This window comes from Anabrus simplex, chromosome 2, assembly GCF_040414725.1.
Source record: "Anabrus simplex isolate iqAnaSimp1 chromosome 2, ASM4041472v1, whole genome shotgun sequence".
Classification (NCBI taxonomy): domain Eukaryota; kingdom Metazoa; phylum Arthropoda; class Insecta; order Orthoptera; family Tettigoniidae; genus Anabrus; species Anabrus simplex.
In genome coordinates this window covers 200716977-200861155 of record NC_090266.1, presented here as the reverse complement: position 1 = coordinate 200861155, position 144179 = coordinate 200716977, and the positions used below count along the sequence as shown (strand labels likewise).

At 40.5% G+C, this 144179-nt stretch overlaps 1 protein-coding gene across 1 annotated transcript; it reads right to left on the bottom strand.

Annotated features, from left to right (window-relative positions):
- Positions 1 to 27664: 27664 nt before the first annotated feature.
- LOC136863484 (zinc carboxypeptidase-like) lies at positions 27665 to 131468 on the bottom strand. The gene is made up of 9 exons (XM_067139883.2): positions 131301 to 131468; positions 127826 to 127962; positions 95769 to 95847; positions 81257 to 81401; positions 73481 to 73641; positions 69380 to 69467; positions 58230 to 58432; positions 38597 to 38681; positions 27665 to 27867 (listed from the first exon to the last, which is right to left on the bottom strand). The coding sequence occupies exons 1-9, from the start codon at positions 131466 to 131468 to the stop codon at positions 27665 to 27667; spliced, it is 1269 nt and encodes a 422-aa protein (XP_066995984.2).
- Positions 131469 to 144179: the final 12711 nt, after the last annotated feature.

Genomic DNA, 144179 nt, shown 5'->3' with positions numbered 1-144179 from the left:
TCGTACTTTCTCATAATATGCTAATAAAAATTTGGTAACTTTGTGCTCTGCCAAATTCGCACTGCCTCTGTTGTTTACATTTCTAATGTTCTAGTATCTTCCTGTCTTAAACAAGTGTGTGTTAGATTTTTGGGGGATATGGTGTCGTTTTATTACGTATCATTTGGGGTACTGGAAAGTTCCCTTTAACTTGTATTATTTTTACTTGTTCCTTTTCATAATTTCTTGCTGCTTTTTGCGCGGCATTCATGTGAACATTGTCATATTGGAACTTGAATATAATGAGAACATTAATTTATTCCTATAGCCCTTATCTCGTACTTGGGCACACCAAAGATTTATTGTGGTTTGTGTGGTTACCCCTTTTAGTGCCTGTATGAACCAAAATAAGACCTGTCAATAACTTGTACGATTCCCTTTTTCTATGGTGTATCAAATGGTCTAATTTTACTCTCTGTTGTGAAAACATTTGTTATCTCTTTGAAGTTGTTTCAATATATATGTTCATCTTTTCTAAACCTGTGCTTGTGGGAGTTTTCATTTTTGTGTTCTCTTTTGTTTTGCTTAATATGTACCTACCGCGGAAATTCCCCTTGGGAAAAGGCCCATAATTGTAATCGGCACATGACTTGGGATGTGATCTGCACTGTTTGTGGTTATTCGAAGCATGACATTTGAATAGTGCCATTATCCCATTCTACACGTTTCCCTGAGCTCTGCTTTGCTAAGTTCTTTGTGCGGCATACCAGCACATATTACTCGGAGTCTTTCGCTTCCTTCATATCGAACTTTCGTTGATATTTGCCTAGCGATTGCTGCAAGTACTTGCAAATACATACTCATGTTTAATTGTGTCAATGTATCGCAACATTGTTATTGATTTCACTAATTTGAAGATAACTTTTCTACTAAATTAGCACCTTTCTGAACGTAAGATCAAAAGTGGCCTATTTATATCTAATGTGGTACCTAAGAAATTATCAAAAAAAAATTAACCATTACAACCTTGCAAGATACACCAATTTCCTTTCCATTCATGCTGTTCTGTTCTGCCAAGACACACACTCCCCAATTCTGCGGTAAAGAAGTCTGCGAACTCCTCGCGTACGTCCTTCGAGGGAAGTGAGTTTCGCTTTGGTACCTTTTGTTAAGGGCGAAGATACTCCCCACCTCCTTCATTCCTCCAAATTCCAGGGATGATGGTACCAGTGTCAGTATCTTCACAGTCAAATGAGCCTATCGGAGAATGCGCTGCACTCGAGGAAGTACTTCGACGGAGAGGGTTGTGTAAGATTGTGCTTGCCATCACCACAGAAATTGCAGTATTCACAGAAACTGCCATAGATTTTCTGAAAGCCCTGAACACTGAGGACAGAATTCCGAAAGAATTTTCCACAACATTTCGAGCTCTTGAAGGTCTATAATTGAAATTTTTTATCGGGATCCTTTCTGATATGTTCCGGAAAATGGTTTCATAATATTTCTTGTCAGTGGAAATCAATCAATCAATCAATCAATCAATCAATCAATCAATCAATCAATCAATCAATCAATCAATCAATCAATCAATCAATCAATCAATCAATCAATCAATCAATCAATCAATCAATCAATCAATCAATCAATCAATCAATCAATCAATCAATCAATCAGTTGCAGTCGCCCAGGTAGCAGATTCCCTATCTGTTGTTTTCTTAGCCTTTTCTTAAATGATTTCAATGACATTGGAAATTTATTGAACATCTCCCTTGGTAAGTTATTCCAATCCCTAACTCCCCTTCCTATAAACGGATATTTACCCCAATTTGTCTTCTTGAATTCCCACTTTATCTTCATATTGTGATCTTTCCTACTTTTAAAAACACCACTCAAACTTATAAGTCTACTGATGTCCTCGCACGCCATCTCTCCACTGACAGCTCGGAACATACCATTTAATCGAGCAGCTCGTCTCCTTTCTCCCAAGTCTTCCGAGTCTAAACTTTGCAACATTTTTGTAACGCTATCCTTTTGTCGGAAATCACCCAGAACAAATCGAGCTGCTTTTCTTTGGATTATTTTCCAGTTCTTGAATCAAGTAATCCTGGTGAAGGTACCATACACTGGACCCATATTCTAGTTGGGGTCTTACCAGAGACTTGTATTCCCTCTCCTTTACATCCTTACTACAACCCCTAAATACCCTCATAAACATGTGCAGAGATCTGTACCCTTTATTTACAATCATATTTATGTGATCACCCCAATGAAGGTCTTTCCTTATGTTAAGACCTAGTGAGAAATTCCTAACTCTCTGACTATCTTTTGAAACATATAAAACTGAATTTATATTGAAAATATGAAATATCTGCATTTAAAATGGAAATTATGAAAATTAATATTCATTAAATAAAATAACAATCGTTGAACCTTGTACTCACACTTACTTCTTACCTGCTTACTTACACATACGTTATTTGAAGGGCGCCAGCTACCACTCAGTGCAGCAATAATAGAATGATAATCTTGAATATCTCTAGGGTGTGGGGTAATAAGCTTACTTTTGACAACATACCATATAAGTTCTGGGAAAAGGAGATTGGCGTTCGGTTTCCCCATTAAATTTGAGGTTAGCTAATTCTGTCATTGAAATAATACTATGAATTCATTTGATAGAACAAAATATATTCTTTAAATTGTATATAAAAATAGTAAATCTTGCTGCGATAAAATATATGTGAATATGAAATTATGACATTGCAACTGGAAGAAACTAGGCATGAATTTGAATTCTTCTTGACCGGACATTTAACAATTTATTCGGAATATATCCCTCACTGTTTCACTTGACTGTACCTTCAACACTTTGAGTGTAATTACGACGTATTCCTTAGATCTTGTGTTTACTGTAGATGTGTCTCGCCTAATCTGGTGATGTATCCATGTGACTGCTTCTTCTCCTTATCATATGACCTCTTTGTAAGTCTGTATGGTATAACTTCTTTGCAAGTGTGTCCTTATATGACTCCATCAGTTCACCATCCACTTCTTCTCTCTTCATCTTCCGTTTAAATATTGACTCCCGTTGACTGACTGATGCCACTCCATCTTCGTTCACTTAATGGCCAACTGTGCCTCTTCTTCCAGTAGAATAATGACTGACTTATTGACCGACTGAGGCGTCTGCATCTCGTTCACACTCCGACCAACTGTCGCCTCTCCTTCCAATTGAATAATGACTGACGCTACAATATGCAGCCACCTTTTATAGACGTTAAGTTGACGCACCTACGTAACCTCCAGAAATAACTACAATTTACTCCCACCTCGCGACAAATATTACATGCAATGGTGAAATCCCCTGGGGCTCCCTAAGAAATTCCAAGACCGTGAGCGCACCGCCAAATGAGCACGATGACGTAGCCATGACGTGGCGACGACTTGAAGAAATGCCAGCAGTATTTGCACAATGTAACAATGTCACATCCAACATCTGATATATAACAATTCTCACTGTACATGTCTTTAATGTTAATATACACACACATATATATGCATACAGTTAACTACAATCATGCAAGCGACAAGCATTGCAGGATCGAATTGAATAAGAATGATAATATAATAATAGTAATCTCACAGATAAAATAATAGTAATACGGACATAATAATAATAATAATAATAATAATAATAATAATAATAATAATAATAATAATAATAATAATAATAATAATAATAATAATATAATATCACAGATGAAATAATAATAATAATAAAAATACAGATATCACTTTGTAACGGGATTTGAACCGTTACACTAGGTATTTACAATGATCCCCAAAGGGAACTTTCACCCCATCAACGCAGTAATTAAATCTGAGAGGACTTTTCCTATTTGTGAAACTGACAACCTGACTTTTAACCCCGTTTATCATCATACCATTGGTTGCTGTCCATCTCACAACAATTATCGAGGTCATTTTGCAGTTGCTCACAATCTTGTAACTTATTTATTACTCTGTACAGAATAAAATCATCTGCAAAAAGCGTTATCTCTGATTCCTAAACATTTCCTAAACCGATAGTCACCTCTTTGGTGACTATGACGTACGGTATGTAATTCTGGCAGCCTGGTAATTGTTTCCCTTGCGGAAGGTTTAGGCAATTGCTTTCAAGTGACCTGTATAGTGGTGTATTCCTGAATAATCTAGCATAAAATATTCGTCCTTGGCAGCCACAATGTGAACACAAATGATCTTATACGAAGCGTCCACCAGTGCTAGGCGAAAAATACTAAAGTGATTCTTACAATTATAGTACAGGCCTCCACTGTTGATTGGTACTTGGAGAACCGCTTGTTTCCCATCCATCGCACCAATACAATCAGGAAAATTCAATTTTTTATGAAATTCCTTTTCTTTTTTCCGAGAATTTTTTTGAGAATGTTACGTGAAACAAATATATACATCATATGCATACACGTACACTGCACAAAATATCGTAAATATAGCTGAAATTGCATTAATTGCGTTGTTTCTATTATGACGCAGGAGGATGGCACACCTCCCGAGGCAGAGCCGGAATCGTTCCCAGAACACCAGAGGTGGCAGCTAATCACGCTAACCATTACACCACATGGGCGGCCAAAATTATTCACAATGATTAAAATGTGTTAGATTTACCTCCATGTATTCTTCCGATGAAGATGATATAATTGCTTCCATAGTTCAGGGATATTTGTTTAGATTTATTGCTTGGACACTTTCACTATGTACATGATGCTCGTGTAAGAATCTCCTGAGGCCAGGAAACGCAGAGTTATCCCAAGGCGGAGGTGAGGTGGAATAACTGCTCGTAACTGTGTGTGTCCTCCTTTCTTATGGTAGGAAGTATTTTTTTCCAAAACTACGTTAAAATCATGCTCAGACATTCTCAGGAAGTTCTTAAATCAAAACCTGTCTTCTAATTTAAGCTCATTCAGAATGTCATCCACATTGTGCCTTCTATTGTGATATTGTCGTATCCATACACTGACTGACAAAGCAAATGCAACACCAAGAAGGAGTGGTCAGAACTTTATGCCAATTGCAGAGTAGACTGACGTCACTGAGGTATGCTCATGATGTGAAATGCGCCGCTGTGCTGCGCACGTAGCGAACGATAAATGGGACACGGCGTTGGCGAATGGCCCACTTCGTACCGTGATTTCTCAGCCGACAGTCATTGTAGAACGTGTTGTCGTGTGCCACAGGACACGTGTATAGCTAAGAATGCCAGGCCGCCGTCAACGGAGGCATTTCCAGCAGACAGACGACTTTACGAGGGGTATGGTGATCGGGCTGAGAAGGGCAGGTTGGTCGCTTCGTCAAATCGCAGCCGATACCCATAGGGATGTGTCCACGGTGCAGCGCCTGTGGCGAAGACGGTTGGCGCAGGGACATGTGGCACGTGCGAGGGGTCCAGGCGCAGCCCGAGTGACGTCAGCACGCGAGGATCGGCGCATCCGCCGCCAAGCGGTGGCAGCCCCGCACGCCACGTCAACCGCCATTCTTCAGCATGTGCAAGACACCCTGGCTGTTCCAATATCGACCAGAACAATTTCCCGTCGATTGGTTGAAGGAGGCCTGCACTCCCGGTGTCCGCTCAGAAGACTACCATTGACTCCACAGCATAGACGTGCACGCCTGGCATGGTGCCGGGCTAGAGCGACTTGGATGAGGGAATGGCGGAACGTCGTGTTCTCCGATGAGTCACGCTTCTGTTCTGTCAGTGATAGTCACCGCAGACGAGTGTGGCGTCGGCGTGGAGAAAGGTCAAATCCGGCAGTAACTGTGGAGCGCCCTACCGCTAGACAACGCGGCATCATGGTTTGGGGCGCTATTGCGTATGATTCCACGTCACCTCTAGTGCGTATTCAAGGCACGTTAAATGCCCACCGCTACGTGCAGCATGTGCTGCGGCCGGTGGCACTCCCGTACCTTCAGGGGCTGCCCAATGCTCTGTTTCAGCAAGATAATGCCCACCCACACACTGCTCGCATCTCCCAACAGGCTCTACGAGGTGTACAGATGCTTCCGTGGCCAGCGTACTCTCCGGATCTCTCACCAATCGAACACGTGTGGGATCTCATTGGACGCCGTTTGCAAACTCTGCCCCAGCCTCGTACGGACGACCAACTGTGGCAAACGGTTCACAGAGAATGGAGAACCATCTCTCAGGACACCATCCGCACTCTTATTGACTCTGTACCTCGACGTGTTTCTGCGTCCATCGCCGCTCGCGGTGGTCCTACATCCTACTGAGTCGATGCCGTGCGCATTGTGTAACCTGCATATCGGTTTGAAATAAACATCAATTATTCGTCCGTGCCGTCTCTGTTTTTTCCCCAACTTGCATCCCTTTCGAACCACTCCTCCTTGGTGTTGCATTTGCTCTGTCAGTCAGTGTATTAACACCTAGGTACTTACAATGATCCCCAAAAGCAACTTTCACCCCATCAACGCACTAATTAAAACTGAGAGTACTTTTCCTTCGGAAGTTGCAGGGCGGCAGTCTGGATGATGTCTTTGTAATAATGTTTAATATAGTTTAGTTACGTTGATGCAGCTACACGACTGAAAGCAACGAAAACCTACCGCCCTAACTAACTTCCGAGGACATGCAACTCTCTCCGTGTGAATGAATGATGCACATGATGGTTTCCTGCCGGGTAAAATATTCCAGAAGTAAAATAGTCCACCATTCGGCCATTCGGATCTCTCACTGGGGACTACACGGGTAGGGGCAATTAATAGGAAGATAAATACTGATACTCTACGAGTCGAAACGTGGAATGCTAGAAGTCTGAATCGCTGTTTTAGGGTAGAGAATCTGAAAAGGGAAATGGATAGACTAAAGTTACCGTAGATGTTGTCTGTATAAGTAAAGTATGTTGGCAGGAAGAATGAAATTTGTGGTCAGGGGACTTTATAATTATCAACATAAAATCCAACATGTAAAAAGCAGGTGTAAGTTTAATAATGAATAAGCAAATAGGCCAGCGGGTAAGCTACTACGACTAGCATAGGGAGCGAATTACTTTTGTCAAGATAGACACGAAGCCAATGCTGACCACAATAGTGCAGGTCTACGGTAAATGCCTACTAGTTTGGCAGATGAGGAAGAAATCGCAAGAACATATGACGAGATAGAATATTGAATACAATATGTAAGAGGAGAGAAGACTCTAATTGTGATGGGAGACTGGAATGCAGTAGTAAGCCAAGGAAGAGAAGGTAATGACAGGACCTGGAGACACAGGAAGGTATCAACTAGTCTTCATTATGATTAGGAAGAGATTAAGAAACCAGGTGTTGGATTCCAAGATCTTCCCAGGAGCAGACGTGGATTTTGACCACAAATTGGTAGTCATAAAATGCCACCTGATAGTGGAATAAACTGAAGAAACGATGGAATACAAGAAGATGCAATCCAGATAAGCTGATAGAAAAATGCGTTGGATTGTTTCAAGAAACATGTAGCACAAGGACTAAATGAAAAGGCTGAAGGAAACACAGTAGATGAAGAGTGGACATTCGTGAAAAATGAAATCAGTAGGGCTGCTGAGAGAAATTAAGAAGAAAGTTAAGGCCAAGTAAGGATCAATGGATAACTTGAGAGATATGTGACCAGATTGATAAACGGCGAAAATACAAGAATGCAAACACGAGGAGGACAGAAAAGAATGCAGGTGATTACTAGACCTGGGATTTTAAGGCAAATGCCTACTTCGTTCCTTACGAAATAACATGATTTTTTAAAAATATGTTGACGTTTCACGATAAATCCTTTACATTAATAGAGTTTTATAGTGCCCTAAAATGCCTATTTGGACCTTTGGAGCCTATTTTACTATTTTAGTGCCTAAAAATGCCTATTTTCTACATTTAAAATAAAATTCAACTTCTGTAATTTTTACAATCACACAATGGACATCCCTGGAACGAGCAGAACAGCAGAGGGTGGGTTTTTCACAGAAATGTGCTCTTCCCAGACAACTGTCACCAAAGGAATGCTGAGTGAAGGGTGGAGGTGGAGGATTAGCTCAGAAGAACAACGCGCAGGTAGTAAAGGATGTACTGTGTCGAGTGACGGGGGGAGGGGGGTTTAATCTAGGAAGAACAAGGAGCAGGTAGTAAAGGACATACTGTGTCAAGTGACGGGGTGAGGGGGGGGATTATCTAGGAAGAACAAGGAGCAGGTAGTAAGAAGGGACATTCTGTGTCAAGTCGCCAGTGAAAGAATATCTGTTTAAGTGAATATAGTTCATCATGCCTAAAACGAAATCATCTAAGAGTGCGCTTATACAACAATGGTTTGTACAATTTCCAGGGATGACTTTTGATGGCAAGATTATTTTCTGCCAGTACTGCAATAAACAGGTATGTATATATCTTAAATTTCATATTAATCTAAAACTAAGGTTTTGATATTGGCGATATCTTCTCCATACATATAAAGGAGAAGGTAGCGTCCGCAGTGGCTGCAATGAGCGAAGTGAAGAATATCAGTAAACTTTCGCTCAAAACGGCTATGGACCTATTTAAGCTGAAAGTGACACCCGTCTTGACGTATGCTCTGGAATGTATATGGGACCACCTGAAGAAGAAAGACCTGAAACTATTAGAAAGTGTCAAAGCAACGTATCTGAAAAAGGCTATGAATCTCTCAAAATTCACCCCTTCCCGTCTGGTGTATGTTCTGGCTCGGCAGGAATACTACATGGAAGAACTTCGCACGCAGTTGCATCTGCCATCTACTGAGGCCTATCAACAATTATTACACGAGCTGCAAGAGAAACGGAAGGAAATATGGGGCGATTTCTATGTGACCGAAGCAATGATGTCAACTGACTGGATGGACTCGAACTACGAGCTTCGACATATAGTTACCCGCCTTGCAGTACATGGGTTTCACCATAGAGTGTGCAGCATGAAGAAGTTCCACGTTCCGGATATACAGTGTCTGTGTGAACTATGCGGTCGGCCATGTGACAGATATCATGTACTGTGGTGTAATCGACGCGGCTCCTCTCTAAGAAAGTTCTGTGAAAATTGACTACTCCATGCACATTGTGCGAAATTCTGTACTAATAATATTGGCTCCTCTAATTAATTGTAGAGACCTAGTCCAGACGACCTGGGTTCGATTTCTAGTACCGGCAGTAATTTGTAAATCTACGAGGTCTGGAACGGTGTTAACTCAGCATCGTGAGGACAATTGAGAAGCTACAGTAGGCAGGGGTTGGGGAGGCAAGGCAATACGGCTGAGGGATGTATCGTGCTGACCACACGCCACCCAATATCTGCAGGCGATGAGCTGGGCAGCAACCGTTATTGAAAGCCAAGGCCCTTCGGGGACTGTAGTGTTCTTGTTCTTAATTAACTTTAGAGTAATAATGGCTTAATTTAAATAGTTCAAAATTACAAATTTTATTCAATAGCTCACCTTTTCTATTCCTCATCTTAGTCTCTAATTGACATCACTTTATTGTGTTTTAGATTTTACATGAGAAAAAATGCCACCTGCAGCAGCATGCAGATACTGCCAGTCACAAAGCGAAAGCAGCCATGAAAAGTAACATTAGACAGACTCTGCTAACACAAACTATATCTCCTACAACCCATAATGGTTTCTATGCTGATATGCGTAGAGCCCTTAGTTGCAGCAAATATCCCCTGGAATGCTGTGCATAATCCGGTTTTCAGAGATTTTTTACAGAAATACACCAAGCAGCACATCCCATCAGCATTCACATTAAAGAAAAACTACTTAGATATTTGTTACAATGAGGTCATTTTGTCAATCAGGGAGGATATTGGGGAGTCTTACATATGGTTGTGTGTGGACCAAACCACCGACTCTGTGGGCAGGTACATTGCTAACCTTATAGTAGGAAAACTGGAACCCAATCAGGCATCTACCGCTCACCTTCTTTGCTCTAAACAGCTTGAGAAAGTCAATAGTCAAAGCATTGCATACTTCATCAACAAGGGGTTGCAATTGTTGTATCCTGGGAGTGTTGATGATTTTAAAGTCCTTCTCCTTGTCTCCGATGCTACTTCCTACATGATTGCCACTGCACCTCTCCTCAAAACTTTCTATCCTTCTTTAATTCATGTTACTTGCATGGCCCATGCCTTGCATAGACTCGCAGAAACAATTAGTGCCAAGTTTCCTGCAGTAAATACTCTCATTTCAACAATGAAGAAAGTGTTCTGTAAGGCTACATCAAGAATAGCCATCTTTCGAGAGAAACTCCCCTCTATTCCCCTTCCACCACAGCCAATCATCGCCCGTTGGGGTTCCTGGATGGAAGCTGTCCTGTATTATGCAGAACATCTTGAGGAAATCGTGACTGTGATAGACAATTTGCCTTTAACGGACAACTCTGCATGTGTGTCGTCTGTCAAAGGGCTGTTAAATGATTGTTCCACTGTTCAGAGAGACATTGCGTATATTCAGGCAAATTTTTCATTTCTTCCAGTCACCATTGCAAAAATGGAGGAAAAAGGAAATAGTCTCAAACAGTAATTTTCTGTAATTGAGGAAGCTGAGAATAACATACAAAGTGCTAGGGGCAAGGTAGGGGACAAAATAAGAGACAAGTGGTCTAGTGTAGTGCAGAAGAACTCAGGTTATTCAGTGCTGAAAAGGGTACATCAGGTAATAGATGGGGAAAAGGTAGACTTACCAAATGAAATTGAATTAAAAAATGTAGGTAAATTTTCCTATGCCCCTCTAACATCTGTGAGTGTGGAGCGCTCTTTTTCTGCTTTCAAAATGATTTTAACAAACAAAAGACACAGCCTGACTGTGGAAAATTTGGAGAAGATTATTGTTATGTACTATAAAGCAAACTACGAATGAAAGTACTGTAGGAATGTTCCTCACAAATAATAAACACATACTCCATTCGCGTTTACACCGTTATTGGATGCGTACAGTGCTGTAATTGTGTACAGTGATTTTAGTATAAAGGATTTAGATCAGTACTGATAATAGTATATCATATAATCCATAACTTTTTTGACACATGACTTTTTATATTGTTTTTGATAAATGTCTTTTTTATTCTGTCTTAATTTGCAGTTATTTCGGTAAAGAATAGGGATAACACGTTTGTTAAAGTAAAAAAGTATCACGTTACAGTTTAACTGTAGATTGTAATATTTTAAACTCTATTTCCTGCCTATCCACACATTTTTAAGACATATTTTAAGTGCCTATTTCCTCTTTTAAAAGCCTATTTACTTGTTTTAAAAGCCTATTTTAGGCGCTTAAAACTAATTTTTAGAGCCTAAAATCCCAGGTCTAGTGATTACAGAATGAAGTAGGTTGAAGTGCAAGACAGCTAAGGAAGAATGGCTGAAAAGAAGTGCAAGGATGTTGAAGGTTGTATGGTTGTAGGGAAGGCAGATGCTGCATAGAGGAAAATCAAGGAAACCTTTAGAGTAAGGAAAACTAGGTGTATGAACATTAAGAGCTCAGAGGGTAAGTCACTTCCAGGGAAAGAAGACAAGGCAAAAAGATGGCAGGAACATATTAAACAATTGTATCAAGGGAGAGGAGTAGAATATAAGGTTCTAGAACGTGAAGAGGCTGTTGATGCTAATATAACGGGAGACCCAATTTTGAGGTCAGAATTCGATACAGCTTTTTGAGACCCAAATAGGAACAAGGCACCTGGATTTGACGACATATCCTCAGAATTACTGACTGCCTTAGGAGAAGCCAGCATGGCGAGGTTATTCCACTTAGCGTGTAAGATGTATCATACAGGAGAAGTGCCATCTGATTTTAGACAAAATGTTCTTATACCTATTCCGAAGGAAGTAGATGCTGACAATTCCCTAGAAAATGTTCAAAGAAGAGGGATGCGTTTCGTAACCGAGAATAGGACGAACACCACTAATTAGGAATATTGAATCTAGAAGAACTAGAGCTCGCCTGTGTGGTCTTTTATAAGAGCTATACGGGAAGAGCTGCCTGGAGTAGTATTAGGAAGAGGTTGGAACCTCCCTCATACTTACCGAGAAATGATCATAAGCATAAAATTAGGGCCAGAAACCAGCATACGGATGTGGGCAAGTTTTCCTTCGTAAACAGGACCATAAGGGATTGGAATAAATTACCTGCAGCAGTCTTTGATAGATTCCTTTCCGGTATCAAGTAATTTAAGAAGACGGACACAGAATTTGTGATGTTCTGCTTGGTTTAGATTGTGAAACTAGTTTTTCTTGTGGTATTCTCTTTCCAGGAAATTGCTTGTTGTACTCATGTTGTTGTAATTGTTGTTGTTGGGTAATTACATATGTTTTAACTTTACTTTATTATGACTTGTAATGTTAAGCTAGTAGTAAGCTCAGCCTATAGTAATGCAAGCTGTAATGTTAAGCACTGGGAAATACTTAAGTTGTGTGTGAATTTGTGTATGATGATGGTGAATTTAGAATTTCTAAAACTTAAACTAGTAGCATTTCTTGTAATATTTCCTTTCCAGAGATTTTATTGTTGTACTCTTGTTGTTGTTGTTCTTGTAGGGTAATTATGTCTTTAACTTCACTTTGTCATGGTTCATGTTTGTGGGTTACTGTAGTCACGTCCTAGTTCGTGAACCATGGGCAACGTCTGAGTGGCCTAGTAAGTGGTCCTGAGAGTCGGGATACCAGTTGCTATGGAATGGGAGTGGGCATCTCGGACATATTCTGAGTCGTGGCCCTCCTTGTGCTCAGGCGGCTAGGACTATACAATTCACCGGTGGTCCATAACCCGTTAGAGGAGAGATCCTCACTTGGACTATGTGCAAGTAGGGCAGCATCCTGCTTCATGAATTTACCGAGCTCAGAACACTTTAAGCAAGCCTCGGACCTATGGGAGTAACGGAGTCCCACTCCCATTTGACAGGCGAGGGACTCCTTGGAAACAACTTGGCGAACGAAATGGAATTCGATGGGGAGCTATCAATATTAATGGGGCTTATAGAAGAAAGAAAGTAGAACTGGCTGAGTCAGCAAAGAGGATGCATCTGGATGTGCTAGGAGTAAGTGATATTCGGGTAAGGGGAGATAATGAGGAAGAGATAGGAGATTATAAAGTGTACTTGACGGGTGTTAGAAAGGGAAGGGCAGAGTCTGGGGTAGGGCTCTTTATCAGGAATACCATTGCACGCAACATAGTTTCTGTTAGGCACGTAAATGAGCGAATGATGTGGGTAGATTTTTCAGTTGGAGGAATTAGTACAAGAATTGTGTCCGTGTGTTGGGAATGTATCTTCGAACACCATATTTATTAACATTCAACTGTTTGATATATGTACCAACACAAATATTTACAAGAAAAGGTAAAAATTTCCCAAACATACCGGCCACCAAAAGGCACTGGCCTTTTAAGAAGGGAAGAGGAAAGATAATTCACTTCAGGCATAAACACATAAAACAGATAGTCAGGGAGTTCATAAAAGTATAAATCACATCACTGTGTAACTCGAAACTTTTAGTATTCTTTCTCATTCTCAGGCAAAACACACAACTTCTTGATGGGTCGTTTTATGATACCAGAGTTTGTTCTCACAGTGGCGACCCGTACGAGGTTGTCTTCACCAGGATGAACAGACTCTATTATGCCCATTCGCCATTGCAGAGGTGGTAGGTTGTCATCTTTGATGAACACAAGATCTCCAATTCGAAGATTAGGATGTTTCTCAGTCCACTTGTGACGCTGCTGCAGAGTGTTAATATATTCCCTATGCCATTGTTTCCAGAAGTCCTGGGTCATCTTTTGAAGATGTTGCCATCTGGAAAGTCTGTTTATGGCACAGTGAACAAGGTCATGATCAGGAAGTGCAGTAATTTGTTCCCCAATTAGGAAATGAGATGGGATTAAACAAGATAAGTCTGTAGGATCATCGCTGAGTCTTGTTAGAGGACGAGAATTCAGGCAGGCCTCTATTTGGGAAGAAAGGGTAGTTAATTCTTCAAAGGTAAGCACCGTGCTACCCATAGTTCTTCGCAGATGGTACTTGAAAGATTTCACCATGGACTCCCAAACTCCGCCGAAATGCGGTGCTGATGGAGGGATGAAATGCCAGGCGATCCCCTTTGTGGTTGCAGCTTCGACAATATTTCTGTTTTGATCAGAATCTTGGAGAAATTCTTGCAGTTCTTTCAGCTCCCTTGCAGCACCGATGAAGTTAGTGCCATTGTCGCTATAGATATTTGATGGACATCCTCTGCGTGACGTGAAACGTCGCAGTGCGGCCATGAATGCATCCGTTGTAAGGTCTGAGACAACTTCCAAATGTACAGCTCTTGTGGCAAGGCAAGTGAAGATGGCAACGTAGGCCTTGCCCGTTCGTTTGCTTCGCAGTGTTCCAATTCTTATAAAAAATGGACCAGCATAGTCTACCCCCACGTTCAGGAATGGTCTTGCAGGGGTGATTCTTTCTTTGGGAAGATTTCCCATCTTCTGTTGATTTGTTGTCAATTTTAATTTGTAGCATGGCAAGCATGAATGAATGCACCCTTTAACGACTTGTCGAATTCTTGGAATCCAATATCTCCCACGTAATGATGATATCAGGAATTGGGGCCCAGCGTGCAGTAATCTTTGATGTTCACTTAAAATAATAAGTTTCGTGAGATGATGCTTGGGAGGTAATATAAGTTGATGTTTAGCTTCGTAAGAGATGGATGATGCATTGTACAGTCTTCCACCAACACGAAGATAGCCATGTTGGTCCAGAGTCGGGCTTAAATTCCTAATTTTGCTAGCTGAGTGAATGTTCTTTCCTTGCTCGAGGCAACGAATTTCTTCACGATAGGATATTGCTTGAACAATCTTGATACATACATTGAGGGCATTACTTATTTCTTGAGGCCTTAACGGGGACATGTCGCGATCATCGGGGTTTCTCCTGCAGTTTGAAGCAAATCTGAGGCAATAGCTAATCGTCCTGAGTAGTCGGTTTAACGAAGAGAATGTGTTTAGAAATGAGTCGTTATGTTGCACAATAACAAGTGAAGTTAATATTCTTTTGTCTGGTATCTTGTTAGGGTCGGAGATAGTTTCTTGCTTCGGCCAAGCTGAGGGGTCTAAGCACAGCCAGGCTGGACCGTGCCACCACAGCATGTTGTTCTTCATGTCTGTTGGTTCAATGCCTCGCGAGACGAGATCTGCTGGGTTATCCTGTGATTTAACATGAGACCAGTGATTCGAAGGAGCAATTTCTTGAATTTCTGCAACCCTATTTGCTACGAACGTCTTCCATTTAGTGGGGCACGCATTTAACCATGCTAGTACAATTGTCGAGTCAGTACAAAGCTGTGTTTTAGTGAATGGCAGTTGTAGAGAGGCAAGTGTTTTCTTCAGAAGATGGGAGAGCAGTAAGGCACCACACAATTCTAGTCGGGGAATTGAGACTTGCTTTAAAGGTGCGACTCCCGATTTTGCGGATAACAATCTGATAAGAACGTCACCCTTGCTGTTCACAGACCTCACGTAAATACAGGCGCCATAAGCGTGATGTGAAGCATCGCAGAAACCATGGATGTCTATGGACTTGGTTTTCCCTTCAGCGAGAACACACCTTGGGACCTTGATGCTATTAAGCGTGGGGATCTGATCATATAATTTCAACCAAATATCAAGTAAGTTTACTGGTAAAGGGTCATCCCATCCTGACCTTTCCTGCCAGAGACGTTGCATGAAAACCTTGAAGCTGATTATTACAGGGCTTATAAATCCAAGTGGGTCGAAAATTGAGGATATCGTTGAGAGCACCATTCTCTTTGTGAACGTCGTATCACCCATTAATTCTTGAAAATTTGCGTTACAGTTTATTTGAAACATGTCCGTGGATGGATGCCAAGTCAACCCTAATGTCTTTACCATGTCACTAACGTTGTCAGTTAACGAGTGCTTAGTTTCTCGTAAGTTTTCTGAGATGGAGTTCAGTAATTCAGGGCTATTGGAACACCATTTTCGCAAAGGAAACCCTGCACGACCGAGAAGCTGTTGTAACTCGATTCGCAGCTCCAGGGCTTCTTCTAAAGTTGTATCTGCTCCAGAAAGACAGTCATCAACATAGAAGTCACGTTTGAGGATCGCGGCCGCTCTCGGGAATTCGGACGCTTCTTCGAGTGCTAATTGCTGGAGACATCTTGTGGACAGAAACGATGCTGCAGACGTGCCGTATGTGACAGTGTTAATAGCATAAGATTTTAGATTATCTTGAGGATGTTCTCTCCATAGGATGCACTGTAAGTGTCGATGTTTAGGATGAACCATTATCTGGCGGTACATCTTTTCAATATCAGCGGTGAAAGCAATGTTGTGAGTGCGGAATCTCATAACTATTGAGCAGAGATCTTCTTGAATTGTAGGTCCTACCATTAAGATATCGTTTAAGGCAGTACCGTTGTCAGTCCTTGCTGATCCATCAAATACGACTCTTGTTTTAGTAGTGCTGCTAGAATGCTTGACAACAGCATGATGAGGCATATAATATCTTTCTCCTTCAACGGGTTCTGACTGAAGTTCCGTCATGTGTCCAAGGGTCTGGTACTCTCTCATGAAGGTGATGTAATTTTTACGAAGGTCGTCTTGAGTTTGTAGTTTCCGTTCTAATAGATGAAAACGTCGGCTGACAGTCTGCATTGAGTTTCCAAGTTGCAACTCTCTCTTAAGGGGTAGCTCTACGATGAATCTCCCAGTTTCATCTCTTCTTGTGGTGTCCTTGAAATGGGCTTCACATTCCTCCTCTTCAGGTGAGTGTGTAACATGGTTCACTTCCTCGAGGCTCCAGAACTTCTGAATTTGTATTTCTAAGTTGAAGTCAGATCTGATAAAGAGCGACTTGGTTGGTGTCTTCTCTTCCCTTTCTCGATTGAGTTGTGAATATTCTCCGCTGAGAATCCATCCTAGCTGTGTGTTCTGTAGGCATGGGTACCCTTGTCGGCTTTTTCTTCCGGGTTGCAGGAGCTGTAAGAAAAACTGTGCGCCAATCAGTAAACTGGTAGCCTGAGGGATGTGAAAGTCAGGATCAGCGAGAGTGATGTCTTGTGGAATGTTCCAGTCCTTGCAATTGATATGTGAGACAGGTATATTGCCAGTTATTCTGGGAAGAACAATACATTCCATGTTGAAGTGATAATCGTTGATTGTTGAGTGAACCTCAATATTCACTGCTGTGTTTGCTTAGGATGTGAGTTCACCAAAAGCTTGCAGTGTTATGGCGCTGGTCTTTTTCTTTTTCAGTCTCAGTTGTTGCACCATGTGTTCGGATATAAAGTTACTCTGCGAACCATTGTCGAGTATGGCACGAACTAAATGGAATCTTCCCTTACCGTCCTTGATCTTTACTAAAGCCGTACTCAGAAGTATCTGATTCTTGGATGTGCTTCTCAGAGAATGATAAGATGATTGTTGTGGATTGTTGTTTTGATTTGCAGGAGATGATATATGGTCAGTCTCATGATGCAACAACGTGTGGTGATATTTGTTACATAATCTACATGATGTTTTTGATGTGCATGCCTTCCAAGTGTGAGATGAGCTCAGGCAATTGCTGCATAGATTTTTATCCTTTACTACTTTGAACCTTTCATCACAATCTAATTTAAGAAAGTCTGGGCACCTATAAAGCTGATGTTCATCTGAACAGATACAACATTGTCTTGACGTTGTAATGTATGACTGTTGAGCTGCGATTTTTGACCTTGAACTTGTCTGATGGTTTTGCGATAGACTGGGAGAGGGGTTAGAGGCACAAAGTTGCAATGTCTGACAACGTCTCTCCAAGAACTTAACAAGTTCTTTAAACTCTACAGCTTCTAGGTGAGAATGTTTATTTTCGAATTCTAATCTCAATTTCTTATCCACTCGCGATAGTAAAAGCTCGTTTAGGAGAAGATCTAGAATGATTATCTTAGTATCGAGTGCGTTCAGCGCATCAATGCTACCTTGGAATTTATTTACGAGATGGCGTATCTCTGTTTCGGTTGAACATACTTTACCCGGTGATTCTAGGATCTGTTTAATATATTCAGCAGCTATTAATTTTGGCGAGTGATACCTGCTCACGAGAAGGTCATAAGCTACAATAAAATTGGAGTCTGAAATGCCAATATTCCTAATAGCATCCTTGGCTTCACCTTTAAGCGAGGATAACATATAATGAAACTTCTCAACATTTGATAGATCATTGTTATTAACTATCAAGTTCTGAAAGGTGTCCCTGAAGTGAAGCCAAGTTGTTAATGTACCGTCAAATGTAGGGAGCTTGATTTCTGGCAATTTTATTTGCCTTGCTACATCATTGGTTGAAAGAGAACGTACTTCGTCAGCTAAATGTGAAGTCTGGGAAATGATAGCCTTTCTAAGCTTAGCTTCCAGAAGATCGCTCTTATTTTCGAATTCCTGGTGGTAATCGATATGTGAATCGATATTTCCGTCATCATTTAGCTCGAGTTCAGTTTGAATGTATTTGAAATCTTCCTTAAGAGAAAGTAGCCTATTCAGTTTTACTTCGATTAAAGTTGTGTCTGCCGTATCAAGTTCTGAGCTCACAAAGCTTTGTATGCGTGTTAAACCGGCTTTAAGAACGGATATTTTCTTCATTAGAGCTCTCTTTGTATCGGGATCCATGTTGCATTTGTAGAGATTAATACGAATGACTGGTGTCGTCTTTACGTGTCAATTCCGTCTAATTTCCGCCTTCTAAATCATGTGGCACGAATGTAACCATGTTAGAATTTCCGTGCCATGGCTATTAGTTCTCATATGTCACACTAGATGACGCTACTTGTCATTATAACGATGTACAATCCGTTGTTTTGTACAGGTGGCTTATTCTCTTTGGTACAGGTTAGTTTGTAAACACTACGGTAGATGTCATAATCGAAATGTCCAAGGCAATGCGTTGAAACACTCAAAATCAACATGTTTCACGAAATTGATGCAGTAAGTAATAGTATTTCATTAGATTATATCCTTTGATACCTTGTAAATACCAAAACTTGCCAGGTTCATGGAGTTTGCCGTTGAAATCCATATCCAGGCCGGAGGACCAATGTTGGGAATGTATCTTCGAACACCATATTTATTAACATTCAACTGTTTGATATATGTACCAACACAAATATTTACAAGAAAAGGTAAAAATTTCCCAAACACCGTGTATTCACCACGTGAGGGTGCAGATGAGGATGAAGTTGACAAGTTTTATGAAGCATTGAGTGACATCGTGGTCAGGGTCAACAGCAAGGATAGAATAGTGCTAATGGGCGATTTCAATACCAGAGTTGGGAATAGAACTGAAGGATACGAAAGGGTGATTGGTAAATGTGGGGAAGATATGGAAGCTAATGGGAATGGAAAGCGTTTGCTGGACTTCTGTGCTAGTATGGGTTTAGCTGTTACGAATACATTCTTCAAGCATAAGGCTATTCACCGCTACACGTGGGAGGCTAGGAGTACCAGATCCATAATAGACTATATCTTAACAGACTTTGAATTCAGGAAATCTGTTAGGAATGTACGAGTTTTCCGCGGATTTTTCGATGAAACAGACCACTATCTGTTCTGTAGTGAACTAAGTATCTCTAGGCCTAGGGTAGAGAAAGTGAAATATGTCTGCAAACGAATAAGGGTAGAAAATCTCCAGGACGAGGAAATTAGACAGAAGTACATGGATATGATTAGTGAGAAGTTTCGAACAGTGGAAAGTAAGCAGGTTCAGGATATAGAAAGTGAATGGGTGGCATACAGGGATGCTGTAGTAGAAACAGCAAGGGAATGCCTAGGAACAACCGCATGTAAAGATGGGAAAAGGCGAACATCTTAGTGGAATGATGAAGTGAGAGCAGCCTGTAAACGTAAAAAGAAGGCTTATCAGAAATGGCTCCAAACAAGGGTCAAGGCAGACAGGGATTGGTACGTAGATGAAAGAAACAGAGCGAAACAAATAGTTGTTGAATCCAAAAAGAAGTCATGGGAAGATTTTGGTAATAACCTGGAAAGGCTAGGTCAAGCAGCAGGGAAACCTTTCTGGACAGTAATAAAGAGTCTTAGGAAGGGAGGGAAAAAGGAAATGAACAGTGTTTTGAGTAATTCAGGTGAACTCATAATAGATCCCAGGGAATCACTGGAGAGGTGGAGGGAATATTTTGAACATCTTCTCAATGTAAAAGGAAATCATCCTGGTGGTGTTGCAAACAGCCAAGCTCATGGGGAGGAGGAAAATGATGTTGGCGAAATTATGCTTGAAGAAGTGGAAAGGATAGTAAATAAACTCCATTGTCATAAGGCAGCAGGAATAGATGAAATTAGACCTGAAATGGTGAAGTATAGTGGGAAGGCAGGGATGAAATGGTTTCATAGAGTAGTAAAATTGGCGTGGAGTGTTGGTAAGGCACCTTCAGATTGGACAAAAGCAGTAATTGCACCTATCTATAAGCATGGGAACAGGAAGGATTGCAACAACTATCGAGGTATCTCATTGATTAGTATACCAGGCAAACTATTGACTGGCATCTTGGAAGGGAGGGTGCGATCAGTGGTTGAGAGGAACTTGGATGAAAACCAGTGTGGTTTCAGACCACAGAGAGGCTGTCAGGATCAGATTTTCAGTATGCGCCAGGTAATTGAAAAATGCTACGAGAGGAATAGGCAGTTGTGTTTATGTTTCGTAGATCTAGTGAAAGCATATGACAGGGTACCGAGGGAAAAGATGTTCGCCATACTGGGGGACTATGGAATTAAAGGTAGATTATTAAAAGCAATCAAAGGCATTTATGTTGACAATTGGGCTTCAGTGAGAATTGATGGTAGAATGAGTTCTTGGTTCAGGGTACTTACAGGAGTTAGACAAGTCTGTAATCTTTCACCTTTGCTGTTTGTAGTTTACATGGATCATATGCTGAAAGGTATAAAATGGCAGGGAGGGATTCAGATAGGTGGAAATGTAGTAAGCAGTTTGGCCTATGCTGACGACTTGGTCTTAATGGCAGACTGTGCCGAAAGCCTGAAGTCTAACATCATGGAACTTGAAAATAGGTGCAATGAGTATGGTATGAAAATTAGCCTCTCGAAGACTAAATTGATGTCAGTAGGTAAGAAATTCAACAGAATTGAATGTCAGATTGGTGATACAAAGCTAGAACAGGTCGATAATTTCAAGTATTTAGGTTGTGTGTTTTCCCAGGATGGTAATATAGTAAGTGAGATTGAATCAAGGTGTAGTAAAGCTAATGCAGTGAGCTCGCAGTTGCGATCAGCAGTATTCTGTAAGAAGGAAGTCAGCTCCCAGACGAAGCTATCTTTACATCGGTCTGTTTTCAGACCAACTTTGCTTTACGGGAGCGAAAGCTGGGTGGACTCAGGATATCTTATTCATAAGTTAGAAGTAACAGACATGAAAGTAGCAAGAATGATTGCTGGTACAAACAGGTGGGAACAATGGCAGGAGGGAACTCGGAATGAGGAGATAAAGGCTAATTTAGGAATGAACTCGATGGATGAAGCTGTACGCATAAACCGGCTTCGGTGGTGGGGTCATGTGAGGCGAATGGAGGAGGATAGGTTACCTAGGAGAATAATGGACTCTGTTATGGAGGGTAAGAGAAGTAGAGGGAGACCAGGACGACGATGGTTAGACTCCATTTCTAACGATTTAAAGATAAGAGGTATATAAGTAAATGAGGCCACAACACTAGTTGCAAATCGAGGATTGTGGCGACGTTTAGTAAATTCTCAGAGGCTTGCAGACTGAACGCTGAAAGGCATAACAGTCTATAATGATAATGTATATATGTATGTACGTATGTTCACTTTGTCATCATTGTAATGTTAAGCTAGTAGTAAACTAAACCCATATATTGTAAGCCGTAGTGTTAAGTACTGGAAATACTTAAATGTGTGTGAAATTGTATATGATGATGCTGGATTTAGAATGATAAACTAGTAGTATTTCTTGTAATATTTTTTCCATGGAATTCCTTTCTATACTCGTGTTGTTATAGTTATTGGGTAATTATCTTTTTAACTTTACTTTATTATGATTTGTAGTGTTAAGCTAGTGGTAAGTTCAACCTGTAACTTAGTATTGTAAGCCGTAGTGTTAAGTACTGGAAACACGTAAGTTATGCGTGAATTCGTACATAATGACACTGGATTTAGAAAGCTGAACTAGTAGTATTTCTTGTAATATTTTCTTTCCATGGAATTGCTTGTTGAACTCTTGTTTGTTTGTTTGTTTGTTTTTTTGTTTTTTGTTGTTGAGTAATTATATTAACTTTAATATTATACTACTGTAAGTGACCATTGCCACCAGGATATTTCCCATTTGCAATGTGTTTGTTATAATAATAATAATAATAATAATAATAATAATAATAATAATAATAATAATAATAATAATAATAATAATAATAATAATAATAATAATGAAGAGTGTGAAAACTACCGCACAATTAATTTAGTATCCCACACTTGCAAATTTTAACTCTTATTATTTTCAAGGAAATGAAAATACGAATTGATGCTGAGTTGGCCGCAGATCAGTTTGTCTTCAGAAATAAAATAAAGGAACACGTGAAGCAATTCTGAGTTTACGTCTGCTCTTGAAAGATCAAATTAAGAAAAACAAGCCCTCGTACTGGCATTCGTAGATCTAGAAAAGGCAGTCGATAATGTTTATTGGACCAAGCTATTCTGTAGGTGATTGGGATCAGATACCAAGAAAGAATAATTGTCCACAATCTGTACAAAAAAATCAGTCTGCAGTGATAGGAATCGATGGCTACGGAAAAGAAGCAGTAATCCAGAAGGGAGTGAGGCAAGTCTACAGTTTGTCCTTTTCTATATTTATATAGAAGAGGCAGTAAAGGAAATCAAAGAAGTGTTGCATGAAAGTGAAACATGGAAGGCAACTATCTCAGAAAGGAAGAGAATAGAAGCTTTTGAAAGGTGATGTTACAGAAGAATGTTTCACCATCATTTGACTGACGATAACGATAAAAGTAAAACAATGAAATGGCTCGAGAATAATTCTTTCGGGGAAGGAATACCAAAAATGACATAAAAATTATACTGATGACAATTTTTTAAATTACTGGGGCAATTTTTATGAAAAAAGTTTCAGTCAGATGCTCCATTTAATATAGCAGGTCCTTTCTCAACGTTATAAACATTGGAAACAAATTCTAGTAGTCCCGCACCGTCATTATAGTTCGGTTTAAGGCGCCGAAAGTCACTCGTTTGTGCGCCAGATCTTCCTAAATCTAACCCGAACTATCATGTGGGTCGGGTAGTGTGTCCCGTTTCTCCACGGCGCCGGGTTTGAAGTGCGATGAATCTTCCGGGGCGGGTTGTTATGACCGGATGCCCTTCCTAACGGCAACGTCATCAGAAGAGTTAATGTGATGAAGCGAATAACGTGATATATGATAGTAGGAAGGGAGAGGGCGAAAGCCGGTGCCGGCACATAGCCTACTCCTGTCGAATAGCACCAAGGGGTCTGCACAAGTTTTCTTGTCTCCATCCGACAGGCAAATCACCATCAACAGGGTCATATGCCCTAACTCCATATGAGCACTGCAGAGAGGTTTGGAATTTAATCCAGGCTTTTGGCACGCAATCTAGTGATTAGAAATTGTATACCACCACCTCCCCTACCCTGGCGGCCAATATTCTGATGGTGAAAAGTTTTTCGACCAACGGGACTCGAACCGGCTTACCACGGTGTCAGACCGTGTAGACTTCAGCACCTTAACGATTATGGGTCGGATAGGAAAGGGTTAAAATAAATCATTGTTTTCCTGTCATAACGTGTTTTGGTACAAATGTCGTGTTTTGTCGCATAATCGAATCACGTTGATTCATGTTAAAATATGAACATATGAAAGTACAAGCGCTTGAAGGAAGTCCACATTTTTCTTCTATTGCGAAAAATCCTCTCTCCTGTATCATATATGTTACGCCTGGTCTTTATGCCTTTAGAACGAATTCAGTTTCGGATACGAATCGGGCTGTACCGTGTGAAGCAGAGAGTGCGCTACACGACTGCCAACTGTTTGTAAACGCTGCATTCAAATAAATGCTCACAGAGGATAGAAAAACAAGTTTTCACACATTTTGACCGTTATCATTTACTCAGCACTCAGAGGATAATAATAGCTCACTCTTCAAAATCACGTACCTCAGAAGGAAACGAGCCTGAAAACGTTGTATCGTGAGTTAGACCCAACCTCTAAACCACTAAGAAAGTTAATATTTGCGTGAAGTATTCGATCACATGCTCCATCAGTGGGGTCACACTACTCGAAACGGGATTTCTTCGCCTGACGCACTTGTTTTTTCATCTGGATATTGACTGACTATAAAGATGATATGTTATTGGTAGGCTGAGGGAAAAATTGATAGTTATAAGAATTTAAGAATCTGAACAGCGCATGCGAACGGTGTAAATACATTTATTTCGTAACACGTTTGAAGTCTAAGACACTCACAATCTTACAACGACCTCGCGTATGTGGTCTCTTTATTATGACTCGTTCACAATTCAAGTTTAGCGCAACTTTATTAGTCACAGAAATTACGAATTTGGAGTATTGAACAGTCTTGATTTTCACCGTGCCCTGAAAGTGCACACGGTGACTACATTTTTAGATCACTGGCTCCCAACAATCACACCAATTACGAAATGATCTCACAGGATTGCGAGAAGTTAGTGAATACGTTCTTTAGAATCGGATTTTCTGGAATTACAGCAAGCAGTATCTCAGAAAATGATAAACATGTCCCACAAATTGGCAAAGCTTCAGTCAGAAGTTTCAAAGCAATTCTAATTCATTGGATATTGGCATTCTGATCTCTTACCTGCAATTTGACAGCTCAAAAGTTCTTTCCTGTTTTCTACAGCACCTAGTCCACTACGTCACCGAACAAGCAGTCTGATGATTCCTTTACATCGTACACAATGGATGCGCATCCATGTCTTATCTGAATTGTGAGCAGTTGTTTGTACAGAAATATATGATCTTATTCCGCCAGTTTGAATGGGAATGAGGAAATGAACGTATATCCGAGGTTTTCTTGCTAGTTGCTTTACGTCGCACCGAAACAGATAGGTCTTATGGCGACAATGGGACAAGGAAGGGCTAGGAGTGGGAAGGAAGCGGCCGTGGCCTTAATTAAGGTACAGCCCCAGCATTTGCCTGGTGTAAAAATGGGAAACCACGGAAAACCATTTTCAGGCCTTTCGACAGTGGGGTTCGAACCTACTATCTCCCGAATACTGGATACTGGCCGCACTTAAGCGACTGTAGCTATCGAGCTCGGTGAGAGTTTTTCTTAATGTCCAGAGAAAATTAGACTTCTAAACATATTTATGGTTAAGGACGGTGAAATATGGTAATGTAAACTCCTAGAATATATCATGTATCACTTTAAATATTGAACGTGAATTTCAACATCAGCGAGCAAGTTACCGCGTGGGTTGGGTCACGTAGCTATCAGCTTGCACTCGGGAGTTGGTGGGTTCGAACACCACAGTCGGCTGCTCTGAAGATGGTTTTCTGTGCTTTCCCATTTTCACACCAGGCAAACGCTGGGGCTGTACGGTCGCTTCCTACCCTCTCCTAGGCTTTTCCTATCTCATTGACGCCGTAAAACCTATCTATGTCAGTGCGACGTAAAGCAACGTCAAAACATAATCAACATAATTATAAATACAGAGTGTACCTAAATTCCTACTGCACAATTTGAGGGCTTGTAGATAACATTTTCAACAGGGACCCACGTCTTGAAACGTACCATTTCCCAGCTACAAGCAAAGTCCACTACGCGTTTAAATGCTCTTCGTCTGCTGTGTCAATGAGTGGAGCGGAGAACGTACGATGTTGTTGCAGTGCCTCTGCGTCCAGTTACAGGAACGGCTCGAAGTGGCGACCATCCACTTCGATACAAATATTGTACCTGCGAAACATGTTCCAATAGGCTCGCTCACAAACACCTGGTAGTCGAACATCCACCGCTGCCATAACCACGGAAAGCATATCTTTCTCTGATCACCGGGATCTCGTAAATCCAACTCTTCATGCAAATTCTTGTAAGTGGACGCATCAGCACTACAACAACAAAGTATGTAGGCCTACACCGCTCCGCATCAATAACGTGGCATAGGCGAGACATTTAAACTCGTGGTGGTGTTTTGCTTGTAGCGGAGAAAGACTTGTGTTCCTATTCAAAATGGCATCTTCTCCGTTCCCAGTGCATAGCAGGAATTCAGATACACCTTGTTTGTGCAAAGAAGGAAATTAAAGATCAGTATGTATGTATACGCAGTCTCCGTGGCTAAGGCGGCAGCCTCTCGCTGTTGGGTTCCGTAATTCAAATCATGGTTACTCCATGTGATATTTGTGCTGGACATGAAGTCTTGGAAGGGCGGCCGATCTCAGAATGGTGTTACCGTAAGTGGCACTCGTCACGGCATTACTGACTCACCATGTATTGGTGTAATATAGTTGAAGCGAATACACTCTGCTAGACACAGTATCTGTCGTAATTTTCGTCTGAACAGATGCGACCATATTATGCCAGTTACGCCATGCTTTGCACCACTGCAGCCTTATAGCAGCGTACTGAGGTGTTAAGGGCATCCTATGGGGTGCAAATGTAAAAACAGCCCAGGTGCCAACTTACTGAAAACGTTTGCATGGAGTAGCTTGTATCAATGCGCCACCGTTACGCTATCGCCACTAATGCCACTGCTCGAACGGCCAAACCCATTCATCTCAGGTGACGAACTGCTCTCGGCGTTATGTGCCTTTAACGACTAGATCTTTCCCTATGCGTTCCGCCCTTCCTCTTATTATTATCTACAGATTGTTGGTAAGACTGACACGTTGAGTCCCACGTACAGTACCTAGAGAATGTGTTGCACTTTGTCATGGTGATAAAGCGACCTCTGTCCAAGCCGATGATGTGTCTATACAACTGTCCCATGGCCCTTACCAACAGAATTACGAGCACTGGGAAGCCTGTGAATTTGTACTGTCTTACTTAAGTGGCCTAAACTCTATACCAATGGTCAAAGCGCATTGCAATGTCAATCACTTCCTCAGTTTGGTCCAACGTACCCATGAATTTAAATACGAACCTGTCAGGAATGTGGTTAAGGAGGGAATAGGCTAGGATTCGGAAGGAGACAACAATGACCTTAACGTGGATATTATCATAGAATTTTTCTGAAGTTGATGAAGAAAGCCACGGAAAGCCATTTCGAATATAGTGAAGGATTGAGATTTCAACTACTTTCTATTAATTTGTCCTCACGAAGTACATTTCATTTCAGTCCTCAAGTCAGTGTTTTAATTTCTGGTAAAATTGGACTTGGCCTAAGACCATGATATTCGTACCATATATGAAAACTAATATTTAAATACAAATTATTTTATTTACTACTAAGATTAGTCGAGTACAAAATAAGTAAAAAACCAAACCAAACCCCATGGCACCACAGCCCTTGAAGGGCCTTAGCCTACCAAGCGGCCGCTGCTCAGCCCGAAGGCCTGCAGATTACGAGGTGTCGTGTGGAAAATAAGTAAATACCATAAATAAATAGCGGTCTTGTTGCCAATTTAATCTTCAGCTTGTGGTCTTCCAGGAGTAGCCACGCACATCTTGTAGAATGGAAACAACAGAGTCTAGGGTTTCCTCACCAGTAGGAATGATTAGTTTCGCTGGAAGGAGGAAACCGTGCCTTCCAGTGTCCCGTAGCTCATATGTGAACGTGAATGGTATTTTAAACGAACTACGGGCCCAGTCCATACTGATGCCACTGGCTGGATCTGAAATAGAACGAAAAGAAACTTTAAAACAGGAGCATACTGAAGAAATTTACAGAACTATTCATTATGAACAAGTAACTACAGCATCCACGTGTTCTATCATAGTAATTATTATAAACAGATCGTTTGACAGACCAAACTACCGCACTAGCCTACATGATTTTATGAACACTAATATTTGCAAGCAAGGAAATAGCCACGTAGCTTTTCCCCTTCTTGCCTGAGGTTCTAATCTGAGGTTCTAATAGAGAAATAATGGTAGGCTACCTGCGAACACAGATGAAACTGAACAACCGGGATTGACATATCGTGCTAATTGCTAGAATTAATAGTTAAGAAATGACCGTGGAAGCTGGCAACGCAAAGAATTCCATTATTGAGAAGCCTAGTTTAAGTGACTTTATCATCACTCGGTATCACGCATGATGCAGAATTCTAACAGGTACCATTTCACAATTGTACTTAATAAAGATATATTGCATCACTTAGGAGGAACCTATCTCAAATGGAGGTCAGGAAAGTGCAATGTTACTGATATCCTGGGAAGTGCCACACAATGCACAATATTAGCCACTAACGGAAATCTTAGTCTATAGGAGAACGACGGAAAATTTACGTTGAGTAGTATAGAGTAGGGAGATGTTGTGTAAGATATACCAGTTGTATTTCACAAAGTGATCATTGTCGGAGGTTACAAAATAATTAAATTATACATTTTAACAGGGACTGAAGAACGAGTCACTTCACTGATTCAAAAGTTCACTCTATTTAAATCAAAATTGAATTCGTTTGGTAAGGTGATTCATCCAGGGCGATGACATTTACATAACGCGTTTATTCAATGTGCATTTATCATGAGTTTTGCACATATGATATTCCGAAGTATTTTGATTTTGATTCAGAAGGAGTGAATATTTCTGTTTCGTGCAGGGATTCGTTCTTCACTCGTTGTTACTTGTACTAGTTGAAAGTCTTTAATCTTTTTGTGGCTTTTCAATCAATGATCATAGATCTTCATTTAGTATTCTCGCCCAGGTGGCAGATTCCCTATCAGTACTTTAGCGGCCGAGTTGGCCGTGCGGTTAGGGGCGCGCAGCTGTGAGGTTGCCTCGGGCAGATAGTGGGTTCGAGTCCCACTGTCGGCAGCCCTCAAGATGGTTTTCCGTCGTTTCCGATTTTCACACCAGGCAAATGCTGAGGCTGTACCTTAATTAAGGTCACAGCCGCTTCCTTCCCACTCTTAGGCCTTTCCTATTTCATCGTCGCCATATGACTTATCTGTGCGACGTAAAACAATTTGTAAAATAATCAATAATTTACCGAGTCTTTCCATAAATTATTCCTGAACTTGGAAATTCATTGAACATTCCCTCGGTAAATGATTCCAGTTCCTAATTCCTCTTCTTATAAATGAATATTTACCCCAGTTTGTTCTAGAATTTCAATTTAATCTTCATATTATTATTTTTCATACATTTAAAATCTCTCCTAAGGCTTATTTGTCTCTCCACTGACATCTCGGAACATACCACTTAGTCGAGCAGCTCATTTCCTTACTCCCAAGTATTCCCAGCCCAAATTTTGCAACATTGTCGTGATATTACTCATTTGTCACCGGGCGAGTTGACCCTGCGGTTAGGGGCACGCAACTGTGAGCTTGCATCTGGGAGATAGTGAGTTCCAGCCTCACTGTAGATGGTTTTCCGTGGTTTCCCATTTTAACATCAGAAAAATTATGGGCCTGTGCCTTAATTAAGGCCACGGCCGCAGAAGAGCTAAAAGAGGTTTATACTGGTGGGTAATGGGAGTTCCAAAAAACAGGGGATTGTTAGGACGAGAAAACAAGGATAGACGTATTTTTTGTGGGGAGGGTTGGTCGGACTTGCATATAATCTACCAATGCAAAGCCTTACAGGAGATTAAAAATAAACTACTGAATGAGAAAGAGATGTAAAAGGCAGAAAAGTGTTATAAGATGCATAGTTGTGTAGAGAGTGGGAGAGAGAAGCAAATATATCGAAATAATGGAATGTGGTTAGAGCCAGATTTTTAAAGAAATTGAGGGAATAACTGGAAGAATGGAGGGAGCGAAAATGGGCCAATAAAAAAGAAGAGAGAGATAAGGTAGGAAGAAGAGGGAATGGAAGAAAGAAGGAGCAGGGAGGGAGGGAGCTATGTTTAGAACAGGGAGTAGGTGATGAGAGAAGCAGGGGTAGTTGAGTAGGAAGGTAGAAGGAGATAGGCGTAATGGAGAGGTGAATCTAAAAATGGAGTTCTCAGAGAAGGAGGTAGTAAGATTTAGATGAACGAGGGAAGTATCTTGCCCAGAGGAATGGTTATCCGCCCTGAGCAGGATGCTGCTAACTAGAACGAGAGAATTGTACTGATATAAGGTATATGTATATGAAGAGATTGTTATAGTGTAGTGTAGTGTAGAGTAGTATGGGAATGTAGTGAACTGAAGGAGGAACGATTGGCATAGAGTTAGTGTAAAAGAGAGTGGGAAAGGATGAACTGTTGTTTATCTGGAGTGGTTGACTAGGGAGATGGATTGAGCAAAACTTGATGAATGAGGGAGAGCATCTTGCCCAGAGGAATGGTTATCCGCCCTGAGCAAGATGATGGTCAGTAGATTGAGTGTTATAAATACACGGTAGTGCACCCATAAGCGAATATGCAGAATAGATGCATAAATTAAATGTTTAATAATTCGCATATGGGAATACTGCAGAAGGCTGGGAAAAGCTTGCAGTCTCACAAAGCAACAGTCAGGCGCCGTTCGGACTGAAAATATGTCCACAGAATACGTCTTAAGGCACGAACAGGAAGTAGCTAGCCTAAGTGGTTCGTCCAATTATGTTTATGATGCCGACGAGAGGTGGAAACTTTCTATCCAGTTCCCACGTGAATCCGCACATCGGAATTTGCCTTACCCAGAAATGCGAGAGAGAAACGAATAATGACCGTCATCCCTTGGCAGAAAATGGAAGAATCCAAGCTACTAAGAGCGCGAACGTCTCAGCCAATCACAAAATTGCAAATTTTAATATCTTGTCATAGCGGGAATCTACAGCTAGTATTTCGCGATTTGGTGCCCGAAGTAGCTGTGAAAGATTGTGTCCTGACTTCCAAACAATATTTGAGGATTTATCAGTGCAAATGTGCGGTTAATCAGTGGTTAAATAAGAAATTTTTAATTTTATATGGAAGAGTGGTATCGCCCAGGAAATGAACAGTCATGGCGGGAAGGCACCATACTCTTGCAGAAAATAGAGCCAGTGACGCGCGCCGTCATGTAAATTAACCTGTGATCGTTTCTCATAACGCAATGTAACACGTAAATCGGACCAAAATTAGGAATGTTTAGAACACATTTCCTAAAATTCTAACCTACGGACGTATGATAAATCGGTCCCAAGTGCAGGATTGTTACGCAACATCCCTTCTACAGAACTATTTTTGAAGTGGGGGAGGACAGTTTACAAAACCGACGACACCATTGTGGTGAACTTCAGTCTTGGAAGAATCGCAGTCTCGTAAGAATTTTCAGTCTTGTAAGAATCTTCAGTCTTGTACAGTTGTTGGCATCCGAGTGAGTAACGTATTTACTTGTGTGAGTAATATCTTAGCCGAAATGAACACTTTGACGAACTTTTATTCAACTTTAATTTATGCAGAGATAATCAGGCAATTAAATTAACGAATGACAATGATAGTTATATTCTCAACACTTGCCTTGAATGAACTTATAACGTGCTAGGACCGGAATGAACAATGAATCTCTTCGTAACACGTAGCTGCATGGCATTTTCCCTAATTCACGTGTAGCTTGTATATTTTGTGGAAAAGTCATATTTTGGAGGACGATTATTATAAAATTCTCCACATATCATCGGGAACATTACATTTAACTTTTCCACACTCTCATAGAACTATTATTGCAAGTGAGATATTTGGGAGCAGAATTAGTCAAGCCAGTTACAGGGAGAAGGACTTTGTTTTCGCTAGTGGAATGCTGCGCCACTAAGTCCTTGAGTCCAGTGTTATGGTCAGAGAAGTTGAATAACCAATAATCCTTTACACAAACAAACTGAGAGGGGTGAGAGAGACGACAGTAGGAGGCTAGGCAGGTAGCGGAGTCCAGACTTTCAACTTCACGTCAGGTGCTCAATGCAGTGTCATTGAATAATCTTCAAAAGAGTGTTAAAAATGCGAGTGCTAATATAAAGGTGGACGTGTGCAACGCTATCGTAAAAAAGCATCAAGTTTGTGCGTGTGACCTCTCGGATAACCACATCAGCTTGAAGATGGAGTACTAAATTCATCATGACGGAGTCCGGAGGGTGATCTGACCTGCCTCCAGCATAAATAAGGTAAATGAGCAGAATGTAAATATGTAAATATGTAGGACTATGAACAATCGATGATCAAAAATGTAGTTTAGAATTTTAGATAGGACTGTAAATAATTCACGTGTTGGATGGTATTAATTATAGTTTAGTATCATTTTCATTTTGAGTTAAACGTGAGACTACGACAATTATATTTGACGATTCGGAATATAAATGCCATAGTGTCACAATAATAGTAATTATAAAAATTAGGATCGTAATAATAATAATAATAATCATAATAATAAAAAATATGTGACCGGGCGAGTTAGCCGTGCGCGTAGAGGCGCGCAGCTGTGAGCTTGCATCCGGGAGATAGTAGGTTCGAATCCCACTATCGGCAGCCCTGAAAATGGTTTTCCGTGGTTTCCCATTTTCAGACCAGGCAAATGCTGGGGCTGTACCTTAATTAAGGCCACGGCCGCTTCCTTCCAACTCCTAGGCCTTTCCTATCCCATCGTCGCCATAAGACCTATCTGTGTCGGTGCGACGTAAAGCCCATAGCAAAAAAAAATGTGTTAGCAAGCGTTATTCGCGTAGTTTCCTTAAGTAAATGTTTTTCATATTATTTCTGGATCATTTTGAAGTAAGTCATTTTGACATATGAGAATCCTATTTTACTAAGAAATTAACATACAGTGTAGTGCAGATTTTTAAAGTGATAATAATAATAAGAACTATGGTAATGAGCGTTATATTTTTGTTGACGTTTTGAGTTTGTAGATGCTGCCATGTTAGTTTAAATGTTTACTCTTGCTATTAGCGCATCCAGTTTATTATTTCATGTTATGTAATCATTATTTAGATGATCGTTTCCGTTAGCTCTCATACTTTGTATTTCGCTGCGATATGGTTGGTACGCAAAATTTAATTCCTTTATGTAAACGTGGTTACACATTTCGATAGCCGTGTTTTTGAGAGGCAATCTCGTTATTTCAGTTAAATAATTAGTGACAGGAGGCCATTGATAAGTTAGCTCTGATATTTCATAATATGTGAAACGGTAGATGATCAATATAACGAGCAATGTAAGAGTAATATACCTGATGATCTGCGTTGAAAAATGGAAATTGTGATATTTGGACCATGTCATGAATAATGTCGTAAAAATGGATGTGTGAACGACACAGTTATTTCGCCCGCCTGATACGAGCGAGGCCGTACTATGAGTTACTACGTCGAGAATATTGATGAATAAATAGAATTGAGAGATGGATAATTTAACCGAGAGTGTTAAATATGCGACGACATGTGTAATGGTTGTAGGTGAAAAGCCTGTATTGTTTCAAATGGTTTCCAGGGAAAATAGATGCGCGGAAAATATGCAAGTTAGAGTCCGAGGTGAATTGTGAACAGAGCGACCGATCAATGTGTGTTTCGACAGTCATGTATAATCATTGATGACATGTAATACCAATAATTATTGTCCGTAAAGATTGAATAGGGTCATGTCCAGACATTTTTCGTCTGAGGTTAGAAGATTGCCATCAAATTCACATAATTTTGCTACTTGAATCAGGGTAATATTTTATACTTCGATTTGCGCATTTTATTTTAAATTTTATTAGGCAGCGATTTTTGGGATCTGGATTTTTGTAATAATATCCTTTCTGTGCATATATTTTGTCACCGTATTATTTTAGAATCTGATGATACGTGAATAGTGTTTGAATTTAATGTATGTAAATAAAATAGGTGTAGTCAGGTTATTTTAATTTCAGTATCTCGTGGGAGCAGTGTTTCTCCATTGACATGTTCATTTATGTAAATAAGATTTCATGTGTTAGAGTAATAGATCATCGATTAGTTCATAGTCAAAACCATAGTAGTGGTATGCTCATACCAGAAGACAGTTAGTAATCACCAAGCCTTAGAAATCCACTACATTTCAGTTAGGCAAATGAAGCGATCTTTAATAAGCAGTTGTATCACAAGTGCCGCAGATGAGTTACATAAATAAGATGGGATCTGCCTCCATCTAGAGTTGGTACCACACAAATATGCATTCGTAATGAAAATGCAGGCAGCGGCAAACTAGGTAAAGTTGACGATGTAAAGGGATCGCTTTCATTTAAGGAGTAAATTTGAGGCACTTGGCCTAATTAATTTGAGTATTTTAAGCGTCCAGACTATCACAGTTAAATAAGTAAGGTTTAACTAATTAAATGAGTGATGGTAGCACTCAGGTTTTTGGTTCTATAAATGTTCTTGTTTTCAGCCACGAGTAGTTTAAGTATGTGGCAAAGGTTATATAACGGATAAAGTACCATATTCATGGTTGTTTGTTTTTTCTCTCTTCTTTTTATTGTTACACATGGTTAGTGGATTCTATTATTATTTTAGAGTTGGGTGTTTCCCAACTAAAGTTGAATATGGGTCAAATATTTTATAGACACCTCAAAGTCAATGTCAATTTGATGAATTAACAAATTAACTAATTAATTACTCAAATTTATTTTGAGAAGACATTCTTCAAGGTACTGCAAATCATTTATTCAAATGAGGCTGTATTTCTGACCAGTGTTTTAAATGTGGTCACGTCATCGTCATGGAGACAGTGGTTCGATGTAATCCAGAATATTTAAATTTAATCGACCTTCAGTCGAAATTTATTAAGGCAGATAATTAACTTATTGTAATGCAGACCTTTTAATTGTTTTAAAATTTTAATTTCATTTCATATTATTTTATTTTACACCATTTTACTTTCATTTTATACTTTGCAAATTTTTGTTAAATAAACCATTTTATTTATTTAAATTTTAATTTAGTCTTTTGGTACCGTCATTTATAGTTTAGTTTACCCCATCTTTCATTTCCTCACCCCCCGATTGACGTGTGGCCCATCAACCCGAGGGATCCAAGAACGCACCACCCCTGAGGAGAAGAGTACATGAGGTGGTAGGTATTTTTATATGTCATTATTTGCAGGAGCAGCCGGCGCACATATCAAGAAAGAAGACCACCGCATTGAGTGCCTTAAAAAGGGCACAGTAGATATACTAAGAAGAGATTTGTATATATGGGTAATTGAATGTATTAAGAGAAGAGCATGTAATATAAGAACTGTATGAAGATGGTGTGAATTAGTAGAGTGGTAAGAAAACTATTGATATATTTGGAAGGTCGGTGTTGTGAACTGTGGAAAGGTGATGAGGAATGGTGGTTCTTTATCTGTAAGTCAAAAGTAAAATAAGGGAGCAAATAATGGAGTGAAGGATGTTGTATATCTAGAGTAGTAGGTTAGGAAGTAGAATGGTGTGTGTAAGTGAGAAAGAGCAGAGTGGAAGTTACGCGATGGGGAGTGCGGGTCATAAGAGGTGAAAGCGTGGGGTGGGACTGACCCATCCCAAGGTAAAAAAGATTAAGCGTGTCCGCACGTGGGGAAAGAGGAGAAGTAAGGATGAGTGCTGTCAGTGAGTCGTATACAACAGGTTGGACAGAAGATAAGAGTGTGACGGGTCACATGTTGGTCTGGCTTCCACCATATGAGATCTGCCACACAAAGAACGGGAGGAAAACACATTGTCAGCAAGTTGCCTGTGGTGTCCGATATCCGACCACACCAGGCGGGGCTGGTAGTGGTGATCTACGACTTGGACGGGCAGTTTTCCTTACCAGGGAAGATACCACGACCAGCCAACTCTTTAACTTAGTCTTAGACAGTAGAATAAGCTAGTTAGGATGTTAGTGTAGCTTGTAGTTTAGGTAGCATCTTACACGTGGTGTTGGCTATCCGCGCATGTGTGGGATGCTACAGAGTAGATTTAATAGATAGTAAACTTAGACTTAGGGGGCAGTAGTGGCTTGTTATCTTTATTACCTAACCGATAGTATGTACTATGGTGGAAATAAAGATACGTATGTATGCTTCCTTCCCACTCCTAGGTCTTTCTCATCCTATCGTCACCATAAAACCTATCTGTGTCGGTGTGACGTAAAAAATATTTGGTCGGAAATCAACTAGAACAAATTACGCTGCTTTCATTTGGACCTTTTCCATTTCTCGTATCAAGTAATCCTGATGAGGGTCCAATACAACGGAACCATACTCTAACTGATGTCTCACCAGACTTCTTCACATCCTTAACACAACCCCTATATACCCTCATAACTATATGCAGAAATTTGAAAACTTTATTTACAAACACGTTAACGTGATTATCCCAGTTAAGATATTTCCTTGTAACAACACCTAAAGCGGAGCCTCCATCACTCAGGCGCAGCACACCAGCCTCTCACCGCTGGGTTCCGTGGTTCAAATTCCGTGAAATTTGTACTGGACAAAGCGGAGGTGGGACAAGATTTTCTCCGGGTACTCCGGTTTTTCCTGTCATCTTTCATTCCAGCAACACTCTCCAGTAGCATTTCATCTGTCAGTCATTAATCAATCCCCCAGGGAGGTGCGAGAGGCTTCGGCAACCGACACGGTTCCTATCCTCGCCACTAGATGGGGGCTTCATTCATTCCATTCCTGACCCGGTCGAATGTCTGAAAACAGGTTGTGGATTTTCATGTTCAGCCCCTAAGACAGTGATCCTTGTGAGATACTATCGCCTCCATCAAAACAGTAATTACGAGTCAGAGCAGTTTCCCTTTTGGTTAAACTTACAACCTTAATTTTCATTCCGTTTACCATCATGCTATTGTCTGCTGTCCATCTCACAGCATTGCCGAAGTCTTTTTGTATTCACTTACAATCCTGTAACTTATTTACTGCTATTATACAGTGCAACATCACCCGCAAAAGTCCTTATCTGTGATTCTTGTTCTTTACTTATATCATTTACATATAAAAGAAAAAGTAAAGGTCCAATAATTCTGATCTGAGAGACTGTCTTATTATTGTTAAAGGATCGGATAATGATTCACCTACTCCAATTCTGTGAGTTCTACTTTCTAGAAATGTAGTCACCCATTCAACTACTCTTTTGTCTTGTCCAACAGAACTTATTTTCGTGATTAGTCTTCCATGATCTACCCTATCAAAAGCCTTGGGTAGGGCAATAGCGATACAGTCCAATTGACCTCTTGCATCTAAAATATCTGCTGTATCTTGCTGGTATCATGCAAGTTGAGCTTCACTAGAACATTTGATGTTGACCAATTTGTGAAAAGTAACTCATGTCTCCCAAATAATTTAGGTCGACGTCCCGAATAAATAGCATTAAAAAAACTCATGTACCCTACAGATCATCTTAGTAATCAGTATAAGGTTTTCGTTTTAGGCTATACATCGTACCACATGAGGATGTACGTGAGAGAAATCCAGATGACAGTCACTTTATGGTGGACATAGAGCAATGAATTCGCAGAATGGTTTTCCTTTTGAAGGTAGAACAATAACTCGGGAGTTGTTGCGCATGGTGATACGAGAGAGGGGAAAATTCTAAAAATGTAAACTGGTAGAAATGGCGGAGAGTGTGACTGCAAGAGTGTGCGAGATCAAATGTAAATGGAATATGAAGGCTATGGTAGCACCCGGAAGACAAGAAGGTAAAGACTTCCACAGTTCGGAACCGTGACGCTAGGTAAGATAGAGTGGTCCCGTAGAGTTTATCTGGCACTAATTCCGGCAGTGGCTGAGTGAATGCCTGAGCAGATGTGGAATACTCATTCCTAATTTTCTCGACCTCCTGAAACCAACTTCCTTCCAGTTGGGTCATGTACGTCTTTGTCGCATCAGCTACGCAAAATGATTGAAGTCCTACATACGAATCCACAACCCGATAATAACGATAATAATAATAATAATAGTAATAACGTGTTTTCTAACTGTTAATGCTCTTAAACGCTAGGTTGTAGGAATTTTGTCCCACAACAGTCTAAAACATTGCTGACTTCGCCCGGTATCTAGACCACTATCTTTGGAACAGAACGTTATTGACTAAACGGCTCTTTCATAACAAAATTTAATGTCGAAACATGCATCACCAAATAGCGCAGAATTATAACCTCATGTGTGCAGAAATCTGAACGAACTAGGTTCAAAAGGTGAAGTAAAACGAAAAAGAGCTGTAGATGGCCAAAGGATCTTTTAGACGGCAACGAAGATTTCTGATAAGCCTGACCTGATCCACTGTTTTATCATCATCATCATCATCATCATCATCATCATCATCATCATCACTTTAACCCCAACCCCATTCGCCTGACTTAACTACACTTATTGAAGATACTTCACTAAGGTCAGCGACAGTGATGATGACAAAGAACTTATTCATCTACAATATTTACACTGCTGATCACACTTGCACCACGTAAATCCAAGTAATATGACCTTGGTATATTCATGTAACGCTAATGCAACATCCACGTTCAAAATCAGGTATACTTACAAATTACATCAACAATGTTTCCAGTGGTGTACCGAGTCCCGTATCGTTTAGATAATTTCTCCATTGCCCTCGTACCAATGTCTACCTGTAAAAGAAGAGAATCTAAAGATATAACCGTAACATACATTTTTAATTAGTATAATAGTTTTTATCAAATTGCCGATGTAGTCAGAGATATGGAATAAGGTTATCAGATAATACATTTAGTTCTCAGCTGGGAACTAATGTAAATTACAGAAACGTATATTGGTTCACATATTTAAGAATGAGATAATTAGGGACGCTGAAAGATAGTTAGGAAGAAAAGTAAGATGAAAAAAAGCAAAAAGCAGAAGTATTCAGTCAGCAGTATGTAAAGATTGTTGGGTACAAGGATAGAGAAGGTGACTAATACTTAAAAAAGTATTAAAATTTACCTTTGAAAACAGTGACATGTACAGTAAGATACAAACGTTGAAAACTAGAAAAGAGATTGGAATTGATAATATTTCTGGGATATACTACAGACAATGGGTTGGAATATAGTACCATACCTGAAGTACTTATTTGATTATTTTTTGGGTGAAGGAGCTATACTAAATGAATGGAGAGTTGCTATAGTAGCCACTGTGTATAAAGGAAAGGGTGATAGATGTAAAACTGAAAATTACTGGGCAGTCAGTTTGACATGCGTTGGGAAAACATTTTTTCTGATTATATTAAACATGTTTGCGAAATTAATAACTGGATAACTGGATTGATAAAAGGCAGTTTGGGTTTAGGAAAGGTTATCTCACTGAAGCTCAACTTGTAGGATTCCAGCCAGATATAGCAGATAACTTGGATTCAGGAGATCAAATGGACTGTATCTAAGGCATTTGATAGGGTAGATCATGGGAGACTACTGGCAAAAATGAGGCAATTGGACTAGACAAAGGGTTGACTGAATTGCTGGCTACATTTCTACAAAATAGAACTCAGAGAATTAGAGTAGGCGAAGTTATTTCTGTCCCTGAAATAATTAAGGGGGGAATTCCTCAAGGCAGTATTATTGGACCTTTATGTTTTCTTATATATATATATCAATGACATGTGTAAAGAAGTGGAATCAGAGATAAGTTTTTTGCAGATGATGTTATTATGTACGGAGTAATAAATAAGTTACAAGATTCTGAGCAACTGCAAAATGACCTCGATAATGTTGTGATATGGAGAGCAGGCAATTGTATGATGATAAACGGGGTTAAAAGTCAGGTTGTGAGTTTCACAAATAGGAAAAGTCCTCTCAGTCTTAATTACTGCCTTGATGGGATGAAAGTTCCGTTAGGTGATCATTGTAAGTACTTAGGTGTTAATATAAGGAATGATCTTCATTGGAGTAATCACATAAATATGATTGTAAATAAAGGGTACAGATCTCTGCACATGTTTATGAGGGTATTTAGGGGTTGTAGTAAGGATGTAAAGGAGAGGGCGTATACGTCTCTGATACACCCCAACTAGAGTATGGTTCCAGGAACCTCACCAGGATTACTTGATTCAATAACTGGAAAAAATCCAAAGAAAAGGAGCTCGATTTCTTCTGGGTGATTTCCAACAAAGGAGTAGCGTTACAAAATTGTTGCAAAGTTTGGGATGGGTAGATTTGGGAGAAAAGAGAATAAAATCAGGGAAACATTTGGAGAAAGGAAATCTAGGTGTGTAAATATTAAGAGCGCAGATGAAAAACTACTTCTGGGGAAAGAAGAGAAGGCAGAAAGGTGGCAGGAGCATATTCAACAATTGTATCAAGGGAAAGAAGCACATAATAAGTTTCTGGAACAAGAAGGGGCTGCTGATGCTAATGAAATGGGAGACCCAACTTTGATGTCAGAGTTCAACAGAACTTTGAGAGACCTAAATAGAAACGAGGCACCTAGAAGTGATGAAATACCCTCGGAATTACTGACTGTCATAGGAGAATCCGACATGGATAGGCTATTCCATTCGGTACCGTATATGATGGAAAAGAAGTGTCGTCCGATTTTAAACAGAAATCTGTTATACTATTTCCAAGAAAGCAGGTTCCAAGTGTGAAAACTGCCGTACAATTAGTTTAGTGTCTCATACTCGCAAAATTTTAACAAGTATTATTTACAGAAGAATGGGCAGACAAGTTGCTATTTTGTTGGCTATTGGCTTTAGTCGCACCGACACAGATATGTCTTACGGCGACGGTGGGACAGGAAAGGGCTAGGACTGGGAAGGAAGCGGCCGTGTCCTTAATTAAGGTACAGACTCAGCATTTGCCCGGTGTGAAAATGGAAAACCACGGAAAACCACTTCAGGGCTGCCGACAGTGGGGTTCGAACCCATTATCTCCCGAATACTGGATACTGGCCGCACTTATGCGACTGCAGCTATCCAGCTCGGTACAGACAAGTTGAAGCTGAATTGGGAGAAGATAGATTTGGCTTTAGAAGAAATGTAGGAACGCGTGAAGCAATGCTGACTTTACGTCTGATCTTAGAGTATGTCCGGATCTATGCTGGCCTTTGGTTTCAGGGGTCTCGGGTTCAATTCCCGGCAGGGTCGGGAATTTTAACCATCATTGGTTAATTTCCCTGGCACTGGGCCTGGGTCTATGTGTTGTCTTCATCGTCATTTCATCTTCATCACGACGCGCAGGTCGCCTACGGGAGTCAAATCAAAAGACCTGCACCTGGCGAGCCGAACCCGTCCGGGGATCTCCGGGCACTAAAAGCCATACGCCATTTCATCTTAGAGTATAAGAACGACACGCCCACGTGCGTGACATTCGTATATCTAGAAAAGGCATTCAATAATGTTGAGCTATTTGAGATGCCGTGGGTTATCGCGATCAGATACCAAGTAAGAAGAATGGTGTACAATCCGTACAAAACTCAGTCTGCAGTGATAAGATTCAGAACAAGCAGCAAACCAGGAAGGAGTGAGCCAAGGATGCAGTCTGTGCTTTCTCGATTTCAATGTTTATATAGAACAGGTGGTGATAGAAATCAAAGAGAAATTTGGAAAGGGGATCACGATCCAAGGATATGAAATGAAAACTCTGATACGTGCCGATGATAGTTGTTCTTCTATCCGAGTCTGCAGGAGATTTTGAGAAACGGCTGACTGGTATGGACACAGTCTTGAAGAAGGAGTGCAAGACGAATGTAAACAAATCCAAAACAAAAATAATGGGAGTGCAGTCGAAGGAAGTCATGTGATGCAGTAAATATTAGATTAGCAAATTAAGTCTAAAAGGAAGTAGATGAATATTGTTACCAGGGTGGTAAAATAACTAACGATGGCAGACGTAAGGAGGCTGTAGGCCAGCAGAAGCAAGAAATGTATTTCTTAAGAAAAGAAATTTGTTCACTTCGAGCATTGGTACAGGAGTTAGGAAGATCCTTTTGAAGACTTTCGTCTGGGGTGTTGCATTGTATGGAAGTGATACATGGACAATAACTATCTCAGAAAGAAAGAGAATAGATGCTTTTGAAATGTAGTGGACAGAAGAATGCTGAAGGTAAACGTACACTCTTGTCCTCATCCCGAGGTGGTGCAGCTCTTTTGAAGTACACCCCCAATGGAGGTGAGCTGCATGTACCATTTTAACTACATACCAGCCCTCCTGTCATTCTTAAATTTCTGGCAGTAACGGAAATCGGACCCAGGCCCCCGAGGACGGCAGCTAATAGTGCTAACCGTTCGCTACGGAGGCGGACAATGCGGAAGGTGAGGTGGGTGGATGGGTAGTTCTGCCCTCAGAACCCGAGAGGTGTTCCTACTGATGAAAATTGCCATCTTGCTTAAAATATTATCGTCAAAGGGGTATTTTAAATCACAATAAATTAACGGTGAAAGAAAGGGAAATAATTTAGTAAAGGAATTCATTTAAAGAACATCAAGGGGATTATGAAAACATGACCATGCAATTACTTCCATATAATGGATAGGTACCATGAAGCAGCAGCATATTCAATTACAAAACTATTAGTAGTATAAATCATGGATATGGCTTCTGCCGCCGCCGCAGGCCCTCCGCAGAGGCCTCCGCCGCATTGACCACTGGCAAGGTCATGTTTGTAAACAAAGCCACGTGCTCTGGTTTGTAAACAAAGCCACGTGCTTATTTGACAGCCACGTGCTTTTTGACAGCGGCTATCTTCATTGTAAAAACTACGTGTTTTATCGACAGCCACGTGCTTTTTTTGACAGCTGTCAAGCTAACAGCCACGTGCTTTTTGACAGCGGCCATCTGGCATTGCTAACCTCAGTGCTGCCCTCTTTACGGCACTAAACCTCATCGTAGTAGCGGGTAAATTAAAATCCACGTGCTTTTATGACAGCCGCCATCTTGCATCGCTAACTTCAGTGCTGCCCTCTTTACGGCACTAAACCTCATCGTGGTAGCGGGTAATTTGAAAGCCACGTGCTTTTTGACAGCTGTCATCCGCTATCTTGCATCGCAAATTTTTAGTGCTGCCCTCTTTACGGCACTAAACCTCATCCTTATCTACTTTTGAAATGTGGGGGCGGCAATTTCTACGTGTTTTTTTGACAGCTACTATCTTTAAACAAGACAACATCGTGCTGCTATCTATACGGCACTAAACCTTATCCTTATGCATGCGGTGGAGGGCAATTTGAAATTCTACGCGCTCTTCAAAGCCCCGTGCTTTCTTGACAGCGGCCATCTTTAGTCAACAGAGCATCGTGTTGCCATCTTTAGCTACTACCTTTGAAATGTGGTGGAGGGTAATTCCACGTGCTATTTGACAGCGGTCATCTTTAAACAACAAAGCATCGTGCTGCTATCTGTACGGTACTACATTTGAAATGTGGTGGCGGCAATTTCCACGTGCATTCTTGACACCGGCCATCTTTAATCAACAGAGCATCGTGCTGCTATCTTTAGCTACTACCTTTGAAATGTGGTGGCGGCAATTTGAAACTCTATGTGCTTTTTTGACAAGCTGACATATTTAATCAACAGAGTACCGTGCTGCCATCTTTAGCTACTACCTTTGAAATGTGGTGGCGGTAATTCGAAATTCTTTGTGCTTTTTTGACAGCGGTCATCTTTAGTCAACAGAGCACCGTGCTGCTATCTTTACAGCACAAATCCACATACCTTTGACATGTGGTGGCAGCATGCAACTTTACGCATGTGGTGAAGAAGTGTGTTAGGTGCTATCTTTAACTACATGCACATAGCTTACTGCTAACAAGCAAGCAAGCTGTTAGCAAGATGTCCTATAGAGAATTACCGGATGCCCTTGTTGACGGTCCCCATCCGACTGACCTAGTCAGGATTCGAGTCAAAGCATGCACGACGAGAGAAGCAAGCAGAAAACTACAGCCTTGAGCGACTGCTGCTTAGCATAACTTGCTTTAACTATTCTTGTGCAACAACTGTAAGAACAGACCTACGAACTCCGAGTCAAAGCAAGCAGCCTCTCTGCTACTGCTGGAAGTGACTTAGCAAAAATATACATTACTTTAAAACTCCGGTCTTGTACGCCAGGAAAGGCGACTAGCCGTAAAACGGATTCTTGCGATTCAAAATCCCGGTCCTTAGACCATTAGTGTTAGGAAGGGCATCCGGCCATAAAACAGATTCTTGAGAAGAAAGGGCTAGAAGCGGGAAGCGAGCAGCCGCCCCCTAGCATTTGCTGTTTTCAGAGCTGATGACAGTGTAGTTCGAACCCCGCTATTTAGGCCTTGGGAGCAGGCTATGTGCCAGCACCGGGTTTCGAATGAAGACTTGAGCAGACCCTGGAGTAGGCTATGTTCCGGAACAGGGTTAGAGATGCCTAATTACCCCGGGCACGACATATTGGGGATGTGTTTTACAGAAACGTTGTATGAATATATTTTTGAGTGAGCATGAAGCAAACACACAAGCTGCTTCAAGTCGGCCAGAACGAGCGCACACTCGCAGGTATGCGATGTATCTGCGAGTTTCGCCTGGTATGAAGTCCACTGCTTGCTTACCAACTGTACAATAAGTAACAGCAGCAGCAGACTTAGTTTAGAGACCTACAAAGACTTTAGGCCTGTAAGTGTTGTTCTCTCTTGCCGGGGCCGGGCTGAGTAGCTCAGACGGTTTAGGCGCTGGCCTTCTAACATAGCAGGTTCGATCCTGGCTTAGTCCGGTAGTGCTCAAATACGTTAGATTCATGTCGGTAGATTTACTAGCAGAACTCCTCAGGGGCAAAAGTCCTGCATCTCGGCGTCTCCGAAAACAGCAAGTTCGATCCTAGCTCATTCCGGTAGTATTTGAAGGTGCTCGGTAAATTTACAAAGTACTTTTGAGGGAGTATATTCCGGCACCTCGTCGTCTCCGAAAACAGCAGGTTCGATCCTGACTCAGTTCGGTCGTGCTCAAATACGTCAGCCTCGTGTTGGTAGATTTACTAGCAGAACTCTTGAGGGACTAAATTCTGGCACTTCGGCGTCTCGTGTTGTTCTCACCCTAGCTCAAAGGCCGTAAGAGGTCGCTAACAGGCAGGGGATACCGTAGCTCAGTGCCAGACGATGGAGGCAATTGCATTACGAGGCAAAGGTGTACACATGAAGCTAGCACCGTGCAAAAAAGGGCTTGGCATCTACATTTCTCCAAACAAGTCTACTGAATGCACTGCCACATCGAGATCCGACACATAAAGAAGTTTTTACTTTGCTAAACAAATAGGAAATCATTTCTTTCGAGGTGTGTATATGCGCGATCAACTACCAGCACGCCCACGTGAACGTGAAAGTGCCGTAATTAACTTAGACAATAGTCGCGGACCTGGAACTCATTACTTTGCTTATGTAAAACGTAAATCTAAAGTATGGTATTTCGATAGCTATGGAGACTTACCTCCTCCCTTTGAGTTTATACGTTATTTCGGAAGCAGTGCAGACATTGTTTACAATAAAAACCATCTGAAAAAATTTAATACACGCATTTGCGGACGATTGTGTCTTATGTTCTTATATCAAACCCAGACAGTAGAGAAAGAGCATTAGTGCGCACGTGATGACTAACAGTGAGGAAGTGAAATAAGTGAAATTAAATCATTTAATACCAAGAATTTTGCAGTGAGTGAGTCAACTAATTTCAGTGATGAGTTTAGGGATATCTCGAACGTTTTTTCAACGAAGACCGAGGAATTTCAAGAAAAAGAATCAGGGTGGGCTTTAGTTGAAATTTTGTATCTAGATGTTAACATCAATAAGTAGAATCCCTTGCGAGCATCTTCATACATCGAGCTGCCGACATGGATTAAGCGAAAAAAGCTGTTGTAAACGTCCAAAACAATGACGTGGCGTGTTTTGCATGGGCTGTTGTGTTAGCTGTAAATCCTGCGAAATCAGACGTAGCTAAAAGAACATCATCGTATCCTCACTATTCAACACAAATTAATTTAGATAGTATAGAATTTCCTATGCAGTTAAAGGACATTAAGCGCTTTGAACTACTAAATAATATTAGCATTAATGTGTATGGTGTATACAGAAAGTCTGTAGTAGGTCCTTTGTATTATACAAGTAATAAGAAGAGTACTCATGTTAACTTACTCTGTATAGAAAACAGTCAGAATAGTCACTCTTGTTGGATTAAAAATTTGAGTAGACTTGTTGGTAGTCAGTTGTCAAAAGAAAGGTGTAAAAAGTGGCTATGCGACGGATGCTTGCAGTATTTTAGAACTGAAGATCAGTCAACAAACCATTCTAAGAAAGACTGCAATCATGTATGTACAGAGATACCTACTACAGGCAATAATGTTTTGAAATTTACGAATTATAACAAGCAGCTGTGGGTGCCTTTCGTTATCTACGCAGACTGTGAAGCCATACTCAAACCATTTAGCACATACGTGCCTAATCCGGACAACACTTTTACTAATACTACACACATGCATGTCCCGTATAGCTTCGCGTATTATATCAAGTGTAGTTATGATAGTACGCTTAATAAGTTAGAGCTGTATCGAGGACCTGATGCTGCTAAAGTATTTTTAGAAAGACTTGAAAGTGATGCATTTCATCTTAGCAGTATTCTAAATACTAACATTCCCATGAAGCCGCTTACCAAAATTCAGTTAAAAATCATCATCGTGCTACAAAATGTAGTATTTGTGATGGCGAATTTTCTAAAAATTACCCTAAAGTTTGTAAAATTGAGATTTCTTGACTCGTTTCGCTTTATGACGAGTAGCCTTGATAAACTTTCGAGTAATTTGCAACCAGAACAATTCACAGAAATTTGACGTCTTTTTCCTGAAGGAAAGCAGTTAAATTTAATTCGGCGTAAGGGTGTCTTCTGTTATGAATATATTGACTGCTTAGAACGCCTCGAAGAACGCGCCTTACCAGCAAAACAATCATTTAACAGCTCGCCGAATTCAGCTGATATTAGTGATGATGACTATTTACATGCACAACGTATCTGGGAGCAGTTCCACATTCAAACGCTAGGCGAATACTCTGACTTATATTTAAAGACGGATGTACTTTCGTTAGCTGATGTTTTCGAAAATTTTCGCTGTGTTTGCAAGAAAACGTACAGCCTTGATCCATGTCAGTATTTTATAGCGCCTGGGTTAAGTTGGGATGCCATGTCAAAATACACGCAAGTGAATTTGGAACTGTTAACAGATATCGATATGGTGCACTTTATAAAATCGTCTATTCGGTGTGGTCTAAGTCAGTGGAGTGGGCGGTATTCTAAGGCAAATAATAAGTACATGCCGAGTTTTGACTCTAGTCAGGAATCTCAGTATATTGTTTATCTTGATGCTAACAATCAGTATGGGTGGGCAATGAGTCAGCATCTACCATTAAATAGTTTCCGCTGGCTAACGCAATGCGAAATTGACGATTTACAGCTGCACACCCTAGACGATGAAGCTAATAAAGGGTATTTCCTTGAAGTTGACTTACAGTATCCTAAAGAGTTACACACTTCTCATAATGACTTCTGCCCTGAAAATATGAAGTCTCCGTACATCACATCAACAGCAAAGGTGCTAATCGTTAATTTGTATGACAAATCTAAGTATGTCATTCATTATCGGATTTAAAACAGTGTTCGCAGCATGGATTGAAGTTAACCAAAATTCATCGAGTACTAGAATTCAATCAGTCACTGTGGTTAAAACCGTATGTCGATCTCAACAATATTTTAAGAACAAATGCAGTTAACGAGTTTGAGAAAGATTTCTATAAGCTTATGAATAACAGTGTGTTTGGTAAGACTATGGAAAATGTTGACAAACGCGTTGATGTAAAACTGATTACAATCTGGGAAAATATTAAGCAAATGTATGGTGCTAACCATTTAATAAGTTAACCGAATTTCCATAGCTGTACTATGAAAATTTAGTCATTATACAGATGAATCGTGTTAAAGTTAAGTATGACAAAGCTACCTGCGTTGGCTTTGCTGTACTTGAATTAGCTAAAACACTGATATTTGAATTCCATTACGATTATATGATGAAGAAGTACGCTCATAATGTGCAATTGTTCTACACAGATACCGATTCGTTTATTTACCAAATCAAAACTGATGACTATTACAATGATATAAAGCCAGACTTAGGTAGGTTTGATACTAGTAACTATCCTGAAAATAATGATTATTATCTACCACTAGTAAACAAAAATGTTCAAGGTAAAATGAAAGACGAATATGCTGGAAATATTATCGATTCATTTGTAGGTACTAAATCCAAATCATATTGCATAATGCTCTTAAATAAACTACAAATAAAAAGATTGAAAGGAATTAAAAAGAATGAGCTAAGTTTAGAAAATTATGAAAATTGTATTAATAGTAATTCACTTATTTTACATAAGCAAATGGCTGTTATTAGAAGCAAGAAACATCAGTTGTACACTCATTTAATTAATAAGGTAGCACTTAAGAATAAGACTGTAAACGGTTTGTTATTCCAAATTCTACCAACACTCTAGCCTCGTGGCACAGTCGTATTGATAGGTACTACTTCACCTAAAGCAGATGTATGTGTGTGTGTGTGAGTGTGTATAAATATTATGCTAGAGGTATGTACTTTGTAATATATACGCTAAACTGTCTTACTTCACAATTTACTGTACATATTGTATAAAGATAGTAAGAAGGGAGAGGAACGCTAAGAGCGTAGTACAGCGAATGACTCAAGTTTAAACTTGTACATATAAAAATTAGCTGAATTGCATTATTATTTAAGAATGGTGAGGTACACCGACATTGTAAGATGTACATATATGAAGCGGAAATGACTACAGTAAATGATTTAAGATGAAACTTGTACATACAAGATGCAATAAATAATGTAGAATTGGCATATTCTTTTATTTTATAACAGGTATTACCTTCTCCTCCTCCCGCACCTTCATCTTGAAAGTTTTGTTTATTACTCGAAAAAGAAGATAAGTATGTCAAGAAAGAAGGTGTTCAGATTCGTAAGTATGTTATCGTGTCAGAAGAGCAGCTGAGTAAGTATGTTGAGAAGGGAAAAGGTATTTCTCTGAACAGTGTTTGATTCTAGTCTTGAAATGCAGTGTTGTACAAAATCGAACAATAGTATGCGATTCTAGTCATAATATGTTTTGAACAGAAGTATGTGTTCAAGTCTAAACATGCACAATGACGTCATCGCTGCAGCACGTGCATAATCTTGTCTTCGCGATGCATGTTCGATAGAGATGTGCCTTGAAAGAGGAGGAGGATAAGCAGCTCAGTAAGTATGTTGAGAAGGATTTTTTTTCTGAACTGTGTTTGATTCTAGTCTTGCAATGCAGTGTTTTACAACATCGAACTATAGTATGCGATTTTATGTTCTCAACACTTGTTGTAATATGTTTTGAACAGCAGTATGTGTACAAGTCTAAACATGCATCGCTGCAACACGTGCACACTCTTGCTTTCGCGATGCATGTTTCATCATGTTCGATAAAGCTATGCATTGACAGAGGAGGAGGAGGAGGCCACAACAGCCGCCGCCATCTTGTGTAGTAGACTCTAAGCGCTATATTGTGTAATTAGCGTTGGGAAGGGCATCTTGTCGTAAACTAAGGATAGTCCCCTTCAAGATGGTAGATGAGAGGTTAGGTTCGCGAGTGCACTAAAGTTTTACTGTTTAATGATGATAGCTAACGGAATGTTTCAAATTGCCCGCTACTACGTGCTTAAGGTAGTAGCCTTAAAGATAGCAGCACGGTGCTTTGTTGATTAAAGATGGCCGCTGTCAGCTTGTCAGCTGTCAAAAAGCACGTGGGTTTGTTTCCAAACAAGAGCACATAGAATTTTTCAAATTGCCCGCCACCACATTTCAAAGGTAGTAGCTAAAGATGGCAGCACTGAGGTTTGCGATGCAAGATGGCAGATGACAGCTGTCAAAAAAGCAAGTGGCTTTGTTTGCTCTGTTAATTAAAGAATTTTTCAAATTGCCCGCTCGTAAGGTTTAGTGCCGTAAAGAGGGCAGCACTAAAAACTTTGCGATGCAAGATGGCGGATGGCAGCTGACAAAAAAGCACGTAGAATTTCAAATCGCCCGCTACCACATGCCTAAGGATGAGGTTTAGGATCGTAAAGATAGCAGCACTGAGGTAAGCGATGCAAGGTGGCGGATGACAGCTGTCAAAAAATCACGTGGCTTTGTTTACAAACAAGAGCATGTGGAATTTTTCAAATTGCCCTCTACCATGTGCCTAAGTTGGCAACTATGAGGTTTAGCCCCGTCAAGATAGCGGCACTGAGGTTAGCGATGCGTTGTTGTTTTTTTGCTAGGGGCTTTACGTCGCACCGACACAGATAGGTCTTACGGCGACGATGGGACAGGAAAGGGCTAGGAGTTGGAAGGAAGCGGCCGTGGCCTTAATTAAGGTACACCCCCAGCATTTGCCTGGTGTGAAAATGAGAAACCACGGAAACCCATTTTCAGGGCTGCCGATAGTGGGATTCGAACCTACTATCTCCCGGATGGAAGCTCACAGCCTTGTTGTTTAAAGATGGCGGATGACAGCTGTCAAAAAGGACGTGGCTGTCAAAAAAGCACGTGGCTTTGTTTACAAACAAGAGCACGTGGCTTTGTTTACAAACATGACCTTGCCAGAGGTCAATGCGGTGGAGGCCTCTGCGAAGGGGCCTTCGGTGGCGGTGGTGGCCTCTGCGGTGGGACCCGCGGTGGCGGTGGCTGCAGAATCCCTGAATTATACTACTCCTATTTGGGAATCGAAGATTCCCTTACGCATTGGGCTAGTCGCATTCTACTGGAAATAGGCAAACAAAGAAAATTACGGCGAAATGTGTTACTTTACAAGTAATATGTTGGATGTGTGGCCCTGCCCCACAAAATCCGAGAGTTGTTCCTGCTGATGCAAATTGCCATTTAACTTAAAATATTGTCGTCAAAGGGGTATTTAAAATCAGAATAAATTAACGGAGAATGAAAGGAAAATAATTTGGCAAATGAATTCACTTAAAAAACATCAAGGGGATTCTAAAAACATGGCCATGCAATTATTTCCATATAATGGATACGTACACTGAGAGCATAATTAATTACAACCTACTTTGGAATTGAAGATTCCCTTATCCTCCAACCTCTAATAATGCCTCTACGCGGCATTATGCCCTTCTTCTCTACCTACTAGATCACATGGTTGAAGAGTTCCCGCTTGGTGAATGTTATACAGTATTTACCTTTCAAGAACTTCTGTCCTCCACTGATAATTATTTAATGACTCTGACATACAAGTTAAGAGTTATGATTTACTGAACCCCGTTTTGAAGATTATCCTCAGCAATGTTTAAAAAATCTGCTTCACTTCACTACCTCAATTGACAGAATTTAGTGTACTTCTTGTACCTCAGATTCAATCATTTTACTTTCTTCATATTATCTTACAGTGACTGATGATTAAATTGGGGTAAAGACTACTCAAACTACGGTATTTTTAGAATATGTTTTTATTATTATTTTTAATTATTATTGTTTGTGGTTTAACGTTTGCACTAACACAATTGGCGATGGGGACTGGAAGCGGAAGTTGTTTCCGTGTTTTCCCATTTTCACACCAGGCACCTTAATTGTGGCTACAACGTTCACCATTTATCAAATTTAAACTCACAGTTACGCGACGCGAACCACGCAGGCAACTGACTCGGTATTATTATTATTATTATTATTATTATTATTATACCGCTCTACCCCACAGCTGAGTGGTCGCGGTCGCGACTGTGTCACATATGTTGATTTGACGTGCTTTACGGCCGGATGCCCTTCTTGATGCCAACCCAACGTGGAGGGATGTAATCACTGTTGCGTGTTACTGTGGTGATTGGTAGTGGGGTGTGTTGTGTGATTGTGAAGGGGATAATCTTGAAACGAACTCAAACAACCAGTCCCAGAGCCAGAAGTATTAGTCCCCGATCCGTCTGGGAATCGAACCCGGAGTGCTCTGAATCGAATACCTCAATGCTGGCCATTCAGCCAAGGAGACGGATTATTATTATTATTATTATTATTATTATTATTATTATTATTATTATTAACATCGTTATGCCCTACTCAGGAGCACGGTTGAACTTGCTTAGCTGATGTGTTGACCTTCTTTTCTTCCCAAAATCTCTTCATCGTTTCGCTGAGCTTCTTCCTTCGTTCTTCTGTCGAAGTTATAGTAGCTCTGGTGTTGGGTTTGTCTTCAAAGTGGTGATTGTCGATTTTGGTTCTGAATTTATATCTATCCTGAACAATGTCTTCCGGTATGTTGATTTCCTGCAGATCTGTTTCAATTTCAGTTTTTAGTGAAAGGGCCAAGTTGAAATTTCTTTTAGTTAGCCTCTTAGTGTTCATTCTGATAATGTGTCCGTTTACGTCGCGCATTCCTATCTACGTAATGTCACTGTAAAATTTGTCACAAATGGAACATAATTGCTTTTACACAGTTGAAGTCTAAACTCTGCGGTAAATTAAGAAATATTTTATTTTTGGAGAATATTATGTACACCTAGTTTACTACTTTACAAGTACCTTTGGTGCTACGCTCACAGTAACACACGTATGTCTTTTGTTTGTCTTACACTTTCAACAATTTCGTGTGTGATGTCTGTGTTCACTGAAGTTCTTTGCTTCAGTTGCCAATGACATCATTTCCTGAATTGTATCGCGATATGCAAGATTTAATAGGCGACAAAAAGCTATGGCCAATGTACATAAGAAGAATTTTGTGGACTAGTGATTTATTGGTCCAGTGATCATGCTATTTTCGTTCGAACTAAAATAAAAAATATTTATTGGTCCAGGGATCATGCTATCTTTCTTTCAACAAAAATCATTTTTGTGGTACCTGCGATATTTCTCTGTAATGTGCAGCACCAAGTTGTTGAATGCGTCCTTAGTTGTTTTTCCGTAGAGTTCCAGCCACATCACTATAACATGGTCATTTGCCTCATTGAAGAACGAAATAACATCGTGAATGCTGTTGACCTCCATTTTGCTGTTTGAACTGGCCACTCTAGGCATATGGACAAAGATAATGAGAATCCACAGACAGAGAATCCCATTCCTCGGTGATAGCCCTGGACCTCAAGAAATTAACAAAAGACGGCACCAGCAGCGGAATACGACATAAAGGAGTCCTGTCAACAAGCTTTATGTATTTCTCTAATAACGACGGTATTTCTTCATTTACCGCAGATTTTTCACTTCATTTAAGTAAAAGCAAGTATCCCATTCCTCGGTGCTAGCCCTGGACCTCAAGAAATTAACAAAAGACGGCACCAGCAGCGGAATACGACACAAAGGATTCCTGTCTTCAGGCCTTAAGTACGTATTCATTTTTCTCTAATAACGACGGTATTTCTTAATTTACAGCAGATTTTTCACTTCATTTAAGTAAAAGCAATTATTATGTTCCATTTGTGACAAATTTTACAGTGATATTTCGTAGATAGGAATGCGCGATATAACCAATGCGTCCATAAAATTTCAATCGTCTTTTCCGAAAAGTGTTAGAAATTTTTTCAGAATGACAATATATCTCCTGGGATGATTTTTTCCTCCATATTCCATCTATACAGACTGGGCCAAAAATTTTTCGTAAAATTTTCCTTTCTTGTTTCTCAGATGTCTTTGATTAAAGATCCGCCACCAATGATTAAGGTTTCTGAGGCATATAACGCTTCAGGTTTGATTACTGTATTATAGTGTCTAAGTTTTGCATTCCGAGATATTGATTTTTTATTATACCTGTTCCAAGTGATCCTGTATGCTTTCTGTAATTTTGAAATTCTTTCTTTATTTGCTTCGCGGTTTGAACCAGAGGGCTGAATAATTTCTCCCAAATTGTTCACTTGAACAACTTTGCCGAATTTAGTTATCATAGGTTGTCCATCTAAGTATCGTGAGGCTCCTTCCAAGTACTGAGTTTTCTCATACGAGATTTGAAGTCCCGTTTTGATGGAAATTTCATGCAATTTTTCAATGGAATGAATAGCTTCATGCCTATTATTGGAAAGGATTGCTATGTCATCAGCAAAGCCAGACATTGCACTGAATTCTGTCTTTACGTAGTCTTCCAAGGGTTATTCCTTTAGTTTCCTTTTCCCAGGTCCTGATTACTTTCTCAAGTAGCAAGTTGAACAGTAACGAAGATAAACCATCCCCTTGACGGACCCCGGTGTTAACAGGAAAAGGCTGATATTTCGCCTAGGAATTTAACTTTTGAAGTAGTGCCAGTTAATGTTTATTTGATTAATTCTCTTGATTTTGTATCCACTTGAAATTCTTCTAGAGTATTGAAAAGTGTTTGACGGTCTGTAGAGTCATATGCTTTTCTGAAATCTACAAAAGTAATGACTGTTTGTCTGGTTTTGCGCATTTGGAGGATAGTTTTGAGATTAAGGATTTGTTCTGTACAAGATCTTCCTTCTCGGAAACCTGCCTGGTATTCACCAATTACATGGTCTGTTTGTTTCTCAGGTCTAGTGAGCAGGGCTTTGGAAATTTTTTTGTAAGCAACTGGTATCAAGCTAATTCCTCTATTATTACTGATGTTCGTTTTATCCCCTTTCTTGTATAGTGGATGGATTAGCGCACATTTCCAATTTTCCGGGATTTCTTCAGTGATCCAGATGTTCTGAAGAATCGAGCGGATTTTCCGGGCTACTCTGTCACCTCCTATCTTCAGAATTTCGGCAATTATACCATCTTCCCCAGGAGTTTGTTATTTTTGAGTCCATGGATTATTTCTTTGACTTCTTCCAGTGTTGGGGGTTCTGAATCTTGATTATATAAGGGTTTTTCATAGGTGAGTTGTTCTTTAGGGTATTCACAGTTTAAAAGATCGTGGAAATAAACTGCTAGACGTTTGCATTTCTCTTGATTATTCGTTTCCAGTGTCCCATCTGGGCGTGTGAAGCAAAGACCAGGTGCCTGATAATTTGATCATTCTTCTCTGAAAGTTTTATAGAAGTTTCGTGTATTGCTTTTTGTAAAATCTTGTTCAATTTCTGCCAATCTGTAGTGTTCGTATTTGCGTTTTTCAGACCTGATCATTTTTGATGTTTGTTTCTGTATTTTGGTGAATTCCTGCCAGGTTTGTTCACTTTTATAAGAATTCCAATTCTGCCAGGCTTTAGTTCTTAAGTTTATGGCCTTGTCGCAGGTTTCATTCCACCACCTATGTTTTCGTTTCCTGGGTGGTGACCCAACATTTCGAGAAGCCTTCAAATGTATGTCTTTGAGTTCTAACCAGTTTGAAGGATTGTGAGTAGGAATATTTTCAAGGAAAGTACTAGTGTTCTGTTTAAGAAATTCCGGATCGACACACAGGGTTTTTTTGTTAATCTGGGTTTGGACCTGTTTGGTTGAAATTTGACCTTGATTACGGATAGATGGTGGTCAGAGACAATGATCCCTTTTTTAACTTTAACATTCATAATCTCTTTTTAATTTTTCTTGGAAATAGCCACATGATCTAGTTGAAATTCTCCCAAATGAAAATTTGGGGATCTCCAGGTTGTCTTCTTGTGTGGAAGCGCCCGGAAATGTGTTGACATTAATTTGAGATCAAAATTTTTGCAAAAATCAATTAATCTTTCTCCATTTTATTAGTTCTATTGTGCGCTGGGTATAGTCCTACAATGGTCCTGAATTTCTTTTCTCTACCAATTTGGGCATTGAAATCTCCTAAGAGAATTTTTATGTGATGATTTGGAATGGTGGCTGTAGTTTCTTCTAGCAGTTCCCAGAAGTCTTTCACCATTTGTGGATTTTTTTGATCGTAGTTATTGGTGGATGCATGCGCATTAAGTAATGTATAAGCTTTGTTTCCTGATTTAATGGATAGTGTTGAAATTCTTTCAGAAGGCGAATAAAAGTTAAGTACTGAGTTTACAATGTTTCTTCTTACAACGAATCCTGTGCCAAATTGTAATGGTCTCTTATGAAAGGAGATTGCTGGCTTGCCTTTTTAAATTCTATGATTTCCTGAGTCAAAATGATTTTCATCCGTGTATCTAGTTTCCTGAAGTGCTAAAATTTGGATGTTCATGTTATCTAACATGTCTGTTAATTGTTTTAACTTCCCAGTTTTCCGAAGTGTGTTGATGTTTAGACTACCGAAGAAAGTTTTGCATTTTGGGCGAAGAGATTTGGGAAGCTCCGATACATTCCCGCATGATGTTCTCGGTCCTCCAGAATCCGATTACCGAGAAAAACTAGTATGTCTACTAGGGCCTGGGGTAGTTATATTGTGGGTTGATTCCATCATACTATCAAGTTAAAAGTATTGCGGACATCGATCTATGTCGGTGACATGGTTACAACTGAAGTAGTGAGCTTCAGAGGTTGCTGAAGATGTTGGCGAGCTAGGCCTGTTTTTGGTCCGAGAGAGGTATTTTATTTCCCTCAAACCCTCCGGACAAGTCCGGCGAGCCTCCCGATCCGCCACCTGGGACGTGCCCGATAGGGGAAGAGGCTGAAACCCCCATTATATTATTATTATTATTATTATTATTATTATTATTATTATTATTATTATTATTAACTAACAATTGCCTTTTTGTCGTACCGACACAGATAGGCCTTATGGTGACGATGGGATAGGAAAGGGTTAGGGGTGGGATGGAAGCGGCTGTGGCCTTAATTAGGGTACAGTGGCAGCATTTCCCTGGAATGAAAATTGGAAACCGTGGAAAACTATCGTCAGGCTGCCGACAGTAGGGTTCGAACCCACTATCTCCCGAATACAAGGTCACAGCTGCGCGCCCCTAACCGAACGGCCAACTCGCCGGTCCCCTTCATTAGCTCCTCAACTGAGGCTGACATCAGAAAGTGTATCCGTTCGCAAAAAAACATGCCATAAAGTTCCATCTCGCCTCACCCCCGAACCCGTACAAGGAAACGGGACTTAGGGGTATACATACACACACACTTATAATTTTCTTCAATCCATTACATGAAGCTTTTTTCCTTTAGAGTAGATCGTCCCGCTGCACAGGTAAATGAAAAAGATAACAACACATCGGTTGTATCTACTGAAAATCTACTTATCCCAAGTAAGATCCAACTTGCTGATCTGTACGGAGCTGAAGCACGCTGCTTGCTACAGTAATGAAGTGCGACGACACTCTAAAGAGAGAAAGAGCTTATTCAGTAGATTACAAGAGAACAGCACACATACTGGTGACCATTAGAAATATCTTTTATACTATATGAAAGAGATTAACATTTTATGGTAGCAAGTGATATTTTAGCATACCCACCCGAAATTTCCGTGAGGTTTGAGCCTCGGAGTTCCAGAGAAGAGAAAAAAGTTTTCAGATGAATTTAATTTTCAATGTTTGATCCTATGACACACTTTTCTAAAAATGAATCTAGTTTTATACCTATACAGGGTGGTCGGAAACAACGTGGACATAGTACATATGCTGTAGAGGATTGGCCATTCTGATAAATAATTTGAAAAAATTTAATTCGATATATCGCGCCTTTCTTTTTTATTAGCTTCTGAAGTTAGCCAATTGAAATGGACTTTTCGAGACGACGTTGCTAAATCTGCGCGTGACAGTCATGCCGAGAAATCAGCAGCAGCACAAATACACTGTGGGTTTCACCGTAGCGCACTTGCTTTGGCGGGATCCTGTCAGTTCGGGGGTTCGTGTTTCAATCCCTCCCCAGACGAAGTTTTTCTTATTTTCTTTCAATTGGTATAACGATTAGAATGAAAGAGGCTGAGTGGACCGTGCCCTCGTGCCGGTACCACTTTCCTTCGTGGCAGAGCCGGAAATCGAACCCGAGCCTCCGGGTGTGGCCACTAATCACACTAACCACTACACCACAGAGGCGGACTCAATTGGTGTTCTCAAGCCAGTTCAGATTTAGCAACACCGCCTTGCAAGCCCCATCTGAATTCGACCGCTGATTGGCTAAGTTCTGCAGCTGATAAAATGACAACGGTGCGAGATATCGAATTATTTTTTCCAAATTGTTTATCAGTATGACCAATCCTCTAACGCTCACATACCCGGTGCACGTTGTTTCCGACCATCCTGTATATTTGCGAACCTAAATATGGACCTACAGATTCTAAAACTGCATTTATAACCGAGAGAACAATAGTTAGACATTTACTTCCTACTTACCAGCGTGGAGAAGTTGTCGACGCCGAGAGAACCATTTCCGTACGGTAGGAGCAGCAGTTGGCTATAACTGTGGAATGCGAGGAACACATCAATTTTCTTCGCAATGGTAGTAATGTACGATGACAAGGTTCGAGTCTCGATCTCTGAGAAAGGTTTTGGACCAGCATAGATATCAGAGCAAGGATTTCCACTAGTTCCAGTCACTAATGAAAGATAAAGAAAGGGACTTATTAACTATGTTATTTTAGCGAAATGTGTTGCTGTCTGCAGGGAAACATGGAGGATACCGGCAATATATACCACAAAAATATATTATCATTCACATATACACAGGGAAATTTAAATACATTTCTTCTTTCAATCAATCAATCAATCAATCAATCAATCAATCAATCAATCAATCAATCAATCAATCAATCAATCAATCAATCAATCAATCAATCAATCAATCAATCAATCAATCAATCAATCAATCAATCAATCAATCAATCAATCAATCAATCAATCAATCAATCAATCAATCAATCAATAAATAAATAAATAAATAAATAAATAAATATATAAATACTGCACCCGTAAGACGAATAGCCAGATGCATAAATTAAGTTATCAATTTCTACATGTGAACACTGCAAATGGCAAATCAGTGCAGATATTTCACAAGTTTCCAACAAAGGGACCTCACAGAGAGAAGATACATCCCCTCGACTTGCTTAAAAGCACGTCCTAAGAAGACCCGAGCTAATAGCCCTCACCAATAAAGTTCATGATCCCGACAATGTGAAGCTCTCAGCCGAACTTTTCCCAGGAGAAAGAGGACATCTGGAATTTACCACACCTTAATGAGAGACTGAGAAAGCCCATGAGACAGAGTTATACCTGATACCCCTCTGTGAAAATGGTTTAGTCCTTGTTCAAGTACGTCAGTACAGCTGTAGGCAGTTTTCGGCCAATCAGAAATTTACAGAATTAAGCCGCCCTGCCATAGCGGGAATATTATTTAGTCATTTGAGATTTGGAGAAGTGAAGTAAAATAAAAGTAACGTGCTCCAGTCTTGGACTAAATTTTAAGGAATTGTGTGTGCGGTTATGTGAAAAGTTATTGTATAATTAATGGATTATCGGCATTTACGTCGTATGTTTCGGAAGAATGGTTTCACCCACAAGATTGAGTCTCATGGCGGGAAGGCGCCAGTATTCGTCAGTAAAATAATCCCAGAGACGCTTAGCAATCTGTGAAAAAATGAACGATCATTTCTTAATTCTAGTGCAACGTAAAAACCACACCTATTTTTAAGTCATTGGAGTTTATTAAGTGATTAATTAACCTACGGACACTTGGAAAATCGACGTCAGGGTGTGATATCAGTACGCCATACCCCTCCCCAAGAGCCAATCAGGAGGTGTGGTTTCCAAAATTTACAAAACCAACGGTGGTGTACTACTGAACACCCAGTCTTAGTTTCGATTTCAGAGAGTCCTGTCAAGCTTCAGACGAGATCGTGACGGGCCGCGAAAAGTGAAGTTTTCAAGTGTGTTGTATATGCAGCGGACGGGAGTATTTCGGTGAGTCAAATTGTGATAAGGATCTTAGAGAACTATTAAGATGCTACGAGCTAGTGTAGAACGTGAACTGTTGGGACACCTAGAATGGTCACAATATCGCAGAATTTCTAGTATTATATCTCACCAATAGACACTAAACTGCTAATTTCACGGCGTACCTAGATGAACTTTACTGTTTTCCAGGGTGATAGCGGTCAGAACATTTGTATTCGCATCAAATAATAAGCTCAGATGCTCGTAGTGCGAGTTGCAAATTCAAAGATATCGCAACTAGTAAAAATTATATCGGAACTCAGGAAGTTCACAAACTCAGAAGGACAAATTAAGCATGGGGTTTTGTGATCAGTAATGTACCTGAGAAGATCGCCGTTTTATTAAAGACAATGTTAGCTGTGACAATGGAGTCGGTTGACCAGTTCGTACAAATTCAAGGGCAGAGGCACCTGGCAGCCCACTGCAAGTAACGAGAGAGAGGCAGGCCTGGACGTATCCTTTCTGTTTTCGGTAGCAGGTGAATGACATTTTAATCCTCTACACAAAGAAAGAAAGGGAAGGGCTAGTAGCAAGCAATACGGAAGGTAAACATCAAGTAGAGAGTTTCTTATTCTGAAATACAAACAGAAGCCAAACTTTGTGTGTGTCAATTCTGTTTATGTCATATAAATTGTGTCTTAATTTAAGCTTGATGAATGCGTGTGATTTAACATACCTGCGAGTGCTATATAATTAAAAATGGATCCAATCTGCGTGTGCGAAGTGTTGTGTAATATAATCACCATGTCGTCCGACTCGTTGGCTGAACGGTCAGCGTACTGGCCTTCGGTTCAGAGGGTCCCGGGTTCGATTCCCGGCCGGGTCGGGGATTTTAACCTTAATTGGTTATTCCAATGGCACGGGGGCTGGGTGTATGTGTTGTCTTCATCATCATTTCATCCTCATCACGACGCGCAGTCAAATAGAAAGACCTGCACCTGGCGAGCCGAACCCATCCTGGGATATCCCGGCACTAAAAGCCATACGACATTTCATTTCATCACCATGTCCAAGATGGATTAATTCAAATCCAAAGCGGGGATTGAGAGGATGCAGCCCACGTTCAGCACAAGGTAAAGAGCATGTTGTATTTATACCTAACTTAAATAAAATGACGTGAATAACGCGTGGTCCGATTAGGTTAAGATTCCATAGCTTTTTAATATGTAAATTCGCGTACCTGATAAGGAGAAGAACCGTGTTTAAATAAGTTTTGTAAGCATAACCTATGATCGAGGTCGGAGCACTCAGATTCAACGATCGGAATGTGAATGTCCCGGGCTCGACAAAACAATCATAATAATAACTGAGAAGTAGTAAAAATAAATTTTGAGTCGTTAAGTGATATAAGTCTTCATGTTTGTGATTAATCAGATATTTACTTGACTTTTGGATTAATTTAAAGTCCAGGATTATTGCAGGCACACAGGAGGCCATATAATAATGATAATAATAATAATAATAATAATAATAATAATAATGATAATAATGTAGAAATTTGTTAAGTCATTTAAATTTAGCTGAGGTGGTATATTTCAGCAGGTTATAATTTATCCTTGATGTTGGTATGAATTATATGAATATTTAGGTGTAACGGTTGTAACAGTCATACGATGATTTTATGGGTTTTCTTGTGGTGCCTATGAACGATTTGAATGCGCGATTTTTTGGTGCATAGTGAATTTCGATAATAAGGTCATTGGCAGGCAATCAAGGTTCTAAGTTCAGGTTTAAGTAAGGAATCATTGATGACCGGCTCAGGTTCGACATGTTGAAATGTATGGTGATTTATGGAATATGAATGAAATATGGAAATATAAAACAAGTATGAAATAATATCCCTGATAGTAACATTTTGAGGTAAAAGAAGAGAGTCTTGAGGACCATGTCGCGTATATCAAATGAATGTCGTATTATGTTTATGAGAACGACAGAATGAACTTGTGAGATTATTTAGCTCATGTGTAATAGAACGATGCTGCGTTGATAATATGAGGAAATAATGGAAAATGATAAAAATTAACTCAAGAGATGTGTTTAAGTCTACGGTAAAATAGATATGATAGTAGTGGACGAAAAATTTTGAATACGCGAAATATTTTTTGCTATTTGCTTTACGTCGCACCGACACAGATAGGTCTTATGGCGACGATGGGACAGGGAAGGGCTAGGAGTGGAAAGGAAGCGGCCGTGGCTTTAATGAAGGTACAGCCCCAGCATTTGCCTGGTGTGAAAATGGGAAACCACGGAAAACCATTTTCAGGGCTGCCGACTGTGGGGTTCGAACCTACTATCTCTCGAATACTGGATACTGGTCGCACTTAAGCGACTGCAGCTATCGAGCTCGGTACGCGAAATATTAGCAGGGATGATGAGATACTCGGAGATGTTCCAAATATGGGACCGAGTTGAAACAGGAAATCTGAGCGGAGCTAGCAATGAGTTTTGGCCTTATGTTGTGATTATTGTGGAAATGTTTTATTTTCCTGTTTAAAGTTTTGAAGTATCAGCCATAGATAAATATATTATTTAATGTGATTGCTACCAATAGCACCTCAGCGTCTTTAAAAGCTGGTAATAAATATACAACGGTTTGGATTTGATTAATCGTGGACTTAAATTTTGGCGTAAGGCGAGGATTATGTCCATTACATAATTATTGACCTTTTTCCTTTTATTTTTTATTTTTGATTAACCATGATTTAATCCTAGTTATATTGAAGGTACGCGGATGTCAGTGTATTTCATTAAAATTAACTGTAGGAATAGCTTAGATTTATTAGTGTTTCGACATTTATTTTGATGTGCACTATGTGGACAGTGCTGTATATATCTTGTAAATGTACATTTTAAGAGTTACGTTAGTAGGATCTCCTGGTATTCACAGTGAATACATTACAGCAAGTTCTTTACGCTTACATAAAGGGAACCGCAAATTAAATGAGGTAATCACCACTACAAATTTAGGTAAATTAACGTTAAATCCTGCAAATGTACCGACCTTTGGTTGACTGTAATGGAAAATTAATGCCGCAAGTTGAGTTAACAAGGTGGAATATGAAATGTATCACAGTTGGTTTGTCTAGTTTAAGGGTAACAAGCGGCAGTGGAACTATGTTAAAAGGCGAGTTCATTCGGCTCATGTAAAAGACTGAGGTATTTAGCCTATTATTTTGTAATGGTTTTGTCCAGAGGCCATCACAGGAATTAAATTTAGGTTGTATCATGGTTGAACAATTTTTTTTTCTATCTGTTACCGTGTTTTGGTGGTAGGTAGAGGTGAAAGAAGGTGCGGGCGTGAATGAGTCTCAAACTACGGAATCAAAGTTACTGTAAAATTTAACAAGGTTATATTTTCTTTTCAAAATTAAGTAACAAAGAACAGGTACTTAGTAGCCGAAACACAATTTGAAATGTACAATTACAGAGATTACAGAATTTGGGCTTCGAGCCCTGAGTTCACAATTCGTGAGCAACTAGCCCAACTTTCCGATATACAAATTTTAACCAAGGGGCAGAAGACCCCAATCGAACCCTGGAGCACTTGCTCCGAATTACACAGTACAGCCTCCTCGAGGCATACCAAAATTGAATTCCAAAAGCGCAATCTGCTCTCAAAGTGTAAGCCAATCACAGGCCACACCAAACTTCACCTTCAAGCTGTCCTCTAAGGACATATACACAGGGGTAAAATACCCAACCTACTGAGGTCTATTAAATGAAAAAGAAGGTTAATTAAATGACCTCTAAAATAACAATTTGGGGAGGAGGCAAACTTGCACTCCTAGTACACTTTGATTAAGACCTACTTGGCACTAGGCCGTTAACACAAGGGCTAATCCCATACTAAAGAGGTGACTTAAGAAGAGAACACTTTGTTTTACATTAACGAAGAATAGGTTGAGAAAATAAGTTCACCTCAAGACAATGTGAGTGGGAGCTCGAGAGGGTTAGCACTCTCTATCCCAATATGTCGTTTTACAAGAGAATAGATGAAAAGAGAAGTTACATTTTAGGAAAAGGTTACATGGTTGAACGCTTAGAACCCGCCCCGAAAGTTAAACTGCTGAGCTAGCAAAGAAAGAAGTTATTAATCGGCCATTACCTTGTGTTGAACGGCTGGAGAAGAAAGAGGCGCTTCCCGCCCCCTGCTATGTACTTAACACACTGAAAGATGGAACAGAAGTGGCTCGGAGACCCAAAAATCAGCAGTTTATAACCTCTCGTGGAAGGTTCTAGGCGTTAGGGGAAAGAAAACACCCGCCCACAACGTTTTTATTGGATAGGACCCCGCAACAGATACAAGTTGGGGGAAGATACCCCTGATTGGTCAGAAATTAATTAAAGAAATTCGGGATTGGTTACATTCATAACAAGGGGAAGAAAGGGGTAAATATTGCCAACTTAAACAATGACAGAAAGAAATTTAACAAAGAACAAACTCTTGAAATTAAATTTTCTCCAAAAAAATAGTTCGTTGACTCCTCACTAGGTTGCACTATTGTAGATCTTCAGTAGAGTCCTCTAGAAGAGAAAGTTCACACTTCTTACTTCAAGCGAAACAAAAACACATCAAAAGTGACACAGTTCTAAAACTCAAAATTTTCCACATGGTGACATCTTCTGCGAAAGTAGAGAATTAATAGCATAGATAAAGTTCAGAGTTCCTCCAGCAGAGGAGTTTCAAAAGGCGCCCATTTAAATTAGCGGCGTGGAGGTGTACCACCCGGTACACTATCCTTTATTTTAATTTAAATGTAACACAGCCTTTGTGGTTTTCTGTCAGCCTCTTGGAGGTAATATGTGTCAAAGTTCATAATTTTAAGAAAAATAATGTCCAACTGGAAGAGTGTTCATGGTTCCTTTTTTAAAAATGTACTTTTAACATTCTAAAGTAACTTATAGGGTCATTCATTCAAGAGTAGGTAGATAAGTAAACATGCGAGGTTGTCACAGATTATTCTAATTAGTTTACTTAATTATTTAATTACAATTGATTTGCAAGGTTCGATATTTATAGTTTGAGACTTAAGTTTACGAGTGTTGAGCCTAGCTTGGAATGCTACAGGTTTTTTGCATAAGCGTCCATCGACGAGTATTTTGTTTATCCACAGTGTTTTTTATTTAATTTTCAACTAATCCATCTAATTGGTGGTCTATTTTTGCAAAACTTTTGAGGTTTTCTTTAGATTTTTTGCTAATTACCCTTTAAATCCAGTTTGTATTTCTTCAGCAGCCGGAGCAACAATCTATCAAGAGGAGCATGCTTTGAAAAGGACACAATACTGATCTGCATTTAGGGCAGTCGCCCAGGTGGCAGATTCCCTATCTGTTGTTTTCCTGGCCTTTTCTTAAATGATTTCAGTGACATTGGAAATTTATTGAATATGTCCCTTGGTAAGTTATTCCAATCCCTAACTCCCCTTCCTATAAATGAATATTTGCCCCAATTTGTCCCCTTGTATTCCAACTTTATCTTCATATTGTGATCCTTCCTATTTTTAAAGACGCCACTCAAACTTACTGGTCTACTAATGTCATTCCACGCCATGTCTCCGCTGACACCTGGGAACATACCCCTCAGATGAGCATTTCGTCTCCTGTCTCCCAGTTCTTCCCAGACCAAACTTTGCAACATTTTTGCAACGCTACTCTTTTATCGGAAAACATCCAGAACAAATCAGTTGCTTTTACTTGGATTTTTTTTCTGTTCTTGAATCAAGTAATCCTGGTAAGGGTTCCGTACACTGGAACCATACTCTAGTTAAGGTCTTACCAGAGACTTATAAGCCCTCTCCTTTACATCCTTGCTACAACCCCTAAACACCCTCATAACCATGTGCAGAGATCTGTACCCTTTATTTACAATCCCATTTATGTGATTACCCCAATGAAGATCTTTCCTTATACTAACACCCAGATACTTACAATGATCCCCAAAAGGAACTTTCACCCCATCAACGCAGTAATTAAAACTCAGAGGACTTTTCCTATTTTTGAAACTCACAACCTGACTCTTAATCCCGTTTTTCATCATACCATTGCCCACTGTCCATTTCACAACATTATCGAGGTCATTTTGCAGTTGCTTACAATCTTGTATGACATCATCCGCAAAAAGCCTTACCTTTGATTCTACACCTTTACTCAAATCATTTATATATATATATATAAGAAAACATAAAGGTCCAATAATACTGCCTTGAGGAATTCCCCTCTTAATTATTACAGGGTCAGATAAAGCTTCACCTACTCTAGTTCTCTGAGATCTATTTTATAGAAATGTAGCAACCCATTCAGTCACTCTTTTGTCTAGTCCAATTGCACTCATTTTTGCCAGTAGTCTCCCATGATCCACCCTATCAAATGCTTTAGACAGGTCAATTGCGATACAGTCCATTTGACCTCCAGAATCCAAAATATCTGCTATATCTTGCTGGAATCCTACAAATTGAACTTCAGTGGAATAACCTTTCCTAAAACCAAATTGCCTTCTATCGAACCAGTTATTAATTTCGCAAACATGTACAGTATAATGTAATCAGAAAGAATGCCTTCCCAAAGCGTACATGCAATGCACGTCAAACTTACTGGCCTGTAATTTTCAGCTTTATGTCTATTACCTCTTCCTTTATACACAGAGGCTACTATAGCAACTCTCCATTCATCTGGTATAGCTCCTTCAACCAAACAATAATCAAATAAGTACTTCAGAAATTGTACCATATCCCAACCCATTGTCTTTAGTATATTCCCAGAAATCTTATCATTTCCAGCCGCTTTTCTAGTTTTCAACTTTTGTATCTTATTGTAAATATCATTATTTTCATAAGTAAATTGTAATACTTCTTTAGCATTAGTCACCTCCTATATCTGCACATTTTTCTTGTAACCAACAATCTTTACATACTGCTGACTTAATACTTCTGCCTTTTGAAGATCCTCATATACACACTGCCCTTGTTCATTAATTATTCCTGGAATGTCCTTCTTGGAACCTGTTTCTGCCTTAAAGTACCTATACATACCCTTCCATTCTTTACTAAAATTTGTATGACTGCCAATTATGTTTGCCATCATGTTATCCTTAGCTGCCTTCTTTGCTAGATTCAATTTCCTAGTAAGTTCCTTCAATTTCTCCTTACTTCCACAGCCGTTTCTAACTCTATTTCTTTCCAATCTGCACCTCCTCCTTAGTCTCTTTATTTCTCTATTATAATAAGGTGGGTCTTTATCAACTGCCGATAGAAGATACAATTCGGAATTAAGCATTTTAATTTACCTTTAGATTATATGATCACTGATTAAAATCCCAAGTGTGTGATTATACACAAAGTACTGTATTGATATAGGGCCTACATCGTTTTTCTGGAGGTGGCTAGGTCCATTTGAACTTACTCCTTCGTCAACCGAAAAGGTTGTTCTGTAAATATTAGTCTACTCTAAGAAAACATCTGATTCTCGTTGTTTTGTCCTATAAAACAACCATCACCATCATCGTGGCAGTATTATTTATTTAGCTTATGGTACAAGTTAAGTAAATATCTCATATTGATTACTTTTTGGTACTGTTATTGAGTCTTATCGCATAGTTCGGGTGAACTGCATTCATATGCCTACTTTGAAATATATCCCTTATCCCTGTTATAAGCAATTTAAGTTGTCATTAAGCAGTAAAATAGGTTTCAAAAGAAAAATCTCGTGAGTTTCTACACGTTGAATTATTTCGTCCACTGTTTACTCTTCGCCTTGAAAAGTTGATGTTGCAGTATTGTATGCCTCATGATCGGCGATGAACGATAGGGTGTCATAGTACCACAAACTGGTTCATATACGCTCTCGTCAGAAATATCAGATTTCATGGAATCTTTTATCTTTCAAAGTTCTGTTAGAAAACTGCTTCAGAGACTCAATTCTGTTTTTGAGAAACTTAATGTCAGCACCGGGAATGGTCTTGCAAGTCATGAACAGAAGGTTATTGAAAGCTTCGTCACGCTTGTTCCTGTCTCTGTACTCGCCATATTTCACTTTCCACATGGGTAATCTAATGCCATTAGGTTTCAAGAAAATCGTTCAGAAAAGACGAATTCATAAACTAGCACTATTCGTATCAGACATTTTAATAGCGAGTGAAACGAAAACTTAAACACAAACAACTGAAAACTGAGTGGTTCCGAGCTGTAGCGTCTCCAATGATAAAATGGCGAACAAGGTCCGTGTTGTCTAAAACAGGCAAATGCTTTGAGCCCAGGCGGCGAACCCGACAAATATTTTCCAACCCGACGGAAGACTAAGTTCGTCATGAACGAATACGGCGAACTTGGTTCGCGCGAACCGAGATTGGCGAATCAGGTTCCCATGTGTGTAGGGTGCTGTATACACCAACCGATTAAGACTAGTAGAAATCCATTCGGTGGAATTCGCTATTTCCGGTCACTGGCACTCATCATTCTTCGGCCAAGCAGGGCCGAACCTGAATGACAGGGCACATTTATCGCTGTAGACTGAATTCCTAATGCAGTCGGCCATTGTTGGCTATGCTCGGTCGGTGATGTCCTTGTGACAGCAGCCTTGCAGATATCCCAGATTCGAAAGCTAGCAGTGCAGCAGAACAATGTCGGAGAGCCACATCGCAGCCTGCTGCGTGTAAAATGGCATGTATAGCATCGCAAACACATATTAAGAAATGCTAATATTTACATGAAAAATGCTCACAAACGAACGTTGCCTGTTCAGGATTTCCTTCATATTTTAGCGAGTGGAGGCTGCGTACAGTCAGATTTCCCATGTCTGCAGATCCTTCCTCCCTTTTTTCTTTCACTGACGCTATTCCTAGTGCGATCACGGGTGTGATGTGGCCCAGTTTTACGGTCAAATTTCCTTCCTGACGCCAACCCTATGTGAAGGGATGTATTTATATAAGAGCATTACGTGTGTGTGTGTCCGACAGAGTTGAGACCTTCGGTTGAGAGGGTCCCGTTCTCGATTTCCAAACGGGTCGGTGATTTTAATCGCGTCTGATTGATTCTTCTGGCTTGGGGACTGGGTGTTTCCGTTTGATCCAACACTTTCCTCTTCATATTCAGACAACACACCAAACTACGAACCATCACAGAAACACCCAATAGTGAGTACACCCCTCCATGCAGTGTTGGCGTCAGGAGGGGTATATGGCCGTAAAACGGGGCCAAGTCCACTTGTGCGATACCGTTCGCACCCGCGACCCCACAGGAGTGGGAAAATCGGCAGAAGAAGAAGAATAAGAACACGTTGTCTGTGGTGATTTGTAGTATTATATGTTATACGCAAATTAAGAGGTGTTTATTAAGACGAACACGAGCACTTAGCCTCCGAGCAAGAAGAATTAACCAGCTGCATCTAAAATCCCCGGCCCTTTCGGGAATCAAACTGAGAACCTTCTGGATCAATGGTCTCTAAGTCGACCATTCAGCCAAGAAGCCGGACATCTTGTTTCCATAGATGTGCGTAACAATTATTATAGATGCATTATTTTCCAACAACAACAACAATAATAATCTCGTTACACATACCGTTCCAGAAGAAGTCCCAGTTCCTGTTGGGATCAACGCCGAAACATGTGGCCGAGGAGCGGCTGCGAGTCTTGCGCCACAAGCGATTCTGAAACACACCGTCCACAAGTGAGCATTGACTGACTGTAAGCTTTGTCACACAACAGCAATTATTAGTGCCACTTGTTCTAACCCTGAATGGTCAGATGCGTATACTTCTTGTCCGGGAATATGAGGAAAATAATTTCAGTCGGTCGAATGCAGTTTATAACATGAACAGAAAATTAAATCTGATATGAAACGTTATCAAACGTTATTTAAACTCCTTTATTTGATCCCTTGTGTTTAACATTTCATTTATATTGGAACTGTGTAAGGGCGACTGAAGATTGCTTTTTCACCTTCTCACTGATAGTTTAAGACTATCTACTCCAGAATTTATGATTACTATGGTGAGTATCAAGTGGGTAGAGTGATTGGATTACGTCCAAGTGGTTCTAAACTGGATTTCTTTCTCTACCTACAAACTTTACTTAATATGAGAGACATAAATAGGGTTAAATCAGCCTTGTCAGGATATCGATGGCTTTCTTTCAAAACCTCGTATGTCCCAATGTTCTTCCTACCCATTATATTCCTTAAGATTTTTTTTTTTTTTTTTGCTAGTTGCTTTACGTCGCACCGAAACAGACAGGTCTTATGGCGACGATGGGACAGGGAAGGGCTAGGAGTGAGAAGGAAGCGGCCGTGGCCTTAATTAAGGTACAGACCCAGCATTTGCCTGGTGTGAAAATGGGAAACCACGGAAAACCATCTTCAGGGCTGCCGACAGTGGGGTTCGAACCTACTATCTCCCGAATACTGGATACTGGCCGCACTTAGGCGACTGCAGCTATCGAGCTCGGTTCCTTAAGATTGGTCATGCCTCCCAGCCACAATGCAGTCCATCACAACAATTTCCGTTGTGTTCATTTTCCTATGCTTTTACGCAAAGGAAAATGAACCTTATATACATTATACTGTAGGAGTGCGTAAATTGTTCATGCAAACAAGATCCCTACAATGCAGTATGGTAAGGTTTTTTCTTTACGCATCAGCATAGGGAAATGAACACAACGAAAATACACTGACTGACAGAGCAAATGCAACACCAAGAAGGAGTGGTCAGAACTTTATTCTAATTGCAGGGTAGACTGACGTCACTGAGGTATGCTCATGATGTGAAATGCGCCGCTGTGCTGCGCACGTAGCGAACGATAAATGGGACACGGCGTTGGCGAATGGCCCACTTCGTACCGTGATTTCTCAGCCGACAGTCATTGTAGAACGTGTTGTCGTGTGCCACAGGACACGTGTATAGCTAAGAATGCCAGGCCGCCGTCAACGGAGGCATTTCCAGCAGACAGACGACTTTACGAGAGGTATGGTGATCGGGCTGAGAAGGGCAGGTTGGTCGCTTCGTCAAATTCCAGCCGATACCCATTGGGATGTGTCAACGGTGCAGCGCCTGTGGCGAAGATGGTTGGCGCAGGGACATGTGGCACGTGCGAGGGGTCCAGGCGCAGCCCGAGTGACGTCAGCACGCGAGGATCGGCGCATCCGCCGCCAAGCGGTGGCAGCCCCGCACGCCACGTCAACCGCCATTCTTCAGCATGTGCAAGACACCCTGGCTGTTCCAATATCGACCAGAACAATTTCCCGTCGATTGGTTGAAGGAGGCCTGCACTCCCGGCGTCCGCTCAGAAGACTACCATTGACTCCACAGCATAGACGTGCACGCCTGGCATGGTGCCGGGCTAGAGCGACTTGGATGAGGGAATGGCGGAACGTCGTGTTCTCCGATGAGTCACGCTTCTGTTCTGTCAGTGATAGTCACCGCAGACGAGTGTGGCGTCGGCGTGGAGAAAGGTCAAATCCGGCAGTAACTGTGGAGCGCCCTACCGTTAGACAACGCGGCATCATGGTTTGGGGCGCTATTGCGTATGATTCCACGTCACCTCTAGTGCGTATTCAAGGCACGTTAAATGCCCACCGCTACGTGCAGCATGTGCTGCGGCCGGTGGCACTCCCGTACCTTCAGGGGCTGCCCAATGCTCTATTTCAGCAGGATAATGCCCGCCCACACACTGCTCGCATCTCCGAACAGGCTCTACGAGGTGTACAGATGCTTCCGTGGCCAGCGTACTCTCCGGATCTCTCACCAATCGAACACGTGTGGGATCTCATTGGACGCCGTTTGCAAACTCTGCCCCAGCCTCGTACGGACGACCAACTGTGGCAAATGGTTGACAGAGAATGGAGAACCATCCCTCAGGACACCATCCGCACTCTTATTGACTCTGTACCTCGACGTGTTTCTGCGTGCATCGCCGCTCGCGGTGGTCCTACATCCTACTGAGTCGATGCCGTGCGCATTGTGTAACCTGCATATCGGTTTGAAATAAACATCAATTATTCTTCTGTGCCGACTCTGTTTTTTTCCCAACTTTCATCCCTTTCGAACCACTCCTCCTTGGTGTTGCATTTGCTCTGTCAGTCAGTGTAATTATGATGGACTGCATTTAAATATGTAGCTAGGAGACGTGATCAGTCTTAAGGAATATAATGGGTAGGAAGAGCATTGGGACATACAAAGGTTTCAAAAGAAAACCATCGATATATGAGGAACTAGCTTACGTGAAGGTTTGTTGTCACCGAAACTGACAATAACAGCTATAATTTCCATTGAAGAATTGAATAATTTCATAATTTCGAGCAGCAGATAGGACATTGAGGTTGTGTTTCGTTCGATTTTAGGTATTCGATTAATGAACGCTGTAATGAAATGGCTGTGAGCAGAGTAAAGTTCTATCATTAAGCACCGTAGGAATATATGTTGATGTTCCTTTCAATCATTCTATATGGCGTATTATATTTCAGTATCTGAGCAAAAAGTAAAAGCATGCCACGTGTGTGACAATTATGAAAAATAATAATATTATTGGTTCATCGTCTCACTAACTACTTTAAGGAATTTTGGAGACGCCTAGAGGCCGGAATTTTGTCCCGTAGTAGTTCCTTTACGTGCCGGTAAATTTACCGTCACTGGGCTGGCGTGTTTGAGCACCTTCGAATACCAGCGAAGTGAGCCGGTATCGAATCCGCCAACTTGCGTTCGGGAGACCAGTGGTCTACTGCCTGAGCTACTCAGCCCGACATAACGAAAAGAGAGGAGTCTGCTGTAACTTAAAAACTTGGATCATTTGGGAAGTTCACAATGAGCATAAAATTCACATGGCGACTGTCGTGAGGGCAATATGATTAAGGTTTAGCTGAATAACCTTCAACTATCTTGTGCACTGTCCGGTTCTATGGCTAAATGGTTAGCGTGCTGGCCTTTGGTCACGGAGGTCCCGGGTTCGATTCCCGGCAGGGTCGGGTATTTTAACCATAATTGGTTAATTTCTCTGGCATGGAGGCTGGGTGTATGTGTCGTCCTCATCAATATTTCATTCTCATCACGACGCGGAGGTCGCCTACGGGAGTCGAATAAAAAATCTGCACTGGCGAGACGAACATTAGTCGGACACTACCAGCACTAAAAGCCATACGCCATTTCATTTCATCATGTGCACTCACTTGCAATAGAAAATGCTCAACACAGTTTTAGTTTATATTGTCCAGTTAACAACTTGAACTGAAGATTTCGGAGATTTTCCTCTTTCATTTGAGTGATTGGGACAACTTTAAAGTTCCGCTTTGTGAACATATTATTTCTATAAAATTAATGTTTTATAAGCATAGAACTGTGACATTAGCTCATTTATTCACATGTGTAAATACAGGCAAGTTAATTACCACCCAAACTGAAAGAAGCAATTTTAACTAATTGCAATAACTAATAATAAGTTTAAGATTAGTTTTGAAGGAAATATAAAAACAACTAATATCATTCCAGACAAGATTATAAGCTCACATATCATTGAGAATTTTAATTGCTCTAATATGCAATAACGGAGGACATAACTTTGCTTAGTAGTTATGAGGAGCTAAGAGAAATTAAGAGTAATATGCAGTTTTACGACTTAAGATTTTCTTTAATTGTTGCAAGCCATGAACACTTATACTTCGTCTCCTTCTCACCTTTTTATGAGAATACACGTAGCCGTCAGGATTGACACTCGGGAAGATGTACCAGTCATAGTTTTCGGCGATATCTCGGACGTCGGGGTCACTGCTCTTTAACAACTGATTGAGAATGAATGTCACAGTGGCAGGACTGATCCATTCTCTGGCATGGATCCCTGAAAAATTATAGCACATTTTATGACGCATAATGTTATTATGCAATGTGTTGTACTGACGGGCTGATTCATTGTTAGCTTTATTTAAAATTAACTGGCCACTTCGGTTTAATATGACTTCCTTCTCCTTTGTGGGAATAAGTTAATACATAACAAAGAAAATAATGCAGTCGAATAAGGTCACACTATGCTTGAAGTATCAGATTAGAAAATGAAGGGTTAAAGGAAGTGGATAAATATTGTTAGAATAACAATGGCAGGAGTAAAGAGTACATAAAATGCAGGATAATACAAGCAAGGAAGATCTTTCTTAAAAATTAAGTTTGCTCAAGCATAAATATTGTTAAATGTTTAGTAAACATACAGTATGTAAATATTAAAGATCATTCCAAATTTCTATCACAGGCACAGAATGCCAAATAATTAGTTCTAGCCTCACAAGAAAAAAAGTGATATTGTTCGCATATATGACCACAGAGAGCACACAAACAATGAGTTGATGGCTGGTGATATCGTCTGGTGGAAACCATGAACGATAACCCTGGTGTACACGTGTCGGAGAGCAAATTCTGTTTGTCTCCATTCGCCTGTATTCATGCCTGACGTCTGAAAGAATTCTGGATTATCCATTAACGCGTTTCGTTGCCTTACTCAATGTGTACATCATATGCTGCGGTAGATGCCAAGATGAAACTCAACGCCAGATTCTTAATAAAGAAAGTTTTGCCTGCTAGCAAATACACTATCACGGTTCGGGTAGTTGTGGATAACATGAGAGCTCTTTTATAGATAGCTTTCAATGATTCCAGGTTTTTCAAATAAGCAGGGATGAAATGTGTTCATATTTCTCTAAGATCATAGCAGGTTATAGGAGCAATCACCATATGAAAGAGCCGAAATGCTGTTCCAAGAGACAATTATTCCAGATTTTTAAAACATTTTTTTTGCTATTTTGCTTTACGCCTCACCGACACAGACAGGTCTTATGGCGACGATGGGACAGGAAAGGCCTAGGAGTGAGAAGGAAGCGGCCGTGGCCTTAATTAAGGTACAGCCCCAGCATTTCCCTGGTGTGAAAATGGGAAACAACGGAAAACCATCTTCAGGGCTGCCGACAGTGGGATTCGAACCAACTATCTTCCGGATGCGAGCTCACAGCTGCGCGCACCTAACCGCACGGCAAACTCGCCCGGTGATTTAAAAAAAATATAAAGTATGGCTTTTGTTGCTGCGATAAACCTTTCCTATATATGCTTCGTGAACGTTTTCCTTACAGTTTCAAGAGTCAGTCCCAGCTACTTGCAGGAGTTCACAAATTCCAACTGTACGCTGCCACAGGTTAAGGTACTCATTCTCGCCACTTTTCCACCTCTTCTGAACTTAATAACCTGGTTTTACTAGTGTTTATATCCAACCCGTTAGTTTGCGACCGTGTGTGTGTGTGTGTGTGTGTGTGTGTGTGTGTCCTGCCCAGTCCATTCTGCAGATCCGATTTCCTTTTTTGATATCAGTTTCATGTCATCCGCTAAAAGAAATATTTTAGTTCCATTGGACACTAACTCCGTGATCACATCAAGGGTGAGAAGGTTGAGTAGCAAAGGACTAAGAGGATCTCCTTGGAGGACACCATTTCGTTTGAATGACGTGTTCAGAATTGGTCACACCGTCACTAACAGTTAGCATATTGTAACTAATTATGTTCTCTAGAAGTTCCCAAAGAGGGTTCTTTCAGCTAAAATGTAAGATCGTTTTTAGAGTGCATTAGAATGGTTCCGCTGACTCCATCAAAAGCCTTAGTGCAGTTTATGAAAACTACATAGCATATGTGGCCTCTAACTACGGCTGTAGCATCCCTAATTATGGTAATAGGTTCATAATTGCCAAGATTGTGGATCTTCCAACCGTGAAACTATATTTTTCTGCTGGGATAAATGTCATCTCTTGAAGTATGATGTGATTCAATATCATCTTAGAGAGCATCAATTGACAATGAAAATTCACAGCCTGTTTCCAGTCATTCGACCAGGTCAGGAATGGAATGAATGAAGCCCCCATCTAGCGGTGAGAACAACAAATGTGCCGGCTGCCGAAACCTGTCGCACTCCTCTGGGCAATGATAAATGACTGATAGATGAAATGAAATGTTAATGGAGAGTGTTGCTGGAATGAAATATGACAGGGAAAACGAGAGTACCCGGAGAAGAACCTGTCCTGCCTCCGCTTTGTCCACCACAAATCTCACAAATCTCCGTTGCTTGTATCAAATATTACTCATAGCAATTCCTTTTTCCATGCTCAACAAGTTTTTTAATAGTTCATCGAAATTAGTACTTTAAATGGTGCACATACACGGGTGATTTCATGATTTGCATCTGGTGTAACATTGTATAATATCTTCCTCACAGATCCTTACAATTTTACGGTTATCTTTCTTTCACGAATTCATTCGCTGAAGATTGCTGTCCAAATTTCAATTGTTACTGGCAGCGATTCTTTTAACAGTTCATTGGTTGAAGAGTCCTGGGTATTTGTGCTAGTTAGACTTTTGAAAAGCATACCGTAATTCCTCAACTGTTATTGGAGCTATGTCACCCTGAGTTGTGACGAAGTTCTGTTGTCCAGTCATTTGGGTCTTTTGAAGAATGTTGGAAAAATGGTCTTCCCATATTGCCATAGGTATCTGAGGTCTAACTTTAGTTCTCCTAGGATCTAAGACTTTGTAGGGAGCAGTTTCATATGCACGTATAATTTCAATTTTGTTGTTGTTGAGTGTGTTGAAGTCGTTTATCTCCGTGTAGGTAGGATTTTATATTTCCTTCCCTCTTCAGAGTATTGTTCCAAATTTCTTTCGGAGTCAAGTATTCTCCATCTGTGGATTTTTACTTTTCCTCCTTGGTGGTCTCTTTCTCGCAGATTTCAGTAGGTCCTCTTAGAATGAATCTAGCGCACTATCGACATTGTAAGTCTGCACATAAGATGTTATTGCATCTCTGTTCAATAGGTGTTCTAACAAAGCATTATCAATATGTCGTGGAGTCCATTGGTGCTCTGCATTCTTGACTTCCGTGTAGAGCCCGTAGGATACTTTCTACAACAGATTCTGTTGAAGCAGTTGATCTTATATACATTCCAGTGACTACAAAGTGTCTGAATGTGATGATGACGGTATTTTCTTCCATGTATTCGCTGACTGAGGGGCCCAGTGATGGCTTATAGAAGCATGGTACTCCTCCTGATGGTGTTCCTTCTTGTCCTACCGTGTGAACTGCATAATAACCATGAATATTTAAAGGTTCTAAAAGGAAGGTCTCTGTGAGAATTAAAAGGTATTGTTCCTGTAGAAACATATCCGGTGTTTTTCACCAGGGATTTTAGTCGTCGATTTCAAAGCAGACATTTCAATAATACTGATTCTGAAAGGGCCAAAAAAATTACATCTTGGGGCTAAACGTCTGGATTAAATACATTCATTGTACTTGTTCAAGCATAAATATGTGAATTAGAAGGTATATTTGAAGACTTGCATGTGGAGCGTAACACTGCATGGAAGGAAAGCTTAGGCAATAACTGGTACAGAGAAAAGGCAAATAGAATATTTTGAAATGTGGCATTACAAAAGAGCGCCGATCTGTAGATGGTTAAATTTAATCATGACTGAAGGGATACTGAACCGAAATAATAAATCATGTCCTGAGACACCCGGGACGTGTTGAATTAATTTTAGAGGGAATTGTAGGGTACCGGTATTAGAATGGTAGGGGCATATCAAAGAATGAAAATGTTACACAGATTAGAAATGACAAGCAGATTAAATCGCAAATGAAGGTATACTTCTCTAATTTTGTGTGAGGATGTAGTAGTTACGTAGAAATGAAGAGGATAGCATCGGATAGGGTGGCATGGAGTGCTGCATCAAACCTACTATGCACTGGTGACACAGAAACACCAAACAGAAGATTGAGAAATAAATCAGAGTTAAACTACAACATACTTGCTGATGATATTGCCATTTCACTTCAGTCTACAGCAGGTTCCGGAGAAGTCGTTGAACGGTACGGACACACTCTTGGAGAAATAGATGAAAGGAAATGTATGTAAAATAAAAAGTCGGATGTAGTCGAATGAAGTGAGGTGATGCGGGATAGACGTGAATATGACAGAGTCAGTTAGAGTTAGAGTTGACTACATTCCAGTCTTAAATAATAATAATAATAATAATAATAATAATAATAATAATAATAATAATAATAATAATAATAATAATAATAATAATAATAATAATAATAATAATAATAATAATAATACGTTTTCTCTACCCTGCACACAATATACATATTACAAGGTACATCTTTGTTATATTCCTGGACCAAGCGAGTTAGCCGTGCTGTTAGGGGCGCGCAGCTGTGAGCTTGCATTTTGGAGAAAGTGGGTTTGAGCCCACTGTCGGCAGCACTGAATATGTTTTTCCGTGGTTTCCCATTTTCACACCAGGGAAATGCTTGGGATGTACCTCGTTTAAGGCCACGGCCGCTTCCTTTTCACTCCTAACCCTTTCCTATTCCATCATCACCATAAGACCTATCTGTGTCGGTACGACGTAAAGGAACTTGTAAATGTATATTCTGGACGGTCTCCACTAAATGTCAGTGTCCTGAACATCATCATTTGGTATCTTTAGCTTTTTCTGCAAATCCTATCCATGTTTTCTTATGTGATTTACGCGTCCTGAACACTTTGCAATACTGTTCGGCTACATAAGGATACACATTTTCACATTTTAGGTCGAGAATTACTCAGTTCACCAAGTAGTTATCGAAACTTTTTTTGATGGAATGCTTATATTCAAAATCAGTGACGAGATCACCGATTCTCCTTCACACAGTCATTACTCAAACGTCCGAATCCTTGGCTGAATGGTCAGTGTTCAGGCCTTCGGTTCAGGGGTAGTGATGGGACATTACTGAATCGATTCGTTTGATTCCGTTCACGTTACTGAATCGATACAGTGATCCGATTCACGGCTCATTGGTCACCGCTCCTACTGCATCTGTGCAGTATGTGCTGGTAAGACAGCAGCAACAGCATTCAGTGCTCGCAGCTGCCATCTGGTCTTCATACTATGAACTCCTTTCTTAGAAAAAATGCTAGATGTACAGTAGCCCGCTGGTTTTCTGATTCAACATACTGTTATTGCGTCTGTCCACATATGATTTAAGTCTTGTGCAACGATGTGACATATGAACTGAGAAAATACTGAGCCGTTCTTCCCAATATAAAGCAGGTACTTTTGAGTGGTCATGAGCATGACTCATAGTCATAGGGCAGGCTAGAGTCGAGTTTAATTGTCAAATGTCAACTAAGTTATAATACTAAGATTCATTAAACTAATAAATAGTATAACCTAATAGCCTACCTACTTACTAGCTACTTCAGAATTATGTTGTGACTACCTTTTTTAACACTGCAAATAAATCCATCTATTATTTAAACCTCGCTGTAAGAAGAGGACAGTGAATGCAAATGGGTATTATTTTCAAATGAGCTGAACTCGAGTGTCCATTTTAGCATACGATTCTTTCAGTGTAGCATGGCTCACTGTATGTCACGCTGCGGTGAGCCGATAAGGAGCCGTGCGTATCTTGTGTCTTACTGAGCCGGTTCGTTCACGATTCTTTCCGTGTGCCATGGCTCACTGTATGTCTCGCTGCAGCGGAAGCTCGGCTCTCCGCGTGTCCATTGAGCCGATAAGGAGCCGTGTGTATCATGTGTCTCACTGAGCCACGCTCGTTCACGATTCTTTCGATGTGCCATGATTCACTGTCTCGCTGCAGCGGAAGCTCGGCTCTCCGCGTGTCCAGTGAGCCGATAAGGAGCCATGTGTATCATGTGTCTCACTGGGCCGCGCTCGTTCACGATTCTTTCGATGTGCCATGATTCACTGTCTCGCTGCAGCGGAAGCTCGGCTCCCCGTCAACGTCCAGTGAGTGCGCCACTCAGCACTGTCCGCTGGGAGTAAACTGAATCGTGTGCCGTGAGCTCGCCGTTCCTGTGAATCGATTCACTAGGACACTTGAATGAATCGATACACTGCTTCGAATCATGCATTCAGTAGCCAACACTATTCAGGGGGCCCTGAGATCAATTGTCGGCTGGGTCGAGGATTTTAAACGCGTCTGATTAATTCTTTTGGCTCGTGGACTGGGTGTTCGTGTTTGCCCCAACACTTTCCTCTTCATATACAGACAACAAACCCCACTACCAACCACCAAAAAACCACCCTCCGCGTAGGGTTGGCGTCATGAAGGGCATCTGGCCGTAAAACAGAGCCTAATCCACATGTGCGACACAGTTCGCACCCGCGACCCCACCAAGGTGTAGTAAAACCGGTAGAAGAAGAAGATCGTCATTAGTCAAGCGGTGAATATCTTCGTGCCTACAGTATGAATTGACAAACGGTAATCACATAACAAACTTCAAATAAGTGTTTCAAATTCCGGATAGCTTCAATCTTGAAAACTAGCCTCTTACACGCTATGTTCAATTTTTTTCCGATACTCAAACTATCGTCAACAGTTTGCTATCGCTTCTGTTGATTCTCAAATCTTCATCATTCAGTGTTTGAAAAAAACATTTGTTCTTTTTCCTCCTCTGAAACTTAATATGGTAATTTCACTCAAATTATCCTGGCCCAAATTCGAACAATCTTCAAACGTATCCATATTCATTTCTATTTTGCAGATCAGACTGTTCCGCACCTCAGAAATCTTCGTAATTTCAAATATATTTTCCCCCCTTACCGTGATTGTTACTCATTTCAACACTCAGCTCATTTAACTTTTTTCCCCTTCCATAACTTCTTTTGATATTTACTAACGACGCGGTGAATGCAAAATTATTTCCTGGGATATTTCCAAGGAATTATTGGTCTATAAACTAGAAGGAGGACTCCATATTTTACTATTTTTTAGGTTTATTTCAGACATTTTCACTAAGATTTCTTAATGTAAAGTATCTTGCACTCACGTAATCACAGATATACTTAATATACTAGATCTTACAATAAGATCAGTTGTCAAACTAGTTTTTTACGTATAATTTACTGCAGTTAATTCTAAAATATGCCCGAATCCTCTACATTAAACGACAAGGAATAACTACAACCGTATACCTTTTGCGACAATTTCGCCAGAATTTCAGGACCACGGAGTATTCTGAATGAAACTGAAAAATGATCTATATCTACTGTTCCTGAAACTTTGGATGATGTGCCGTACGTAGACCTACACACTTGACGGCACGCGCCCTATGTCTCCTTGTTCTTCATGATGATAATGATGACAACATTACTCTTTCAGAGACTTGATCAGTCTCGCGTACGGGGTGTTATCATGGATTTAGTTGTTGTCTATGTAAATGTAATTATTTGAACCTGGTACTGGAATAATACCCGTGGACTTCAAATAAGGTATTATCATAGTACTAATCTGTAGCCGCTACTAATGCCAGGATTCGATTCTCGTATCTCCTTTTGGTGTAAGTTTCCAGTCCTACAGTAGAGTTGATAACGGCTCAGCTAAAAATCGTATCACATTCAGTTGATAATAAAATATCGTACCTCCTTCTACATAGACACCAGGGTTGCCAGACTTGTGAGAGATTTTCACTCCCCTGATTTGCCGCCCCTCGAAACTTGAACCTCCGATGATTAGGGAAGCGACACCAGAATGTTGTTTGATCAAAGAATCCATCCAAGAATACATCTGAAATTTCAGAAAAGATGTGCATTTCAGTTTAGTGAAAGATCGATACAAACAATCGTTAATTCAAATATATTAAACCTGTGACACATACAGCCCATTGAAAGCCTGCCAAGGCAACTGTTTCCCATAGAGATAGCATGCAAGTATTGAAATGTCACACGATCGGCGCAGGAGTTTCTCAATCCTACAGTTTGTGTTCAATCACTGGGAAATTATTGTTATCCTTATAGTAAAATTTGGGATCCAAATTAATATTAATAATAAAATATTACGTTACAGTCTCTATTAATACGAGGACTGTAAATAAAGTAGTTGCTATATTGATAGAAAGCAATATTTAATAAAGTAACAAGTAAAAGTGCATTCAATGTAGTCACCCGCAAAGTTTTGCCAAATGTCGGGAAGCCGTTGGGGACAGTTGGCAAGGCGTTCTCTGTTGAAGACAGCGACGGAGCGCGTTACTGCGTGTAGTAAAGCTGTCACGTCGGGAAATCGGTGAACTCGGAGGGGTTCCTTCAACTTCAGAAACAGTTCGAAGTCAAAAGAGCTCATGTCTGGTGAGTACGGAAGGTGTTTCAAGACCTCCCATTGCCACCGTTGCAATAAGAGCTTGATATTTTTGCGAGATGACGTTGTAATGGAACACGATAGGTCGATCGTCTTGCAATAAAACGTGGAGGTTTGCGCTGCGTAGTCGGACACAGATGTCGCTCCAGAAATGGTAATAGTAGTCACTCTTGGCGGTTTGTCCCTCAGGCACAGCATGCGTAAGAATAACACCCTCGTAGTCACAAGTCATAATCAGCATAAGCTTCACCGGACTGGGTTCCTCTCGAAATTTCTATGGACGTGGCGAACCTGGGTGACATCATTGATTCGACTGACACTTTAATTCAGGCTCGTAGGCTCGTGCCCACTGAGAAGGTTCCTTGACTCACTTACTAACTTTAAAAACATAAAAATCTCAATTTAAATGAAAAATATGAAAACTAAAATATTCATTAAATAAAATACTCAATCGTCGGACCTTGCACTCACACTTAGTTCTTACCCGATTACTTACACATATAATATTTGACGGGCGCCAGCTACAACTCAGTGCAGCAATAATAGAATGAGAATCTTGAATATCTCTAGGGTGTGGGGTAATAAGCTTATTTTGACAACATACCATATAGGTTCTGGGAAAAGGAGATTGTCGTTTTGTTTCTCCATTAAATTTGAGATTATATAATCAAACGATAAATTAATTTGATAGAACAAAATATATTCTTTAAAATTGTATAGAAAAATAGTAAGACCTGCTACGATAAATTAGATGAAATTATAAAATTATGGCATTGCAACTGAAAGAAACTCGGCATTAAATCTGAATTCTTCTTGACCGGACATTTAAAATTTATACAAGAAATGTATCCCTCACTGGTTCACTTGACTGTACCTTCAACACTTTGAGTGTAATTGCGACGTATTCCTTTGAGTTGGTGTTTTGCTGTAGGTGCATCAAGCCTAATTTGGTGATGTATCCTTTTTGTTTCAGTGACGACTAAGTATCCATTTGACTCCTGCTTCTCCATCCAGATTACTGACTACTATCATCTCAGTACAACACTTCTTGGTAATTGTCTCCATCCATATGACTTCTTGGGAAGTCTGTCCTTCTATATGACTTCATGGCAAGTCACTCCTTCAATGTGACTTCAAATAAGTGACCGACTGAGGCCTCTCCATCCCTTTGACTCACTCACTGTTTACCATCCATTTGACTGACCGACCAACTGTGGCCTCACTCTCCCAATGACTGACGCTACAATATACAGCCAGCTTATATAGACATTAGTTGACACACCTACGCAGTATCCAGAAATAACTATGATATACTCCCACCCCGCTCCAAATGTTACATATAATGGTGAAATTGCCTGGGGCATGCTAGGTTTCTCAAAAAAAAAAAAGATCTTACCGCTAAATGCATACGATGACAGAGCGATGACTTGGCAGTTACGCTAGCAGTATTGCAACATGTGCGTTGCAATGTCAAAACTTATTACAAAGCATATCCATATATGATATTATGTAGCAAGTCTTACTTTACATGGTTAAATGCTAATATTCACACACATATACATGCACAATAAATTAAATACAATCATGCAAGAGAAAATCATTACAGAATTTAATTGAACAATAATAATAGTTACAGACATAATAATAATAATAATAATAATAATAATAATAATAATAAAACAGATAGACTATCACCTTGTAACGAGATTTGAACCGTTACACCACGTCTCATCTATGGCGACAATACACTACAGAAATGCGTCTTCTTCGTTGCGGTATCTGCCCAGGTGGATGCCAACCAGTGCATTCTGGTGCCATTTCTGTTCGTCGATGAGTTGATGTGGAACCCAACGGGGCGCAATTTTCCTCGTGTTAAGACATTTTGTCAGTATGAGCCACACCGTTTGATGACCGAGACCAACCTGTACGGATAATTCCCGGACAGTCCATCGCTGGTCAACGGAAACTAGACCATCCACGATGTCAATCTGATCTTGAGCAATGGACGGCCGACCTGTGTGGTGTATATCCGCGGCCTCATTCCGACCCGCATGAAATGCCTTGACCCATCGTGCAACCGTCCTATACAGTAATGCATTCTCGTCACAAGCTTCACGTAATCTTCGATAGCATTTTTATGCATTTTTGCCACAAGCAACCTTAATTTTAATCCACGAACGCTAATCATCTTTTGAAAACATGCTTTAGAGTGGTGAAATTGATACTCTTCACTTCAATGCCACACAGCAACAACACTTCCAACTGGATGCCCATCAGATGCACACTACACATCACAAACAGCGCCACCTGACAGCTGCCATATCCTACTTGCTCATGTCCGATCTCCTGCAAGTGTCTGGACTACGTTATCACTATGCTTACAACTCTCGTATGTGAAATTTATCACATGTAATAATATAACCTTATAACTTGAAACATATTCATATCATATTCTTGAATTACTACTTCATCTTCATATTATGATCTTTCCTAATTTTAAATGCACCACTCAAACTTATTCGGCAACTAATGCCATTCCACGCCATCTCTCCATTGAAATGAAATGGCGTATGGCTTTTAGTGCCGGAAATGTCCGAGGACAAGTTCAGCTTGCCAGCTGTAGGTATTTTGAATTGACGCCCGTAGGCGACCCGCGTATCGTGTTGCGGATGAAATGATGAAGACGACACATACACCCAGCCTCCGTGCCAGCGAAATTAACCAATTATTGTTAAAATTCCCGATCCTGCCGGAAATCGAACCCGGAACCCCTATGACCAAAGGTCAGCACGCTAACCATTTAGCCATGGATCTCTCCATTGACAGCTAGGAGCATACCGCTTAGTCAAGCAACTCGCCTCCTTTCTCCGAAGTCTTCCCAGCCCAAAATTTTACTACATTTTCACAACACTACTCTTTCTTCGGAAATCACCCATAACAAATCAAGCTGCTCTTTTCTGAATTATTTCCAGTTCTCGAATCAAGTTCCTGATGAGGGTCCCATACACTGGAACCATACTGCAATTGTGGTCTTACCAGAGACTTATATGCCCTCCCCTTTACATGCTTACTACAACTCCTAAATACCCTCTTAACCACGTGAAGAGATATGTAATCTCTATTAACAATCCCGTTTATGTGATTGCCCCAACGAAGATCTTTCGTTTTTAAACACCTTGGTACTTACAGTGCTCCCCATGAAGAACTTTCAAATGTGTTTCAACGGTTGTACCTTTCCTATCCCATCGTCGCCGTAAGACCTCCTGTGTCGGTGCGACGTAAAGCAAAATTGTAAAACTAATATTCTCGGAGATATTTGGAAGTTTGTGAATATTGTAATCATAGTGAATATCTATATTATTAGTCCTCGTACGGCAAAAGTGCAAGAAGCATAAAAGATCAGAATTTATATTTAGCATAATTTTTATTATTTTCGATACAAGGGTAAATTTGATATTTCCTGCTTTGGCCCCGTTAATATTGCTACGCCACTGCATACTAATCACGTAACATTAAAACCATATAGCGCAAAACAAATATTCCTAAACTTAAGTACCGAGTTTTGAATTTCTGAAACACAATCAATCAATCAATCAATCAATCAATCAATCAATCAATCAATCAATCAATCAATCAATCAATCAATCAATCAATCAATCAATCAATCAATCAATCAATCAATCAATCAATCAATCAATCAATCAATCAATCAATCAATCAATCAATCAATCAATCAATCAATCAATCACCGGCGATCTGTATTAAGGGCAGTCGCTCAAGTGGCAGATTATCTATCTGTTGTTTTCCTAGCCTATTCTTAAATGATTGCAAAGAATTTGGAAATTTATAGAACATCTCCCTCGGTAAATAATTTCAATCCCTAATTCCCCTTCCTATAAGCGAATATCTGCACCAATTTGTGATCTTGAATTTCAAATTTATCTGATTATCCACTGTTAGATGCGCTTTTGAAAGGTCGGCTGTTGAGAGTGCTCTTGCATTATCGTAGTTAAAACGTATTGAAATGGTTAAATTGTGTGTGTGTGATCCATTTAGAGCTTTTGTATATTGGTGTTTAGTGCTTGTTGGTAGAAATTGGAAGTAGTGGTATTTATTTGAATTTAATAACAAGTAGTTCAGTTGGTGTTCAGTAGATTACGTTTTCTAGGTTAAAGTACTTTGTTTCAAATTTAGGTTTAGGTAATAATATTAACTCTTCTTTTATGTTTAAATATCTGTAGGTTTGTTGGTATAATACTTAAAAAGGCAGATTGTCATAAGGAGTTGTAACTTCAGCAGCTTTTCCGGAATTTCGTATACAGTAGATATCTGTTCGAACTATCACGAAGGTAATAATTTATTCAATTAAACAACACGATACGCCTGTAAACTTCGATTTAAAATGAAGTTAAAGATAATACACGTTATTTCACTTGATAATTACTCAACAGTCTTTGGATTGTTGACGATTGTCTGCTGCACACCAACTAGATCAAAGAGAATATTGTTGCTGAGTAATCAAATACATGAACCACTTGATTACTGTATTCCGATAATTTGTAGACTTTGCACCTCCGTTTATTCATCGAGTAAAAGTTAATAATAAAATTCCCATGTCCCAATAATATTGCAGTTCCATATCCCGGCGTACTTTTAACCGAAATTATTATAAACAACCTCTTAATTTTCACCATTTAAGGACACATTTACTCTCCGTCCCATGTAATAGGGAATATAATAGTAATCCACCAGCTATAAAAATCATATAACCACATTTCAGTTGAGAATTGCAGTGTAAATACGGTATATTTAGATGACATCTTGCCTGTTATATTCGTATGTATCTATTAGAGCATAGTAGGATAACATAGTACTGATAATAAACTGTCTAAGCAATTAGCATTGTTGGTAATCATTGAGCACTGTAGTTCTTACGAAATACAAAATTGCAATATTCATTTCTGTTTGTGCTTAGTAGTAACTTATTGTAATTAGGATACATCTGAACGTAGTTTAAAATTATTGCGGTGTATTGTATCTTATTAGAAATTAGCGTGCTTGTTCTATGGTAAAATATTTGTACAGTATAGCAGAAGTATCTGTAGAAACTGACTTACTTGAATTCTGTTGATGTAATTATGATACGTTTAACTGCAGTTTATAATTGTGTTATTCTTGTGTATTCCTTTCGGTATTCAGTCATTAACGGCAGTTTTGTCCTGTTGGGGTGTTGTACGATAATAATATTGTACGACTAAGTAGTATTGTCGTTTACTGTAGTAGTATATTAATTACCTTATTGTAGTGTGATTTTTGTGTACTATCCTAGACAATATTTCTTTCCTTTCAATTTCTGCACATATAAGTAATTTATTGTTTCCTTTTCCTTTCATTTTTCCGTAAAGAATGGGTAAGGAGTGCAAGTGTAAGAACTGTGGGACTGGCCAGGCATTAAAGAGTATGAGGGAGAAGATGGAGGGTTTGGGAGAGATAATTAGGATTCTCTCAGAAGACAGGAAGGGAGGTAGGCCTCCATCGAACAATGTACAGAATACAGTAGGTATAAAAGAAGGATGGGTGGGAAAGGGGGCAATTGTAGAAAACAGGTGGTCGAATGTTCCATGGGGAAGGAGATTGCAGGCTAACGGCTCTATTCAGGATCAGAATCCAGGACAGTTATCTGTGAGAAATTGGTACGAGTCACTGCAGGTAGAACATCAGAGGAAAGATGATGAACAGGGAACTTTTGCTGAGAAGTATGGAAGTAGTGTTGTAAACAAGGTTGGGTTACAAAAAACACAACTTCTTTATTTGCTTCACATGTAAAATTACAATATTTTTTTTTTTGCTAGTTGCTTTACGTCGCACCGACACAGATAGGTCTTATGGCGACGATGGGACAGGGAAGGGCTAGGAGTGGGAAGGAAGCGGCCGTGGCCTTAATTAAGGTACAGCCCCAGCATTTGCCTGGTGTGAAAATGGGAAACCACGGAAAACCATTTTCAGGGCTGCCGATAGTGGGGTTCGAACCTACTATCTCCCGAATACTGGATACTGGCCGCACTTAAGCGACTGCAGCTATCGAGCTCGGTAAATTACAATATTTACACTAACAAAACTGAAAGTTATCTCGAAGCAAATTGAACTATGAATTTGGAGAAGGAGTCTGTCTTTGTACACTATATACACGTTGGAGTATTCACGTTCACTACTATTTCGGAAAGATAGTCCTTGTGACATGAAAAGTTCTTGATAGTCGAAAACTATCAGAAGCACTGACGTAAATATCTCAGAGAGTCCTTCTTTGTTGAAGTGTCTGAGTTCATTAACGTAAGTTCAATGACTGAAGAGTTCCTACTTAGCGAAACTAAGTCGATAATGGGAGCTTGCATTAGCTAGGGAATGATAGTGGCTTATAATGGTAAGGCTGGGCATGGACAGCGGAATAGGCAAGAGGAGCGGTGACCCGAGGTGAGACCTCTTACTGCCAGAAATTCAGTCCACCTGGCCGAAGCACATTTTCAAGAGGAGTAGCCTCCGTGCTCGACGTAGGGTGTATTCTGGAGCTGGACACCGGGGTCAGTGGGCGTCTGGACAGGCTAGGAGCTCCTTTATATAGCACACACGACGTTCCAGGCACGCGCACTGAGGGCTGCGCGTCGAGGCTCGAAGAATAACACACTGGCACGCGTGTAGCTGGCTGGCGGATCGAGAAGGGAGCGACGGACATACAACAAGTAGGAGGAAGGGAAAAGGTAGGAAAAATAAATGTGGAGTAGAGGATAGGAAAAGACCGGTGGAACAGGGTCATGGGGGAGAAAAAAAAGAAGGAAGTACCTTCTGCAGCTGTCAGGAAAGATAGGGCTAACCAAGAGAGGAGGGGATCAAATGAGGTGGGTAGTGTTGGGGCTCTGGTCATGGGGGAATCCACTGTTAGACATGTGGGGAAAGTGTGTGGAGAAAAGGGAACCAGGGTAGAGTGTTATACAGGAATTACACTAGTGTCCAAAGGTTAAGCATAATCACTAAACGAGGCCATACTGCCTGATAGGAATGTCAGACGGATTGCTTAACAAAGCTGAATCATACAGAATATGTCACACAACTGGTAAGAAAAAGAAAACAACGTCAGAAAGTTTCTGATAGCTAAGGTACACCTTTGAGAACAACTAACAAAATTTGACAATGTCTCCCATGCTATTAATAGGGTGTATGGTTACCCCTAACGGCCACACATGCTTCCCACCGATGTGGCATGCTATCAAATGGTCCAAGAGCTCTTGTGGCAGTCGATCCCATATATTTGAAAGGGCAAAGGTCTTGGAGGGTCCTTGGTGGAGGCTGACGTGATGCAAATCGCCTCCACAATGCATCCCAAGCATTTTCTATAGGAATCAGATCCGCAGACCTCGCTGGCCCGTCCATGCGATGAATGTCTTCCCCAGCCGGAAATTCATCCACCAGAGCAGCGCGGTGCGGTCGGGCATTATCGTCCATTGAGAGGATGCCTGGACCGGCCGCACCTCTGAAGAGTCGAACATGTGGTCTCAGTACCTCGTCCCTGTATCTCCAAGCGTTAACAGTGTTCCTCGGACCACCCATGAAGATGTGCAGGTCAGAAGTACTGTACTTATCTGATTATTCTTTGCATGAAGGAGCTATAGCAAATCAGTGGAGGGTTGCTATAGTAGCCCCTGTGTATAAAGGAAAGGGTAATAGACATAAAGCTGAAAATTACAGGCCAGTAAGTTTGACATGCATTGCATGTAAGCTTCGGGAAAGCGTTCTTTCTGATTATATTAGACATGTTTACAAAATTAATAACCGGTTCGATAGAAGGCAGTTCGAGTTTAAGAAAGGTTATTCAAGTGAAGCTCAACTTGCAGGATTGCAGCAATTTATAGCAGTTATCTTGGATTCAGGAGGTCAAATGGACTGTATCGTGATTGACCTGTCTAAAGCATTTGATAGGGTAGATCATGGGAGACTACTGGCAAATGTGAGTGCAATTGGACCAGACAAAAGAGGGACTGAATGGGTTGTTATATTTCTAGAAAATAGATCTCAGAGAATTAGAGTAGGCCACGTTTTATTAGATTCTGTAATAATTAAGAGGGGAATTCATCAAGGCAGTATTATTGGATCTTTATATTGTCTCATTTATATAAATGATATGAGTAAAGTGGACTCAGGGATAAGGCTTCTTGCGGATGGTGTTATTTTGTATAGAGTAATCAATAAGTCACAAGATTGTGAGCAACTGCAACATGACCTCGATAATGTTGTGAGATGGACAGCAGGTATTGCTATGGTTATAAACGGGGTTAAAAGTCTGGTTGTGAGTTTCAAAAATAGGAAAAGTCCTCTCAGTGTTTATTACTGCCTTAATGGAGTGTAAGTTCCGTATGGAGATCACTGTAAGTACGTAGGTTGGGCTAATAACATAAATGGGATAGTAAATAAAGGGTACAGATCTCTGCACATGGTTATGGGGGTGTTTAGGGACTGTAGTAAGGGTGTAAAAATGAGAGGGCACACAAGTCTCTGGTGTGACTCCAACTAGCGTATGGTTCCAGTGTATGGGGTCCTCACCAGCATACTTGATTCAAGAACTGGAGAAAGTTCAGCAGCTCGATTTGTTTTGGGCGATTTCCGACAAAAGAGTAGCGTTACAAACATGTTGCGTAGTTTGGTTTAGGAAGGCTTGGAAGAAGGAATACGAGCTGTTCGACTAAGTGCTATGTTCTGAGCTGTCAGTGGAGAGATGGCGTGAAAGTCATTTGTAGACGTATAAGTTTGAGTGGTGTCTTTAATAATAGGAATGATCACAATATGAAGATAAAGTTGGAATTGAAGAGGACAAATTTGGACAAATATTCATTTATGGGAAGGGGAGTTAGGGATTCGAATCACTTACCAAGGGAGATGTTCCATAAATTTTCAATTTCTTTGAAATCATTCAAGAAAAGGCTAGGAAAACAACAGATATGGAATCTGTCACCTGGGCGTCTGCCCTATACAATAGGCCTAGATCAGTAGTTATTGAGGAAAAAATTAACAATCCTTGCTACTTTTAAAAACATCTCTCATACTTTTTCGTCTACTAATGTCATTCCACACCATCTCTGACAGCTCGTAACATACCACTTAGACGAGTAGCTCGTCTCCGTTCTCCCATGTCTTCCCAGCCCAGACTTCGCAATATTATCGTAACGCTACTCTTTTGTAGGAAATCACCCAGAACAGATTGAGCTGCTTTGCTTTGAATTTTTTCCAGTTCTCGAACCAAGTAATCCTGGTGAGCGTCCCATGAAATGGAACCATACTCTAGTTGGGGTCTTACCAGGGTCTTAATGCCCTCTCCTTTACCTCGTTACTACAATCCCTAAATATCGTCATAATCAGAGGTCTGTACCCTTTATTTACAACCCAATTTATGTGATTTCTCCCATGAAATTTCTTTTAAACCCCTTTTCCGTGATTATGAAGTCAGACAAGAATCGTATGGAACATCATTTTTTTTCAATTTGTTTTACGTCACACCGACACACATAGATCTTTTGGCGACGATGGTATAAGAAAGGCCTAGGAGTTTCAAGGAAGTGGCCGTGGCCTTAATTAAAGTACAATCCCAGCATTTACCTGGTGTGAAAATGGAAAGCGACGGGAAACTACCTTCAGGGTGCCGGCAGTGTGGTTCGAACACACTATCCCCCGGATTCAAGTTCAAGGCTGCGCTCCCCTAACCACACTTGAGTGGTACCTACAGTACTTACACCTAATGCAGGATAAAATCGCGGTATGAGGCAGTGATTTGAGGTATGCAGACAAAATTATTATTTTATTTATATATGTTAGCATTGCCTCATTTTAGGTCATTATGTTATTGCAGACGTGGACTCTGACCACAACTTGTTGGTAATGAAATGCCTTCTGAAGTTGAAGAAATTGAAGAAAGGAAAGAATGCAAAAAGATGGGATCTAGACCAGTTGAAAGAAAAGAGTGGTTGTTTCAAGGAACATGTTGCACAAGGACTAAATGAAAAGGCCGAAGGAAACACAGAAGAGGAAGAGTGGAGAGTCATGAAAAATGAAGTCAGTAGGGCTGCTGAAGAAATGTTAGGAAGGAAGAAAAGATCAACTAAGAATCAGTGGATAACTCAGGAGATACTAGACCTGATTGATGAACGACGAAAATACAAGAATGCTAGAAATGAAGAGGGCAGAAAAGAATACAGGCGATTAAAGAATGAAGTGGATAGAAAGTGCAAGGTAGCTAAGGAAGAATGGCTGAAGAAGTGCAAGGATGTCGAAGGCTGTATGGTCCTGGGAAAGGTAGATGCTGCGTACAGGAAAATCAAGGAAACCTTTGGAGAAAGGAAATCTAGGTGCATGAATATTAAGAGCTCAGATGGAAAGCCACTTCTAGGGAAAGAAGACAAAGCAGAAAGATGGCAGGAGCATATCCAACAGTTGTATCAAGGTAAAGATGTAGATAATTTGGTTCTGGAACATGAAGAGGCTGTTGATGCTGATGAAATGGGAGACCCAATTTTGAGGTCAGAGTTTGACAGAGCTGTGAGTGACCTAAACAGGAACAAGGCACCTGGAATTGATGATATTCCCTCTGAATTACTGACTGCCTTAGGAGAAACCAGCATGGTAAGGTTATTTCATTTAGTGTGCAAGATGTATGAGACAGGAGAAGTCCCATCCGATTTTCGGCAGAATGTCGTTATACCTATTCCCAGGAAAGTCGGTGCTGACAGGTGTGAAAACTACCGCACCATTAGTTTAGTATCTCATGCCTGCAAAATGTTAACACGTATTATTTACAGAAGAATGGAAAAACAAGTTGAAGCTGAGTTGGGGGAAGATCAATTTGGCTTCAGAAGAAATGTAGGAACACGTGAAGCAATCCTGACTTTACGTCTGATCTTAGAGGATCGAATCAAGAAGGACAAGCCCACGTACATGACATTCGTAGATCTAGAAAAGGCATTCGATAATGTTGATTGGACCAGGCTATTTATGAGTCTGAAGATGATAGGGATCAGATACCGAGAACGAAGAATTATCTACAACCTGTATAAAAATCAGTCTGCAGTGATAAGAATCGAGGGCTTTGAAAAAGAAGCAGCAATCCAGAAAGGAGTGAGGCAAGGCTGCAGTTTGTCCCCTCTCCTTTTTAATGTTTACATAGAACAGGCAGTAAAGGAAATCAAAGAGAAATTTGGAAAGGGAATCACAGTCCAAGGAGAGAAAATCAAAACCTTGAGATTTGCCGATGATATTGTTATTTTATCTGAGACTGCAGAAGATCTCGAGAAGTTGCTGAATGGTATGGATGAAGTCTTAGGTAAGGAGTACAAGATGAAAATAAATAAGTCCAAAACAAAAGTAATGGCGTGCAGTCGAACGAAGGCAGGTGATGTAGGAAATATTAGATTAGGAAACGAAGTCTTAAAGGAAGTAGATGAATATTGTTACTTGGGTAGTAAAATAACTAACGATGGCAGAAGTAAGGAGGACATAAAATGCAGACTAGCAAAAACAAGGAAGAGCTTTCTTAAGAAAAGAAATTTGCTCACTTCAATATTGGAATTAGAAAGATGTTTTTGAAGACTTTTGTGTGGAGCGTGGCATTGTATGGAAGTGAAACATGGACGATAACTAGCTCAGAAAGAAAGAGAATAGAACCTTTTGAAATGTGGTGTTACAGAAGAATGCTGAAGGTGATATGGATAGATCGAATCACGAATGAAGAGATACTGAATCGAATTGGTGAGAGGAGATCGATTTGGCTAAATTTGACGAGAAGAAGGGATAGAATGATAGGACACATCTTAAGACACCCAGGACTTGTTCAGTTGGTTTTTGAAGGAAGTGTAGGTGGCAAGAACGGTAGGGGTAGACCAAGGTATGAATATGACAAACAGATTAGAGCAGATGTAGGATGCAATAGTTACGTAGAAATGAAAAGGTTAGCACAGGATAGGGTGGCATGGAGAGCTGCATCAAACCAGTCTATGGACTGATGACTCAAGCACACATGTTATTGCATTGACATTCAGAGTGAGAGATGAAGTGTAATTTGTCACCCAGTGCTCGACTGTCAATGGCAACCTAAGGGTACCGGCATTGATGTGACATTACTCTTATGGAGGTCAAAGGCACAGCTGCCAAAGAGGGGAGTCAACGTCCTTGTCATGTATGGAGATACAGATATTGTCAAAAGTGATCGCACATAGAGGCAGTGTTCGAACTAAATAGAAGTAAGACGTAAATTCGAATTATGGTATTGTCTTGTTTTGGTGATGGTTGCACATGTTGTGAATTTCTTTAGTTTCTTTCAATGTTATACATCCTGGACGACGAATGAGTTCTGTGTCAGGATGCAATTGCAATGAGAGCCGATATTTCAAACATGTTCTCTCCTTGTGCTCAAGTGGATAGCGATTGCCGACAGACCAACTGGTGATTTCTATACAATTAGAATAGCACTGCCACCTGGGCATCTTCCCTAAATGCAGACATACGACGATTGATTGACGTCCATTCGACTGAGCCAGTTCTACTTATATTTATCATGTTCAATAATGTTAGCATGGAATGAAATCCAATCCAATGTAATGTATTATTATTTTTACGTCCCACTCACTACTTGTACGGATTTGGAAAAGCCGATCTGCTGGAATTTCGTCTCGGAAGACCTCTTTTATATGCCAATATATCTATCGACACGAGGCTGCCATATTTGAGCACCTTCAAATATCAAATTCCTTTCTCTTGCTGGCATCAATCAATCAGTCATCAATGATCTGCATTTAGGGCGGACGCCCAGGTGGAAGGTTCCGTATCTTTTTTTACCTCATATTTACATTTATTTGTAATTGTTTACCTAGCTTTTTCTTCAATATTTTCAACGAACTTGGAAATTTATCGAACATTTCCCTTGATAATTTATTCCAATCCATCACTCCTCGTCCTATAAATCAATATTTGCCTCAATCTGTCCTCTGGAATTCCAACTTTATCTTCATATTATGATCTTTCCTACTTTTAAAAGCTCCACTCGAGCTTATTCTTCTACTTACGCCATTCCACGCCACCTCACCACTGACAACTCCAAACACACTGCATAGTCGAGCATCTTGTCTCCTTACTCCCAATTTAGTAGTTAATAAATAATAATAATAATAATAATAATAATAATAATAATAATAATAATAATAATAATAATAATAATAATAATACCGGGCGAGTTGGCCGTGCTGTTAGGAGCGCGCAGCTGTGAGCTCGCATCCGGGAGATACTGGGTTCGAACCCTACTGTCGGCAGCCCTGAAGATGGTTTTCCGCGGTTTCCCATTTTCATCTGTACCTTAATTAAGGCCACGGCCGCTTTCTTCCCATACCTAGGCCTTCCCTGTCCCATCGTCACCATAAGACCTATCTGTGTGGGTGCGACGTAAAGCCACTAGAGAGAAAATAATAATGCTTTACGTCGCACTAATTATGTTTACTGTTTTCAGAGACACAAAGGGGCCGAAATTATGTCCCACAGGAGTCCATTACATGCCGGTAAATCTACCGATTCGAGACCGGCGTGTTTGAGCACCTTCAAATACCACCAGAACGGGCTGGGATCGAGCTTGCCAACATGGGCTTAGAATGTCCAGCTCTCGACCATCTGAACCATCCCGCCAGGCAAATATAAACTACCTCTTCTGTGCTTTAGTTGCCATAACTTTCCTACTCGTTATAATACTGCATATTTAAGTCATATGAACTATCTTACTTGTTCCAAGCCGTGGTAGTCAGTCCAGTCAAACCCTTCTACTCTGCGAGCAGCACTCGGTCGCTCGTTGTAGATAGCTCTATAAAGAAACAGATACATAAATATATTGCTCGAAATATGAGGAATAATTTAATTGTACAGCTACATCTAGAATATTTGCTCTTAACTGTGAGGGTTCAACATTACCATGGTTAACGGTACAAAAACACAAAAGTAATTCAAGGGATGTCTAAGAAAAATCTTACAAAGACATAGGGTCCATTAAATTATAATTACGTTCTGTAAGCAGTGGATACAATGTCGTGAAATTTATCATACTCACCAGATTTCATAATCCTTGACTTTTTAACACAAAAACTACAGGATTAATTGCTCAAAAATGTCTACAGTTAGTCCTATGCCTTTGATAAAATGGATAGTAGCTACTTAGGCTTTGTCTTGCTTTTATTCGCATAATTCTCAAATCAAGAAAGGAATCCATAGAAGAATTATTAGTGTTTGTGTCCGATATCGTTGAAGGTATGGCTATTATGCGTGTAAAGTACCGTATTTCACATGCATACGTCAACTGCACAGATACGTAGCCCGAAGGATGCTACCTCACTTACTTAACATCGAACTACGAGAAAGTAAGATTTAGTTTGGAGAGTATTGGAAATATATTAAGGGGCAATTTAGGGATTAAGGGGACTCTATGGCTTATGCAGGACATTCTATCACATTTTATCCACTAATGAACGTGTTTAGTTAACATATTGATGCAGATGTAGGCCGGCAACTTGGTCATTATTTTCTTGAATTAGTCTCAAGTAATGAAGGCTTTAGTTTATCAATTTTATTTTAGAGCTGGTCTGTACGCAGCAATATCTGGAATATTTAACTGATTAATACTGACGAGAATAAAATTAGTCAATCCAAATTTATCCAGCCGCAGAAAAATGGTACTTCTATAATATGACACTTAGAAAACACCTAGAACGGAAGTTGCTTTGAGATGGCTTTACAAATATGGAGTAGGTCTGAAACTATGGGAGAGTAACACTTATTTACTAACGAGGAACCCATCCTACTTTGAAGTCGGGAATGCACAATGTTGTTCATATCGTTCGTAGCACCACATAGTGTTCGCATGTGCAATATTTGCTATTAATTAATTAATTAATAAATGGGATGGAATATTCTGCTGTTTCTGAAACTCAGATTTCTCGCTAGAAAATATTTTCAGTACCGTTTAAACTAATTGTTAATTTCTCATATTTCTATGTTAAGCATATGAGGTAGAGGCACCTTTGGGCTACATACTCTTACAGGAGCCATATGCATGTGCAACACTTCAAACATATAATCCAACGAGATCGTACATACACGCCAGTTCTTCTACAAATTCTCTCCTTAATCTGAGAATCATGCGAATATACATTTAAAAAAAGAGAAGTCCCTTACCTCTTATCTACGGTATAGCTCTGCCAGTTTTATAGATAGCTAGGAGATAGATGTGCTAGTACTTCTACCTTGTTTACAGATTGCAAAAATAGATCCAAAAGCAGTTTTTCTTCTCCTAGCAAATAACTTTCCCGTAAAATACAATGGAGATCCGAATAAGGAGGAATGTGAAATGGCCAAGAGGATTCAAGATATGCTAATTGGAGATAAAGTAATGCACGAAGAGGGGACACTGATCGTCGAGGACTGTTATATCCATGAAGAGGACGAGTCCAATACCAGCCCCGGTGAAGGAACAGGCTCGCAATCAGAATACGCCCTATCGCTACCGAAGAAATAAAAACAGAGGTATGGTGAGGATTATCTGCAGAGAGCATACGAGTTTTGGAAATGTACAAAGTCAGAGAAAATACGGTCATAGAAAACCGTAAACGTACCAATTAAGGAAACTTTCCGACGTTAGAGTCCTATATCTATTTGAAAAAGTAAACCCTGCAAGAGGATGCAAGAACACTCTGGCAACACCTATCATGACACATGGCAACCATCAATAAACGGATTTTTGAAGGCTTGTGCAAGATGGTTGCAGCAAACAGCATAATTCATGATGGAAGTGTTAGACAAATAGCGCTCCGAAATAAGTGTGGAATTGCCATCAATTCCACGGTATCCGCTCTATGGGTGCAATTATTTAAACAGAGGAACAGAATTGTATCTCGTGCGATTACACATCGTATGGGATGACATTGCGTGATCAAAAAGAACGTTTTACAACAATTATAAGATTACATTGTTCGAAGTATCAGGGATATGATCATCAGAGACAGCACTCCAATTCACAGGTATTGAAATATGATAAAAATTGGTTCGATAAAGAGGCCCATTGTGGCAGGACGTTAATATCGGCTGGCAGCAAACAAGTATTTGCAATTAGTTGTTCGAGTGCAACCACCATATACTTCTAGCCCCAATATGAACACATACTGTTTGAAGGTCTTCCTGTGTCACAGGTAACGGCGTGTGGCCTCCGGAGAGGCCGGGTACAGGTCTTTCGATTAGACGCCGTATAGGCGACCTGCGCGTCTGTGAGGATGGGCCCTACCTAAGATGAAATCTAATGCTGAAAACGTCACAAACAACCAACCCCCGAGCCATAGGAATTAACTAATGAAAGTTCAAATTCCCGACCCGACCGGGAATCGAACCCTGGGCCCCTCATAGAAATGGCCAGCGTGCTAACCATTTAGCCAGTGCCGCCTCACGGTGGAAGGGCAACGCGTCCGCCCGTTACTCGGTGGCCACGGGTTCGATTCCCGGCCGGGCCAAGGCTTTTGAATTGTAAATGATTAATATTCCTGGCATGGGGACTGGGTGTTTGTGTGGTCCTTAACGTTCCTTTCCTCACATTCACGCCATTTATCAAATACACGCAGGTTCCTCACATATGGTGCAAGTAGCGGCAAAAGATCTTTCTAGGTCGACGCCCCGAACAAATAGCATTAAAAAATCATTTACCCATGGAGCCGGGCAGTGTCACAGGTAAAGACATTATACTGATAGTCGATTCATGGGGTGCATAGAAAGATAAGCAACTAATCCCACAGTGTTCTCTTGCTGATGTGCATTTGAAAATTTGAAAATGGAACAGATCCATGGAAATAACACACGTACCGTAGAACCATTGGATGTGTAATTCTTCCATCCTTACAAGAATTTCATAAATACATTCGGTATCACAGATTGTGCACTAGCTATCGATCGAGATATGGAAGTGGGCAAACTTCTTGAAATTTCCAGAGCCGACGCATTTAAAAATTTTGGCATGCAGATTTAAATTTTTAATGCATTAGTTGCTGGATGTAGAGATGAGTCACCGGGAGCATTCAAAACACACATTCAGTTCTAATACTATTACTGTTTTTACGTTCAACTAAACTACTTTTGGCGGTTTTTGGAGATATTCAGTTGTGTTCCGACGCAAACAGTAATGATGAATGTATCTCATGTGAACGGATTTCATTCATACTATGTGCATACTGCTGCAGAATATATTGATTAACGAATGCTGCGGTAGAACTACGCAAATCTGCACGATACTCCTGCATGTGCAAACAATTGCATTGGTTATGTTTCTTTTGTTATATCTAATGAACCCATTGCACTGTGGCGTTGATATTTGTCCTGCATGCCTATCCTGTTATGCACTTTGAACACGCAACCTGTGGTCAGGATCAGTACCTGAGACGAATGTGTGGGACCTCTTGCACTTCCGTTGTAAGTATACAAATGTTTGAACAAATACGATGTGGTAAGCCATTTAGAACGGCCAGAAGTGTAACCACACTTAAATGCACATATTGAATCACCACGATGTAGAAATATGATTGTTCTAAATGGTTTACCACATCGAAGGAGTTCGCTTTTGACTTAAATAGAATGAATTTCAGTGATCATTGCAGTGATTATTTCTTCATTTACTGCTCATAGTGTTAATTAAAACTCCGTTTTGACTATTTATTGACAATAAATAAATAAATAAATAAATAAATAAATAAATAAATAAATAAATAAATAAATAAATAAATAAATAAATAAAGAATGTCCGCCTCTATGGTGTAGTGATTAGTGTGATTAGCTGCCACCCCCGGAGGCCCGGGTTCGATTCCCGGCTCTGCAACAAAATTTGAAAAAGTGGCGCGAGGGCTGGAACGGGGTCCACTCAGCCTCGGGAGGTCAACTGAGTAGAGGTGGTTCGATTCCCACCTCAGTCATCCTGGAAGTGGTTTTCCGTGGTTGCCCACTTCTCCTCCAGGGAAATGCTGGGATGGTACCTAACTTAAGGCCACGGCCGCTTCCTTCGCTCTTACTTGTCTATCCCCTCCAATCTTCCCATCACCCCGCAAGGACACTGCTCTTGAGGCGGTAGAGGTGGGAACTCTCGCTGAGTCCGAGGGAAAAACCGAACCTGGAGGGTAACCAGATTAAGAAGAAGAATAAGAAATAAATAAATAGTACCTCTTGCTATGAAATGATCATAACATCGTTTACATCATCTTCCATTAGTGTAGATATTTGCTCGGCATGACATCCTCCATTATGAATAAAGGAGCTGTATCCCTTCAATAACTATCTTCACGTCTTCTCTAACGAAGATGTTGCCGTACTGATTAATTTCTAACTTAGAAGGCTATTTGCTATAAAGGACTCATTGTCCAAAGAAATAATTTAATGTTGTTCCACAGGGGGAAATGAAAGCGGATGAAATTTGAGGAAGTGTACTGGCTGTTCAATAGTGCTTTCTCTTTCGGTATTCATCTCTCAGGTAGATACTGAATAAAATATTCACGATCAATTTCAAAGCATAGGGTGCTGAAGTACGCTGTACGATAAGGCTGGGAAGTCACGCATGAATGGTTTGAGCCCTTGCTTCAATGGCTTTCGGTGACTATTATCAGTACGGTTTACATCGGGAATTTACGTTTCAGACGTCAGGAAAATGATGGAATAGAATCGAACTTCAAGTGATCTAATCTAATGACAATTAACAATTGCATACACTACTATTGCATATTTAATCACCACTGTCGGCAATGCAAGAGTGCCACGTCCATGTCTTTTACTTCTAACTTATGAATAAGACATCCTGTGTCCACGTAGCTTTCACTCCTAAAAAGCTAAATCGGTCCGAAAACAGGCCGGTGGAAAGACCGATGTACAAAGGACGTTATACTCCCGAATATTTATATTTGCCTTAGCAAAATGATTACATTATCAACAATCAAAATGTCATGAAAATTGTCATTTAATTTCAAACTTTGCAAACATTATAGGATGTTCGTATTGATGTCCCATACGTTTCTGAAATTTTGCGTAATCTTGCTGCCTCGGATTTCGTAGAGATTAGCTTAGGACTTACCAGAACTTTCAAGTTGCTACCGATAACGGTCTGCAAATTGGCACGAATGTTTCTCTAATGAAGGGCTAACGACTGGTATATGATTTGTCCACTTTGACTGAAGGGTTATGTTGTCTCTCATCAAAAGTCTAATATTTGTAGTTACATGAGTTTCACACTAAGCCGGTTTATGCGCACAGCTTCGTCAGTCAATTTCATTCCTAACTTAGCCTTTATCTATTCATTCCGAGTGTTCCTTTGCCGTTGTTCCCAACAGATTTTAAAAGCGATAATTCTCGCCACGTCCATGTCTTTTACTTCTAACTTATGAATAAGACATCCTGTGTCCACGTAGCTTTCACTCCAAAAAAGCTAAATCGGTCCGAAAACAGGCCGGTGGAAAGATAGTTTCGTTCGGGAGCTGACTTATTTCTTACAGAATACTATTAATCGCAACTGGGAGCTCACTGCATTGGCTTTGTTGCGCATTGATACAATCCCACCAACTATCCTACTATCCTAAAAAACTGAAATGGGCTAGCTGATCCATTCAATTCTCTTATATTTCTTACCTGTTGACATCACTCTATTCTTGGAAAGGTTAATTTCCATACTCATAGCACCTTTTTCAAGTTCCCTGCAGACTTTCAGCACAAACTGCCATTAAGACCAAGTCATCGGAATAGGCCAAACTGCTTACTATATTTCCACCTAACTGAATCCCTCCCTGCCGCTATGAACAACAAAGGTGAAGGATTACAGCCTTGTCTAACCCCTGTAAGTAACTTGAACTAAGAACTCATTCTACCATCAATTCTCAATGAAGCCCAATTGTCAACATATGCCTTTGATTGCTTTTAATAACCTACCCTTAATACCTTAGTACCCCAGCACGGCTAACATCTTTTCCCTCGGTTCTCTGGTATATGCCTTCTCTAGATCTACGAAACATAAACACAAATATCTATTCTTCTTGTAGCATATTTTCAATTAGTTGGTGCATGCCGAAAATCTGATGCATATAGCCCCTCTGTGGTCTGAAACTACACTGGTTTTCATCCAACTTGCTCTCAACCACTGATCGCACCCTCCCTTACAAAATGCCAGTGAACACTTACCTGGTATATTGATCAATGAAATGGAAATGGCGTATGGCTTTTGGTGCTGGGAGTGTCCGAGGACAAGTTTGGCTCACTAGATGCAGGTCTTTTGATTTGATTCCCGTAGGCGACCTGCGCGTCGTGATGAGGTTGAAATGATGATGAAGACGACACTTACACCCAGCCCCCGCGCCAGCGAAATTGACCAATTATGGTTAAAATTCCCGACCCTGCCGGGAATCGAACCCGCGACCCTTGTGACCAAAGGCCAGCACGCTAACCATTTAGCCATGGAGCCGGACTACTGATCAATGTAATACATCGATACTTGTTGCAACACTTCCTGTTCCCGTTTTATAGATAGGTGCAATTACTAACTTCATCCAATCAGGAGGTACTTTACTATCATCCCAAGCTAATCTTATTACTATAAGGAGCCATTTTATCCCTGCCTTCCCACTTTATTTCAGCATTTCATGTGTTTAATCTGTTTAATCTTTTCCTGCTGCTTTTTGACAATGGAGTTTATTTACCATACTTTTCATTTCTTCAAGCGTAATTCCAGCAAGATCATTGTCCTCCTTTCCATGAGATCGATTATTCACGTCACCAGAAATATTTCCTTTAACTACGACAAGATTCTCAAAATACTCTTTTTATCTTTCCAGTGATTCCCTGGGATCTATCGTCAGTTCACCTGATTTAAACAAAATTCTATCCACATCCATTTATCCTCCCTTTCTAAGATTCTTTATTACTGTCCAGAAAAGCTTCCCTGCATAAGACCTAGCCTTTCCAGGTTATAACCGAAATCTTCCGAAGACTTCTTCTTGGATTCAACAGTTATTTGTTCATTTTATCTACGTACACTTCCCTGTCTACATCAGTCTTTGTTTAGGTTTACAAGCTGTCACTTCATCATTCCGCCAAGATATTCGCTTTTCCCCATCTATGCACACTGTTGTCCTCAGGCATTCCGTTGCTGTTTAAAATATAGCATCCGTGTATGCAATCAAATCTCTTTCTGTATCCTGAAGCTCCTTATTGCCAACTGTTTGGAACTTTTGACTAATCATATTATGTACCTCTGTCTAATTCCCTCGCTCTGGAGATTTTCTACCCTCATTTGTCTGTAGACAGATTTCTCCTTCTCTATTCTAGGTTTAGAGATACTTAGTGATTAGGCTTAACTTTAACATTTAATGAAGTATTAGATATACTAATCGTAACAAAGAAGGTCATGCATGTATCAACAAACAGTTTGGATCACAATAAATGATCGATCTCCCCCCCAGTTCTAAGCGATCCAGAACTAGGAGATGGGAGTATTCTATTATGTTATATCACAGATGCTTAGATCACTGAAGATCAGATAGTGGTCTGTATGATCAAAAAATTACCTGGAATAACCGCTCATTCCCCAATGATTTCCTGAATCCAAAATCGGTTATGATATAGTCTTTTATGGAATTGGTGCCCTTATACTTCCATGTATAACTTCCTTAACGTTGAAGAATGTATTCGTAACTACTAATTCCATACTTTGGACCTGGTGAGTTGGCCGTGCGGTTAGGGGCGCGCAGCTGTGAGCTTGCATCCGGGAGATAGTGGGTTCGAACACCACTGTCGGCAGCCCTGAAGATGGTTTTCCGTGTTTTCTCATTTTCACACCAGGCAAATGCTGGGGCTGTACCTTAATTAAGACCACGGCCGCTTCCTTCCCATTCCTAACCCTTTCCTATCCCATCGTCGCCATAAGACCTATCTGTGACGGTGCGACACAAAGCAACTAGCAAAAAAAGTTCCATATTTACACAGAAATCCAGTAAACGCTTCCCATATTTACCCATAATTTTCTCATATTTTTCAGTTCTATTTCCAACTCTCGCATTGAAATGTCCCATTAGTACCATACTATACTTATTTTTGACCCTGACTACGATGTCCCTCATTGCTTGATAAAACTTGTCTACCTCATTCTCATCTGCACCCTCACATGGTTATACACTGAGATATTTCTCTCCTAATTCCCCTTACAGGTAAAACTATCCACATAATTCACTCATTTATGTGCCTTACAGAAACTATGTTGCATGCAATTGTATTTCTGATGAACATCCCTACCCCACACTCTGCCCTTCCCTTTTTAACACCTATTAAGAACGCTTTATAATCTCCTATCTCTTCCTCGTTATATACTGTTATCCGAATATCATTAACTACTAACACATCCAGACTCAGTCAGTTCTACATTCTTCCATAAGCCCCAGTAATTGTATGAACAGCAACTAAACACATCCACAAATAGGAATTGATCTGGGTTTTCATTTTACGTTTATGATGATTAATCAAAAAGAAAAAAATATTCTTCGGTCCGAACCCAGAAACTTCCAGAGCAATCTCCATTTTCCGTACATATTTGAAACTGCATGCCACGTTGTAACATAAGGAACAATTTCTATAACTATACCAGTAACGAAAGACGAATTGTGAGAAATCAGAAAATTAATTTGAAGAATAGTAACTTAAATCAAAATTGTCTTTCAACATACGTAAGACCCACAAATTTCTACTTCCTGCACTCCCTCCCCGCAAGAACAAAATCTTGAGGTTTTTAATCCTTTCTTGGACTTATCTCTCCTGGGGTGTACCTTTCCCTGACGTGATGAAGACAATTGAGGCGTTGACAAGGGAAAGGTAGTAAGTCATTAAAATGTGAATTTTACAGGAGAAAAACATAGTCTTGCCAGTGTTGTGAAGCAGATGACATTGATCAAATATCACGTAAAATGAAGGAGTTATCAATTTATCAGTTTAACACACAAAATTATACCAATTATGTTTCAGGCACAAATTATGCGGGAAAAAATTGTGAAAAATCACTGTCTAATCAGTTATCAGTTGCCTTATAGGATTCAAGCACAAATTTCACGATAAAACGCAAGATATTTTTCGTCGAAGAAATCCAGCTCCCCAATAAGTCCTTTTCTTTAGGTTCGCTAATGGTTGGTCTCCTTCCAAGTGGTTGTAAGGGCTGTATGTTTTTGATCGCATGATAGTACCGCCCTCTTTTGAGGATGTTGTGCTCCTTCCTCTGTTCTCTTTGAACGATTGCCTTGTCTCGACTGATGGAGGTTCAGCTTTTGAAATTATTATCCAGCTCACAGTGCTAATATTAAGGCGTTGAGTATTTAAATATCTCTTGCTTTCCATGGCGGTGTCACAAAAATCCCCAGGCGTCATCATGATTACGTACATGAAATGGTTGAAAATGCTTAGCCACTTTGATCATTTCCACAACTTCTTCTGGGACCATTGTTGAACACACGTATTACCTATTTATAAAAACAAAAATCTAGTATGAACGTCATGTCAAGATGCTGGCTATAACGGATTACCATTTTGAATGGAATAGGTTTCGGATAATTTCTGGCAACTGAAATATAACTATGACGAGCTATAATAGCTATAGACAAGGTTTGCACGCAGTTGACTGTAAACAAATGGCAAAGGTTAGGCATAATTCCACCAGAGGCACGGGCTGATTTACTACCTTCAACATGCCAAACCTCGTGGACTTAGCACAGTTTCATCTAGCGTCAATAATAGAAGCACATCTATTATACCAGTTGACTTGCTACCTTTTCTATGTCATTGACATGAACGTTTGCTACTTTCTCCAGGAAGAAGCGAAATTTACATTTTTTTTTACTTACAAACTTTCCCATGTCAGCCCCTCAATTATGGTCATATTATCCACATATCTTACTGTTTAACTTATTAACACACCGAGCGAGCTAGTCATACGGTCACGGTTGCGTAGTTGTGAGCTTGTATTCAGGAGGTAGTGGGTTCGAATCCCACTTTCCGCAGTTCTGAAGATGGTATTCCGTGGTATTACATTTTCATACTAGGCAAAAAGCTAGGGCTGTACCTTAATTAAGACAACGATCGTTTCTTTTCCACTCCTACTCTTTTCCTATACCACCAAAACCATAAGACCTATCTGTGTCGATGCGTCGTAAACAACACTTATTAACATCATGCGTAACCATTGTAAAATGACTACTAGGGCCTTAAAATGACATTATGAAAAAATAACGACATTCCTGTTACATAAGAGATAAGGATATTTTTTTGTTGTCAAATCCAGAAAATCTATATTTTTTGCCCATATTTACCGAAATTTCACTCGTAAGTTCCCTGAAGTCCACCTCTGTGGTGTAGTACGTAGTGTGATTAGCTGCCACTCCCGGAGGCACAGGTTCAATTCCCGGCTCTGCCTCGAAACGTGAAACGTGGTACGAGGAGTGGAACGGAGTCCTCTGAACCTCGGGAGGTCAACTGAGTAGAGGGGGTTTGATCCCCACCATCCTTGAAGTGGTTTTTCGTGGTTTCCCACTTCTCCTCCACGCAAATGCCGAGATGGTACCAAACTTAAGGCCACGACCGCTTCCTTCCTTCTTCCCCGTCTATCCATTTCAACATTTCCATCCTCCCCACAAGGCCCCTGTTTAACATAGCGGGTGTGGCCGTCGGGGCGAGGTACTGATCCCCTCCCCAGTTGTATCCCTCTGATCCAAAGTCTCACGTTTCAGGACTCTGCCCGTGAGGCCTTAGATGTGGGATTCCTCGCTGAGTCCGAGGTAAAAATCCACAGTTATAGCCCTTCAGGCAAGCAACTCATTGTTGAAAATATCCTAGGGATATTAGCTACGAATTTTAGATAAATATAATAAAGTATGAGGATATATTCTTTATTTATTCCTAAAAATGGCAATCGTTTTCTTAACCATCATTATCCGGTCGATTAGATTAGCAGTTTACCTTTTTCTATCACTACGAGCGCTAATGTGAGTCAATGCATCGTTTCACTTAAGTCCTTATAACTACATTAGCTGTGAATTTAAAAAAAATCAGAAACGCCTGAGGGTTTTGAACCAAGGAACACATTACAGGCAGAATTATGTAAATATGCTCATTTCGCCAGTATTTGAATAAAAAAAGAAAACGAGGTAAGAACTAAACGACCGAGCTCGATAGCTGCAGTCGCTGAAGTGCGGCCATTGTCCAGTATTCGGGAGATAGTAGGTTCGAACCCCACTGTCGGCAGCCCTGAAATTTTTTCCGTGGTTTCCCATTTTCACACCAGGCAAATGCTGGGGCTGTACCTGAATTAAGGCCATGGCCGCTTCCTTCCCACTCCTAGCCCTTCCCTGTCCCATCGTCGCCATAAGACCTATCTGTGTCGGTGCGACGTAAAGCAACTAGCAAAAAAAAAAAAAAAAAACGATTTTAGGCAGTTTTTTCAAGAGCTGCATTTAGGCAGGAAGTGATTTTCGAAATTTGTCTCTTTAATTTGATAGAGCTACCCAAGACTGACAATTTGAAGCCATTCCGGTCCCTTTAACCCTCAAACTTTCGGCACAATTAAGCATATTGCTTAATGTTACGTTTTTCGTAGAATGGGGACTCCCTACTTTGTCTGCCAGGAAATGTTTACACCAACAAGAGCTGCCCTGGATGGAAGAGGGTTAAGAAAGAAAGAAGAAAAATCGACATCGGGTTGCTGACGGATCTTGGAGTTTCATGAAATGAAATGTCGTATGGCTTTTAGTGCTGGGATATCCCAGGACGGGTTCGGCTCGCCAGGTACAGGTCTTTCTATTTGACTCCCGTAGGCGACCTGCGCGTCGTAATGAGGATGAAATGATGATGAAGACAACACATACACCCATCCCCCGTGCCATTGGATTTAACCAATTAAGGTTAAAATCCCCGACCCGGCCGGGAATCGAACCCTGGACCCTCTGAACCGAAGGCCAGTATACGCTGACCGTTCAGCCAACGAGTCGGACTTGGAGTTTCATGACAACAGGACACCGAAAAAGTGGGTTTACCGATCCTCATTTCAATTGCACTGATACACTTCATCGAACAATAATTTGTCATAGCTGTAAGCCGGATTTCGGGAGAGGATGAAGTTGAACTTCACCATCGGAAGACTTGAATGTATCTTTCACGGTTTCCAGTTTTATACCAAGCAAATGCCGTGCCTGTACCTTTGTTAAGGCCGCTACTGTACTAGTCCTGACCTTTTCCCGTATCAATTGTGCCAAAGTGCAGAGTCAGTGGGTTTTTTTTTTTGTTATTTGCTTTACGTCGCACCGATACAGATAGATTTTATGGCGACGATGGGATAGGAAAGGCCTAGGAGTGGGAAGGAAGCGATCGCGGCCTTAATTAAAGTACATCCCCAGCATTTGCCTGGTGTGACAACGAGAAACCACGGAAAATCATCTTCAGGGCTGCCGACAGTGGGATTCGAACCCACTATCTCCCGGATGCGAGCTCACAGCTGCGCGCCCCTAACCGCACAACCAACTCGCCCGGTAGGGTCAGTGTGACATTAAACAACTAACATTAAACACGTTTCTGATAACACTATGTTACAGCTTATTTTTATATTGCTGTATTGTTGTACACAGTTATTGTTGCAATGTGACTTTCTTGTTATTATAAAGTAAGCAAGGAAGAATACTTCTGGAGGCAAACAGGTAATTTTTTTTGCTAGTTGCTTTCCGTCGCACCGACGCAGATAGGTCTTATGGCGACGACGGGATAGGAAAGGGCTAGGAGTTGGAAGGAAGCGGCCGTGGCCTTAATTAAAGTACAGCCCCAGTATTTGCCTGGTGTAAAAATGGAAAACCATCTTCAGGGCTGCCCACAGTGGGATTCGAACCCACTATCTCCCGGATGCAAGCTCACAGCTGCGGGCCCTTAACCGCACGGCTAACTCGCCCGGTAATAGGTAAATTACTCCCTTCCGAAGTTCCTCCGTCATTTAAGATATGGATCCGAACTTGTAAGCTCAGGAAAACACCAAAGAAAGACCTTCAAGTAGAGCTAGACATGGTCATACTGACTGCCGCTCTCTCAGGTGTTCGGAACTGAATGATGAAGTTCGAAATTTCAAATTTTTGTTTTTAGGCGAGAAAGTCAATTAAACCTAATTGAAACTTTGGAGGATGCTGTTGTGTTATCAAAAAGAAACAGTGCCTTGATTCAGCCAAAAACAAAAGACTTTAAGTGCTGAAAACTTCTCATTTGCTATATTCAGAATGGTTAGAGAACAAAGTTTTAAAATATGGAAGCTTTAATGCCGCCAAAGGTTAGTATTCCTTTCTAATTGAAATTATTCGACCTGCTTTCACCAAATCGTTCTCTAGCGTGTTTCTGTATTAGGCTATTCTCAGAGAGTCCTGTGTATCGTTTAAGTGTAATAATTAGATAAATTCCTTACCAAACGAATCAAAACATTTCAAGCCTAGGATCATTTCGACCGAGCTCGATAGCTGCAGTCGCTTAAGTGCGGCCAGTATCCAGTATTCGGGAGATAGTAGGTTCGAACCCCACTGTCGGCAGTCCTGAAAATGGTTTTCCGTGGTTTCCCATTTTCACACCAGGCAAATGCTGGGGCTGTACCTTAATTAAGGCCACGGCTGCTTCCTTCCCACTCCTAGCCCTTTCCTGTCCCATCGTCGCCATAAGACCTATCTGTGTCGGTGCGACGTAAAAAAACTAGCAAAAAAAAAAGATAATTTCGTGTTTCATTTCGAAATATATTTCAGCCTCAATTATTCGTGGGGTCCCAACCTAAGGTGTAAAATATTTTCCTGATTCACCTGTAAGGGCGTTAGTTCGATTTTTTATACATCAGCCGTAAAGTTCAGAAAAAAAAGGACTAACTACACTCGACAGACACTCAGTCGGTTCACTCGGCAGTACTGGTCCTCCTCTCCATTTATATCCCCGACCCAAAGTCTCACGCTCCAGGACACTGCCCTTGAGGCGGTAGAGGTGATGTTCCCCGCTGAGTCCGAGGGAAAAGCCAACCCTGGACGGTAAACGGATTATTAAAGGAAAGAAAAATGCTCCCTATGTTCCTTCCGATAACTAGCTTTCTGATCCCAAGTTGACAGGTTCGATCCCGGCTCAGTCCGGTGGTGAAGGTGTTCAAATACGTCAGCCCCATGTCACTAGATTTACCGGGATTTACCGGCACGTAAATTCTGTAAATTCTGCAATCTTGTAAATTGTGTGTACGTTTCTACGTGATGGTGTCATATTTTAATGCAACGCTCAACCCACTGTAAATTGTGGTATTAAGGCATCTGAATTATTTAAGGTATGTGTGAGTTTGTACATGAACGTTCTGTATTTACAATGCTAAGATAATAGTTAGTAATTGGTCCGCTCAATCTATTGTAAGTCATAGTATAAAATTTTGAAAGATATAAGGAACTTGTGAATTTGTATATGACGGTGTTGTAATATTAGGTTAGTAGTAAGCTGAACCTATAGTATTGTAAGCCATAGTGTTAAGCACTGGAAATACTTAAGATGTATGTGGATTTGTATACGATGATGCTGGATTTAGAATGTTAAACTATTAGTATTTCTCGTAATATTTTCTTTCCAGGGAATTGCATGTTGTACTCTTGTTGTTGTTTTTGTGTTGTTGTTGGGTAATTTTGTTTTAACTTTACTTTATTATCGCACTACTGTAAGGGATCACTGCCACCGGGATATTTCCCAGCTGCGATAATAATAATAATAATAATAATAATAATAATAATAATAATTGAACCTCTGCACGATCAAATTCGGCGTTTCCGAAAACCATGTAAGTAGTTAGTGGTACGTAAAACCAATAACATTATTAATACCTTGCGATTAGCAGTCGAAGTCCTCCCGAGAAGGATGCAACCCGTTACAGCTGAAGTAGTGAGTTTGCCGCCAGAGCGTTCACTCTCAGTTCACTGTCCTGTGCCGAACCGCAACCCGTTGTACAGCTGAAGTAGTGAGTTTGCCGCCAGAGCGTTCACTCTCAGTTCACTGTCCTGTGCCGAACCGCAACCCGCTGTACAGGTAAAGTAGAGAATTTGCCGCCAGAGCGTTCACTCTCAGTTCACTGTCCTGTGCCGAACCGCAACCCGTTGTACAGCTGAAGTAGTGAGTTTGCCGCCAGAGCGTTCACTCTCAGTTCACTGTCCTGTGCCGAACCGCAACCCGTTGTACAGCTGAAGAAGTGAGTTTGCCGCCAGAGCGTTCACTCTCAGTTCACTGTCCTGTGCCGAACCGCAACCCGTTGTACAGCTGAAGAAGTGAGTTTGCCGCCAGAGCGTTCACTCTCAGTTCACTGTCCTGTGCCGAACCGCAACCCGTTGTACAGCTGAAGTAGTGACTTTGCCGCCAGAGCGTTCACTCTCAGTTCACTGTCCTGTGCCGAACCGCAACCCGTTGTACAGCTGAAGTAGTGACTTTGCCGCCAGAGCTTTCGGTCTCAGTTCACTATCCTGTGCCGAACTTGGTCATGCTCGTTTGCTTCTTTTTTTTTCTTTGCTATTTTCTTTATGTTGCACCGACACAGATATGTCTTATGGCGACGATGGGATAGGAAGGGCCTAGGACTGGGAAGGAAGTGGCCTTGGCCTTAATTGAGGTACAGCCCCAGCATTTGCCTGGTCTAAAAATGTGAAACTACCGGAAACCATCTTCAGGGCTGCCGACAGTGGGGTTCGAACCCACTGCCTCCCGGATTCAAGCTTACAGCTACGCGCCCCTAATCCTACGGCCAACTCGCCCGGTATGCTTGTTCGGCTTCTGTTCCTAAATAATGAGATGATAATAATAATGTTATTGGTTTTCCGGCCCACTAACTACTTCAACGGTTTTCGGAGACGCCAAGATAATGACATCGATTCAGACTGAAGACAGTTGCATGTAAAGTGCTTTAAATAACATGATTATATAAATGATATGGATTTTCTGTTCCTTCAATAGGGTTGTATTAAAACACTACCGACGGATGTCACACGATTAGTAGACAGTATGCACTTCTCATTCGTCATTTGTTTCGTTGCTTTCCTAATGGGACCTCCTCCATTGCAGACCAAGTTGTGCGCTGTTTAGTTTTGAATACGAAAGAATTACTATAACAAGAATTTACTAACGAAATACTGTTTACTGTAAGTTCTTCATTGTAAGTCCTCACACCACACACAACACAATCCTCCACCACAATAACACGCAGTTACCCACACATGGCAGATGCCACCTACCCTCATCGGAGGGTCTGCCTTACAAGGGCTGCACCCGGCTAGAAATAGCCACACGAAATTTAAAAAAATATAAATGTAAGTCGTCGTTCATTTCTTCAGGTTTTCATTTTTATAAGTTACAGGGCTTCAAAATATCGGACCAACGGTTTTTGCAGTGTAGTATGTGATGACGTCGCATCTACAAATACCAAACGGACGGAATTGTTTTTCTTCTTTCTTTCTTTCCTTCTTAATTCGTTTGGTTGGTTTTTTCCCTTGGACTCAGTCAGGGATCCCCCATCTACCACCTAAAGGGCAGTGTCCTTGAGCGTGAGTCATTGGGTCGGTAATACAACTGGGGAGGAGGACCCGCACCTTGGCCACGCGGCCTCACCTGTTATGCTTAACAGGGGCCTTGTGGGTGGAGTGGAAGATTGGAAGGGATAGAGAAGGAAGAGGGAAGGAAGCGGCCGTGGCCTTAAGTTAGGTACCAGACATTTGCCTGAAGGAGAAGTGGAAAACCACAGAAAACCAGTTCGAGGTTGGCTGAGATGGGAATCGAACACCCCTCTACTCGGTTGACCTTCCGAGGCTGAGTGGACCACGTTCCAGTCCTCTACCACGTTTCAAATTTCGTGGCAGTGTCAGGAACCGAACCCGGAATTCCGCGGGTGGCAGCTAATCACACTAACCACCGCACCACAGAGGTGGACTCGGAATTGTTTTATTTTATAAAATTATGATACTGTGGCTGTGAAGAATGTCCTTCGTTCCGTTGGTTTCGGATGTAAACCAAAGGAGCTGTACACCTTCGAATTTACCGCTGCTGAGTCCATGTGAGGGGTCTGTGGGTACATGTTTCAAATGATGTTAAAACGTCAAAAATGAGGAAATCTTCAATGCCTGCCTATCACTGTCTTCCAATGTGCTAAAGTAAACGTCAACTGTAGCCCATAATTTAAAACTGAATTCCAGACTTCCTAAAAACGAAATTATTCTTCATTTCCAGGTTTGTGACATTTACGTCTGTTCTGTGACCTGAAACAAGGTCTTGGAACTCATAAGCAGGTGAAGGGAAAGAACTTTTATACCGACTAGTAGTACCCACTGGTACTGCAGTCCCGCTAAGGTACACTTGCACGTCGAAAGCAAACTGATAAACTTCACGCATGCCTGTCGAAAGCCTATTTCCGCTTACGGAATTCAACGATAAAGAAGGGTACTTGGAAAAAGGTTGTTATATTTTATATTTCAAAATTCTATCAACTATTGTTTTTTCCTGCCTCTATTTCCTCCAATTTTTTCAATTCTGCTTTCAAATTAACGATTGCCACCGCACCAACATTTTGCCCTTCTCTTTCACAGCATTAGCAGAAGATGAAGGCTCCATTTTCTGTCAATCAAAATACAATTTTTGGTTTGAATTACAAATTCTGAAACACTCCATAACCTGTAAGACAACTGAGAAGTGGGAACAGCATACCGTTTATTATCATTACACTGCCTAGAATACAACTTTCGCGTAACACATCCCTATTTCTATCGATTTTTAAGAAATACAGAAGTGTCAGAATTCTGCTCTGAAAGCATATTCTTGAACTTGCCATTAAACCTTGTGACAGAGATCTCCAACTTTTTAGGACGCTAAGAAATCAACGGGCTACACAAGCGCTCAATACTGAAACCCTCAGCGCAGAGGACCACCCTGTGGCACGTTAAGGATTTCCGACACCCTAGCTCTGATAGGGGTTACAACGGAAGTTAAACGAAATATTATTATTGTTATCATCATTATCATCAATATTTTGAGACGACTGGCTTCTTTTCGTTTGGAACTATGTGAATGTCTTTACCGTATCACAACAATCAAAACTCAGAGACTGAGTTAAGAAAGAGGAAAAAGGACCAATGTTTTATGTCATACCGAACATCACTGCAATGCCTTTTAACCCTAAGGTAGTAAGGTTTGGTCTGCTAGACCACAAGACTGGGGCCGATGACCTCGATGTTAGGCCCCTTTAAACAACAAGCATCATCATCATCATCAGACCACAAGACTATTCTCAAGTTGAAACACATTTCCTTCTGTAGTTGGCTCTTGCACATTTACATTTTCTTCCCTCCAAACTTGCGAGTGAATCTCTTCAAGCTCAGAACTGCTTAACCTGTCGGAAAATGTAAGTACCAAGTAACTAGAACTGAACATCGCTGTTTGTGATTCAATTCACATTTATAATGAGTATAAATTTGTAATCACCGTACGCCAAATAACTTCAATTAGCAACGAGCATATTCTTAAATACCTTAGAGTTTGACTTGTGAGGCTGTTACTGGGTCTGTTACTTCAGCTCATAATATACTATATGTCCCAAAATATGAACTCACAAGTTGAGGGTTAACGTAAGATTAACGTGTAAATGAAAGTCTTTCTTCTCTAGGCACTTGTAATTTTTGTGGTATTTATCTCTCACATCCTTTTATGTTTGTGTTCCTCACCTACTTTGTACCGTGTCATTATTTTACGCATATTATGCACGGGTTCCTGAAGTTCTGAGTAGGTACTGCAGTTTTTTTAAATCAAGGTGTCTGATATAATCCTACTCGATCTGAGGTAATCAGCCTCCGGCAGGTAAATCGACTGCTACACAATATACTTAGAACAACGACTTAGTCCAGTCCAGATGAGAAACATATTCTTATCTCAACAGATAGTGGAAGCTTCTGTTTAAATACGTTTTGTAAGTATTTTATTTCATTTTCTTGTTACTTAAACAGTTGATGTTATTCATTTCATGTTTTATTTCATATCTAACGTGTATTTCCAATATTGTTTAAATTAATATAGAGTTCAAGTTAATTTAGACATTTCTTGCGTGTTGACTAACAGGTAATCCCAAGTTTTTACATTAAGTCAATAATAATAATAATAATAATAATAATAATAATAATAATAGACTGACCAATAGAATTATACATTTTGCCTCACTCTGAAAGTCAAGAACAACTGGCTAAATGAAATAGAATCAGATCTTCAGGAGATCAGCATCAACCAGGAAACTGTGAAGAACCGATTATTTTGCGGAGCCAAAAACTAGAACTAATAAAACCTGGACAGAAGAACGTAAGAAGAATTTCAGTGAGAGGATGAAGAGATTTTGGGAGGAGAAGAAAGCAAAATGATCAGCTAAATAAGTTCAAGCGTGCTCCTCAGTTGGGCATAACGACGTGAAAATAATAATAATAATAATAATAATAATAATAATAATAATAATAATAATGCTATTCGTTTTTCGACTCCCTAATGTTACGATTGTCAAAGACGCCAAGGTGCCGCTCTTCATCCCGTGGGTGTTCTATTATGTACCAGAATAATTACCGACACAAGGCTGGAGTTTCTGAGTAGCTGGGCCAGGATCGAGCCCATAAACTGGTCAGCATTCTACCGTCTGAGCTACCCAGCCTGGCATATTAACTCAATTTTGACTACAAAATATGCAGGTTACTTAGTATTTGGTTGAATATAGTTGTACATATCGAGAGAATGCAGTGATATTATTCCAAAATAACTTTAGTATAATTTATCATAAGTTATTTCTGATCAGGAGTGATGTTGTCCAGTAGCAAGCAAGCTTGTAGTTTTACGTGACTTTTGGTATCACGATTATAGCCACTGGACCTCCATTTTTTTGTAGAATCCGAACCACGCGGACGTCACACTTCATTACAAGAACAATAAATGCATTAACTGGGATTCAAGGCACTGCCATCTCAGCTATCACGCCCATAGTGGACTTCTTCATTTTTGAATGTGACTTGGTCAGATGACTGAGGAAATAGTAGATGTGACCAATAAGCTAAGTAACATTAATTTCTTCTGCAAGATGGCTGATACTTATAACATATATTTCTCGATGTATAGCAAAAGTGTATTCCTCTTGATATATCATTTGAATTTTTCTACGTGCTGAGTCATGTCATCCGCATTTTCCTATCGAGAAAGCACTAAATAAGAATTTAAGCTGGGGACTTAAACATTGCATGAAATATGATTTATTAATGTTCCCTAATTACCCAAGTTATTAACATTTAACAGCTCTTTAATTTTCTGCTGATTACACTTTATAGCTCTTTCGCAAGTCGTAAACGACATGAATCAGAGTTTGCGGTTACAGTGGCTCATGGTACGAGTCTCACCTTTCGAAGCGGATCTAGGCCGTCTCCGCTTCCTCTCATGTTGCACTGTAATAAACGAAAAGAGTTTATATGTGGTGCATACCACACTACCGTCTCTGCGGTCATGCTCGATTTGAATGTGAAATGGACGTAATTAATAGCTGGCAATGCTTCTTACATTAGATAGGCCCAGTGGGCCATAATACATTTTATGTCAATGCCATTTATTTAAATAATTATATTTTCAAAGCAAATTAAACCCAATGACGCCACAGCCCCGAAAGGCCAGGGCCCACCAAGTGACCTGCAGATTACGAGGTGTCACGCGGACGGCACGACGAATCCTCTCGGCCGTTATTCCTGGTTTTATCACTGTCAGATAGCTCCTCGATTGTAATCACGTAGGCTACGTGGATCTCGAACTAGATCTCAGGCCCAGGTCAAAATCCCTGACCGGGCCGGGAATCGAACCTGGGGCCAGTACGCTACCACTGCACCGCACAGGGCCGGCATATGATACAATATTTTCAAGATAACGTAATACAGTGGAACTTTGATACTTCGAAACTCAAGAACCATTAAAAAATTCGAATTATCCACAAATTTGAATTAAACAAATAGCTTACAAAAATAACTCCAACATTAGACTTTACGAAATAAATTTCATCTTAGACATTATTGGCGTATGCATACATATTTTACAATCTACTTTATCCATTTATAGATACAAAACAGTATTTAGTGTTTAGACATTAGGCAGGTAGGTACTGAAAATAACGTACGTGTTAGTCGTAACGCCATTAGAAAACACATTTGCTCTTTGTTAAAAAAGTAGCCGCCGGGCTGAGTGGCTCAGACGGTTAAGGCGCCGGCCTTCTAACCCCAACTTGGCAGGTTCGATCCTGGCTCAGTCCGGTGGTATTTGAAGGTGCTCAAATACGACAGCTTCGTGTCGGTAGATTTACTGGCACGTAAAAGAACTCCTGCGGGACTAAATTCCGGCACCTCGGCGTCTCCGAAGACCGTAAAAGTAGTTAGTGGGACGTAAAACAAATAACATTATAAAAAAAAGTAGCTTGATTTCTTGACTTAATTCTCCCGCCCATGATGTATGAATCTGTATGATTTAGTGACTGAAAAATAGAATCACTTACATTGTTCTGATTTTTAAAAAACCCGAGTTGTTGGACGTAATTGGATACCTCAGCCGCACTTGGGATCAGTCGTTCCTGGTCCTCTAAAGAATCCATATTCTCGTCTGCAGCTGGTGGGAGTTGCTGATTACCTCGGTGATTATGTCTGCGTCAGTGAGCTGGCCACACACAGCGCCATCTTCATCAATATTGACGAATTCTGCATAGGAGATAGGAAGAGACACGATTTCTTCCCGACCGTCAACCGAGGGCACGGCTTCATCCACAGTCTCGCCGGCCCTGTCATTGTCTTTTATGAAGAAACCAGCTTTCTTGAAATAGTTCGTAATTGGTTCGGCTGTCACCTGATCCCATGCTTGCTTACACATTCTTGAGGTTTGGAGAATGACAAGTTTAATTTTAAGACCGTTACAGACCTCTGTGAGAATATTATCGACCAACAATCGCCTGAATTTTTCAGAATTTTTATCATACCCTGATCCATGGGCTGAACAACAGATGTCATATTAGGCGGGAAATAAACCACCTTCACGTTTTCCGAAGGCGGATTGCTGTTGTGAGCAGCGCAGTTGTCAATAAAGGGAGTAATCTTCCGATTTCTTTGCGACACATTTCATATAATTATGCACCTGTGGGTGGGGGACACAGACGAAGAATAGCCTACACCCGCGGTATCCCCTGCCTGTCGTAAGAGGCGACTATAAGGGACCCAGGTGCTCTCAACTTGGGAGCGTGGGTTGGAGACCACGAGGCCCTTAGATGAGTCCTGGCATTGCTCCTACTTACTTGTGACAGACTCCTCACATTCATCTATCCTGTCCGTCCTACCTTGGTCAACGCTTGTTCTTTTTCAACCCCGACGGTATTAGAATATTCAAAGCTCCTGTCATGAAACCCCCTGTAGGTGGGTGATAAGACGAAGAATACATCCTGCTAGTCGTAAGAGGCGACTGAAAGGGGTGACAATGGAATGATGACGGTAGAACCATGAGACTACTTGCAATCAGTACCACCATGTGAGGAACACCATGGGGCTACGTTATCTAGGAGCAGTACCATTATGTGCAGCACACCACGCACCAGGCCCGTGATTTGTACCATCGTGTGCATTCCACCGTGGCGGGGAGCGCTGGGTTGCCTAGACTAGCGCCAACGAGAGTAGATGCCGAAAGCTGCGCCCGATTGGGTTACTTTCATTGTGTTCAGAATGGGTCTGCGTTACTTACGAGTAGCACCACTATGTGAGGAACACCATGTGCCTGCGTTGCTGAGAGTAGTCCCTTATGTACGAAAAACTATGTGTCTGTGTGGCCTGTGGGTGGTACCATAATGTGTGATACACCGTGAGTATACATTTCCTATGATTAGTACCATTATGTGAGCAACACCACGGATAAAGTCGGCGCCGCGATTAGTCCCACAATGTGAGGAACACCATGGGTCTACGTTGCCTGTGAGTAGTACTCTTACTTGAGGAACATCATGGGTCTGTGTTATCTGTGAGTGGTGCCATTATGTGTGACATATCATGGGTCTGCATTGCCTATGATTAGTTGCACGATGCAAGGAACACCGTGAGTTTGCGTTACCTGCGATTAGTACCACTATAAGAGGAATACCATGGTTGTGCCTTACCACTGATTTGTACGATTATAAGGTGCCGATGACCTGGATTTTGGATTCCCTTAGATAATAAGCATCATCCATGGGGGTCCTCAACCCCGACACGGCGCGTCCCAATGGCTGATAGGGAACGTTCCTGTAGATACACAGGCAATGGTATGATGAAAAACCGGGTTAAAAGTCAGGTTGTAAGTTTCACAAATAGGAAAAATTCTTTCAGTTTTAATTACTGCGTTGATGAGGGCAAAAGTTCCTTATGGCAATTATTGGAAGTACCTAGCTGTTAATATAAGGAAAGACCTTCATTGGGGTAATCACATAAATGGGGTTGTAAATAAAGGGTAAAGAACTCTGCACATGGTTATGAGGGTATTTAGGGGTTGTAGTAAGGATGTAAAGGAGAGGGCATATAGTCTCTGGTAAGACCCCAACTAGAGTATGGTTCCAATGTATGGGACCCTCACCAAGATTATTTGATTCAAGAACTGGAAAAAATCCAAAGAAAAGCAGTTCGATGTGTTCTAGGTGATTTTCAACAAAAGACTAACGTTAAAAAATGTTGCAAACTTTGGGCTGGCGAGACTTGGCAGAGATGAGACGAGCTGCTTGACTGAGTGGTATGTTCCGAGCTATCGGTGCTATTGGTAGAGAAATGGAGTGGAATAACATTAGTAGACGAATAAACTTGAGTGGTGTCTTTAAATGTAGGAAAGATCACAATATGAAGATAAACTTGGAATTCAAGAGGAAAAATTTGGACAAATATTTGTTTATAGGAAGGGAAGTTAGGGATTGGAATAACTTAAAAAGAGAGATGTTCAATAAATTTCCCATTTCTTTGGTAGGCTAGGAAGACAACGGATAGGGCTGCCACCTGGGCGACTGCCTTAAATGCAGATCAGTATTGATTGATTGATTGATTGATTGATTGATTGATTGATTGATTGATTGATTGATTGATTGATTGATTGATTGATTGATTGATTGATTGATTGATTGATTGATTGATTGATTGATTGATTGAGAGTTGCGAATAAGGCCTAGCGAAATAAGCACCCGCGAATCAAATGAGGGAAAAAAAGGAACATCGGTGAACGGCCTCAAAGGCGGAAAACGTATATTCCCAAGGGCAGACGGGGCCAAGAACCGGCTCGACGACTTACAACCGTAGTTCTAACATTGGACAGAGATATCTGTCCTCCCAAATATACTGTAAAGTTACTGTTATACATGATGGAAAAACTTTCGGAAAGAACTACCCCAGGTGGTAACCGGCAACGGGAATCCACCGTCGCTTTTGGAGGCGCATATTGATCTTCGGGTTTTGGGGAGCCTGTACCAACACGCAAGAAGGAATCGGAGCCATCTGGAAGCCCTTTAAGCAATCTGAATGAAACTGAAACAAGTGTCAATGTAAACCAGGTCTAATTTACGAGTTAGGAAGCCTCACTATTTCGGAACAGTCAACATACAAACTCTACTTCAGACCAGGAATTTGAAACGAGCTATAGATGAGATGGCAAAGCAGAAAATTCTGATATTTGCGTTACAGGAGACACGGTTCACAGATTCAAATGCCTTTGATTCAGGTGGTTACAGAATATTCAAAGGAAAACCTGGGAAAAAGAGATTGGAACAAATCTACAGCAACTCGGAACAGAATTCTGTGTGCACAAGCAAATAATTGACTCCATTACAGACTTCAGCTCCCTTTCATACAGACTCTCTACACTAACATTCAAATCTGCAAACAAGAGATATATTTTGTTCAACGCCGACGCACCCATAAACGAATACAGTCGAAGAAACCCTGAAAATCTAGACGTGCTGGGACCAGCTAGACAGCGAAATACAAAAATCCCCTTCTGTCAATGTTACAATTTTAATGGATGATTTCAACGCGCAAATAGGGAAGGAACGACGATTTTGGAATATCGTTGGTAACTGCCCCGCCCACAATACCATAAATAGAAATGACAGTAGACGTACTGACGTTTTTGATGCCTTCGATCTTTAACTTGTGTCTACTCATTTCAAAAGACATCCCAGGAAAAAGAAAACTTGGCGCTCTCCACAAGAATATGTTGACGAATTTCAGTTGGACTACATCGCAATATAGAAACGGAATATTAGAGGAATTATCAATGTAGAAGTAATAAAGAGAGCCAATCTTGACTCAAATCACTTCCTGATCCTCATAAAGTGGTATTCGTTGACTTTAAGAAAGCCTAGGACTCGGTCGAGCGGGAAGTATTGTTTGATATCTTGATATAATTTGAAGTGGACTGTAAAACGGTAGAAATTATCAAGCAAACCCTAACACAGATACATTAAAAAGTAAAACTCATGGGAAAACTATCAGAAAAGTTTTTAATAAAAACGCGTCACACAAGGTGATGGATTGTCCCAAGTTCTCTTCAGTCAATCACTACTGATCTGCATTTAGAGCTGTCGCCCAGGTGGCAGATTCCCTATCTGTTGTTTTCCTAGCCTTTTCTTAAATGATCGCAAAGAAATTGGAAATTTATTGAACATCTCCCTTAGTAATTTATTCCAATCCCTAACTCCCCTTCCTATAAATGAATATTTGCCCCAATTTGTCTTCTTGAATTCCAACATTACCTTCATATTGTGATCTTTCCTACTTTAAAAGATGCCACTTAAACTTATTCGTCTACCGATGTCAGTCCACGCCATTTGTCCGCTGACAGCTCGGAACATACCACTTAGTCGAGCAGCTCGCCTTCTTTCTCAGAGTTCTTCCCAGCCCAAACTTTGCAATATTTTTGTAAAGCTACTCTTTTGTCGGAAATCACCCAGAACAAATCGAGCTGCTTTTCTTTGGATTTTTTACAGTTCTTGAATCAAGTAATCCTGGTGAGGGTCCCATACCCTGGAACCATACACTAGTTGGGGTCTTACCAGAGACTTATATGTCCTCTCCTTTACATGCTTACTACTACCCGTAAACACCCTCATAACTATGTGCAGAGATCTGTATCCTTTATTTACAATCCCATTTATGTGATTACTCCTATGAAGATCTTTCCTTATATTAACACCTAGGTACTTACAATGATCCGCGAAAGGAACTTTCACCCCATCAACGCTGTAATTAAATCTGTGAGGACTTTTCTTATTTGGGAAACTCACAACCTGACTTTTAACACCGTTTATCATCATACAATTGTCCGACTCGTTGGCTGAATAGTCAGCGTCCTGGCCTTCGGTTCAGAGGGTCCCGGGTTCGATTCCCGGCTGGGTCGGGGATTTTAACCTTAATTGGTTAATTCCAATGGCCCGAGGGCTGGGTGTTTGTGCTGTCCCCAACATCCCTGCAACTCACACACCACACATAACACTATCCTCCACCACAATAACACGCAGTTACCTACACATGGCAGATGCCGCCCACCCTCATCGGAGGGTCTGCCTTACAAGGGCTGCACTCGGCTAGAAATAGCCACACGAAATTATTATTATTATCATACAATTGCCTACTGTCCATCTCACAACATTATCGAGGTCGTTTTGCAGCTGCTCACAATCTTGTAACTTATTTATTACTCTATACAGAATAACATCATCCGCAAAATGCCTTATCTCTGACTCCACTTGTTTACTGATATCAATTGCGTGTTATGAAAGGTCATCCGAGAATGGGAAAAGGAATTAGCAGGGAAAGGGTTACTGAACAAAGTTCACATTGGAGACTCAAAAACGGCGTGAGAGTCAACTGCTTTGCCTTCGCCGATGATAAGGTAAGCCTGTCAGAAACATAGAGACAGCTGTGAAACAAGTATGCTGAAAGAGCAGGGAGAGAAAGCTGGCCTCTAAATTTCTTTTGAGAAAGCAAAGTACATAACCAATATCCGAACAGCACCTCAACATCTAAGAATAGAGTACGATAAAATAGAACAAGTGGACAGTTTCAGATATTTTGGTGAGATAATGCAGATGAAAAGTAGTGAAAAAGAAGCTAAAAAGAGCTGGTGAGAGAAGATGACCGCAGTTTTTCGTAGGAGGCATGTCCTATACAAGGGAAAGTCAATCTCAAGAAAAGCTAAACTCAGGCACTATAACACAGTGATCAAACCCGAGTGTCTGTAACCAAGTGAATACCTCAAAATGACAGGAAAGGCTGGACTGAGGGAAGCAAAGAAATATGAGCGCCAGATCCTTCGCAAAATAATGGGTCCTAATATAACAGATGGACTGTATAGACTCCGAGGAAGAGAAGAGTTATATAGGGATAATGAATGGCTGATGGAGTCAATAAAGGAAACAGCGACTGAAGTTCTATGGACATCTGTTCAGGTTGGATGCAACTCGACTAACGAGGCAGATTTTTAATTTGTTGGACAACAGACCTAAAGTCTCGGGTAAATTGTTCAAGGAAGTAAGGAAGGACCTCGAGAGCAAGGGACCTTAATCAGGAGGACATCTGTAACAGGTCAAAATGCAGATCAGTGATCAACAACTTTATGGGCGTCCACGATGAGCAAAAGCAGAAGAGCGGCTGGACAGAAAAGAGAAGACAAGCTGCCGGAGAAAGAATGCAACGTTTTTGGGCTGCAGAAGAGGCTTCCAGAAATGCTTGTAGTTACTTGACGTGGTCTCTAATGGCCCTAAGCGGAAAGAATAAGCATCATCCCAGTAAATAAGACATTGCGAATTGGATCCACAGATTGTTTTTGTTTCACGATCATTTTTTCATCATCATTCGTTTTAGATTCTAGTCAGTGGATACATTTTGAAGTTTTAACTTTCATTTCGTTGCATCTCGTACCATCATGGGCCGATGACCTAGCTGTTAGGCTCCTTTAAACAACAAACATCATTATCATCATCATCATCTCATCTAATTTAAACAGCCACTTCTCAAAAATGTTGCTTCTTAGCCGATCTCTTCCGCTAGATGCATATTCAACTGGTTTTGCTTGTACATTTTTACATCGAGGATTGGCGGATTTCCCAATCATCAACAAAGGCAATTTTTCCGACCCATCCATGTTTGCTCCATCCAACAGTGTAAACTTTCCTCCATGGCATTTTTCGTCTTTTTTTGTCTGGCGTGCAATTAAAGAAGAGACATGTCTCATCAACATTGAACATGTTTTTAGGCTCCACGTCCTCAATCACCTTTTGCAGGATTTTCTTCCTTTGTTCAGCTTCACACTGATCAACAGCCACGCTATCACCACACACACAGATTTAAAAGAAATTTTCTTCCGTGCCTTGAAACCATCCAGCCACCCTATGCTGTCATTGAAATCATGTTTCCCCAAATCAAAGGTAGACACTTCAGCCTTTTCTCGTAAAAAAAGCGCCACTGAACGGGATTTTCTTGTCTCGCGCCTGCTTGAACCATTTCAAAACACAGTTGTCTACATCTCGGTTGTCCGTTTCTCTTGTGCTTTTACGGCCTTTCCCACTGACAGTTTCACTGCTCAAAAGTTTCTCTTTATTTTTCAAATAAGTCGATAGCATGTTAGGTAGGATTCTGAACTCCTTAGCATTTTCAGATTTCTTCTTTACACCCTTTTCCACTTCCCTAATTTCTGCTACATTTGCGGCTAAAGTTAATGATAAGTTACGTGTTAGGTTTTGACAAGATGCCCTTCCCGACGCCACCTTCAGTAGCATAACATCACGTCGTCATAGTTATGCATGTTTAGACTTGTTCGTTACTGTCGAATGGAGCCATTGTAAAGCCATGAGCTGACCTCTTTTAAAATCACTTACGCTGTAACGTCAAGTTACAGGTCTGTCGGATGGGGACCTAAAGCCACAAGCAGACCACACGATAACACAGGTGTACCTGAGCTGATCTCTTGTCCCCTCTAGTTGGAGGATCAACATGGCGACGGGAAGGTCATCTGACCGCAAAACTGTGCCTTGTGTAGTTAGGCCCCTCCAAGATGACGTCGGGAAGGGCATCTGGTCATAAAACTAGGTTAGGTCGTATGTGGCCCCTCTAGTGTGAGGATCAAAATGGCAACGGGAAGATCATCTGACCGTAAAACTGTGCCCTGTGTACTTGGGCCCCTCCAAAATGGCATCGGGGAGGGCATCTGACCGTAAAACTAGGCCGTGTGTAGTTAGGCTCCTCCATGTGGTTAGGTGCGCTCTCTTATGCGAATTCCCATTGCCCTACCGCTAAAGATGGCGTTGGCAAAATCCGCGAATCCCCATTGCCCTACTACACAAGATGGCGTCGGGAAGGGCATCTAACCGTAAAAGTGAGGTTAGGCCCCTCCATGAGGTAAGACTTGCTCTCTTACGCGAATCCGTATTGCCCAAATACTTAAGATGGCTCCGCGAGAATCCCCATTTCCCTACTACTCAAGATGGTGTCAGGATGGGTATCTAACCGTAAAAGTGAGGTTAGGCCCCTCCATGAAGTTAGGCTTGCTCTCTTACGCGAATCCACATTGCCCTACTACTCTAAATGGCGTCGCGAGAATACCCATTGCCCTACTACTCAAGATGGCGTCGGGAAGGGCATCAAGCCGTCAAAGTGAGGTTAGGCCCATCCAAGATGGTGACTGTTGACGTCGAGAAGGGCATCTAGCTGTTAAAGTGAGGTTAGGCCACTCCAAGATGGCAACTGTCCACTTCGGGAAGGGTATCTGCCCGTAAAACTAGGCCCTCTAAGGTTAGGCCCCTCCAAGATGGCGACTGACCCCGTCGAGAAGGGCATCTGCCTGTAAAACTGTGGTTAGGCCCCTCCAAGGTGACTACTGTGAGGTTAGGCTTGCTCGCTTAAGCAAAATCCGCGGTGAGAAGGGCAACTGGCCATAAAAGTGAGGTCAGGCCCCTCCAAGATGGCGTCTGTGAGGTTAGGCTTGCTCTCTTATGCAAAATCCGCGAATCGATATAGCCCTAGTACTAGGGGTCAATGACCTCGGGTCAGAACCCGCATAGGTACACTACTAGGTGTCAGTGACCTCGGGTGCTGACTCAGCACAAAAATGCTGACGACAGTGATTTTGTACACCCGTTGCTCTACTACTATTGACATAACCAGGATTGTTTACTGGCCTGGTCATGGGAAGTGATTTACCCGTCGATCAAGTAGTCTTGAAATAATTATCTGTCATAAGGATAACATTGTTTACAGTTCTGATATTACTCCCCATTTCTAAATGACGCTTTGTTGTAATCGATTAAATGTGCTATATGCTTTAAATTACCTTAGGAAACAAAAAAGAGTCCTCACAGATCATTAAGATTCCTGGAGGAGTGTAAACAAATGTATTCACTACCTCGTCTCTTCGCAAGTGAAAGTCTCGTTTCTAAATTTCTCGACTTTCTGAAGGGGAATTGAACCCTTGTTACCTTTTCCAGGTGTAAATGTTTGGATGAACGTTGTACAAGGCACTATAATAATGCCAGTTCTATGCGAGCAGGAGTTCTAAAATTACAGTAGTGATGAACTAGAAGAATTCAGCATGTTGTATGAATAAGAACGGATAAGAAAGTGCCTTGAACCTAGTGGAAAATTAAATAAAATGTACACAAATTATTCCAAGAAAATGATGTGTGTTACTTCATTGTTATTGAAATTTTCCGACTTCTTGGTTGAATGGTCAGCGTTGAGGCTTCCGGCTCAGAGGGTCCCGTGTTAGATTCCAGACCGGGTCAGAGATTTTAATTGCTTCTTATTAATTCTTCTGGCGCGGGGACTGTTTTTTTGCGTTTGTCAAAACACCCTCCGACAACATACCACACTACCAACAGCTACAGAAACACGCAATCGTGAATACCTCCCTCGACATAGAGTTGGCATCCGGAAGAGCATTCAGCCGTAAAACCCAAATCCACATGTGCAACACAGTTCGCACCTACGACCCAAGCGGTGTTGGAAAAGCAATAGTAGAAGAAGAATATCAAGAATAACAAGATTGTTATTGAAATTCATTCCGAAATTCTCATATTATGATTTAGTAGATCCTCCACCATAATAACACGCAGTTACCTTCACATGGCAGATGCCGTCCACCCTCATCGGAGGGTCTGCCTTACAAGGGCTGCACTCGGCTAGAAATAGCCACACGAAATTAAATTAAATTTAGTAGATATAAATTGGTGTACATGGTTGTCTAACAGTTCACGTGGAAAAGTGGTCGAATTTTGAAAGGTGGAGATAAATCCTTTGGGAACCTCAAGTTCAATATTTCACCGTCAAAATAAAATAAGAATTCTGTAACTCTGTCGGTCAGCCAGTAGAGTTCTGATTTCTCAGTTATCCGATAGAATAAAACAGAACGTCAAAATTGACTTACGGGTAACTAAAATGGCGCCGAATGAAAAATCTTTCACAAGGTAGTTTAGGGCATAAATTTATTATTATTTACAATAAATAAAACTAGTCACAAATTTGGAATAAAGAAACGTTACTATATCCGGCCACCTTTGTCCGTCGCACCCTTGTAGTTTGGGTTTGAATATAAATATTGTTTTTTTCATCAGCGTCTGATTTCTTGAAAATGTTCGACCATAATCCAGATTCGAAGAAAAGAATCTGCAGTGCGATTAAAAGTAAAAGAGAAACAATACTCACTCTTGTACATCCTGGATGAGAACTTCGGTGTCCAAGTTGAGGAGACCCGCAGCTTCCCTGAAGTCTGGCAGTTTATGCGGTGGCACCATAATATCAACGGGAGAACGCAGTCTTGTGGGAGCTTTCCAAAAGCTGATCTGTAAAACAGATCAATTAATTCAGTATGTACACATGAAAGTAGGAACATTTTAAATATTGTTATTGTTTTTACGTCCCACTAAATTACATTTACGGTTTTCGGAGAAAGTCGAACACTTGTGCTTTGTAGAAAGATGACGTCATGTGTGGCGTAATTAAGCAGAGTTTCAGATAATTTTGGATGACGTCTCTAATTATCCAAAATAATTGCCACTGATTTGGATATAGGACAGTGATCTCGATGGGTGCGCGCGGTGGCTCATGCTCTGTAAAAGTACAAAAAACCAAAATTAAACAATTTCATTCCGGACTACTCCTTTAGTGGGTGTCTTGGTTTTCTGCGTGTTCCTCAATACTCATTTTATAAAAAGTATTGGGACGACCACAGCTGCTTCTCCAGCCCCGGTTAGCTTCAGATAAATACGTTAATACACACATCATATCAGCAAGGATTATCTGGCAGAACTTGGCGCTGATGGTTCCGATATCATTAGCTTCTCGGAAGAAGCAACAAAAATATCGACAGAACTGAATTTTATAACTGTAAAATCATTTTACATGTTCAGGTTATTTACGAAGTAATAATATGTTTACATTAGTTTTACGTCCCACCAACTACTTTACGGTTTTCGGAGACGCTATGATGCCCGCAGGAGTTGTCTTATGTGCCAACACGATGATGACGTATTTAAGCATCCGTAAATGCCACCGGATAGACTAGAGCTTTTCCGTCCGAGTGTCTCAGGCCGATAATTTTTTCCAAAGTACCCTTATGGTTTACGCAAGGCTACTTATTTACAGAATTTCTTGTCTTCAAGCAATTGTACTTGATTTCGTTGATTTCGTTGATTTGTCAGGTAGCTTCATCATAGCACCAGAATATATGTCCCTTCCCTTCTTTAGACACTATTGTACAGAGGCATAGTCGTGCTATTGCAAGTAGTTCATCTCAGTGCGCTATCCATTTTAGATCTCAATCATACAGAATTGTGACATCATTGACGTTAATTGACTTTTGAATTATTCTGTATATTCATAAGACTGTGTGCATTAACCAAATTCCATGGCACTACAGCCCTTGAAGGGCCTTGGCCTACCAAGCGACCGCTGCTCAGCCCGACGGCCTGCAGATTACGAGGTGTCGTGTGGTCAGCACGACGAATCCTCTCGGCCGTTATTCTTGGCTTTCTAGACTGGGGCCGATATCTCACCGTCAGATGGCTCCTCAATTCTAATCACGTAGGCTGAGTGGACCCCGAACCAGCCTTCAGGCCCTGATAAAAATCCCTGACCTGGCCGGGAATCGAACCCGGGGCCTCCGGGTAAGAGGCAGGCACTCTACCCCTACACCATGGGGCCGGCTCACTGTGTTTATTACGTTTATGTTATTTAGCATAAAACAAAACACCAGTTAATTTCTTCCTATTGTCGTTTGCCAAAAGATAAGTAGAAAATTTATTGGCCAGTTGATTTCCAACTCTGGAGGAACTGAGATGGTCATATAGATAAAATGGTGAAAATAGAAACAAATAAGACAAATTCTGAGTACAGGAAGTAGAGATATTGAGAGATCAAAACAAACGTGACGACGATCTGTCCTTCCCGAAACACTGCAAGGAGACAGACCTGCGTGAAGTAATGAGAATTGTCATCAGAAGGATCAGCCTTTTCTATATCCAGTGTTCCACAAGCGATAACTAAAGTTAAGTGAACTCTTCCAACAGCAACACAGAGTATTCGATGAAATGACTCCATATTACGTTTAATGTCGACAATCGACGTTTCTTTTCCAGGGTTAATGATATTTTCTTTTCATGTAGCGGAAACACGTGGATTACACCATTCGTCAGGAAAACAGAACGGTTCCCTATGTTTTGTGTTGGTAGTTTTGGATAATGTATTGAAAAGCCATAAGGAAGGAAAAATAGAAATTCACTGTACTTCAGTCCTATCTGCAATCTATCAAACTCTAGCCCTCTAAGCTACAATGAGTGGTGAAATATTGTCCCAAGCACCTTACATGAAGTTGAACAACCTTATAGGCATGATTTGGGCATTTGGGCTTATGCCGTGCCACGAAAACTGGGGAAACCCTTTACTTTGCTCCGCTTCTTCAGAAAGAGTCTCGACTGTTCACGAGGAAGTGTGCCTTACCTCCGGAGCAGTACTGGTACGCTCGTTCGTCACCAGGTGGCTCGCTGTATGCTGCCACAGCACTCCAAGCGGGAGCGGACGGCAATATCAAGCTACAATTAACATGTTCCATCACACCGTGTGTACTTGAGAAGTAACAGAGAGGTCATCAGACGAATCAGGGACGAATGTGGTAGAAGAAATAAATAGAAAGTAATAAAATAAAATGGAACGAAAGACACCACGATAGAACAGAACAGATCTGAAGAATGGAAAGAACTACCTTAGTTTATTCATGCCGTGATTAACCAATAACATACCCAATATACAGTTCATTGCACGATATTATGAAGTGCGTTTAAATGTCATTTGAATGATATTTTAAAATTCTATTTCTATGGTGGGACTTAGGATCGGAGCCAGAGGCACAACTACGTCTTTCATTGTCAGCCTCCGCAACAGACTCAGAATCAACAAAGACGCTATCCATTACATTCCCGTCACAATACTGAAGGAATCCAGCAGGGTACTGAGATAACATTTAAATCCCTCATATAAACACTATCAATGTCCGACTCGTTGGCTGAATGGTCAGCGTACTGGCCTTCGGTTCAGAGGGTCCCGGGTTCGATTTCCGGCCGGGTCGGGGATTTTAACCTTCATTGGTTAATTCCAATGGCCCGGGGGCTGGGTGTTTGTGCTGTCTCCAACATCCCTGCAACTCAAACACCACACATAACACTATCCTCCACCACAATAACACGCAGTTACCTACATATGGCAGATGCCGCCCACCCTCATCGGAGGGTCTGCCTTACAAGGGCTGCACTCGGCTAGTAATAGCCATACGAAATTATTATTATTATTATTATTATTATTATTATTATTATTATTATTATTATTATTATAACGCTATCAATGTGTCGCAAATTACATTTCTTTTAATGTGTATATTTCATTCTCTTTATTCATAAATGCTGTAGACTATTAATTTATCCACTTGATGTAGTGTCCTGGAACCTTGCGATCATGTCATTTCAGGCAGGTTAATGAATAAATAAAATATTGCAACATATGATAGGGGAACCACAAATTGTCATGTAAAAGTGAATGTTTCCATTAATAAATTCAACCTACATATTAAGTTACTGGATAATTATTAAATAAACTATAAAGCAGGAGTAAAGGATTATAGCCAACTTACTCCTTCAGTGCCTTCACTTAGTTCTCGGAGGAAATGCATCTGATCCTCTGTGGTGGGTACTGCCCGGAACACTTTGTAGTTGTCAAATCGGGCTTCTTCAGCCGAAACGTCCAAAGAGAACCACACACAAAGAACTGATGATATCAGGATGACTGCTTTTCCTTCCATTTCCCGTAATTCTCTCCTGACGGAGTGCTTTACCTTACAGATGACAGAAGCACAATTGTTTGATATGAATAAACAAGTAGTAACAAAATATGATAAAACATCAAGTATCATCATAATAATTTAAATCTAGATTTCAGCTCTAACAGGTCAAAATTGTATGAAATCACCTTTCAAGAAATAAACTGATAACATTTTCTGTTTAATCTTAATGCTATTAGTTATTTTTCTTCGGTGTGAAATGTCACAGTTTATTTCGTTATTGCCGAATCACGTATTTCAATGGAGACTAACGTAGGTAGTGACGAGTAAATATTTATGGTGCATCCAATCAGAGCGCAGGTATGGTATGATGATACATGTTATGTATGACTTATAATAAACAAAACATATTCAAATAATGTCCAGGGTGTGACAGTCTTAGTAAAAACGTATACTGAAAGTCAACGTTAAATCTGAGAATTGCAAGATATGCAGCTGTGGAATCCTCCATTAACATACCCAACCAGGCAACTAGAAAAGAGAGACGCATGTCTATGCATAGGAAACCGTACCAGAGCTTGGAAACACTCATTCTTGTTTCTTTGCAAAACTTGATTAAGTAGAGTTTTTGAGCAATTTGGGAAAGAAGTTAAGATTACTATTCCATGTTTTCAGAATTTTTAACATGTGGACATATGAAAATCCTGATGGAGGGGTTAACTTATTCCTATCCAGTGCTGTTTTCCACGAAACTTTCTGTTTATTTTCTCTGTAGTGGTAACATAGCCATTTCATGTTAATGACGCAGTTCAAGGACCAAACATACAGTTTTGTAATTCCAACTAAAAATTGAAATATTTATAACTGATTCTAACCATTCTTCTTTTTCGAGTTAAAAATCGTCCAGTGGCCTTTGGTATGGTTCCTTGCGCACTGTCACAAGTGTTTTTTCTAGTGATGGTGAGAGTTAAATATACCGCGAGCATGATAATAATTCATCAATTTAGGGGAGAAAAGGACGAGATTGTCCGTTCAAGTTAGCCAAAATAAATTAGCTAAGGCAGGAAATTTTGATAGTTATGGGTGTTCTCTTCTTAGTTGTACAACAGGAAAGAATATCGCGAGATAATATAATCAGTTTTACGCGTATGAAATTAAAAGTTTATACACAGGCAGGGTTGCTAGACGTCCCTCATTTTGAGAGCTATATCCCCTGTCCTTGAAAAGTTGTATAAGGGACTCCAGACACCGATTGTTCCGTGTTGTTAATACCAAGAATACAGATCTCCTTCACCATCTTAACACGTACTCTACTGTCTTGAAATCATATTATGGTGTGTTTTCATTTGGATATAAAACTACTTGTTTGGTGTCCGTTTCATGAGTGAGTGGAGAGCGCAGTGGACTTTGATTCAGAGGTCCGACTCGTTGGCTGAACGGTCAGCGTACTGGCCTTCGGTTCAGAGGGTCCCGGGTTCGATTCCCGGCCGGGTAGGGGATTTTAACCTTAATTGGTTAATTCCAATGGCACGGGGGCTGGGTGTTTGTGTTGTCTTCATCATCATTTCATCCTCATCACGACGCGTAGGTCGCCTACGGGCGTCAAATAGAAAGACCTGCACCTGGCGAGCCGAACCCATCCTGGGATATCCCGGCACTAAAAGCCATACGACATTTCATTTCATTTGATTCAGAGGGCCCAGGTTCGATTCCCGACCGCGGAGGATTTTAACAGCGTCTGGATAATTCCTCTAGTACGGGGGCTGGGTGTTTATCTTCGTCTTAATACACATTAATTTACATACAACACATTACATTACCAGCCACCAGAGCAACACCCTGTAGTGAATACATCCCTCCACACAAGGTCGGATTCGTAAAAGGAATCGGACAATACATCTCGACCTAACCCACATCCTTCATTTAATGCCACACCGACACAGATAGGTCTTATGGCGACGATGGGATAAGAAAGGGCTAGGAGTGGGAAGGAAGTGGCAGTGGATTTAACTAAAGTACAGCCCCAGTATGTGCAATCAATATTCTAAATATTCTAAAGGCCTTATCGACGCAACCACTCTCTTCTTTCATTGGCTGTTCGTTTCAGTTCCATGTAATTGTTACAACCTAACCTCTTCTTGATGTCGTCCAAATACTTCAACCTAGCTCTTCCTCCGACTTTCTTTCCCATCACTTTCCCTTCAAGCATGTTAGTGATCCAGTATGTGCATGGTGCAAACATTGGAAAATCACGGACAACCATCCTCAGGGTTGCCGACAGTGGGATTCGAATCCACTATCTCCCGAATGCAAGCTCATAGCTGCGCAACCCTAACTGCACATCTACTTGCTCTTTAATCCACATCTAGTAGCGATCCGAAGTATTTGGAAAAAGCCAAGATCCTGCATTATTATTATTATTATTATTATTATTATTATTATTATTATTATTATTATTATTATTATTATTATTATTGTACCGGGCGGTACACCTTCACGCCGCTAATTCAAACATTGCGCCAGTTGAAACTCCTCTACTGGAGAAAGCCTGAACTTTAACAACCACATTAATTCTAAAGTTTCTCAGAAGATGTCTTTACTGTAAATTTTGAAGTGTTCTGAACTATGTCGATTTCGATTTGTTTTTGTTTTCTCTGTAGTAAGAAGTGTGAACATTCTCTTCTAGATGGCACTACTTAAGAACTACAATTGTGCACCCTAGTGCGAAGTAAAGGAACTTTTTTTTGAAGAAATTTGGTATTCATAAGTTTGTTCTTTGTTAAATTTCTTTCAGTCATTGTTTGGGTTGGCTGTATAACCCTTCTCTTTCCGCCAGTTTTGTATTTGACCAATGAGGAATTTCTGTAATTAATTTTCCACCAATAAGGTGTTTCTTCTTCGCTTCTTCTTCTTCTTCGTTTTTGCTGTTACCCAATAAAATTTTGTGGGCGGGTTGTAATCATTCATGAAACGTCTCGAATTTTCCACGAGGGTATATAAACTGCTGATTATTTGGTCTCGGGGCCACTTCAGTAACATCTCTCCTAGTGTGATTATGTAGCAGAAGGCGGGAAGTGCCTCTTTCTTCGGGCAGCAGTTCATCCACAAGGTAATGGCCGTTTAATAAATTTATTTCTTGCTAGCTCAGCAGTTTAACCCTCGGGACAGGTTCGAAACTTTTCTCATGTAACCTATCCTTAAAATGTAATATACACTTGGTAAAACTTCGGCTCTTTAACTATAAATTCGGATAGAGAGTGCTAACCCTCTCGAGCTCCCCTCCTATTGTTTTGAGGTGACTTTGTTTTCACAACCGTTTCTTTTTTTTTAATGTAATAAAGTCTTCTTATACAAGTCACCTTTTTAGTATGGGATTAGCCCTTGTGTATGCGGCCTAGTGCCAAGTAGGTTTTAAAAAAGTATTAGGAGTGCAAGTTACGCCTCCATTCAAATCAGAATTTTGGGCCATTGTAATTGACCTGTTTCTGTACTGAATAGGACTCAGGAGGTTGGGTATCATTACCCCTGTCCTTGGGTGCCCGGAGGGCAGCTTGAAGGTGGAGTTTGGTGTGGCCTTTGAATAGGCTTGAACTTTGAGAGCGGGTTGCTCTTTCTTAAATTTGGTTTCTGTGTGCCTGGAGCAGGCTTAACTGGGTAATTGGGAGCTAGTGCTCCTTGGCCTGATTGGGGTTTTCTGCCCCTTTGTTGAACTTTGTACATAGGTAAAGTTGGGCTCATTGCTCAAGGATTGCGTGTCTGGGGGCTCGAAGCCCAAATCCATTAACAAATTGCAATTGTACATTCTTAATTTGTTGATATGCTACTGAGTACCTGTTATACTTGTTATTTCTTGATCTTGAAAAGAAAATATAACCTTTGTTAAATTTTAAATTAACTTTAATTTCGTAGTTGAGACCTGTTCCACCCAGCACCTTCTTTCACCTCTGCTGTTCCACAGATACCTCGGAACAATTATTATTATTATTATTATTATTATTATTATTATTATTATTATTATTATTATTACTTACAGAAGTAGAAGAAGAACAAAGGGTGATAAATTAGGTATTATCCTATTTAATACTTACATGGTTATCACTATTAAAATATGTACAATAATATTATCTTACTAGGTCACTATCTCTCTTACTCTGATTCTCTCTCTCTCTCTCTCTCTCTCTACTTATCTGTCTGTTTTGCCATCTCATAGTCTTCACTTTGAGCTGGGGTTCAGGTAGAGAATTTTGTTTAATTCCAGTTAAATAAAGGAAAACAAAATAATAATAATAATAATAATAATAATAATAATAATAATAATAATAATAATAATAATAATAACAATAACAGGGCCCTAATTATAATAATTTCGTGTGACTATTTCTTGCTTAATGCAGCCCTTGTAAGGCAGACCATTCGACGAGTGTGCACGGTATAAGCCGTGTACGGGAAACTGCGTGTTGTTGTGGTGGAGGATAGTGTTATGTGTGATGTATGAGTTACAGGGATGATGGGACAGCGCAAACACCCAGTCCTCGATGCGAGGAAATTAAAATCCCCAACCTGGCCGGGAATTGATCATAGGGTCCTCTGAACCGAGAGCCACTATGCTCACTATTCAGCCAATGAGCCGGGCAATTCAACAGTAGACAAATGTGAATTCGCATCATTAGCAACTTAAAGAAACACTTAGTGGGTGTCCTTCTGCCTTTTCACTTGCCTGCTGTTCAATTTACATTACTGAGGTGTTCAGGTGTGGTGATGTTTGTAAAAACCTAGTTATGGAAACTACGATTTCTGTGTAATGAAAGGTAAATGGAAAATGGAAGAATGCGATACCAAAAAGTAAAAAAGACTGCATGTTTTATTAATGATTCAGCTTCCATCTCCGTACAGGCTTTGAAGACCCTTGAATAAGTGGAAGGTCAAATCGGCGCTAGATGGGATAGACTGGGTAGTTCCATGCCCGATGTTTTATTAATGGAACTCTTCATTATCTCTGACCAATTAGCCTTGTAATAAATTAAGGTAAATTCCACGTGTGGTTAACACCATCCGCTACTATAATAATATAACAATAATGAAATTGACAATAATATATTTATTATTTTAGTACGTAGAATTCAGACGACGACGACGACTAAGACGACGACGACGACGACGACGATGATGATGATGATGATGATGATGATTATGATTATTATTATTATTATTATTATTATTATTATTATTATTATTGCTGTTTTAAGGGATCGAAACATCAAGGTCATTAGCCCTGTAGAATACAGGAAATGATGTGATGATTAGAATTTATGTCATTTCTGTTCTTTGCATACTCTTATACGAAACATGTTTTATTTTTAGTATTTCAAGGTCCTTTGTCCCTCATTCTGATGAAACATTTCTGGGAACCTTGTAACACGGGTAAGTAACTTAATACGGGTACTCCATTTAAAACTTATGATATGCCTACAGAAAACCTCAGCTGATGTGAAAAGCAGGCTAAGAGCTTCTGTGCCTAATACATCGTTCTCGAAAATACGATCTGAAGAAATAACCTTTTATATCTGACATTTTTAAGAATGTATCAAAATGACTTCACTGTTGACCTGAAAAACTTATGTCAAGGTGTTCACCAGACCCATGTCCTTTCATTAGTAACTTGCAATAGCTTAAGGTACATGTTCTTCTGGATTTGCGATGTATTTCACTAAAATACGTCTGAGACAATTCCTATTATCAGCACAGTCAAATCAGTGGGAGAGGCTGAGCATGACAACGTTGGGTGAAATATTCTCTTACATTAGGATTTATCATCACATGAATTATTATCATTATTAGGCAAAACTTTTCTGTATATTTACCTCACAACACTCATAAATGTACTGAATATCTTGATTGCAACGTTACATCGTATCTAAAGGCACTAGATCATCCCAGAACGTAAATAGATTAAACATCATTCCAGCCAAATCACTGAATGATTCTCAAATTAGCACCGGTTGGCGAAACGTCCATTGCAAACCACCAGGATAATAACATATTATGAAGAATGGTTGCAACAAACGTTACAAGAATGTTGAGTTTTCCAGGGAAGTCTTGTCCCTACTCTGCGGTGGCTGGGATACATATATTTCAAATGCATTCATCAACGTCCTGGTCCTGGGATTCAACAATAAAAGCCAAAGTACAATCGTCTGTATTGTGGAGGGTCCTATTTCAAGACAAGTGGTTGTATATTACGTAATGTGTAGTACCGTACAGTCTCAGATCTCGCTCTTCGGGCTGATGAGAGATTTTAGCTTTCATTTTACGCAAGGAAAATCCTAGTTTTTACGATACCGTCATCGTAGCCACGGAATCTTCATGTTTCTTTACGTGGACACGACTTTATTTAAAAATCTCATATACATGGCAGGGATTCGAATCACGGCCACCTTGGTGAAAAGCCAGTAACTATGACACCCAGCTACCACGCCTTCAGATTTCATTTTAAGATTTACAATCACACATGAACATATGTATTCTGCGAATAGTTCTTGTTATCGGATTGACATGAAGAGCACAAGTCACAGCACATGTAAGTTACCAGCGTGAATACTGCACATGTTTTCGTCCTGACAGTCAGTGCAAGTCCTACATTTTAAGAACAAAATAACTTTGAAGGAAGAACAACATGAAAATAAATACGAGAACATGTGCTTACCTGGTGAATCTTTAAATAACAGCTTGTCTTCTGTAATCCAGAGTTGTATATATAGCACCCTCTGGAAAGGATCTGGGTCATTATCTAGCTCAAGGTTGCTGATAGCACGTGGATGGAATACATTAAAGTCTGCCAGAGAAAGTTCTGAGTCAATATTTTCTTGGATAATTATACCGTCGCATGCTTGCTGTTATCTCACAGGAGGAAATTTCTAAAAAATCACATAAAAGCGTCACATACCGTTTGGAAAATGATCGCTATCAAAATAATTAGTTTGGCAAACAAATTTGATAGCACATAATATACTTGTTTCCGCTGTTGTTGTAGCCGCATCATGTAAGAGGCTTGGGGAATCATAGCTGACACATCCATACACTTGGAAAGATAATTTTTTTTTGCTAGGGGCTTTACGTCGCACCGACACAGATAGGTCTTATGGCGACGATGGGATAGGAAAGGCCTGGGAGTTGGAAGGAAGCGGCCGTGGCCTTCATTAAGGTACAGCCCCAGCATTTGCCTGGTGTGAAAATGGGAAACCACGGAAAACCATCTTCAGGGCTGCCGATAGTGGGATTCGAACCTACTATCTCCCGGATGCAAGCTCACAGCCGCGCGCCTCTACGCGCACGGCCAACTCGCCCGGTGGGAAAGAGAAAGAGAGAGTGTGTGTTTGCCTGCGTGCGTGCGTGTGTATGTGTGTGTGTGTCTGTGTGCGTGCGTGCGAAGTCTAATAACTTGTTTGGCTATGGCGTTTACAGTAGTGTATTTACGTAATTTGTGCTTGAATTAGAAATGTAACCATATGTAAAGTATCATACCGTCATTCCCCTGGAGAAACTACAGAAACACTTTCTGAGATGGCGATTTTGAGCGAGGCTCATTACAAAGAAGCGGACTCCGCTGTTTCGACAAACTTCTCAAAACCTTGAAAAATAAGCATACAGAGTGTTTTGGAGACACGTGCCTGACTCGTTGGCTGAATGGTCAGCGTACTGGGCTCCTGTTTAGAGGGTCCCGGGTTCGATTCTCGGCCGGGTCGGGGATTTTAATCGCTTCCGATTAATTCTTCTGGCTCGGGGACTGGATGTTTGTGTCCGTCCCACAACACTCTCCTCTTCACATTCACACAACACAATTCACTACCAAACAAAACAGAAACACGCAATAGTAATTACATCCCTCCATATAGGGTTAGCGTCAAGAAGATCATCCGGCCGTAAAACAGGGCCAAATCCACATGTGCGACGCAATTCGCACCCGCGACCCCACAGGTGTGGGAAAGGCAGTAGGAAATGAAGAAGAAATGAAAAGTGTTTTGGAGACACGTACATTTTTCTGTTGTTGTTGGTAGGATCCTGAATACATATAACAACAAAATAATATTCTATTTAAAAATTAAAAATGGAGTTAAAAATTTGAAGTTTGTAGCTCATGTATTATTTAATGATGAACCACTTAGGGCTTTGCTGAGATATTTTACAATATTTTGCAGAGAAATAAAGAGACTAAGAAGGAGGTGCAGACTGGAAAGAAATAGAGTTATAAATGGCTGTGGAAGTAAGGAGAAATTGAAGGAACTTACTAGAAAATTGAATCTAGCAAAGAAGGCAGCTAAGGATAACATGATGGCAAGCATAATTGGCAGCCATACGAATTTTAGTGAAAAATGGAAGGGTATGTATAGGTATTTTAAGGCAGAAACAGGTTCCAAGAAGGACATTCCAGGAATAATTAATGAACAAGGGGAGTGTGCATGTGAGGATCTTCAAAAGGCAGAAGTATTCAGTCAGCAGTATGTAAAGATTGTTGGTTACAAGGATAATGTCGAGATAGAGGAGGAGACTAAGGCCAAAGAAGTAATAAAATTTACATATGATAACAATGACATTTACAATGAGATACAAAAGTTGAAAACAAGAAAAGCGGCTGGAATTGATCAGATTTCTGAGGATATACTAAAGACAATGGGTTGGGATATAGTACCATATCTGAAGTACTTGTTTGATTATTGTTTGGTCGGATGAGCTATACCAGATGAATGGAGAGTTGCTATAGTAGCCCCTGTGTACAAAGGAAAGGGTAATAGACATAAAGCTGAAAATTACAGGCCAGTAACTTTGACATTCATTGTATGTAAGCTTTGGGAAGGCATTCTTTCTGATTACATTATACTGTACATGTTTGTGAAATTAATAACTGGTTCGATAGGAGACAGTTCGGTTTTAGGAAAGGTTATTACACTGAAGCTCAACTTGTAGGATTCCAGCAAGATATAGCAGATATCTTGGATTCTGGAGGTCAAATGGACTGTATCGCGATTGGCCTGTCTAAAGCATTTGATAGGGTAGATCATGGGAGACTACTGGCAAAAATGAGTGCAATGGGACTAGACAAAAGAGTGACTGAATGGGTTGCTATATTTCTAGAAAATAGATCTCAGAGAATTAGAGTAGGTCGAGCTTTATCTGACCCTGTAATAATTAAGAGGGGAATTCCTCAAGGCAGTATTATCGGACCTTTATGTTTTCTTATATATAAATGATATTGTAAAGGAGTGGACTCAGAGGTAAGGCTTTTTGCGGATGATGTTATTCTCTACAGAGTAATAAATAAGTTACAAGATTGTGAGCAACTGCAACGTGACTTCGAAAATGTTGTGAGATGGACAGCAGGCAATGGTATGTTGATAAACGGGGTTAAAAGTCAGGTTGTGAGTTTCACACATAGGAAAAGTCCTCTCAGTTTTAATTACTGTGTTGATGAGGTGAAAGTTCCTTTTGGGGATCATTGTAAGTATCTAGGTGTTAATATAAGGAAAGATCTTCATTGGGGTAATCACATAAATGGGATTGTAAATAAAGGGTACAGATCTCTGCACATGGTTATGAGGGTGTTTAGGTGTTGTAGTAAGGATGTAAAGGAGAGGGCATATAAGTCTCTGGTAAGACCCCCAACTAGAGTATGGTTCCAGTGTATGGGACCCTCACCAGGATTACCTGATTCAAGAACTGTAAAAAAAAATCCAAAGAAAATCAGCTCGATTTGTTCTGGGTGATTTCCGACAAAAGAGTAGCGTTACAAAAATGTTGCAAAATTTGGGCTGGGTAGAATTGAGAGAAAGAAGGAGGGCTGCTCGACTAAGTGGTATGTTCCGAGCTGGCAGCGGAGAGATGTCGTGGAATGACATTAGTAGAGGAATAAGTTTGAGTGGCGTTTATAAACGTAGGAAAGATCACAATATGAAGATAAAGTTGGAATTCAAGAGGACAAACTGGGGCAAATATTCATTTATAGGAAGGGGAGTTAGGGATTGGAATAACTTACCAAGGGAGACGTTCAATAAATTTCCAATTTCTTTGAAATCATTTAGGAAAAGGCTAGGAAAACAACAGATAGGGAATCTGCCACCTGGGCGACTGCCCTAAATGCATATCAGTAGTGATTGATTGATTGATTGATTGATTGATTGATTGATTGATTGATTGATTGATTGATTGATTGATTGATTGATTGATTGATTGATTGATTGATTGATTGTGGAAACATTCACTTCTTGTACGTAGAACGTTTTCATACAACTTACGCAACCATACTACCTGAAGCTGCAGTGCAGTCGTGTAGTTAGAACCTGTTTTGTGTGCTTATTATGCATGCATACGTCCTGAATCTGCAGTGAAGTGATGAAACTGCTTAGAATTGCATGTTACACGTTACCCATCATGCATACTACATGGAGCTGCACTGAGGTGATGCACCTACTAAATATTTCGTACACATTACGTAAGCATACTGCCTGAAACACGGTACGGTGTGTGGTATAAGCAGAGGGGCACATGAAGCTACTACCGACCTCATAAACATGGCATTCTACTTAAAGATCCTCCCTCGGACAAACCATTCACTAAATTAAAAACGAAAATCATATTTTTAACCCGCGAACATACATTCTTCCGCTCCGTAAGCTTATTTGTACTCATCTCCCAAACAACCTGCATATAAAAATTGGCTGCTGATGCGCATTGCAAGAGTGTAAAGACGACAGCTCAAAGGTAAGGGTTTATTTTTGAATTCCATGCGTTTCCGTATATGTTACACGAAATAATTTAGGACTTAGATGTTTTGAAAATTATGCCTTTAATTTGATTACTTGAGTACTCCATGAATATAGATTTGTACTATTCGGTCTATTCTAACTATCCATCTTCAGTAATTGACAGTTACGTACTCGAATATGCGAATTACAAAATACACTACTCAAATCAATAAAAACATACTCGGATAAGACTTATAACACTTTCGAATTTGAATCTTCGGAGGTATTATTGGTTTCATCTAGCTTCGTTGAATTTGTCAGACTCTTTTCCTTTTCTGATGACCGTTTCTTGATCATCTCATGGCTCTTTCGAAAAACTATACAACATGCACTGTGAAAATATACTCAAGTATGAAGGAAATTGCATCACAATTGCAAACAGGTGGTTGTAACAGCATTGCTATATTTATTAGCATTCTAAAGTACATATATATTCATTATAGACTCTTATGCCTTTCAACATTCAGTATGCAAGCCTCTATAAATTTACAAATTTCTGGCGCAATCCTCGGTTTGTAACTAGCCTGTGGCCTCGTTGAGTTCCATAATTCTTAACCTCGAACCATTAGAAACTGAGCCTAACCATCATCATCTTGGTCTCCCTTTGCATTTCATACCCTCCATGGCTGAGTCCGTTATTGTCCTGACGTCCTCCATTCGCTTCATACGACCCCACCACCGAAGCCGGTTAATGTATACAGTTCCATCAGTCGAGTTCATTAGCTTTAATCCCCTTATTCCGAGTATCCTCCTGCCATCGTTCCCATCTGTTTGTTCCCGCGATCATTGTCGCTGCTTTCATGCCTGTTTCTTATAACTTACCATATGAATAATATATACTGAGTCCACCCAGCTTTCACTTTCTTAAAGCAAAGTCGGTCTGAAAACAGACCGGTGTAGAGATAGTTTCGTCCCCGAGCTGGCTTCCTTCTCACAGAATACTGTTGACTGTAGCTGCGAGCTCACTGCATTAGCTTTGCTGCTCCGTGATTCAGTCTCACTACCATCCTGGGAGAATATCCATCCTAAATATTTGAAATTATCTACCTGCTCCAATTGTGAATTTGACATTCAATTCTCTTAGGCTTCTCACCTACTGACGTCACTTTAGTCTTGGTAAAGTCAATTTTCATATCATACTTATTGCACCTATTTTCATTTTCCAATATATTATTACACTGCACGCTTTTAGCACAATCGTCAATCTTATAAGTGTAATTCTAGAGGTCTGTTGTCTGTAATATAATTTATTTCGCCAAATTTTGGGATATTTATCCGTTTTAGATCAATTCAAGATCGTATCAGTAGATTTTAGCCTTCGTGTCTGTTTGTCTGTTTATCTGTTTGTTTGTTTGTTTGTTTGTTCCACCATCAAGCGTAAACAGCTGAATAGATCTCGACCAAACTTCATATTTAGAGTCTACTCATCCAGGAGCAGGTTTTGATATTCATAACATTAAAAAATCACTGAATAGACTTCGATTTTATAAGAAGACCTGAAATGTTCTTATTTCAATTTTCCCTTACACTATTGATTACATGTAAAATCTATAGACTATATGTGAAATGTCCCTTCATTTTAAATAATTGTTGTACATAATTTCGCTTACTCTTCAAATGACAGAGAAAATTACTGTTATCTACGGGCTTCATGCTCTGCAGTTAGTGACGGACTCTCTCGCAGACGTAGTTATTTGAAGGACCCGTAACAGGAGAAAATCAGAGGATGCATCATATTTCGCTCGGCTTTAAAATTACCCCCAGCGAGGTAACATGAGGTAGAACTTTTCCCTTTGGTGTCTGTCTGTCTGGTCATCTATCTGTTTGTATATTCCTAAAAGAGGAAAACTGCTGAACTTATTTCAACCAAACTACGTATTCGGATTCTACTCAGTCAAGATTGTGTTATCAGGTGCATATGATGTCAAATATTTTC

Coding starts and splice junctions, on each gene's coding strand:
- LOC136863484 (XM_067139883.2), bottom strand. CDS start 131,468: ATGGAAGGAAAAGCAGTCATCCTGATATCATCAGTTCTTTGTGTGTGG. Junction 73,642..81,256: donor TGGTGTCTATGTAGAAGGAG/GTACGATATTTT, acceptor ATAATTTTTCAG/GGATCCATGCCAGAGAATGG. Junction 27,868..38,596: donor AAACATTGTTGATGTAATTT/GTAAGTATACCT, acceptor GTTCTATTTCAG/ATCCAGCCAGTGGCATCAGT.